This window comes from Natator depressus, chromosome 13 (assembly GCF_965152275.1).
Source record: "Natator depressus isolate rNatDep1 chromosome 13, rNatDep2.hap1, whole genome shotgun sequence".
NCBI classification, from domain to species: Eukaryota; Metazoa; Chordata; order Testudines; family Cheloniidae; genus Natator; species Natator depressus.
In genome coordinates this window covers 7,602,771-7,746,949 of record NC_134246.1, presented here as the reverse complement: position 1 = coordinate 7,746,949, position 144,179 = coordinate 7,602,771, and the positions used below count along the sequence as shown (strand labels likewise).

General features: G+C 44.2%; 1 protein-coding gene across 1 annotated transcript; it reads left to right on the top strand.

The window, feature by feature from the left end:
• The first annotated feature begins 85,163 nt into the window (after positions 1-85,163).
• On the top strand, positions 85,164-131,968 carry SLCO4A1 (solute carrier organic anion transporter family member 4A1). Its single transcript, XM_074969616.1, has 13 exons — positions 85,164-85,275; positions 86,391-86,508; positions 107,567-108,498; positions 110,386-110,476; positions 113,604-113,725; positions 114,879-114,990; positions 122,038-122,192; positions 123,064-123,259; positions 123,875-124,037; positions 125,400-125,572; positions 126,052-126,116; positions 126,913-127,061; positions 128,948-131,968. The coding sequence occupies exons 3-13, from the start codon at positions 107,700-107,702 to the stop codon at positions 129,092-129,094; spliced, it is 2,172 nt and encodes a 723-aa protein (XP_074825717.1). The 5' UTR covers positions 85,164-85,275; positions 86,391-86,508; positions 107,567-107,699; the 3' UTR covers positions 129,095-131,968.
• The last annotated feature ends 12,211 nt before the right edge of the window (positions 131,969-144,179 follow it).

The following is a 144,179-nucleotide window of genomic DNA, read 5'->3' as shown; positions in this document are numbered from 1 at the left end:
ATTAGGCAAAAAGCAGGAGAGCCAGGGCTCTCAGATTTTGTGCACATCTTCATAGCAAGATTGTCCTATTGCTATTTCCCTGCCCGCTCACAGTAACTTGGACGATCTCCTTTCCCCGTTATAATTACAGATCACCCTTGACTACAGTGACTGCCTACACTGATAAAAAGCACCAGGAAAGTTTTAAGATACATCAGAGCATTTTAATGCAGGTTTTCAGCTACAAACACAGAGAATAGATAGCTCTAGGAGTCTGATTTTCAGATGTGCTGAGAATCCACACCCCTACCTGAAACTCAGCACCTGTAAACTTTAGGAGCCATGCAACCAGCCAGCTCTCCACAGACCAGCAGCAATTGCGCAGCAGAATATACTTTAGCCACCTCTAATTTACATCTAACAAAAACAAGACACTCCACCCTCCTAAACCAGATGAGTGGGGTTAGCCTGGGTTTGGGGCTTTATAGCCATGCTCAAGGAAGGAACCATTTAGACCATGTAATGGTTTATATTTTAATTACAATCCAGTCACACTGAATTGTTTTTATCTGACAAAGATTCCTCATATAAGAACCAACTATACTCACAGGAATGCCAAGGGCTGCTAGAAGCATTATATAAACATGCACAATTGGAAAAACTCAGAATGGATTCCCACCCCTGTCCTTACTGAAAGTGGAGAATTCCCAGTCCTCCAGCAATCCTCTGTAACTACCTTGCTCAACTCTATGGTGCACGGAACAGGAGAGATTGATACATGGGCTGACCAATGCAGAGTGCAGTTGCTAGTTATGCCCGCCCCCTCCCCCCCAGCCTATAAATTCAGGCCACTGGGGCATTTAGTTCCTAAAGCAGCTGCTACTGTCCACCTATCCAAAGTGAGGTGCTCTTCTTAGAAATAATAGTGTCTAGAGAGGTTATAACAACTTAGTGTTATGGATTTAATTTCAAAGCTCCATTATTCTTACCCAAATAGACTCTGATCACCTGTTTATTCCCTTAGTGCACGAGACAGATTTGCCGTTTTCACTCTTTAAAAAAAGCTAGTTGTTGCTGATGTCAAATAGATCTACTGCAGCACCTAGAAGGGTGTAAGTCCAGCCTTGGCTGTAGTTTGCTGCTCACAGAAGCAAAGTTGTATTTTCAAAAAGAGTAAGAACCATTTAAAAAGAGAGAGGAGGTGAATTGTAGGAGCTGAGTATAGGCCTGGGAGCTAGCAGCCTCTAAATTCTAATACCAGCTCTGAAGATGATCCCTGCTGTGGCCTTGAATAAGTCACTTTTCATATTTCTGGGCCTCAGTTTCCCCCCTCTGTTGAATGGAGGATAATACCTGCCTCTCAGAGGTGTTGTAAAGATCAATTAGTTAATGTCTGGAAAGTGTCATAAAGATGGAAAATGCTAGAGAATTCTTAAGCGTTTTAATTAAGAAAAAGCTAATATCATTATCACATTTGCTACTATATCAAGCAAGGTCAGTGCTGATCCATCTGATTTACCCTGAACATAGATACAAGGTTTATACATCTTTGGTACTGCCTTCCCCATCTTCTCTAGGAATGAGAGATGGATTTTGCCAAGCGTTGTTGTCTGAATTGCAAATACTCTTCCCCTCTGTTCCACATGGGATGCAAACAGATCTGCATTTAGTGTGCAAACACGTCTTCTAAAAAGAACATAAGAACAGCCATGCTGGGTCAGACCAAAGGTCCATCTAGCCCAGTATCCTGTCTTCCGACAGTGGCCCATACCAGGTGCCCCAGAACCTGAAAGGTGTAACGGAAACTGAACCCCTATGACGTCTGTCTAGGTCAGGGCTTGGACATGGAAATTGGAGCTGAGAGAATGATGTAAACTATTTTTTTCGTGCATCTTTGGGCTTGTTTTCACTGCAGAGTTAACTCGAGTTATAGCTCAAGTGTTGCCCCTAACTTGAGTCCTGTATGCAACACTCAACCCCTTTACTCAAGTGTGGCGGTGCTTTTAACTCGAGTTGGCTGGCCTGTCAGAGGGTATAGGCTAAAGCTTGATTTAGCACAGTTCTTCAGCTACTAACATGACTGAAATGTGGACACAGGCTAGCTCCACTTGAGTCCCCCTATCCTCCAATGGCTTCCCATAATGCTCTGTGCACCCAGAAAGGACAGATACGTTCTCCCACAATTCACTGGGAAAGGATTCCCAGAACAGCTCAGCTTACTGCCGCACAAAAGAATCATGGGATATGCCCCCAGAAGTATAATGCCACCCATAAGTGAGTGTAGCGCCAGTCTGGACACAGCAGCTCAAGTAGTATTTTGCAGCGTGGCCACTTGGGACAGGAGTGTAGATAACACAAGGGGACTCTGCAGTGAAGATAGACCCTTAGTGGCATTTTTAAAGGAATTCACTTTGGCCATTTCATTCCCGTATCTTATCTCTCAATGCCCAGTCAGGCAATGAAGTCTTTTAATTTAACGACAGTGGATTTAATGGGCTCAGAATAACAACAGCAAGAAAACTAAAGGAACAACAAAATAATTATGGTGGGAACCAGTGAGTTCCTTGGGTTATAAGGGATGCTTTATTATTCTTAGGTTCAGTCTCTGAAACCCTTAGTTGCAGCTACTTCCAGCAGACAAGTCTTGTGAGCTCCGCATTCAGAATGTTCTGAAGTGGTGTGACTTCACCCAGTTCTCGAAGCGCCCTACATTATGGGGCCCCTCCAGGTGAGCTTTTCCTGAGCTTTCGGGAGGCCAGGTTTAATGGTAGGCATGTGATTGTCAGTATTCGTGCTGGAACAGAATGTGACTTGTCTGGTGAAAGACACTAAGCAACCCAGTCTGAATTCAGAATATTCCTTAATGGCCCATTTAGACAAAAAGGGGGTAAATATGAATAATAAGGTCGAACAAACCATGGCCTGGTAGATACATTGTGAACTGGGCCAAAATACAGCAGTCTGTCTGCTGAGTCGCATAAGTTGCTATAAACCTATCACCTCAGCGCTCCATTCTCTGCACTGGGTCCCCACTGAATACAGGCTCCATATTCCCAGCCCTCCACTGGAATTGGCCATAGCCATCCTGATGAATTCATTTACCATTTCTTATGGCTGAGCACATTCGAGTTGAGATATGAAGAGAATCACTGACCTCACCAAGAGTTTACTTGTGATAGGCGTAGGTCTGATTTATACTGCCTCCCCAGCTTCGTTCGTCAAAACCGTTAAGGCCACTTCTACATGAGCGGTCTAAGAAACTCACATAATAGCTTAGTTTTCTCCCTGGGGAAAAAAGCCAGTAGAAGAGAAGAACGGTCTAGTGGGTAGGGTGCTGGCCTGGGAGACCTTTCAATTTCTTGCTCCACCACAGACTTCTTTAGGCAAGGCACTTAATCTCTCTGTGCCTCAATTCCCAAGCTGTAAAATGGGCTTAACAGCACTGCTCTAGCTCACAGGGGTATTGTGAGGATAATTACATGATAAATTGTGAAGTGCACAGGTAACACAGTAATGGAAGCCCCAAATCCTTCCTCCGTACATCAGGGATTTCACTCATAGTGTCCTGATTTAAAAAAGCCTTGAAATTGTTTAGAGAATGACATAAGGCAAGGAGAGGAAACCCATAAACTCACCTCAGAGGCATCTCAGAAAGGGAAGAAGGCCACAAAGGAGCCGTTCAAGGATACAGACAATCTTGAACATTTCCCAGCAATGAGGGATGCATAATTTAGAGCAGCCCAAGGCCATTTTGTAACTAATTTTACATATTGTAGATCCTGTTCTCTTGTATTTCTCTTCTTCCCATTCTCCCCAAAATACTATTTTGGAATAAAAAAGAAGAGGTTTATTTGAGGAGAGAGGGACGAGTGAGGAATGCCCACTTGCCCAGCTCAGAGGGTTGGATCTGGACAGTTGTATTATTTTGCTGCTGCTATGTGAGTATGGGAGAATCATCTTAGCTTAATATTACGTGCATTCCAGCCGTTAATAAATCAGCTAAAAACTATAAAGCCTCTTGTTCCATGCCCTGCCCACAAACTGTTTGTGACCTTCAGCAACAGAATTATGATGATGATTATGATTTGTATTGCCATTCTACCTGGGAGCCCCAGTCAGAGACCAGGACCCCATTGTGCCAGGCACTGTACAAATACAGAGCAAAAAGACAGAATTGCTGCAATTTTTTTAACAAGGATCTGTTAAAATCAGCTCAAACGTTTTACAGGATCATCATAGATCAGCCCCCAAACAAAATGATTATGTTAATGAGTAGTACCTCCAAATACTTCATTGGCTCAATATACCCACTTAGAGGATACATTCCAATCTACTCGATATAATGAGTGTGAGAGCCAAAGGAGACGGTAAAGGCACCATCCACACCAGTTGCCTACTTGCTTCAAAGACCTTCTTGGAGAAAAATACAAGGTTGCTCCATGCAACATCAGACTGTAACTGCATGGCCCCCTCTGCACGGCGGTTTTCGGTCTTGAAAAGGGCCAGATTTGCTGAACTGCAGATGTGGATCTTCTTTTTATCCACAGATCCCTGGGGGGCCATGCAGCTTCCCCACACCTCTCTGCTGATGTGCCTCAGTTGTGACACCAAGGAGCTGTGTTCTCCCGGTGGCAGATTAGACGCCACATCCATTCTGTGTTTGGGTTTCCTGCTTAGACGGTCAGTACAGATGCCAGCTGGTACATAGGATGTTGGTGGTTTTGGTGATGATTCTGTGAGTAGATGTGTACTAGGAACTGGACTGGGATCACCGGACTCATTTCCCTGAGGCCGCCGGACAGCCATCGCTTGGTAAAGCAATTGAGTCTACTAGGATTCAAACTGATGGTGACCTGTGAGCAGGGGTGGGATTGAGGGGAAAAACAGGTCATTTGTCAGGCTCCACCCACAAGAATCAGCTCTGCCCAGGTGAGGCATCAAAATGAGATATTGCTCACGGTAGTATGTGCAGATATTCAAAATAGGATTGGGCGCAACTGGCCTCCTTCGGCTTGGCTTCCCCTCCTTGGCAGGAATGTGCCCATGTGCTCCTTTGTGATGGGGACAAAAGCAAGTCATGGTATGTCCCAAGGGTACCACACATTTCTGTCCGCAAAACGAGAAGTCGGTTACAGTAAATCACACAGGTCTGTGTATAGACGCTGACATTCTAATGTGCCGGGGGGGGGTGCTCACCCCCAACTCCACCCCAGGCCCCACCCCGATTTTACCCCTTCCCCCAAAGCCCCACCACTGCCCAGCCTCTTCCCGCCCCGCCCTGCCTCTTCCCACTCTGCCCCCTTCCCCCGAGTGCACCCCGCTCTTGGTCCTCCTCCATCCCCCCCAGCACCTCCTGCACACCGCGGAACAGCTGACTGTGGCAGGAGGGAGGCACTGGAGGGGAGGGGGAGGCGCTGGTGACCCTCCCTCTCCTTTTCTTCTGAAAGAGTTAACAATCTTGCCATGTCAGTGAGCATCACTAGGCATCCCAGTTAACACTTCACTGAGATGAATTATGGCAGTTCACACCTCTTGCTCCAGGCTCTCTGCAGATTCACCTGGATACCTCTGCATTGGTTACACTCAGTTCACATTTATACGGTTTCCTTTAGAACCATAACAGCTCGAAACTTAGGCCATGTCGACACTTACAGGCTTACAGCAGCACAGCTGCACCAACAGAGCTGTGTACTAGGAACTGTAAGAGTGCCCATGTAGTCACTTTATGCTGATGGGCGAGAGCTCTCCAGTCGACATCATAAAACCAGCTCAACGAGCATCACTAGTTATGTCGGCGGGAGAGCGTCTCCTACCAACATAGCGCTGTGCACACGAGTGCTTATGCTGGCAAAATGTATGTCACTCAGTAGCGTGTTTTTTCATACCCCGGAGCGACAAAAGTTTTGCCGACATAAGTGCTAGTGTAGACATGGCCTTAAAGACAGAGAGAGAGAGAGAGAGAGAGAGAGAGAGAAGCTGAAATTCTGGAGAAGAAAGCAGCTTGAGAGAGGTGCCAGCATACCACACTGCTGCATGCTTGCTGAATCCAAGCCCAGTCTGTGAGTTAAAGGCTCCATTCAATCCCTCAGGCAATCTAAGCCTAACTTTTATGGACTTTGAAAGGAAGAGACTCATCTGTATCACTTGAAAATCCCTAAAACAGTAAGTGGAAAAAATATCTCAGTAAGGCAGCTTGGAAATTATGGAACTAGAGTGAACATCAGAATCTCACACAGTCAAGCTTTGTCAAATGGTTTTTTGCGACACGTCTGCAACATTTCAGCTATGCAGTTTGGAAGATACCCAACTTATCAACTACCTGGGCAAATTTCTCTTTCTTTCCGTAAATGCAGAAATCAGGTAATTGCACAAAGCAGCACTAACAACATAAGAAATTGAGGGCCAGGGGGGGTGCACCTTACTCACATTGACAAGCAGTTATAGGAATAGTCACATTAACTTCTCATGTGAGCAAGGGGGTTCACAGTCTGGTTCCAATCCGCCTTCAGCCCTTCCCCAACTCATCCCCTCTATCATTCATGCCAGGTGGAATAGTTTGTGTCCAGTTGCTATGGGTACCAACCAGCCATCCACCCTATGTTTCTTTGAGTGCCAGGTAGTTATTCCAGAAATATACAGGTAAGTCAATCACAGAATTACTCTTTAAAAGAACCGTTATTATGGCAGATAGATTTGGCTAAATAAGATTTGAACCCTAGAAATCAGGACCAATTAAAGTTGTTTGAGTGGCACTATTATTGGCTTATATGCATAGGGCCAAACCATGAATCTCTTGCTCAGTCATTACTTCTGGGTCTGGCCCTTAGAAAAGGAAGATGTAAAAAATATTTGGGCCTGCTCTTGCAACTGGAACAGTGCAAACAGACTCTCATGCCCCTCAAATGCCCAGTTGACTTCAGTGTGGCTCCCTGACAACCGGAATTGAGATGTTGAGACCAAAATTAACCAAAGAACACGAAAAGAAGAAATTCTTTAATTGCCTCTTCACCAATGCTAGGAGCTTGGGTAACACACTAAAGGAATTGGAATTGCTTATTGATGAGCATACATTTGGTCTGGCATTTCGGAAACCCGGTGAGATGATTCACACAACAGGAATGTTAAAAGAGGAGAAAACCTAAAATCATCCCTGATAAAGTTTTCCAATCACACAAAAATTGGGGAGTCGTAAATAATGAAGAGAACAGGTCATCTGATACACAGCAATCTGGATTGCTAGGTGAGCGGGGTACATGCAAACAATATGCATTTTAATATGACTAAATGTAAATGTATACATCTTGGAACAAAGAATGGCCATACTTACATAATGGGGGACTCTTTCCTGGGATAGAATTTGGGGGTTTTGGTGGATAATCAGCTGAACATGAGCTCTGTGTGGCTCTGTGGCCAAAAGGGCTAATGCAATCTTAGGATGCATAAACACGGGAATCTCAAGTAGGAGTAGAGAGGTTATTTTATGGCGCTGGTGCGACTGCTGCTGTAATATCGTGTCCAGTTCTGATCCACAATTCAAGAATTATTGGAGAAGGTTCAGAGAGTAGCCATGAGACTGATTAAAGGATTTGGAAACATGCCGTATAGTGATAGACTTAAGGAGCTCAATCTATTTAGTTTAACAAAGAGCAGGTTAAGGGGTGACTTGATTACAGCCTATAAGTACATTCACAAGGAACAAAGATTTAATAATAGGCTCTTCGATCTATCAGAGAATGGTATAACACAGGTGGAAGTTGAAGCTAGACATTCATACTGGAGATATGATGTAAATTTTTAATAGTGAGAGTAATTAACCATCGGAACAATTTACCAAGGGCTCTGGTGGATTCTCCATCATGGACAATTTTTAAATCAAGATGGGATGTTTTTCTAAAAGATATGATCTAGGAATTAGCTTGGGGAAGTTCTCTGACCTGTATTATATGGGAAGTCAGTCTAAATGATCACAGTGGTCCCTTTTGGCCTTGGAATCTATGAATCTATGAAACATATCAACAAGAGGAGCCGTCTATGCCAGTGGTCACCAACCGGTTAATCACGATCCACTGGTCGATCCTAAAGGATCTCCCAGTCGATCACGATCTCTGGTGGCACAGCAGGGCTGGAGCTAAAACAGGCTCCCTGCCTGCCCCAGCCCCACGCCACTCCTGGAAGCGACCAGCAGCCGGGGGTGCGGGGAAGGGGTCTCCCTCCTCACACTGCTCCTTCCTCCAAGCACCACCCCTGCAACTCCCATTGGCTGGGACTGGGGAGCTGTGGCCAATGGGAGCTGCGGGGGTGGAGCTTGCAGAGGGGGCAGAGTGCGGCACCATGTCCTGCCTGCCCCCCTCCCTCCAGGGGCCACAGGGGTGTGTTGGCCCCTTCCAGGAGTGGTGTGGGGCTACAGTAGGCACGGAGCCTGCCTTAGTGTCGCTGCGCTGCTGACCGGGAGCCACCGGAGGTAAGTGCTACCTGGTGGGAGGCCTCACCCCAACTCCCAGCTCTAAGCCCCATCCCGGAGCCAGCACCCTATACCCCCTCCTGCACCCCCATACTCCGCCCCAGCCTGGAGCCCCCTCCTGCACCCAAATTCCCTCCCAGAGCTTGCACTCCTCACCCCCCCTGCACCCCAACTCCCTGCCCCAGGCTCAGCCCAGAGCCCCCTCCCACACTGCGAACCCCTTGGCCCCAGCCAAGAGCCCATACCCTGTGCCGAACCCCAACCCCCTACCCCAGCCGAGTGAAAGGGAGTGAGGGTGGGGGAGAGCAAGTGACGATGGAGAGAGGGCGGGATTGAGTGAGTGGGGCAGGGCTTTGGGGAAGGGGCGGGGTAGATCCTGGGTTGCCCTTAAATTCAAAAAGTTGGAGACCACTGGTCTATGCTGACACAATTACAGCACTGGGAGCTCATTCGGCACACCCCTTGAGGCTGGGACTATATTTCCCTTTGTGTTCTGGACAGTGCTGAACTCATTGCTAATGCTTAACAAATACCGTGTCTAATCCTGCCAAGGCTTCCATTGACTTGCCTAGCAATAGGGTTGGGCCCAATCATTGAACATACCCTGCAGATCTGGACAAATTAAATGCAATACTTACATTTTATCTGAAAACTCAAACCAAATAAAAATGTTTAAATCCAGGGCAACATCATTACCATGAAGATAAATATTACTTCAATACAGTTCACCATAACAACGGGCAGTTTATTAAAACCCTTCACAGTTTAATTTCTCCAGCATTTTATATTGGACGGCATTTTCATTAGAAATCCCTGGCAAAAGCTCAGAATGCACTAAATCATTTAATATACTGAAGTCTCAATGTATTGAAGCAAGAGAGTCTAATTCAGAAGAGCAGACTTTGAACAGTGCGCTGTGCTTACAATGCCAGTGTAAAATGTCCTATTCGGATCAGTGTAAGGTGTTAGATGCGTTTAGTTCTAAAGCTCTTTCTGTGCTTTCATTTTGTTTAACAATTTGCTGCCGTGTCGCATCAGGCTGTCGCTGCAGTGAGCTGTCACCTGGAGAGCCGCAGCTGGTGTAAATCAGCATAGCTCTGTGCCTTTCAGGGATTTACACCAGTAGAGCATCTGGCTCATTGTCTCTGACACATGGTTTTGCTACCTTGGTCATCCTAGATTTGACATAAAGAAACTGATTTGAGCCGCAGCATCAGAGTCTACCAGAGATTCAGAGTTCAGTGAAAAATGCAGTGAGCTTGGAAGCCAGACATTTAGACTCAATGTACTAAGAATGCTACTTAGCTCTTATATGCACTAATGATGTTTTACAAATACTGACTGTTTGTATGCACTAATGGCTGGAAGATTCATTGCAACTAACTGCATTTTTTGAATGATCGATTTAAAAAGAGCTCTTATAAGCTTCCAGCACATGGCTACGATCAATGGGCCTTAGCCTTGAGAGTGTGCAGAGCACTCTCAGCTCCCCTTGCACATGGTACATCCTGTCGGATCCCTCCCAGATGTAAGCAGGGTCTGACTGAGTTCGCCCTGATAGCTAGTGGGGGAAAAGAGGTCAGGAGCAGACTGTATTTGCACTTGCACTTGCATGCACACACCCGTACTCTACCTGGTGGCGAGCAGATAGACCTGCTGTGCCAAAGTGATCAATTTTGGCTGGGTTGGGGTTACAATTCACCTTAGTATTGAGCGCAGGGGTAATGAAATGTTGTTATCCTTCCTGTAGGAGTCAAGGGCAGCAGAACTGTACTTCGCATGCCTGGATTGAGATGGTCACCCTAACCTGAACCTCACGAGCTAGACAGAGGGTGGGAAGGCCAAATCCAATTGAAGATGGGGGTGGGGGTGAGGACAGGGGTTCCTACTTGACGGTATGGCCGCTGCCTAAAGAGTCCCAGATGCCCTTTGACCCTTCCGTCTCTAGAGTTTAAAGACAGAGCTGTTTGGACTCAACTGAGAGTCTTTGTATCTGCTCAGTGATGACTAGAGCTGAGGACACTGATGAGCGGGTCGAGGGGCTAAGCCTTAGACCTAGGATGAGGACAGCGCTGCCGTGAAAGACAGCAAAGAGGCAGTAGCACAGAGGCTCCCTGCTCCCCCCTGAGGTAACTAAGAACTAAGTGGGGGAAGCTCAGAACCAAGGTGGCCGCAAGCAGCAGAGATAACCATGGTGGAGATGACAGTGGCGAGCAGTGCCAGAGATAGCAGGGGCAGTGAGTTAGTTGCAGAGGTGGCAGCTCCAGTGGAGGTATTGCTGGACATCCTCCCCCGGCTCTCGGGGTGGAAGGTGGACCCATGTGTATGCACCTCTGAACTCTGGGTCTTTGCTGACCAAGGAGGACCAATTGTGAGTGGGGTGCAGCAGAGGGAAAGGGGAGTGGGGTGTTAAAAGGACATTTGCTTAGACTTTCACACTGCAAGACACTGCTCAACGTACTGAGGGGTGGGTGTTTGTGTATAGTCACATGCTTTTGAAAGTGGTTGTGGTGCTTTCCCCACTTAATGCTGAGTTCCCTTTATTATACACAGACTCGGTGCTTGCGAGAGGGGAAGTATTGCCTCTTCAAGGCACCTTGGAGTGGTGTTTAGTTTTCCCAGATTCCTGAGTGGGGGCGTGAACCGGGTCTGTTTTGTATTGTTAAGAGGAACCCCTAGATATTCAACCCGCCCTTGTTGCTGCCGACTCCCCTGGCTGAAGGGTTACAAATCTATAAGTCACAGTTATTGACACTTGCCACATCTAAGCACTTGGTACGATCCTGCCAAGTGCCGTGGAGCAAACTCCCTCCATGGGAGTCGAAGATGCTCAGCACCTTACTGGATGAGGCCCTTTGGCTTATTGCTGGTCACCATGGGTCTACTCTAATAAACAAGAGAAAAGAAAATTGTCACATTCAACAAAGAGCTGGGATATATTGCGGACCTTTCGAGCTACTGGTTTTGCTATATTCAAAGGCTTGTATTGGAAGCAGGACTTTAGAGAAACAATGGCACATTGTCAATAGGATACACCGGACATTATTAATAAACATTAGGAGGCTTGATATGATCTGGCAGAAGCAATATAATGAAATCAAGTACTGGAGCTGGACGGGGAGGGGGAGGAATCTGAACAAGATGCTTAATGGCTCACTGGACTGTGAAATGCAGTGGAGAGCCAGGTTGGAAAGGACGATCGTTTAATGAATTCAACACGTGCACCCTCTGAAAGCTTTGCTCACCATTCCCCAGAAATGTTTGACTCATCTGAAGATCCTGATTGTATAAAAAGAAAACAGTAAGTAATAATAGTAGTAATATGAAGATCAGGACCCTTATATCCAATTCATATTTATAATCCAGCAAATGCCTCACCTAAAGCCCAAAGATTTATGGGTTTGCATCTATAATTAATATCTTTCCTTAAGCAAGGAGGGGAAGGTTTTTTTCATACAAATAAATCTGGTGCTACAGACCTGGCTTTGGAAGACTAATATTAATCCCCAGCAAGACATGATTATTGAAACACAGACACACACAGACAGACAGACAGACAGACACACACACACACACACACACACACACTTCTTTCAGTGGACTGACCTGTGAGGCTTTGAGGGGAAAAAGGAATGGGGAGGTTTGATGGGTGTCTGCACTGAACAATCCTGTTTCCCAGAGATTCAATTTGCATCAGGTCTGTTGTTAGCAGCAGACCTGTGACTGGAAGCCAAGGTTTCATACAGGGCTTTGAGGAAGAGTTGATCGATCTGGTTTTAGTTTCATGAAGAAAATAAACAGTTGGGCTGTAAAAGGGTCAAGCCGAATCAGGGTTAATGAAAAAAGAAAAGGAGTACTTGTGGCACCTTAGAGACTAACCAATTTATTTGAGCATAAGCTTTCGTGAGCTACAGCTCACATGACTCGCAGGAGGTCAAAACTAAAACAATCTTTCTCTTCTTCTTCCTCTCTCTCACCCCCACCCCACCCCAACTTTTTCACAAGTAAAAAGTGCCAGAAGAAACCAAGTTGTCAGATACTTATAGATTCTTGGCAGATCTTTTGTAGTCAGGGGATCTAGGACTGCGGTCTTAAAGATAAGAAAAATTCATAGAGAGTGGAAGTGTTCCATCAGCCTTCTTCCTGAACTGAATTGTCATACACCGACTCAGAAGGCTGACTCCTCGGCACGCTCCACTTCTGCTGGTCTCTGCCCTGTGGCTATCGATTGTATCCCCACATTGGGGTCAAGCAATATATGTGACTAGATCTTTGCAGCTAAGATTCTAAGGTTGCTCCACTTGCTTTGTGCTACAATTCCTGAGCTGAGAACGCCCTATGCCATTTATTAAGCAGATTAACCTAAGCAGAGTAGAACAACTTTTCTGAATTGAGAAGGGCTTTATCAGAACAATATCAATCATAACTGGAAAAATACCTCCCCCCCCTTAATTTAGTGCCTCACACAAGAAAATTTGTCAAAAGCATAATCACATTTAATCAGGCGTAGTTTGTAATGAAAGTGAAAGCTTTTACCCGTCTGGATCCAAAGTGGCATAGTAATGAATATATCTGAATGGAGCCCAGGTAGTCAGTGTGTTTACACTGCACTGAGCTGTACAATATCTTCATTTAACTCTGATTTTAATTATTCATTTTTAATGACTGTTCATCTAAAAATCCCTTATGTGCTTAGTAATATAAGAGATTATCAAATATTACAAGCAAACACGGGTTTCCTGTCTAAGGACAAAAGGCCCAAGCTACTGTAAACAAAGATGCTTGACGTGCTGAGTGTATAGAGTTTTTGGAATATAGACAGGGCTACAGGGCTGGAATTACGGTGATGCCCTGGGCACAATCCAGAGGTTCTTCAAAGCTATAGCAGAAAATCCAAGCAGGGTAGGCAAAGACGGGCATATGCCACCTTTATGTCTCCCAACCCCCTGATCCTGGGAGCTTCATGTGTGGCAAACTTGCATAGTGCCTGCCTGATCTGTGCCTGGCTTCTGTCAGGGGTATAAGTTCCACAATTTCAAGAGTACTTACAACGGAAGAAGGAGGGAAGAAGGAAGCCTTAATAGAAAACACTGGTAAATGATGTTGCAATAGCTATGTTATTACCAAGTATTAATATGGCTGAACACTACCCTCGCCTCATGTAGTGTACAACTTGCTCCTACTTCTTAACATCTGCAAAGAACATAGGTCACAAGTGCCCGATGAAAGCTCTTACCTTGAAGGCCTAAAAGGTGGAACAAAGTGCAAGACAATGGCTCCGGATGGAGAAATGCAAATAGCCCAGCGGTTGAGGAAGTTGAAAACAGTGCAAGATACACGTTGCCGTAGCAAAGGTACAACATTGTCTGTAATCCCACTTTCATGCTTAAACATTTCTGCTGTAAATAATTGCTACTAACGTAAGTGACATAAGAGACGGTCTGTCTGTGAGGCCACAATGGAATGAATCCTGGTTCAGATTTGTCTGAAATGAAAATGTTAAAAACCAAACAAAGACAAAGTTAAGAAAGGATTAGGAGGGCAGAGGTCATTTGGGTATCAGTTCAAAGGACTCTACTCTCCAGAGAAAGCCTTGATTTTAATTTCCTTATCAAGAGAACTCCAAAATTAACACTTGCCTCTTTTAGCTCTTGGTGAACATAGCTTATTGACTAGAGCAAGAGCAGTATGCATGGATTGTGAGAGGAGGGAAAGCTGCATAGGTATTAACGCAGTTTAAGGATTTAGGACTTTAATAAAGATGGTAAGGAGCGGAGCTGTGCAAAAAAGATCCGCAAAAAGTACCATACATCTCAACATATAGAATCACAGGGTTGGAAGGGGAGGTCATCTAGTCCAACCCGCTGCTTAAAGCAATCCCCAATTTTTGCCCCAGATCCCTAAATGGCCCCTTCAAGGATTGAACTCACAACCCTGGGTTTACCAGGCCAATGCTCAAACCACTGAGCTAATTTGCAGCAACATGTAACTTCTTCTTCTCTCAGGGCAGCTATGCCCAAGGGCAAATGTTCATTTACTTCACACAGCATGATGTAATGCGGGGAGTGATGCAGTCCTGTAAAAATAAGACAGGAAAATGTAGTGTCAGCTGAAAAACTTGGAAACACTGTTCTGTTATTTCTAAAGGACATGCAATCTTCTAAAGTGTCTCTCTCTGTGTTACTTGGTATTGCAGGTTGTTACAGCAAATACAAGAAGTTTTTCCATATCAAAGGTAAGAGGTATGATGTCCTGAACTTGCTGGAGGAAGCCACGTATCATATGTGTGAAGACACCTTTTACATTGTTATTTCCTCACATGTAGGCTACATCGATTTATAGGTCTCTTATCACTTTTGATAGTTCTTTGTGAGAAGACAGGTATGACTCATTCTTCATGTTCTACAGTCAAACAACTCATCAGTGTTTTCACAAATACTATATAAAAATTGCATTGAGATCAATAGGCCTCTCTATATTTCCTGGTTGGATGAATCTGGGATCACAAGACTTTCTAACCAGCAGTAAATGCTCTGTAAGGAATGGTACTGCATTGGCAGAAAGACAGCCTGAGATGACTGAATGGGGCTTTCCCATCTCTAACTTCTATAATTTTATGATTCTGTGAAATGAATATTATAACACGGACTAACAAAGTCCCATCATCATGATTTACTATTAATTATCAACATTAGCCTATTATTAATTAACATTTGCACCATCTATCACCACCTGGCCAGACTGATCATTTACAAGCTTGCACATAGATTGTTTTAACAAAAGCTTCAGTACATCATAGAATATGTTTCACAGTAGGGTTGTCAGAGCCTCATCTGTAAGCTTTTTACTAATGCACTTTACAAAGTATCTTCTTATACACGGATGAGGAATGTGGCTGTATCCAGTAATAATTTCATTAATTATGAATAAAGCATTTACAAATGTCACCCTTATCTAAAAATGGGGATGAACTCATTTTGTTTTAATGCAGATGCAATATGTCATTTGTGATCCCGTAGAAAGCACTGCTGGGAGAGCAGGCCAGCGAAAAGGTCTAGGAGCTGAGGAGATTTACACCATTAAATAAAAACAAACAAACCTCACTGGAGAAAAGAGAAGAGAGTAGCAAATGGCATCAAAATTAAACTGACCAAGTTCCAAGCTGGTGAATGGAGGGAATGTTTAAAGATGCCAAGAGGTGTTGAAAAGCCCAGACTGGTCTCAGTCAGTGACCTTGGGCTAGGACTGAGGCCAATAAAGCACTATCCTAAGTTGATGGTAAGCCCATATTTTAACTGGTGTTCTTTCATTTACAATATATTCAGCTGGCTGGCAGCTCACCAAGACTCATTAGCCACACAGTCTTTATCATTGCAGTGTTTTGGTATTGTACGTCCTGTAGGATTCCACCCAAGTGGTGGAAAGTTTGTTGATGTAAAATACATCACCGAGGTTGTTTAAGTCCACTGTAAACACGTCCCTATTCATAGCCTATTTAGTGGATAGAACAGACTGAATACTTCACAGTCAAAAATTAAGGTCGCAGGTCAGCCTCATTGTCTAATGGTGAATTCTCTGTTTATTATGTTGAATGTATTTGTTGTTTGAATTTGTTCACCAAATGATTCCTGATTTGCCCATCCCACACGAGCAATCTGTTGGGAGCACAGCTATTCAAACTCTTCAGTCCTAATACTCATTCCATGAGCCGTGTTATACAGGAGGACAGACTGGATAATCTAATGGTCCATTCTGGCCTTAAACACTGTGCAGATCTATGAATATTTATTATGGGCAAGATTTTCAAAAGTCACTAGTGATTTGGGGTGTGTAGGTTAGTTTGGGTACCCTGCTTCAGACATGCTTCAAGTGACCTAATTTTTAGGCTTCTGAAAAGTGTGCCAAAGGGCACCCAAAATGTAGGTAGCCAAAATCATGATCATTTCTGAAATGCGTTGGGCTATGAATTTAGCCCTCTTTTTGCATAGCAAGATCCTGGAAAACTGGTCCTGATTTTCTTCAGATGCTTTCATTCATAAGTATTTGCTGGCATTTGGATGAAGACTATATATATGTATATATGGGTTGTTTACAAACTGTTGTGCCAACTATTCATTACTCCAGCTAGCAAATAATGATGGAGAGTCAGTGAGGCAGAAGCTGCAGATGATAGGAGGGGCAGAGGAGAAGACTCTTGCACCAGCAATGAGAAGATTATCAGAAGGGACAGATTTGGAGGTAAGTATTAGATGAATAGAGGGAATGGAGAGAATAGCTGAGAAAGACAGGGGTGGAAGGAGTCTGTGGAAACCCTATAGATACCTTCAGGGCCATTGCAAACTAGATCTTGAAAGGAATTGAGAATAGCTGAAGTTATTTGAAGATGATGGTGGACTAATGTATTTTTTTCATATACATTTATCCTGTAATCATATGGTCCATTTACCAAGGTTATTACCTAATTTATCCCGCTACTGCACGATATTTTCAGTGAAGGGAAGGGCTAGTAATTTCATGTCAAAGTGATTACCTTGCCAGGGACTTACTTTGCAGCATCAGCCATCTACTTTTGCAAATATACTGGTGCAGATAGACTGCAAACCTGTTTATATTAGTACCTATTTATTTTAGTGCCAACTACATATTAGGGTTAAATTATTTTCCTGCTCCCCACCAGTTTCTGCGGACAAGATTTGCCGCTGGCCTGGTTCCAGAAATACTTGCTATAAATTAATTTTTGCTGATTTTTTTTTCAAAAATTAATTTACATTGATTATTTCCAGTCCTGCTGAATGAGCCATTGTACACTCACCCTTCCCTCTCCCAATCAGGAAAACCAAAGTCAGCCCAACACGTGCTCCTGTGATTACCAGTCCAATTGCACGAGACTGCTTTGAAATTTACAATATTCCCCCAAACCACAAGCAACTTAGTTTTCAGCGCTAGCTGACAGAGGATGTATTTATTAAGGTTTTTAGCTATTTGCCAAAGTGTCTGGGTGGCAATCATTTCACAGGGTTATAAAAATTCTATTTCCTCATGCAGTCAAAAGTAAAATATAAAACGTATTTTGAAAAGTGGAGTATAACATTTACATTTTAATCTCACAAAACGCTTTAGTTTCTGACAAAGTAGGTTTTCCTCTGTGTGTGTTATGGGGGTAGGGGGCAAAAAGGGGGCGTGCGGGGCAACGGATTGCAGTGCAGGTTGTTTCCTGAAAGTAATATCGCAAGTGCAGCACCATGAATGCCATATAAAAGCTGACTGGAGAGATCATCACATTTCTAAGTGGTTTTAGAGCCAGATTTACAACCAACAAAAACTAGAGGTGCGAATACACATGCAACTGAGCTTATTTAATTACCATAACTGCATGTGCAAAAGAGGTAATTATCTGCACATAGGCCATATCTGCATATGTTGTCATCTGATTTGCATGTTAATACTCAACACTGGGACAAAGTGACTTAGCTAAAATTAATCCTGATTTACACTGGTGTCAGCTGTATCAGACCTCAGGCTCTTTGTGTATCACTAAGTTGAGACTGTTTCTTAGAAGTGGTTGTATCAAAGTAGATGAGTTCTCATTGATTAAACTAGGGCTGACAAACGAAATAAAAAATAAATGCAGTTGATCGCGAGATTAAAAAAATAGTCACCATTAATCTCAGTTTTAATCGCACTGTTAAACAATCATAGAATACCAATTTAAATGAATTATAAATATTTAGGATTTTTCTACATTTTCAAATATATTGATTTCAATTACAACATAGAATATAAAGTGTACAGAGCTCACTTTATTATTTTGTATTACAAATATTTTCATTGTAAAAAAGATTGCAAAAGGATAATACGATCTATATGTTGAAGCATGAAGGGGCATATGAATGTTTAGCATATTTGACAGGTAAATACCTTGTAACGCCAGCTACAACAGTGCAATGTGAACACCTGTTCTCACTTTCAAGTGATATTGTAAATAAGAAGGAGGCAGCAGTATCTCCCTTAAATGTAAACAAAGTTTTTTGTCTTAGCGATTGGCTGAACAAGAAGTAGGACTGAGTGCACTTGTAGGATCTAAAGTTTTACATTCTTTTGTTTTTGAGTGCAGGTATGTAAAAAAAATTCTACATTTGTAAGTTGCACTTTCACAATAAAGAGATTGCACGACAGTACTTGTATGAGCTAAACTGAAAAATACTATTTCTTTTGTTTCTCTTTTTACAGTGCAAATATTTGTAATAAAAAATAACATAAAGTGAGCACTGTCTACTTTGAAATCAAGATATTTTAAAATGTAGAAAACATCCAAAATATTTACAATAAATTTAAATTGGTATTCTATTATTCTTTAACAGGGCAATTAAAACTGCGATGAATGGCAACTATTTTTTTAATCTAATTAATTTGTTTTGCATAATCACTTGAGTTAACTACAATTAATTGATAGCCCTCATTGAAACATTGGAGAAAATAAGTTATATAAAGTAGAAGCTGGTGCTGATCTGGAAGCTGCACCAAAAATTCCATGGGATAGCTGAGGCACTCAATCCGCCTTGCACCTGAATTAATTACAGTTGTATTTCAACACCTGTAAAAATGAGATGAAGATGAATAATGGGTGTTGGACTGTGTTGTTTTATCAGCATTGGTGCTACAGCATGAAGCAAAGAAACACTGTGTCATAGAAGAGGTGGAAGAAAAAGCAGCCAGACAGAGCAAAATGAGTCATAATGGTAACGTGGATCTTCTTTTTCTCAGAGCTCCAGATCTCAACTGTCTATGGAGCTATTTCCTACATTTATTTGGTGTCATTGCTGATGGCTAGTTTAGCTTCAACCCTTTTTTTAAGGGGTTTCCTCTTCCTTCTGGGCAGCTAGCTGCAGAGAGACTCAAAGGCCTACTTTTTGAGATGGCCTTCAGTTTACCTTTACATTTGCACGCATACAATGGACTCTGCCTGCAAAAGTGACTGCACACCCATTTAGAGTCTAGTTCAACCAGAACGAAGTGCTCGGCTGAACTGGGACCGACTTAAGCAGGTGCTTAGGTGCCTTGCTGTATTCAGGTTTAAGGGCCTTATCCTGAGAAATGCTGAACAGCTGCAAGTCCCACCTCTCAAGATATGGCTCTGAATACATGCATTCGCATGTCCACACAAGGGAAGTAGGTAATAAACGGCCAGACTCAAGTATGTGAGAAACGGACGTCTGCCCAAACATGCAGGTGCCATCCACTGTATTTGTAACCCACTGGCATGAGCTACATATCCCCCTCCACCCCGCAAGCCCAGTTTGCAGAAGATCCAGCTCTGTTACAGTATGAGCTAAAGTTGAGGCTGCTCATGCTTTTAGTTCTGGAGGTTCCCCCATTCAGTCCCCAGTGTGTCGGCCAACATGGTGACCATCACGCATACACAAAAGTAGGGGAATGAAACTTGGAAGCATGCTTGAAAAGAGTTACAGATTTAGCCCAAGGAGCTCACTCTTCTTGGAGGCTCAACCTGTCTCCCCCTGAAAATGTACCTTCAAAAGGCTTGGAGGTATTTTTAGGCATGTCCTCTAATTTTTCCCCCCTGCAAATGCAATTAGTGGCATGTGTGTATCATCCAACTGCACACTTGCAAATGCGTTTTTGTGAAATCTTTATTTGGGGTACAATATCAGAATCTGGGGCTAAAGCAAGCTGAGAAGTTTCCCTGAAGAAATACTTCATTCCAAATGTTGTCTCTGTTTGAAGGGTCGCTTGTGATGTCAGTTCCCTCATCCTCTCAATCTCTCACATGAAATAACTGCCCGTTTCTCCCATCTCTGCCAGAGATAAAGGCAGGCAGTACAAGATGAAAAGTTATGAGCATTACTTACTTGGTTCATAAAGTTACACTGTACAGAAATATTACCTTAAATCAATTAATTCCTTAAGTAGTGACTCTACTGTAGCTTCTTTCAAAGTCCTCTCACTCTATCCAAACTCTGAGAAACCTAGAACAAGACTGTGCCTTATAACACAGATTAGATGCCCTTCTTCAGTAGTCAGCCCATGCTGTAGATTGATTCTCGGTGGTATGAGACTAAGGGATACTGAGATAACTAGATATAGAGGCACCATTAAAAAGTCAACATTTGCCAATAGTTATCCGACTGTGGTAGTGGAGATACTGCAATTATTGTCTAAGACCCGGTTCAACAAATCACTGAAGTATGTGCTTATATCCCTTTGACTTCAAAGTTAAGCACGTGCTTAAGTGCTTTGCTGAACTGGCATCTAGGTAAGTAGAAAGACTGAAATATTTCAGATACAATAGAGTCCTAACTATTGGCAAATGGAGACCACTGAAGCCTGAAACAATCTGACAAGATTATGCAGGAAACTCACGCCAATTTATTAAACTAGACTTGTCTAGATTGTTTCACAACTCCATATTGTTGGCTTTGGAAAGCATTCCCCTATGTTGTCTATGGGTGATTTTTAAAAGTGGTATGGTAGTCCATTCTTCAGTCTGCACATGAGTCTGTATGCACATTTTAATAAACAGCCTATCCTGAGTAGTTAGCAAAAACGGACAGCCGTTTGATGAAAGGACTAATGAGTCAGAAGCTATGCTGCCTTAGCATGTAAAGCATTTGGGTTCCAGACAGATGGTCTCTCTTCAGTCAAAGGCACTTTGGTTGATTGTTTTTGTTTTCTCTTCTAATTGAGGATATTAGAACTGGCCAACACATCAAGTGTGCATCCAGATCCAAACTTTCCCAGCAAACAGTGGGGAGTTCATTCTTGATCACTGAAGAATATTTAAAATCCAGCTTCATGTCAGTCTTTGGAGGATCAGGATCTAGCTTATCTACTAGCCTTCTAGCTTACTGTAATTAGAGCTGGTTGGAATTTTTTTTCTCCTCTGTTGGCTATGTTCCCTGGTGGGACTACATTTCCCATGATGCACCATGGTATCCTTTCTACCTGAGATGATGTGATGCATTGTGGAAGATGCAGACTGTAGTCTGGTTCATAGAGTAGAATGGGGAAATGAGGCACTCAAGCTCCAATTCCCTTGAGGCACTGGAGTGAAATTTCCAATGGAAATTAGTTAGTTTTCAGCTGAAATTTTTCAGTTTTTGGATGAAAACCAGAAAGTTTTCAGTTTTCAGTTGTTCAGGTTTTTTGACAAAAGTCAAAATTTTCTGCAGAAAGCAGACATTTTGCACAAAATCTCAATTTGACACCAAGTTTTGATGGAAAAATTTTGACCAGCCCTAACTGTAATATCTGTAACACCATATGATAGCTTTAAATGGACAACAGCTTTTTACAGTTACTTGGTGTTCCAGGCTTTGATTAATTTGTATTGGATTGCTTTCAGTTATTCCAACTGCTGGGCAATGGAAAATTATTTGATGATGGTTTTTTTCTCCTGTGCAGCTTGAAAATGTTCTTATTAGACTAGTGACTTAAATATAAAGAGAGAGTCTCAATTGATCTAAATCCCTATAAGCTTTGTTGAACTGAAGTCCGTGGAGCTACCCTGATTTACACAACTGAGAGTCTTACCTAAACTTCTATACAAAGTCACTTTTTTTAAACAGCAGCATCTATTATTACTACTGAAAAGTCTTCACCTTACCTGCAGACTAGCTGGAAGGATATATTTCCTCTAGGATACACCGATCACCGTAAAGTCAGATAACAGAACTATAATTCAGGAAAGAGTTGGCATAGAGAAACACAAGCTGGTAAGATGAAGAGAAGCGCCATTTTGTGTGGATTACTTATAAAAGGTTAGTAGCTCTTTCAAGATTTTCATATCCATTCCCATTTTACAAAATACATTAAACTCTTTGTCCACGCCACCATGAAAAAGAGCCAAAGCAGTTTTTGAAAAGAGCAGCAAAGAAATACAACTGCTCCCAGAAATTTCGTATAGTGACACACTGAAAGTAATGTACTCCCCTCTGAGCTAAGATCAGCTATCTTTTACTACGCTACTGGGCTGAGTATGGGAATACATATCATGGCATCCGGTTGTCCATCGTGGCTAGAAACACTTGTCGAAGGGATAAGAAAAACCCCTGGATACTGATTGTTGGAAAATTCAGGACACTACATATGGAAATTGGTAGCAAACTTTCCTGAGCTCCGTGCAGTTTACGAAGGCTGCACAACCTCAGCATTTGTAAGGGGTTCAGAAAACCTTGGGGTGTACTCCTCTCTACAGCGTCCCTGTACCTGCAGTTTGTGGCGGTGCTGATTTCTGCGGTGAACAGTATTAATTTGCTATAATTTTTCTGCAGCTGTTCCTGCAACTGTAGAAAATACCCAAGTTCCCTTTTGTATTTCCCCACACATGTTCAGTGCACCCATTTCTAAAGAAGATCCTTTGAAGATCTATGCAGGACAGCAAACCGCTATTGTGCTGGATCCCAAGCAGACGTTTGGATCTGGGGGCCACGTTATCCTGAAGTTCAGGGGAATTTGGATTCAGGGATTTAGTTCTGGCCCTTCCCTAACAACAAATAGGAAGCTTTGCCTTGGGCAGAGACATTGGAGGCAGACATTTCTAGTAAGTCCTGATGCTGTGTGGCAGACAAGAGACAGGAGCATATTACCCTGTATGCCCGCTTAAACAGGGGTAGGTTGTTTTGCAGGAGATGCTTCTGGGTAGTGCAGAAAGTAGGCAGAAAATGGTCCCTTTCCATTTCACTTTCCTGGCTTGGACCCAGCCTAGATGCTTGTGTTCAGCTCAAGCCACTGCACTGCCCAATCCTATCGCCGCCAAGCAGCAACGGCAGATGCTCGCTACAGTGAGTATCATTCCTCAGATAGACTGCAATGATGCTAAACGTAAGGAGATTGCTTTTCAGTGAAACTGATGACATGCAGGACTGGCCTAGAAAAAAGAAAGCAAGAGAATCTAAAGTCTAAACAGATCTGTAGTTTCTCTGCTAGAACAGAGCATAATCAATTTTCAGCCTTTCGAAACGAAAATAGCTCTGATTTATAAAATTCCACAGTTCTCGTCTTTTCTCCTTTGTGTCTCCATTGCCTTATGAAGAGCTCAGAGTGTTTGCACTTTGTGATCCCCATGTTGGTATCCATAATAACAAAGCTTCGCACTTCCATAGCACCTTTCATCTGAGGATTTCAAAGATATTGAAGAGAGGTAAGCCTGGGGACCTGACATGTGGTGAGGTTAAGTGACTTGCACAAGGTGACAGAACAAGTCTGTGGCAGAGATATTGGGAGAAATCCTGGCCCTGTTGAAGACAATGGCAAAACTCCTATTGACTTTAATGGAGCCAGGCTTCCACCCATAGAACAAAAGTGTGAAATTAAATGTTTGGTGTTTGCATCAGTGCAGTGCTCTGTTAACAAACCATGAGAAGCCGCTTGGTCTACAAGTGTGAGTTCTGCTTCTTGCTCTGTGATCTTGTGGGCAACTCACCTTAGCTCTGCCTCAATTTCTCCAGCTAATAATAATTATCTACCTACTTCACAGGGGTGTTTCAAGGCCTAACCCAAACCAGGACTTTGAGTACTGTATACATACTAAGTCTCATTCTGTCGCTTTTCACAACTGAGAGGAATATTCCTTCATATTTATGGTTAAACAATGAAGGCCAAGCAACCTTGATTTGTTTTGATTATTGTAAGCTATCATGAAATATCAATTTACTTTGTGGATGTTGGTTTCACAAACTCCATGGTTTGGAGTGCCTGAGAAGAAATAGTATCCAAATGATGAAGAATACACTTTCATTTCTGCACTGTTCTGTGTTTCTCATATGACAAAGAGAAACTGTATATGAAGCACTGTTCTTTGTTGCCTCTATGGGAATAAAGGAAATGTATTGTCAGTTTCTTTATTTCTGATCCCAGTTTAATATGTCAATCATCTGACTTGGATCAAAGAAGTCACCTTAAATAGGTATGAATGGAGACTTCTGTTTTATCTTTATTATAGGAGCTAAATAAATGGCTTGTTTGCTCTTGTAAATCATAACATTTCTAAATATATTAGCTGTCAGCTAACCTGCTGACTAATATAATGTCTATTTTGTATGGATTTTTTTTCCTTTTCAGATTACTTTGGTATTGACTTATTTCAAATCATAATGCACAAAATCACAGACTCTAACTAGACAGGTTTAACACTGTGATTAATGAAAATATAATCCCAGCTACTGTACAGCCATCAGAAACCAGTTAGCTAATGAGAGTAATCACAGAGGTGGAAATAATTACAAGAACATAAAATAGAGGTGGAGTAGTAATAACATTTTCCTTAGTGACTTAAAACTGGTGAGCAAATGATTAAACTACAATCAGTTTACTGAGAGGGGTGGGAATAAATGAAGAGTGGATAGCAAAGGATTTATGAGTAGCTACAGCAAATAAGGACCATTAGACCACATCAGAGAGCATAAGCAGAGTGGAATAGAGAGGCTGCAATGAGATACAGTACAAGGAATAATTGTACCACGGACTGTTGGTGACCACAGTAAATGCATCATTAATATATAATCTTTGCCTGCGTGTCTGTTATATAGCATCTTCCATCTAAGCTCAATGTGCTTCATAAATATGAATTAATTCAGCCTCATAGGAAGTATTATTGTTCCCATTTACAGATGTGGAAACTGAGGTAGAGTGGGCAAGTGACTTGCCCAAGGACTTTTGTAGTTTGTCATCACCGAAAGCTCTGTATAGAATAGAATTGTTTGTAGTATTTAGTGGCTAGTAGAGGCCCTAAATGCGATTAGGCCCCGTTATGCTGGGCACCGTACAACCACTCAGGCCTGGTCTATATCTAAAACTTTGGTCAACCTAGCTGCATCGCTCAGGACTGTGAAAAATATCACGCCCTGATATTACCACCCAACCCCCAGTGTAACCCCCAGCCTCTCAAGGGAGTGGATTTTCTACCGCACTAGAAAAACCCCTTGTGTGACTGGAGTACAGCTGTGCTGCTGTAGCGCAGACATTCCTGCGCTGAAGAACCTAAAGCTCTACCTGGAGAAGGCAAAGGAAAGGGTCCTTTCTCTCTGTTGTCTTATTTCACTAAAATGCTGTACAGGATCTCGGGATTATTATTATTACTGAGGTTATCCTCCCTGGGATACCTAGAGTTTTACCTCCTAAGGACTGACAGACTTTCCCCTGCTGGAATCATACGAAGGCTGGCATATCTTTTCCTTAATGTATTTACTGTATTTAAAAACGGAACAAAACTATTAGACTCAAGCCTCAGAGAGAGTCAGGGGTCGATTGTTTTAACACCCAACCAGTGGATCACAACTGTGTGAAATCAGAATGATTGCTCTGCTCAACAGGCTGCATTCATTTTATTGGCAGCTGCTTTCTTGTAAGCACCTGGACCTTGAACATCTGCCCAGCTATCCGTGAAAATGTCCTGCTACACACACCTTAGCTCTGATCCTGCCCCCACTGAAGACAAGAGGAGGTTTCCCCACATAAACACACGTGTGCACACGCACACCACACACACGTGCAAACTTATGCACACATGCAATTAAAAATATATGTTACTTCAGATTTTGCCTCCTGAAAACTGTCACCTGTTTCCCTTCAGAGGGCCTGGTTTAGTATTCACCCTCTCTTTACACTGTTGTTAAGTAGCAGTCGATTTGAGAAATCTCAGAGGTGTAACCTGTTATATGTGTAAGGGGTTTAACCATCAGCAGAGTCAAAGCCCAGGGAGTGTTTGCGTTCCAAGTTCTAACACTTCCCGTGGTTGCATCTTTGAATTAACAATGAAATGCCAAATGCATGAATCCCAGCTGGCTGATGCTAAGTGCGGGGAACGGGGAGGGAAGGGTATTTCTCTTACAGTTGCTGCTACTTTGGAAACACCGACTGGTGATGAACTAGAAATGGCAGAGGTATTTGTGTCAAGCTGAAATTGGGTCCTGATCCTGAGAACTGCCAAGGTCCTTAGACACAGCGGGAGTTGAAAGTGATCAGCCCCAGGATAGAGTGAGTCCTTACACAGCAGGTTGATATATTTACAGCTGGCAGCACACCATTCTGTATATTAGAGCATTTGCAGCTGCAGGCTTTCTAGTTAATTGATCCTGTAGCTAATTAACCCTATTAGCTCACTCTTTTCATTTGCTACCTTACTGCTCCCCTCCATTTTTCCCGTTCATTAATAAATATATTCAACAAATTTCCCCAGAAACTCTCCCTTTGGGTTGAAATTCTCCTCACTTTGTGTCAGCTCCATGGTGCTTTTTGTTCTCTTGGAAGGTTAAGCATGATGGGCCAGATTCACTGGCACACCCTGACCGCTTGACACCGACCCAGCAAAACGAACCAGCGTTCCTATGTGTGTGGCTCATCCTTAGTGAGGCGTAATACCATACAGCTGGGAACACAATTATAAACAGCAGGCCAGAACCACCATTGGTATAAACTGGCCTGGCTTCATTGAAGTTAATGGAACTACACCTTTGCCATGAGGCCTACAAAAAACTTGACAATGGTTAGGCGGCTGGTGTGCTGACATCACTGTTCATCCTGTGGACCAATATTTTCCTCATTGTTTCCTTGGATTCCCGTGTCTGTCTCTTGTCTTAGATTGTAAGATCTTTGGGATGGTGGCTATCTTTTTGTCCTGTGTTTGTTCAGCACCTAGCATGGTCAGGTCCTGGTTCATGACTGGGGCTCCTAGGGTAATGACTGGGGCTGTGGTAATACAAAAAGAAACCCATAAATAATAGTACACCGATTTACATCAGCTGAGGCGCTGGTCCAATGAGTTTATAATCAATTTAAAATACACTTTCAGGCATGCGCAGGACAGATTTTTCTGCTAAGGATTTCAACTGCTTTGAGCCAGGGGCCCTGTAGAGTTGCACAGCCCACCATGATACAGCTAACAGCCTCTACCTTTCACAGCTTCCTGGGGGGGACCAGAACAATTCAGAGAAATATGAATAACTAGTGTAGAGCAAATTTGGCTTCCATACCTGTAGGAGGCTTTTCCTTGCACTCTTGTAACATTTATTGATGCCTGAGGTAACAATGAGTCTTGTAGGGAAAAAATGGAAAGGAAAACCACTGGACGAAGAAATGCAACCCTAGGAAGAAAGCGGGAGGGCAATGGACTCTGCTTGAATTGCTGGGGTTGCAGAGGAAGCTATATTGTTAAAACAAGCACCCCTCTTGGCTTGAGGGGACTGAGCCAGGCATTTGCTGGAATACAGAGCCCATGATGGTCAGAGCTCTCAGAACGGGTGAAAGAGAAATAACATAAAAGACGAGTGAATGTGCTCAAAACCGAGATATTCCAAAGCAGGGATAGGATAGCAGAAAGCCGTGGGTCTGGGGAGACACGGTGCGCCTGAATGGGATGTGGCTAGTTTAGATCTGGAGGAGCTGGCCAGAGCTGAAATCTGAATCCAATTCAGAGATGTGCAGGATCAGGGGACAAGCAAAGGAGAGCCTGGCTAGATGAACTCTGGAGCATAAAGCTGATAATTAGTCTTTCAAGCAAATGCCCCTTCAATACAGCCTGAGTATCCTACATGGCCTGATGTTGGAAAGGGAAAAATAAATGTCCTGAGAGAAGACCGATGAAAAAGGAAATCTTTTCAGAGATGAAAGTCAGTTCTCAAGGGTAGGTGCTGGACTTGCAGGTGAATTATTGCTAGTTGATAACTGATTACAGAAGGTTTCAGAGTAGCAGCCGTGTTAGGCTATATCCGCAAAAAGAACAGGAGTACTTGTGGCACCTTAGAGACTAACAAATTTATTAAAGCATAAGCTTTCGTGGGCTACAGCTCATTTCATCGGATGCATGCATCCACTGCATGCACCCATCCACCTCTTTCACCAGAGCTTCCTCGGCAGCTGAAAACCTCTCTCTAGTAACAGAGCAGTCTCCTTAGGCTGAGGAGCTGAGAAAAGGAGAGGCAGGAGAAATGGAAACTCCTTCTTTATAGGTGATAAGTTCAAGAGAACTTTTAATAATAATTATCTATTCTATGTATGGCAGCAGCAGCCACAAGCCACCCTCTGCGAATCAGCACCCCATTGTGCTAGGCGCTGTACATACACATATGATCCCCTGGCCCAAGCAGTGTACAGTTTAAGTAACTGCTTGGTCACTAAAGATGGATTGCCTCTTCTAAATCTTTTCAAATATCGTTTGCCAGGACTTTTTTTTAACCCTGCCCATATTTTCCGTTTATCAAGAGAACGTGTTCCCCTCACGTCCTCATAAGAAATAGAGTGCAGTAAGATATGCCCACTAGCTGCTATTTTGAAATGTCTCCACTGAAGGCTAAGAGAATGCCAGAGGGCTGAGATCAGAGTAGTAACATCAGGCCCCGATCCTGCATTGTGAGTTATGAGGGTGCCTGCTTGGCCTGCACTGAGCCCAAAGGGGCTCACTTGTAGGATTGAGCCATTAAGGTGAATGCCACAGGATATCTTTAGAGCCAGCCTAGCTGCTCTGGCATCAAACCATGCTGAGGGGTCAAGTCCATGGTACCTTAAATATAAAGAACGAGTCCTTCAACCTTTCTGATCCCTTTAATATCCCTTATCTGTATATTTATCTTCCTGAAGGGAAAATCCCATAGAATTAGAAAAGAATAAGTTTTCTGTACATTGTTTTTGACCATCCTATAGTTTCATAGAAAGTCATAGCTTTACCATCATGTTCTATATAAGGGCCTCATTGAAAGCCTAGAAAGTCAATGGACATACTCCTGTTGACTTCAATAAGCTTTGGACCTGGCCCATAGAAATGTTCCAATTTTTAGACTGATCCAAAGCCCACTGGCGTCTTTCCAATGACTTCAGTGGGTTTTGGATCCAGCCCACATGCACAAAGTTGGCAGAATTGGGCCTCATGTTTCAGTTGAACTCTATTGCTTGCATACCTATTAAAATTCATAAGACTTTTCCATCAGGGTATTTTATTTATTTTAGTTTATCCACAGTGTGTCCATCCAAAGTTCTAGGATATGCGAGGAACATACTTACACTGACCTTCTTACCTAGCAGGGTAGCAGTGAGGTTTAATTAGCTATTATCTGTAGAACACTTTGAGTGCTAAGTCTTCTTCCACTTCTTCTAGCCTTAGCCCCATCTCTATGGGGCCGGCTCTTCAAGTCCTCCTTCTCCATTCCAGTCTGTCTTGAAGCAGTTCCTCGGAAACTCCACGGCTAATCAAATCCTCTTGTATGACATCTGTCCATCTAGTTTTGAGTCTTCAAACCCTTCTCTTACCCTCCACTTCTAAGTTTAACACTCTGTTTCCTATATATTCTTCTGACCTTCTTTTCCCATGCTCAAAACATCAAAGCCAGAATCCCCTCATGTCTATAATATGCACCACCTTCCCCTTGCCCTAATTCATTCATTCTGAACTCAGTCCATCCTCGTAACATCCATCTTAACCTTTTCATTTCCACTGTATTCAAGATCTGCCTTTGTGCCCAGCATTCGGAGCCATACTTTGAGTGCCAAGTGCTACATGTATTAAAAATAGGGTGAAATATAAGGCTTTGAGATAGACTCCTGTAAGTAGGAAAATTGTGAGCTAGCCTTCATTATTTGACATTTGAGTTAGAAACCCCTGAAAGTAGAGGGTTATAGCAGAGGAGAGGCTGCCATACAGAGCTAGCATGGCACTCACAGCAGCTCTGCAGTGTAAGAGAAAAGGAGTGGAGACACACACTGAAGATGATCATGGCAGGAGAAACACCCAGACATTGATCCTACTGGTGATTAGAAGATTTGCCTCTGTAAAAATGGGAGGCAAAGCCATAAAAACCAAGCAGCAGCCACTTACGGTGAGACTTCTGCAGAAGGCAGAGGAAGGAATTTGGCCAAAAAAGAAAGTAACTATCCAGCGCTGGTCAGAGAATTCACTAGCATCTTAGACTGCCCTGGCCACCCTTAGCCTTCCATGATCTGCTCACATGTTCTTAATAGGTAATGAATAACGGCGTCAGAATGAAAGATCTGACACCTCGAGTGCACTGGATTCTTGTTTTCTTCAATATGAGATGCCATCACTGTGATTCAGAGAAAAAGGTCCAAATATGATTAACCAGACAGTGCCCAATGTGCCAATGAGTCCTTGGCAGCCTGCTTGGTGTGCCATGACTGGAAGCCATGATGCCCAAGCTCCCAGGCTTGCGGCTCCTCAGCAGCCCAGACGTCCCAGAGCTTCAAGGGTTCCTGTCTCTGGGGCAGCCTTCCAGGTGAACGGCTCTGGTGCCAAAGCTCCATTCCCTTTCACCAATAATTTAAAAACTGTTGATTTTCATTCCAAGTCAGAACCAAACCAGACTCTGACCTATCAAAAATCCGCCATGAACCAGTACTACCTTTCTCCACCCGCTCTAGTTACTAACTCATTGCTGGGGTACTCCAGCACCAGATTCACCTGGGAAGAGTTTGGATCGACATGCTTTATTACTCCAAAGTCTTAAATTTAGCAGGGAGTTGTAATAAACCATAGAAATGTGTGCCTAAGTGTTTTCCTAAAAGAAAACTCCCAGTCATGAATTTTCATATTCATTCCTTATTAATGAGACAGAGCAAGGCGCACTGAGTTGGATTTCACCCCTGGTAATTAGAGGTGACCTACCTATTGCTGCTGGATGAAATAGGTCCACATGGTGGGCTATAAAAAATCTAAGCACCAATTTTCCAGTTGGAATTGGTGACCATTAATGCAATCCCCATTGGTTCTTAGCATTTCAGCAGTGGCCTTTTGTCGGTTTAATTTAACCTGGATGCAATAAGCAAAGAAGAATAAAGTAGCTGGAGACACAGAATCAATGAACATACCCTGCAGCTGAAGAATGTGCAGAGACTGCGAAGAGGATCTTCGTTAGCTATTCACACATTAAGAGCATTCACATGGTTTTTCAGGAAAGGCCTTTTTTCCATGCATTTATTGCTAATCCTGATCTGTGGATTTGGCGCTCCTCTTCCGGGAACTCACAGCTCCCGGGTGATCACATTATCCCCACCAAAAAAGCTGGACACTGGGAGCAAGTCAGCAGCAACCTGAAAAAGAAACTATATGATGCTGGTTGGAGAGGGAGAAGATAATTCTTCACTGGTGTCTTCTTTAATGGCAGGCAAAACAGAATCTCATTTTCTTTGCAGCCCAAACAATGTAGCACAGCTATAGCATTACTTGTGATTCTTGATTGCCAGCATGTAGTTTGAATCCCATTTGTTACTGATCTAGCTACGTCCACACCTTCCCGGCAAATGGAGGGATGTTCTGCTAGCTGAATCAATCAGATTGTATAGCTCCATCAGCCGGAGGTCCAAGACCAGAATCATCTCATCTGGGTCACGCCAGCTGATCCATCCTCCATATGTATACCTAACGCAAGCACGTCTGAGCTTGGTGTCGCACGTGTATGTTCTGTGAAAGCCAGTGGAAAAGCTGTGATGGAGAAGGAAAAACATGATATGGCCCCAGAAAAACAGCATGAACCCAGATTAGCCCATAGCGAACCACTTACATGGCAAGCTTCCATCAGACAGAGAAGAGCAGGCTCTGAGAGTGTTGTGTTTCTGAAACAGAAAGAGAAGAGAAGGGCTGATGGCTAAGGCTTCCTTCCCATATTCTACCCCTGCCTTTTTTGCAGCGGCAGGAGGGATCCTCAAGTCATATTCTCCAGCCCCACAGATATGACTTGCTCCATGGCAGCTACCAGTGGTGGATGAATCTGACTCTAGGGGTCTTAAAATCCCACTAACCTATGGTGAGGGTGTATCTTTTCTGCAGGAATTCAGTGCTTTTCATTGGAACACCCCTGCAGGGCAGGTGGGAATTGAAGGTCTCATAACTCAGCTTTGTAAGCTCCCAATAGCTTTAAGGCGCTCTGATCCGTGCCTCCTCCCTGCAGAGAGGTAGGAAGGACAGCAGTGGAGCTGCTGGGCGTCAGGAGTTCTGGGAAATTCTGGCCCTAAGCCCTACAGAACCCCAACCAGTTCTGCAGAGCTCCAGTCCCTGGACACAGCTGCCTAGGCTGTCAGCCCTTTCTGGCAGCACAGACTTCATTATGACTCTGCATTTCTACTCCTTCCATGATGCTAGTCAAGCCATTAAAGCCTGGCTGCAGTGTTCCACACCTAGGGACCCCCACCAGCTCCTAAGGGTCCTTGCCAGTGTAGGGCTCAGAGTGGGTTTGTTGCTTCCCTTATTATGTGCCCCTCATTCCATCTCTGTGTTAGCTCTGCCCTCCTGCCCAACGGGCAATAATGACAGACATGAAAGTGGAAATGGGGAGATCCCAGATTTAGTCCCTGAAAACTTCAAGCCGATGGAGATGAAGGATATTTCAGATGCCATTTCACTGGCATAGAGGAATAGCTAACGTGGCCAATCCAAGGCAGAGGGGTTAATGGCCATAGACCCCTCGTGGCTTCATTCCCTTTCTCCCTGGCCAGGTAAATGGTGCAGAAGGGACACATATATAAAACAGCATGAAATGGTAAAGTGGTGGCTATTCCCACTGGCTGTGGTGGATACAGCAATTGCTTATTGTAGCCCAGGCCTGGAATTCCCTATGCTCCCTGGAACCAAACAGACTAGAATCCCAGTAAGGTTGACCCTTTGGGCCTTGGAGGCAGGGAAACTGAATGTACCATTGAGACCACTGGAGGAAGCGGGTGGGAGCAACAGTGGCAGACTGGGGAGGGGTGTCCACAGCAAACCTTGCAAAAGGCTCCTGTCTGCTCTGTGTAGACTGAGACGGGAGATTTTCTGGAACTTTTCGTCAGTAGCCATTTGCCCTGGCAGAATTTCTTCTCATATGCTGCGTGGTACATAGTGGCCACGCTCCCGGCCACAGGTGGCTGCATTTCAGTGCAGTTGTATATAACATGCTACAGCTGTGTGCACAGACTCGGAACCCAGGACCGTTTGCACTAAAAGCCCAAGCTCCTGCCACTTGAATTAAAGGAACAGCTCCATTAAATGTTGTTAAGCAGCATGGCCTTATCCACCAACTAGAGAGACATGATCGTAAGTACTAAGCCAGTTCATCACAGATGTCCTCTCTTAGGAAATGCTCATCCAAAGAACCTAAGGTCCATGGGAGTTTAAATCCCATATGGGGTGCCATTTTGGAAAGACAGATATTTGTCACCGTGGGGAATCACACCAAAATCGCCAAGTTCTAATGCATCAGCTTAAAAAAAAGCAACCCACGTTGGCTGGAAGTCTGAAGCAGGCTGTTGTAGTTACTTGGGCTGGCCACTAGAGGAAGATGTTCACATGCCAGAGTGAGCTGTAGCTCAAGAAAGCTTATGCTCAAATAAATTGGTTCGTCTCTAAGGTGCCACAAGTCCTCCTGTTCTTTTTGTGGATACAGACTAACACGGCTGCTACTCTGAAACCAGAGAATTATGTGTAATTTATGACACCCTCGGGGATCTTCCGAATGATAGGCCCTGTGTAAATGCAATTTTCAATCCGGCCTTAACTAGCTCCTCCTTTTTGTTTCTACAAGTACAAAGTCAGCATAAAGTAGGTTTCAGAGTAGCAGCCGTGTTAGTCTGTATTCGCAAAAAGAAAAGGAGGACTTGTGGCACCTTAGAGACTAACCAATTTATTTGAGCATAAGCTTTCGTGAGCTACAGTTACATGCATCCGATGAAGTGAGCTGTAGCTCATGAAAGCTTATGCTCAAATAAATTGGTTAGTCTCTAAGGTGCCACAAGTCCTCCTTTTCTTGGTACAAAGTAGGGTCAGCTTGGAGATCTACGTGCCTGACCACACCCACAATTCCAAAAGGATTCCGGTATTTAAAAGCTTAGTCTAAACTATTATTCTTTATTACTGAAATGTTTGATAAGGATTCACATGCACTTCCAGTCACGTGCAGCCTATTAGGAGCAGCTTAGTCGTCTGCGTAGTGTTTTATACCGGGCCTGTCTCTGTGGCATCGGAGAAGAGCCAGTTGGGAATTTTTTGAGGACAAAGCATGTTGTTGGGAAGGTTTCTTGGGTCCAGGGTGGAATTTCTGCTTAAGCCCGGGAGAGAGGGAATCACTGAGACCCACCCCAGAATATCCCAGTGGGCAGGACAGTCAGCTGGGAAGTGGGGGACCTAGGGCTCATATCCCTGCTCTGCCTGATTCAGTGTCCTAATCACCTGGCAATAGAATCCATCTCTTTTGCGGGAGCTGTTCCACTCTGTATTAACAATGACATATTCATTAGGCCATAGCGGGAGAGTAATGAATCAGGCTAGAGCAGGGCCTGGTACTTGGACTTTCTGCATCCTAGCTGAGTGCTCTAATCACTTGGCTATTGTTAGAGAGGGGGTCTCACTTTTTTCGTGGAAAATTTCAACAGGCCTTGGTTTCATCCCAATGCAGAATAGGAAAAAAAGGAAATCCTGAACCTTTTTCAAAGGACAGGACAACAGTTTTCTGCCCAGCAGTATATCTGCGTGCCTTACAAACACTTGATTCAGACTGTGAACACGACAGGAGAAGCGATTTGATTTCTCAGTGCCTGTACTGTTTGACTAAAGGTTCTAAACTTCTAGCTATAGTTATTCACATTGTCTTGTCCTGTGAATTTCTTCAGAGAAGGGCTAGAAACAGAAGGGGAGAGAGAGAGCATGAAGTCTTGAAAAGCATATAACAGAATGCCTATTGTCCACATCACTGTATACAGTGATCATCTGCTTTCTTCTATACAGGACTTATTTTTTCCTTCCACTATGATGGGAGAAATAAGAGATTACAATATATATATTCTGGTCACCCTATCTCAAAAATGATAGAACAGGAATAGCAAGGGTGTAGGGAGAGGTGACAAAATCATGAGAGGCGTGGGGAGATTTCCTTACAAGAAGAGATTGTCGTGTGTGGTGAAGCTGAAGCTGTCCCACTCCCAGGATATTAGAGAGACAAGGCAGGTGAGGTAATATCTTTTATTTGACCAACTCTGTGGAAGTTGGTCGAGTAAAGGATATTACCTCACCCACATTGTCTCCCTGAGAAGAGAGTGTGACTGTTTAGAACACTAGAGAAGAGACAAATAAAGTGGGAAAGAAGAGAGATATGCAGCCTGTTTGCAAGGAGCTTGGAAAAGGTTTGGGTCACTACACTACGATGATCTTTTAATACAACGGCTAACAGAAATCCATGAGAAAATGGAAAGAGAAACCCCTCTATATCTTAAGCACAGCTGGAAGAGTCTTGCTTTTTAATTACACAATTTGGAGCTTTGAAAAACATCCCAGAGGTAGTCTTTTATCTTTGCCACACAATCTAATAAATCACATCCTTCTACCAAACTTCCTCATGGCTCTGGGTTAGACAGTAGTTAATCCATGTCAACGACTTCATCTTTTTTGAAAGTGAGGTGCCTTATTTCAGTGCTTTTGCTGCCCGAGCCCCTGTTTCCATATAGGTGACTTTTAAATGGAGAGAAAACATATTACAGCAAGTTCTTCAAAGCTGTGATGACGGTTTTATTTTTACAGGACCAGGTAACACATCTTGTGCTTCTTAGGCAGGGTTTTCCTTGGGGTGCCCATGAAGTATACTTTTCTCTAGCAATGGATGTGCCCATCTGTAGTCAAGGGTGCCCTCTTCTGGCACAATGGAATATTTAAAGTATTCTTTAATGGAGTAAAAAGAAAAGGAGTACTTGTGGCACCTTAGAGACTAACAAATTTATTTCGTTAGTCTCTAAGGTGCCACAAGTCCTCCTTTTCTTTTTGCGAATACAGACTAACGTGGCTGCTACTCTGAAACCTTTAATGGAGTAGGAGAGCTTATCTGTAAGACTGTTCACCAAACTACGGAATTGATAGTAACACATGCTATCGTTATTAATTATTATTACTATTATTATTTTATTTATTTGTACTGCATTAGCCCCTGGGGCCCTGCTATGGCAGACATTGATACCTGGAGCACCCCTTGGCAGCCCACTCATCCCTGTCTCAGTTTCCCCTAATAGGTTTTAATGAGGTTTTAATGTAGTGAACAGTGTCCCTTCAGGCTGTGATGAGCTGCCAAAATCTTAACCGGTTCCCTCCTCACCCCACGAGGGGGGTCATGGCCCGCCCCCGCCCCTGCCCCCCCACCCCGGGACTCCTGCCCCATCCAACCCCCCGCGTGCCTTGATGGCTTTGTGCTCAGGCCCAGGGAGGCAGAGGCGAGCTGGGGCGGGGAGCGGTTCCCCAGCGCGCCCCCCCGGGTTAACTGCTGCAGCGTGGGCAGCCCTCCTCGTGCCTCCCCCCCTGCCCCAGCTCCCCTCCGCTCCACCTCCGCCTCCTGGGGCCTGAGTGCGAAGCCATCGCTTGCTTCTCAGCCCTCCCAGGCTTCCCGCACGAACAGCTGATTCGTGGGAAACTGAGGGGTGGGAGGGGCGGAGAAGTAGAGCGGGGTGGAGTGTAACTCGGGGCAGAGGCAGAGTGGAGGTGAGCTGGGGGCGGGGAGCTGCCGGTGGGTACTCTGCACCCACCAAATTTTCCCCGTGGGTGCTCCAGCCCCGGAGCACCCACGGAGTCAGCGCCTAAGGTGCCACTTTTGGCCGGTTGTTAAATTTAGAAGCCTGCGAGGGACAACCAGTTCTAAAAGGGCTTCTAAATTTAAGAATTGGTTCCAGCGAACCGGTGCAAACCAGCTCCAGCTCACCACTACCTTCAGGGGTCTAATTTACTTAACTGAGGGCCAAAACATGATGCACAAACAAGCCTTTATCCCAGAAATTAGCTACTCACAGTAGATGACCAGACAGCAAGTGTGAAAAGTTGGGACAGGGGATAATAGGAGCCTATATAAGAGAAAGATTCCAAAATCGGGACTCTCCCTATAAAATCGGGACGTCTGGTCACCCTAACTCACAGGCAGATCTGGGCTGGCTCATTCCCCTTAACAAAGACTCTCACAGGTAAGCTGAGTGCCTGACCCCTCAGAGGGCCAGGTACCTAGTGACATATCCCCCTACCCTCTGAACCTTACCCTTCCCATGGCTAGCTACAGTATCTGCCCATGTCTATATGGGTTCAACCAGGATGACTAGCAAAGCCCTCTTGTTCTGGGCCCTCTTGTTCTGGGCCCTCTTCTAGAGTCAAGCCCCTTGCCACCACCTGGGATGTGTTCCCTCTCTGAGCTCAGACCCTTCCCAGGTCAAATTACTGCAGCTCTTCTCCAGAGCAGTGTGTAGTTCCTCTATGATCTGGACCACATGCTGCTAGCTGGTAAGGACTTTTTGCTGGGACCAGATCTCCGTAGGGCTTGGCACTTGTAGCTCTCCCCCTTCAGAACCTCTGCCCTCTAGGAGTATCCTTCCTAGGTTCCCTTTTCTGAATATGATGCTGGGAGACGGTGCCAGCTGATGCCAAGGTCCTTAGGCCTAACTGAACACTGACGAATGCACAGCTGGAAACCAATATGAAAATTGAAAGGTGGATAAGGAATTGGTTAACAGGGAGACTACAGTGGGTCATACTGAAAGGTGAACTGTCAGGCTGGAGGGAGGTTACCAGTGGAGTTCCTCAGGGATCGGTTTTGGGACCAATCTTATTTAATCTTTTTATTACTGACCTCAGCACAAAAAGTGGGAGTGTGCTAATAAAGTTTGCAGATGATACAAAGCTGGGAGGTATTGCCAATTTAGAGAGAGACAGGATATCATACAGGAAGATCTGGATGACCTTGTAAACTGGAGTAATAGTAATAGGATGAAATTTAATAGTGAGAAGTGTAAGGTCATGCATTTAGGGATTAATAACAAGAATTTTAGTTATAAGCTGGGGATTAAGTTATAAGAATTTTAGTTATAAGCATCAATTAGAAGTAACGGAGGAGGAGAAGGACCTTGGAGTATTGGTTGATCATAGGAAGGCTATAAGCCGCCAATGTGATATGGCCATGAAAAAAGCTAATGCGGTCTTGGGATGCATCAGGCGAGGTATTTCCAGTAGAGATAAGGAGGTTTTAGTACCGTTATACAAGGCACTGGTGAGACCTCACCTGGAATACTGTGTGCAGTTCTGGTCCCACGTTTAAGAAGGATGAATTCAAACTGGAACAGGTACAGAGAAGGGCTACTAGGATGATCCGAGGAATGGAAAACCTGTCTTATGAAAGGAGACTCAAGGAGCTTGGCTTGTTTAGCCTAACCAAAAGAAGGTTGAGGGGAGATATGATTGCTCTCTATAAATATATCAGAGTGATAAATCCCGGAGAGGGAGAGGAATTATTTAAGCTCAGTACCCGTGTGGACACAAGAACAAATGGATATAAACTGGCCATCGGGAAGTTTAGACTTGAAATTATTCGAAGGTTTCTAACCATCAGAGGAGTGAGGTTTTGGAATAGACTTCCAAGGGAAGCAGTGGGGGCAAAAGACCTGTCTGGCTTTAAGATTAAACTCGGTAAGTTTATGGAGGAGATGGTATGATGGGATAACATCATTTTGGCAATTAATTGATCTTTAAATATTCATGGTAAATAGGCCCAATGGCCTGTGATGGGATGTTGGATGGGGTGGGATCTGAGTTACTACAGAGAATTCTTTCCTGGGTATCTGGCTGGTGAATCTCGCCCATATGCTCAGGGTTCAGCTGATCGCCATATTTGGGGTCGGGAAGGAATTTTCCTCCAGGGCAGATTGGAAGAGGCCCTGGAGGTTTTTCGCCTTCCTCTGTAGCATGGGGCACGGGTCACTTGCTAGAGGATTCTCTGCTCCTTGAAGTCTTTAAACCATGATCTGAGGACTTCAATAGCTCAGACACAGGTGAGAGGTTTATCGCAGGAGTGGGTGGGTGAGATTCTGTGGCCTGTGTTGTGCAGGAGGTCAGACTAGATGATCATAATGGTCCCTTCTGACCTTAATATCTATGAATCTATGGATCAGTCTGGCTTACCTGTGAGTTGGTGTTATCAAAATAGATATTAGAGTTTAATTTTTAGACTTTATGAAATGCTTGTCAAATGCCACATGTATTAATCCTGCTTATACCATCTGTATCCCATGTTCTCAGGTAATGTTGAAATGTTTGCTCCATAACTATACAAATGTTACCTGGGGTAAGTGACCGGTCCTTTGGGACTGGGAATAATCCCAAAATTGTTAAGTGTCAGGGGGTAGCCATGTTAGTCTGTATCTCCAAGTGCAAACAGATGAATATCATACCAAATGGACTGAAGGTAAAAAATCCATTGCAATTGACATACTACACTGACTATGGTGAGAGATTCTCCCAAAATTGTTGTGACTTTTGGTGTAAAGTGACTATCTATCACACAGTCCAGCTTGCCTGTGGCAAGACAGACTGGAATACCCAAGGGGACTGTCTGTGTCTCCATGGTAAGACTGTCCTAGTGCTTTAGGAGTTCATGCTTTTTACTGGGTTGCTGAAACCTAATTATAGAACACACAACTGGTTTGGCGCTTCTGCCCTGCCTTTTGACAGTCTGCCTGAGGCTGGCGCCCACAGTTGTGAGCCACTCTAGACAGTGTGACAGGGAACTCCTTAACCAGCTCTTCTGGGAAGTCCTTCTCCTCTTGACTGAGCCCTCAGAATCCTTTACTAGGCCCAGTGTTCTTTAACTAATTAATTCCCACCCAAGCAATTAACTAGCCAGAGGGGGATCTGGGTTGGCTCGTTCTCCTCAGTGGAGCCTGTCACAGGTTGGCTCATTCTCCCTAGTGGGTGCCTGACTCCTTCAGAGGGGGGCCAGCTGTCTTGTGAGAGACCCCAGCCATCAATCAACACCCCATTGTGCTACATTCTCTGTAAACCCCTAACAAAAAGATGATCTCTACCCCTAAGAACTTGCCACGTAAGTAAAGCTCACAGTCTGAGCGGCAGGCAGAGGGCTCACGAAATTGTTAGTGACGGTGGCTGGAGGGGTTTGGATTATAGCAAAATACTGATGGGTGGTCCTGCCTTTACCAGTGATGGCTTGTTCTGTTAACAGAAAGTAGAAACATAATAAAAGAGCACGTGTAATGCCCTGTGTATATTCCTATAAAACACATCTTTATTTGTGTACGGAAAAGGGTCTTTGGTGAAATTGGCCCGACACAGCGCTCAGGATATAACGATTGTAATACAAATGGTTTTTATCTGTATCTGGAAAACAAACAAGCAAAAACGCAATGGAGCAGGGTCTGGACTCAGTACAGTACAGTGATAAGGATATTTAACACTTCTTGTCTGTAGAGCTCAAAGTGCTTTGAAAAGCTCCATAAGCCTCAATGTCTCCATTTTATAGATGGGCAGACTCAGGCCCGGAGCGGGTGACTTGCCAGATGTCATGTGTTGCATCAGTGGCTAAGCCAGGATTAGGCCTCCTGACTCCTAGCCCAGTGCCCTGTTCCCTAGGTCCTGCTGACTAAAGGTTTGGAATCAAGACTGTGGTTTCCTATGTCCATTAACATATTTTTACAATTTTATTTTGAGTGTCACTAGGAATCCAACCAGCCTGGCGGAAGACAACTTCTTTGGTTTGGTCTGGTTCGTATTCTCATTCTAGCTAACCAGGTTTAGCCATTTCTAACGTTCCCAGCACTATCACAGCTTTTGTTCTCTTTAGTACTTGGATGAGTAAAAATGAATGGCATGTAGACAACAATTTTCAGGATGAGGTCCATAGATTGCAGACTCTTCCAGGGCACGTCACGTGACTGACTATTTGTAAGCGGGGGAATAGTCCCGCTATTGTGGGGAACTTTCCTGGCTTCTGTACTACCCCGCTGAAGTGGGCTAGCAAAAGGATCTGAGTCCTCGCTCCCACTTCCTTTACCCAGTGGCCTCCCTGCCCTTGAGGACTCCCCTTCCACTCTCCTGTCTGGCAGAGTCCTCGTAACCCCAAAAAGGCTGGGCCCAGGATTCCTGGGGGGCTTGACCCCCATCCCTGCTGTGGTCACCTAGGACAGGGGCTAAGGTGTCCCCACTCCGGGGTACTCTCTCTGCACTGGGCACTTCTCTGACCCACTGACCATTACATACAATTTAAAGCAAATGCAAGTTATTTAATCAACAATTAATTTTAAAAAGAATAAGGAAAAATGGGAAAGGTGAAAGGAAACACATCACCCTGCTCTGTGGCAGGGAACATCACAAACAGCGTCTCTGGAACGTCCGGGCAGTTCACAGTCTGTTCCTTGTAAATCCCAGGCCTTCTTCTCAAGCCCTGGCTGTGCTGCAGGGATGCTGTGGGTTGGACACTCGCTCTGGTGGTGGCCTCATGCTCTCAGGCTCTAAGTGGTAGGACCCTTCTTCCCAGTGTCGCCCACATCCTGTCGGGGTTACGATCCAAGCCTGGCCTGGAGAGCCTCTTGGCTGAGGCGTCTCCCTGTGCTGGGCCCGCTGCCCAAGGTCCCCCTCGCTGTCCCCAGCTGCTCACCGCACCCAGCTCCGGACTGCTCCAGCCCCAGCTCCACCACTCGGTCTCTGCACGGCTGCTGCTGCTCTGCCTCCAGCTCCCTGGGCTGCTTCTCTGGCCCCTCTGGCTCTGGTTGCTGCAGCTCTGCTCCCAGGACAGGTCTGCTCTGCAGGCTGCTTCTGTGACTCTGCCCCCAGCACTGACCTGCTTCCTGGGCTGCTCTTCTGGCCCCTCTGGCTCTGGTTGCTGCAGCTCTGCTCCCAGGACAGGTCTGCTCTGCAAGCTGCTTCTGTGACTCTGCTCCCAGCACTGACCTGCTTCCTGGGCTGTTTTTCTGGCCCCTCTGGCTCTGGTTGCTGCAGCTCTGCTCCCAAGGCAGGGTTTGCTCTCTCTGCGCTGCTTTTCTGGCCCCTCTGGATCTGGCACAGCTCTGCTCCCCAGCTCAGCTCGGGCCCCTGCTTTCTCCTTAGCTCGGCCCCACTCTGTCTGACCCAGGCAAATCCAGCTCACACACAGGACGGGACCTCCCCGGCCTCCTGACTCCCTGATTAGCCTGCCCGCCCTGTCATTCAGGCTGACCTGGAGCATTGGCCTCTCCCCATTGTTCCTGGGGTCTATCAGTCTCAGGGTCCTGATTTCCCATAGACCCTTCCCCTTTTAGTACTGGAGCTAGCCAACCAAAACACCCCCACTGAATGTTAGTAAGGGGGCAACAGTCCCCTTTTATATTGGTAAAGCACTCTGCAGATTTAGAGTGCTACATAAATAATTTTTAATATTAGCAACAGGAAAGAGGAAGGAGGCTGCCGCTCTGTGATGTGGCTTAGAACAGTGTGCTTCCTTTTGGCTTAACCACTCTGCTTCGGCAAACGTAACCTGAAAATGATCAATCGGTTTCAAGGGCTCCACCAGCTGCATTAAAATTAAATGTAGACTTACAAAGCATAGGCAGCTGACTGCAAGCCTCCCTCACTGGCCTGGATTGCTCTGTCAATGCCTGGATTGCATTCATGTTCTTTCAGTGTAACTGCGTAACGTTAGAATTTACCAAATGACTCACAGAGAAGAGTACATTGTGTGCAATGTTTGGAGTTCCAACTGTGTGTGTGTGAGGATGTGTCCAGGATGGCTGATTACTAAATTAAATTGACATAGACATGTCACGAGAAGGCCAGCGTTCCACATTTGACTTTTCATTTCCTGAGTAAGATGCCTGTGGTTCACTCGTCGTTTCTTCTGAATCACCCTATGCAGAATCAATAGGAAGCTATTTCAGGATGTGCTATTTCAAAAGGTGGGATTTCCTGAGTGATCATGATCAGCATAGCCACGTGGGTGAGAAACTTGACAGTGGACCTTACCCCTCACATCTGCTTGAGCTAGTCCAGGGTAGTCCACTGTACTGCGCTCTGGTTAGGGCTAAGCTTGGAGGATGACATAATGGAGGTTTCTAATTGGTGCACTAAGCCGCTGTCTGAATAAGCAGGCTGCTGTGTAGTGAGGAGTAGTCAACAAATGCTTGCAAAGCACCATCAGATCACCAAATAAACCAAACTAGAAAAGTAGAGGGTATTATTTTGAGGTAAATAATGGAGCACTGTTGAATAGCCAGGCTGGTTTCGAGGTGGAAAGAGCTGAATGCGAGATGTCAATTAGACCTACAAAAACCCAGGAACATATTCTCGAGCACCATCTACTGGCACTATACCTACAAACTATTTACAGACATCTGTCATTTACAGAGCACTGCTGGAACAGGGGATGCCCATATATTTGTGGAGAGGTAGTAGATTATATGACACAGCTAACAGGAAACTCATTAAGAAGTCTGGAGCCTGCAATTTGCCATAAGGGATTAGGTCCTTGTCAGCCTTGAACTTTGTTCCTTTCTCAGGAGTTAGAGAACTCATTTCCACTGCTTCCTGAAAGCTCTTCACCTTCTTTAGGTTGTACAGCGCCAAGCATAATGGTGGTCCCAGTCTTGATTAGGGCCTCTAGGATCAACAACAATAATAATCATAATTAACAACAACCCCTGGCATGAGGGAAGGAACAAATGTGTGTGGGGGAATAGAGCCCCTGGCATGAGGGAAGGGAGGGGACAGATGGGGGGGGTTCAGGGAGTCCCACAGGGTGCTTGAGTGGGAGAATAGAGGAATGCAAGGAGCCCCTGAGATGCACGATGAACTCAGCCTACAGAAGCAGGAAACTATTACTACTACTAATAATAATAATAATAATAATTAATTGTTACTAAATAGAGCGTTCTAGATTGTTTTTCTCCCCAAAGCCACAAAAGTTGGACTTGTTTTCAAATGAACCAACTTCCCTTTCTCCTCCACTAGGTGGAGCAGTGAGACTTGCTGTTTCCTTCTTTCCCTCTTTTTCTTTAAAAATTTTAGCTGAGATGAGCATTGAGAAAAGTACCCAAGAGAGCCTTATTGGCTGGAATGAGTCAGTAATTTGCACAGGTGTCAGTGGAGCGCACAGAGCTCCGCTCAACCTCTAGGCTGACTATCCAGTTATTCCCTGAATTTCCTGCCCTACTGCTAGGCATATTTTGCAGGCCACTGACCTCGGACGTGGAGTGTGTATCTGCAGAAGTGCATAATTCTGAAAGAAAAATTTCTGCCTAGGACAGCTACACATTTGTGGAACTGGTATTTTAAGCAAGTTTCATTCAGGGTTTGTTCATTTCATTTTTCAGGGTTTATTGTTTAGCAATTTTTGAGTTTTATGTAGATGTCAAAAAATTGGGAAGACGAAGGGTTTTCTCTTTGTATATATGGCAATGACTAATGTATGTTATATACTGTAATGAGTGATCTCTTTATAAAGTTCCCTAGTATGCTTTAAAGCAATTGTAGTTTGCTTTAGGGTGCACCAGCAGGATCTACATGGACCAATTAATATTCAACACATTAGTGCGCTTTAGAAATCACACCTCCATAGTCTGTTCCCTGTAGACAAGCCCTGAGATACAAGTTAACATTTCCAGTACTTTTCTGGCATTTATTGGATAAACACTGATTTCTTTCTTTCTTTCTTTCTTTCTTTCTTGTATTGGGGGGTGTTTTATCAGTATTTATTGGATAAAACCAAAAATCAGAAGCCCTAATTAAAGAATATTCTTGGGTGGAGGGTGGGCAAACAGGGAAATTCATGTTTGAAATGTGCACTCCTGCCTATTCATGTATATATGAATAACTTCTATTTATCAGAAAGTCCAGGAGCCTTAATAATACTTTTTTCTCTAGTACCTCTTAACAGCCTCTGCGTTCACCTCTTGGTCTCAAGGACAGGGCTGCCAGAGCTGTTTTCGGAGCTGCTTAGAGCACAGTGGTCTTTTTGCACTGAATAAGGGAAACCCTTTGATGCACAGCGTTGTGGTGAATGAGTTCCCAGGTAGATACATGCACACCTGAGGTAACGTTCTGAGTCACTAGCTGAGGAGCACATAAGCTCTTTGGTTAGCCTTGTGCTGGAACAACCCAAATCCTTATATCTGGTTCCTTGTGCTACACCGAAAGTACACCTTTCAGAGCTCCTCTGTGATCACAATGAAATTCCAACGCTATGTGACGCTCATCTGATTTTTTCAGAGTAACAGCCGTGTTAGTCTGTATTCGCAAAAAGAAAAGGAGTACTTGTGGCACCTTAGAGACTAACCAATTTATTTGAGCATGAGCTTTCGTGAGCTACAGCTCACTTCATCTGATTTTGTGTGTTGTTGCAAACCTGAGACTTGGAGCTCAAGTTCACTGAAAGGGTTGCTAACATTCGCAAGCCTTATCTGCAAACTTGGTGCCATCTTGCATGGTCACATTTTCCCATGCTTTTGGCATGAAGCTAGGCAGTGCTCTGGAGGTGTAAAGCTGGCAGAGCCGCACCTTGGAGTGGTGGAAAGGATGAGGAGGCATGTTGAGGCTGCCTGGGGGTGTGACGGGCCTGTGGGTGCAACACAATGCATTGATCCCTGACCAGAGAACTGATCTCTAGGGAACTGCTTTTTTTGGTGTGTGTGTATATATATATACACACATTGTTGGTGTGTGTATATATATTGTGACGGGGCAAGGCCAGATGGCTATAGAAAAGTAGTGGGAGATAGATATATTAGCTCCAGGCTAAACAAATCCCTGGTACCAGGTTAAGTGAAATGGAAGCTGCTCCAGGTCAATTAAGACACCTGGGGCCAATTAAGAACTTTCCAGAAGGCAGGGAGAATGCTAGGTTGATTGGGACACCTGAAGCCAATCAGGGGCTGGCTGAAACTAGTTAAAAGCCTCCCAGTCAGTTAGGTGGGTGGGCATGTCAGGAGCTGTGGGAGGAAGTTGCGCTGTTGGAGAGGCTGAGTAGTACACACCATATCAGGCACAAGGAAGGAGGCCCTGAGGTAAGGGTGAAGTGGAGCTTGAGGAAGTGAGGGCTGCTGTGGGGGAAGTAGCCCAGGGAATTGTACATGTCATGTTTCTAAAAGGTTAGCTGATACTATTAGGGTCCCTGGGCTGGAGCCCGGAGTAGATGGGCCCGGGCTCCCCCCCCGACCTTTGCCCCCTGATTAATCACTGAGACTGGGAGACAACAGAGACTGTGCAAGGAAGGGTAACTTCTCCTCACCTCCCTTGCTGGCTTATGATGAAAATGGCTCAGTAGACTGTGACCCTTGTCTCTAGAGAAAGAAGGGTTATGTGGAGGGTCACAGTGAGCCTCTGAGGCTAGTGAAATCCGCCAGGAAACGCGGGACCCACGGAGGCAAGGATAGAGCTTTGTCACAATATATATATCAATATACACTGTGATTCATATATTCATGTAATATGTTACAGGTCATTGAGGCCTGGTATGAATGATACATGCTTGACATGAATGTGTGCATTGCAAGTTAGCAACCAAAGCAAGGACTTAAGATCAAGAACTATTAGAACTCTTTTGTGCAAAAACAATCTTATGTTCTGAGAAAAATACCGAAAATCATCAAAAAAAAGGAAACAACCCCCTCCGGACTGTATAAAATTGTATAAGAATTGGAGGAAATGGCACACCTTGGATCATGGCAGTCCGCCCAGGATTGTCCGTTTGGAATTGTGTGGGTAGAAGACCTAGTAAGCAAAGGCAAAGAATGGGTGATGCAATGGAGTGGACTATAAATAGATGCCTATGATTTCTGCAAGTCAGAGTTGTTTATTGATCCAGAGTCCCGTGTGGATATAGATGTGGTTTTGCCGGCTCGCCGCATCTTATGATCTTATTCTGATGGAAGGAACCTCGATTGGCCATTGGGACCATTCTGACCTTTGGACTCTGGTATAGTTTGGGGTGTGAATGTGGAGTGATTAAGGCTTGTTTTGTAAACAATAAAGAGCATTCAGAGTATTGTATACCAACACTGTGTCCGGTATCTGCTTGCTCCCCATTCCGTAGGGAGACCTCTACTGCGGGTCTAACATTTTAGCCAGTGTACATTACCGTAGCCCTATGGATGCTCTAAACTGCACCAGGGACAGTTCATGCCCAGCTACTCCCAGGATCCGGAGAGGTGCTCAGGTGCCTTGAAACTCTCTTTGCCTCCAGTTGCTGTGAGGGGATGCCTCTGCGTCTGTACAGGCTAACATGGTTACAATGATGCTCACAAGACTATCTCAGGTGGTTGCAGGGTCTATTTGTGCAGGTGGCGAACTCCTGACTTGGCATGTGGGGCAGGAAATTATTGATGGAGTAAATAGTAATAATTAAAAGTGCACTTGCCAATGTATGGAATGCATTTGCCTTGTTTTCTCTCATGCTACATTAGTCTGTCTTGTAATTATCAGCTGAAAAGGATGACTGCTCGGGTCTTCGGAAGGGGATTTTGGATCATTTTGCATCCTGGTTGCATTAATCATTGCATGTGATTAATGCCATATGATCTGCTGACTCTGAAGGAAGGCATCTCATTTGTTACACTGAGGCTGTTGCTCTTGCATGGAAAGAGTGAGCAGCAAGCAAATCCTGACAAACGCACACCTTTAAAGGAGTCCACTGTCCCTCTCTGGCTAGGATAATGCTGTGTGCTTTCCAGTGGAATCACTAAGATGGCATCACAGTAGAGTCAGACTACTCCACATAGACAGTGGAGGCTCTTCAGTGTGGGAAAGGTCACTATTATTGTTTGTATTCCACTAGTGTCGAGCACCCTACTGAGAAAAGGGCCCGCCTGTGCCAGGCACTGCACAAACACAGAATAAGAAAATCCCTGCTTCTAAAGAGACAAGACAGAGAAAGGGTGGGAGAGAGGAAGGGTTATTTTCTCCATATTACAGAAATTAAGTGAGTTGCCAAAGGTCATACACAAAGTCAGTGGCAGAGCTGGGAATTGTGCTGGGAATTGTGTCCTGTTCCTGTGACTTCCCTACAGGATCATCCTTTCTCTGCCAATGCTGCTTTGAATCATGATGAATATGCCAATCTGTCAGAACCAAAATGCTTCATTTTGTCTATTTGGAGGCCATTCTTGGGAAAAAAAGGCTTCCTGGGAACCAGGCATTGGTGTGTGGCTGAGATTTCTGGAAAAGAAGAAAGCCTACATGCTCTTTGTGACTGCCCATGGTGTAAATAAAGCATGTTACAGCCAGAGTATACCCAAACTCCATGTCATTGATTTCTCCTCCACTAGAAAGCTGGCCTACAAGGACCCAGAATTCAGCTATAGTTTGGCAGAGTGGCCGCACTGGTGTCAGAACTGGGACACTGTTGGTGCTGAAAGAAGAGGCCACATTATTATCCTCACTTTGTATTTGGTGAGGTACAGAGAGCTTGAGTGAGTTGCCCAAAATCACACAGTGAGGCTAAGGCAGAGCTCAAGGTAGAACACAGAAGTCTTTAAGCCCATTCCCCCAACTCTTGGGGGAATTTACATTTTTAAAAAACCCATTACCAAGATACAGCTTGATTGAGTACAATACATCCACATTTCAAAAGTTAATAGAATACATTTGGATATGAGCTTAAATGATCAAGCCATACAGAAAAGAGTCTAGTAGGTGTGACCGGGGTCCTAGTGGGGAGCCAGCTGGAGGCCATCTCCTCCCCTTCACTGCTCTTTCCACTGACATCAGGCAAGCCAGAGGCATCAGCACCATACTTCCTTTGAGACCTTGTTATGACATTAATTGTATTAAACTTAGTCATAATGTCATTCCCTATCAGAACATCCGCTGGAAGTTTATCTCGAATGCCGACCGTCAGTTCACTACAAAAATCCCCCCACTCCAGGTGGATCTTAGCTAAAGGAACAGTTACAGGAAACTCAGCTAAAGCCAGAACAGTTATGGTCTTGCCTGCCAGTTTGTCCTCCGCTCGGACACACCACTCCTTAACCAAAGTAATGTTTGACGCTGTGCCGCACCAACCACAACAATCCACACCATTCACCTTTGCATTTTTAATAAATTCATCACTACCCCTCCAAGATTCAGTCCTGACATAATTCACGAGACCCTGTCCTTCCCCTACATCCTCCTTTGGGGCTAGGGAGACAACATTAACATGTATGGGGTTAGCATCTGCACTCATAGTTATGGCATTGGCACTCACAGGGGTATCAGGTCGTGGGGTGGTTTGGAATTTTGGACAATTTGGCTTTATGTGCCCAGGCATTCCACACTGGTAACAGGTAACTGGCCTCCCTTTAGAGTAAGAGGTTTTGAACTCTGGGCTCCCATGAGCTTTTTTTTATCCACGCTGGGGTTAGGTTTACTCCTTTCTTTTAAACTGGGGTGAATAGTGAGTATTCTTTCCTAGGGGCCTACTTCTTTCATGACTTCGATTCTGCACAAATTCATCTGCAATTTCAGCAGCCTGCAAAATAGAATTGGGCTTCCCATTGCATTTCGCAGCCCGGACCTCATCTGGCACCAAATTTAACATTTGTTCAAGTGTAATTAATTGCATTAACTGTTCAAAATTACCCCAAGCTTTCTCACCAGTAGTCCACTTCCTGACAAAACCTAACAGTTTATGAGCACATTCCACATCAGAAATACCATTAGACATTTTAAAATTTCTAAATTTCAACCTGTAAGCTTCAGAGGTAACCTTAAAACATTTTAACGCAGTATCTTTATATTTTACATAATTCAAGGTTTCATCCACACTCATTTAATTGAACACTTCCCTTGCTTTCCCAGTTAATCTGGTCAGCAGGACAGGCAAACGCTGATCCTCTGGGATATGGTGAATTTCACAAAGACGTTCAAAGATAGACAGAAATTCCTCTCTGTCCTCAGTACCTTTGTAAATGGGGCAATTCCTTCCCAATTTTTGTTGTCCAGAGTGGATGGATTTCCAGGTTGTGGCAGCTTTTTCCACTCTTCCAACACTTGGAGCTGAAATTTGGCAGATTCCTATTGCATCTGGTGAGCCTTCTCCTCAGCAGCTAGCTGTTCTATATGTCTTAAATGGGCCTCTTTTTCCATTTTATCAATCCTTTCTTTAGCCTCCTTTTCCATATGAGCTATCTTTCGCTTCTCCAGTAAACAAAGATCCGTAAGCTTCTGTTCAAATTCAAGTTGTTGTTTGTTTCTTATTGCAAGCATTCTCACTGGGTCTGCTTCCTGATCAGGAACAGTCATGGATTCACCAAGGGCAAGTCATGCCTGACTAATCTAATTGCCTTCTATAACGAGATAACTGGTTCTGTGGATGAAGGGAAAGCAGTGGACGTGTTGTTCCTTGACTTTAGCAAAGTTTTTGACACTGTCTCCCACAGTATTCTTGCCAGCAAGTTAAAGAAGTATGGATTGGATGAATGGACTATAAGGTGGATAGAAAGCTGGCTAGATTGTCGGGCCCAACGGGTAGTGATCAATGGCTCCATGTCTAGTTGGCAGCCGGTATCAAGTGGAGTGCCACAAGGGTCGGTTCTGGCACCGGTTTTGTTCAATATCTTCATAAATGATCTGGAGTATGGTGTGGATTGCACCCTCAGCAAGTTTGCAGATGACACTAAACTGGGAGGAGAGGTAGATACGCTCGAGGGTAGGGATAGGATACAGAGGGACCTAGACAAATTAGAGGATTGGGCCAAAAGAAATCTGATGAGGTTCAACAAGGACAAGTGCAGAGTCCTGCACTTAGGATGGAAGAATCCCATGCACTGCTACAGACTAGGGACCGAGTGGCTAGGCAGCAGTTCCGCAGAAAAGGACCTAGGGGTTACAGTGGACGAGAAGCTGGATATGAGTTAACGGTGTCCCTTGTTGCCAAGAAAGCTAGCGGCATTTTGGGCTGTATAAATAGGAGCATTGCCAGCAGATTGAGGGATGAGATCATTCCCTTCTATTCGGTGTTGGTGAGGCCTCATCTGGAGTACTGTGTCCAGTGTTGGGTCTCACACTACAAGAGGGATGTGGAAAAATTGGAAAGAGTCCAGCGGAGGGCAACAAAAATGATTAGGGGACTGGAGCACATGACTTATGAGGAGAGGCAGAGAGAACTGGGATTATTTAGTCTGCAAAAGAGAAGAATGAGGGGGGATTTGATAGCTGCTTTCAACTACCTGAAAGGGGGTTCCAAAGAGGATGGATCTAGACTGTTCTCAGTGGTACCAGATGGCAGAACAAGGAGTAATGGTCTCAAGTTGCAGTGGGGGAGGTTTAGGTTGGATATTCGGAAAAACTTTTTCACTAGAAGGGTAGTGAAGCACTGGAATGGGTTACCTAGGGAGGTGATGGAATCTCCTTCCTTTGAGGTTTTTAAGGCCAGGCTTGACAAAGCCCTGCCTGGAATAATTTAGTTGAGGATTAGGGCTTTGAGCAGGGGGTTGGATTAGATGACCTCCTGAGGTCCCTTCCAACCCTGATATTCTATGATTCTATGATCATTTGCCATTAGCAGATTTTTCAGTTCTTGATCTGGGGCTTTTTTCTTAAGACAACGCTCTCTGTCAGCACAAATCTTCAAGGCTTTTTCCATCAAGTTCTTCATATAATTGTTGCACACTCATTGTAACGGATTTTTAACCCTTAAACTCTCCAATATCAAAATTAATTTTTTTGGCAAGAGTGTGGTTCTGATCCAAAAACCCAATTAACCTGTGGTAATGTGTATCCTGCCGACTACGCCACTGTGACTGAGGTCCCAGTAGGGAGCCAGCTGTGGTCACTCAATTAGGGTGAACTGCAAAGAAGACAATTCCCATAAAGCTGGTGGATATTCCAATACTTAGATTTACCAAGACAACATAAAACAGCTTCTTTATTACCTTACTGGTTACTCAGAAGTCCAAACAACACAGTTCCCTTAAAGTCAGGGATCTCAAACTCAAATCACCATGAGGGCCACATGAGGACTAGTACATTGGCCCGAGGGCCGCATCACTGAAACCTTTTCATACAACGATACAAAAGTATAGTCAAAAATGAAAAACATGAAGAGTAATATAGTATGCTATTAAAAGTCAATGTATTAACTTTTTAAAAACTGTAATGCGAAGAGGGGTTTTAATAAAATATAAACACACCTGTAACTATTTCTTATGTGGTCAGTAACACTGATGACGATCTACACCAGGGGTCTCAAACACGCGGCCCGTGGGCCTTTGCCTGCGGCCTGCCATAGGCGCCGACTCTTTCCTGCACCGCGTAACCCTTTCCACCCCCCCAGTCACAGCGCAAAGTCAAGAGGGAAACTGAGGCTCACCTAAGAATTATAAAAATGTTACAGAAAATTTCTAGTTCATCACAGACACTGTCCAGTGTCCCAGTGGAGAGACTCCTGGGCAATGGGGGAGGGGAACCTCTGGGTGCCCAGCACCCCTAACAGAGAGATCCCTGGGTGACGGGGGATGGTGCCCAGTACCCCTAATTAACAGTCTTTCATAGGGGTCTCAAACATGTGGCCCCGCCCCTACCCCGACTCTTCCCACCCCTTCCTGCCCCCATTCCAACCCCTTCCCCAAAGTCCCCACCCCAACTCTGCCCCCTACCTGCCCCTATTCCAACCCCTTCCCCAAATTCCTGCCCCTGCCCCACCTCTTTTCTGCCTCCTCCTCTGAGCGTGTGGCATCCCCGCTCCTCCCCACTCCCTTCTGGAAAGTCCTAAGCGCTGCCAAACAGCTGGGAGGTAGGTGGAGGAGCGGGGACGCAGCGCACTGGAGGGGGAGGAGGAGGAGGGGGGTAGGGAGGGAAGAAAGGAGCTTGGCTGCTGGCGGAGTCGGTGCCTATGGCGGGCCACAGGAAATAACTCATGGCCCGTGTGTTTGAGACCCCTGCTTAAAGTGATCCAGCCTCAGGCCTCCATTCAGGTACCCACATCAAATATGATGAAAATTTCTGTGAATCTTATTTCATCATATAAAAGGAAAGGTTCTACCAATCCCAAAGGATCAGACACATCACCTCCCAGGTTAATGAATGTTTCAGATCTTACCTAAACACACGCTACAGCCAATTCTTATTAACTCAGCTAAAATTCATTAAAAAACAAAAAAGAGGGAGTATGGTTAAAATATCAATATACATACGGACATGAGTTCAATTCATTGTGGTGCAGATTCATAGCAGAAATGGTGAGCTTCATAGATGCAAAGAGTTCCTTTCGGATGACTTTGAAGGCGGTCCATCACCGGTGCTTAGCTATATGAATTTGCTTGTTCCTCCACCATTCACACCATTCAGCCAAAAAGGTCTAGAGTTCAGGCTCCTTAGATTTCCGAATGTGCTTACAGGAAAGTGTCAAGCAGAGGTCAAAAGAGAACAGCATGTCAGCAACAGGCATTCTCTCCTTCACTTTCAACTGTACAAGGGCAGCCTGCCCACTACAGAGTGAGCCTGGCCAAAGCTAGCCATGTCATACATGGTATGCTACATGCCGTGGGCTCAAGCCTCTGGTCCAGCTGAGCTGCACCCACTGCAACATTTCAAAGAGAGATGAACACTGAGATATTCCGTACTTACAATTAATTTACATGATAGGATGTTCTTTTGACCTTTGAATTATGCAGGATGTTTAACCCTTGCTAGCCATGCGTCACAGTAGGTAAGCTTAGAATATCCCATACTGATGACATAAATATGATCTTTCTTTGCAAAGACATTTTGCTGCTCTTATTCTCATCTCATGTATTTTCCCCCTGGATTCTGTACCCTCTATGTTATATATACTCTTATCATCTTTGGGGGAAAAACCTTGCACTAAAAAAAGGAAGAGAAACTGCAAAAACACAGAAGTAGTATCAGTGAGATGAAGTGAGAAGTGACAAAAAGTTACTTCAGAGACAAAGACATCTAACCTCCTCCAAATGTATAGGAGACAGCTTGGGATGACTTCACTCCTTGGGTACAGCTAGTGAATCTAAGTGCTATCAGTATTTGAAATATGATTTCAGACTTAGTTTATTAAAAGCTGTAGGGGTGGTTGAGTTTCTGTTTAAATATAAAACCCCACCAGGAACTCCAAGACATGGAAGGATCACTTAATGCAAAGAACAGGCAAGAATCATGCCAAGTCCAGGATACTTTTCTCTATGCCGTGCATAATCTTTATATAATATATACATGATGTTTGAATTTTTGCTGCCCTGGGAACGGAGTGGGATGAGGGAGAAGATATACTCATATTTGTGGAACAAAACCAGAGGTGATATAAAATTAGGGTGACCAGACAGCAACTGGGAAAAATCGGGACGGGGGTGGGGGGTAATAGGAGTCTATATAAGAAAAAGACCCAAAAATTGGGACTGTCCCTATAAAATCGGGACATCTGGTCACCTTACAGTATATAAAATGAAGCTAAGAGACAGGTAGATGGTTTCATCGAGAGACAGAGAATGTAAGCAGGAAAGCAGGTACAAAGCTAGAAGGTGGAGATGAGATCAACAAGTTTATTATTGCTTGAGATTCTTAGAAATCAGAACATTGTAAAGTTCAGCCAGTTGTAATGACAAAACAATTCAGAGTCCAATGCAGCATATCTGCCCACACCCACCCAGCGCTCGTTACAACGTCAAACAACTTCTCAGCCTTCAGCCAAAAAGGTCTAGAGTTCAGGCTCCTTAGATTTCCGAATGTGCTTACAGGAAAGTGTCAAGCAGAGGTCAAAAGAGAACAGCATGTCAGCAACAGGCATTCTCTCCTTCACTTTCAACTGTACAAGGGCAGCCTGCCCACTACAGAGCGAGCCTGGCCAAAGCTAGCCATGTCATGCATGGTATGCTACATGCCGTGGGCTCAAGCCTCTGGTCCAGCTGAGCTGCACCCACTGCAACATCTGTGGGGAGGCAAAGATGGCGCTGCACTTTTATGGCCCTCTCCTGTCCCCTTTCTTGGGGCAAGGTGGGCATCCAGTTCAGCCACTGTTACAAGTTATATCTGCTTCAAGGCTGTTCTAACTTGGGACCCCTGGTAACAGCCCTAAGGAGCTGTTGGGACAGCCGGGATTGCAGCAATAGTCTGGCCATGCTCCCAACATGCCCCTCCCCAGGAACTGGTGACACCTGTTCTATGCAACCCTGGGATTCCCCCATGCAAGGGGAATTCCAGCTGACTGTTTATGCCAGCACCAGGTGAGGGGCTGGAATCTGGCTCTCTGTGTCCAAAGGGCTACATCATGATACAGTGGTTGGTTGGATCGCTCTGGTGTTACAAATGGCCAGTTAGGTTATTTATTTTGAAAAGGACAGACAGAGAGTTATGCCAGGAATGTGCCGTAGAATAGAAGCTGTCAAGGTTCCTCCCCCACTCTGAACTCTAGGGTACAGATGTGGGGACCTGCATGAAAAAAACCTCCTAAGCTTATCTTTACCAGCTTAGGTCAAAACTTCCCCAAGGTACAAAATATTCCACCCTTTGTCCTTGGATTGGCCGCTACCACCACCAAACAAATACTGGTTACTGGGGAAGAGCTGTTTGGACACGTCTTTCCCCCCAAAATACTTCCCAAAACCACAAGGTTTGGTAAAAAGCCTCACCAATTTGCCTAGGTGACTACAGACCCAGACCCTTGGATCTTAAGAACAATGAACAATCCTCCCAACACTTGCACCCCCCCCTTTCCAGGGAAATGTTGGATAAAAAGCCTCACCAATTTGCATAGGTGACCACAGACCCAAACCCTTGGATCTGAGAACAATGAAAAAACATTCAGTTTTCTTACAAAAAGACTTTTAATAGAAATAGAAGTAAATAAAAATAAAAAAAAATCCCCCCTGTAAAATCAGGATGGTAGATACCTTACAGGGTAATTAGATTCAAAACATAAAGAACCCCTCTAGGCAAAAACCTTAAGTTACAAAAAAGATACACAGACAGAAATAGTTATTCTATTCAGCACAATTCTTTTCTCAGCCATTTAAAGAAATCATAATCTAACACGTACCTAGCTAGATTACTTACTAAAAGTTCTAAGGCTTCATTCCTGGTCTATCCCCGGCAAAGACAGAATATAGACACACACAGACCCTTTGTTTCTCTCCCTCCTCCCAGCTTTTGAAAGTATCTTGTCTCCTCATTGGTCATTTTGGTCAGGTGCCAGCGAGGTTACCTTTAGCTTCTTAACCCTTTACAGGTGAGAGGAGCTTTCCTCTGGCCAGGAGGGATTTTAAAGGGGTTTACCCTTCCCTTTATATTTATGACAGAAGCTGTTAAAATATAAAGCAGAATGAGGCCTGCATTTTGCCTGGTTTTCAGGTGGGCTCTGCAGCAGGGAGCCTGCTGGAGCTCTGGGGTCAGAGAGTGCAAATGGAGCTCTGAAAAGAGACAGAGGGACTCTCCCACTCCCAAAACCCATCCCTGACTGGGGCGAGGGGTGGCGTCCATGACACCATCACCTGTTTTTTGGGGATGACGGCAGGGAAGCCCAGGGCAGGCACAGATACGACGAGTATGGTATATACTCCATGGGGTTGGGGATTTCAGCTCAGCTGCAGCAGAACATATAGAGGCCTCTTCCTCTGACGGTCACTGTGGGTTTGCATCCAGAGCAGAGCTGAGTATTACCTGAGTCACTTCCTATTATCCCACTAGCCCTCCTCCCTCTGGTAGGGGTATCCCACTGCTGTGCTGAGTCAAGCAATGATTTCTTTGGAGTTTCTGCAGATGGAGATGGAACCATTCTGCAAGGTGGCATTGATAGCAACAACGGCTGAATTCAATATCTAGGGGTTCCTCTTACCATTACCAAAGAGAACTGCCTAGAGACCCCGTCAAGCCATCTGGAGAGGCTCACGAACATGGGTGCCAACCTCAGGGCAGACTGTCAAGAAGCAGGGCACAAACCCCAAAGTGGCTATGTGTTCTCTAATTAGATTTCACCAACCCCGTAACAAGTGTGAACTCCACAAGCACTATATCAGCCTTACCATGGAGTCGCAGACTGTCCCCTTGGGCACTCCAGGCTGTCTTGCCACCCAGGCAAGCATGCCTTTGTGACAGAAGATCCCTTACACCAAAAATCACAACAATGTTCAGGTGACTCCCATTCCCAAAGGACCCGTCACTTACCTCAGGTCTGTTATACCTCAGATCGCTCACCAAAGACAACACTTTGTAATCAATTCTGTAATAAACTAACTAAAGATTGATTAACTAAGAAAAGAAATAGAAGTTATTTACAAGGTTAAAGCATGTGAACGTACACACTCACAAACAAGTTACAGTCTTAGGTTCCAGAAGGTGATAGTACCTGCTATACATACAAGTTCTGTACGTCCTTTAGGACTAACCCAAACTAAGCAGCTTGGGGATCCCTTGCTTATGCATAGAAATATTGCCCTCTCCAAATTCCAAGCAGCACACCAATGATAATTTCTTTTAATCCCTTCCCTCAGTGTTCAAGCTGTGATGGGACAACGGCTTGGACACATACCCTCTTCGTGGGTGTGGGGGATCCAGTCAACAAAGTCTTTTGTCCACTGATGTTCCACAATGGTTTGTCTGGTGTCTATAGGCCTTCTTTTTGGGGGGAGGAGATGACACCTCTTGTGGTAAACTAGGATGTCACACTTAGAAATGCTTCTTTCCTGACTGTCCATAAGAATATAAGAATGGCCCTAGTGGGTGAGACCAAAGGTCCATCTAGCCCAGTATCCTGTCTACCGACAGTGGCCAATGCCAGGTGCCCCAGAGGGAAAGAACAGAACAGGTAATGATCAAGTGATCCATCCCCTGTCCAGTTTACAGTCTTAGACTATGTCTACACTACAACTTATGTCAGCAAAATTGATGTCATTCAGGGGTGTGAATATTCCATCTCCTGAGCGACAAAATTACTCCGGCATAAGCGCCAGTGTGCACAGTGCTATGTCGGTGGAAGAGCTTCTCCCGTCGACGTAGCTTTTGCTGCTCACGAGGGTGGTTTTCTTATGCCCGTGGGAGAGGTCTCTCCTGTTGGCATAGAGTGTCTTCACCACACGTGCTGCAACAGCAAAGCTGAACCGGTACAGCTGCACCCGTGCAGCTCACTAAGTATAGGCATGCCGTTCATTAGCAAACATTTTTATAGTTACAGAGCAAACACTTAAATATTATCTCCTAACACGGGATACAAATATTATGAGTAAGATTAATAGATGCAGCATCCTACAAGCATTTCATAAAGTCCAAAAACACTAACCACATTCTTAAAACTCTAATAGCTATTTTAATAATACTGACAAGAAGGAGTGCCAGACTGGTTTCCAGCTATGCATTTGTCAGTGAGGCCCAGGGGCCTTGGCATGAGCTGGCCCTTGGTTTGCCAGCATCACATCCCCATCGAGAAATCTTGGAAAACTAAACATCGTACGTGGGCTCCTCTAAGAGGCAACACTTCTCCACTTGCAAGCACTGAGTCTCTGTATAACAAAAGAAAACGTATTTAATGGGAAGGGGAACTCAGCATTAATTTGGAAAAACACCGTAACAACGATTCAAATGTATGCCAACGTAAGTAAACATCTGTCCCCCAGTATCTTTGGCAGGAGTCCTTTGTCTCAGTTTCCCACCTTGTGGTGTCAAAGTCTTCTGGATAAATGCCCCTTTAACATACCACTTCCCTTTCCCTCTTGTGCACCCCACTCACAGTTGGTTATCCAAAGCCAGTGAAGTCTCATAATTCAGGGATGCATTCACATGGGTTCACCTCCTACCACAGTCAGAGCCCACTCAAATCAATGGGAAGATTGCTGTTGATTCTAGTTGGTCTGGAACATTCCCCAGAAGACTGACTGGCCCCAGGAGAGTAAATGATTAATTGCACGAGGATTGCACTAAATTCAGACTAACTGTAATAAATTACGAGCTGGACACTACAAGACGCTGAGCACTTCCTGGAAGAAGCTCAACATCCAGTGATTTGGATAGCAATTATTCTCAGGACTTGCATGGCAATCAGACTTGTGTGGCAATAAGCAGATACATAGACAGGGTATTATATCCTATTCTGGTCTATGAGTGGAAGGATTGCAAAATTCCCCACCAGGCAGGTAAGGTCACGAGTTCTAACCCCGACAGGGTGCACACAGAGTGATCAGAAAGGGGACAGATGTGCAAACAGCCTTGTAACCATGACTCTTGTCAGGGAGGCTTACTTGCAGCAGCTGGAAATGATCTAAAATCTAAAGGGAACTCTCTGAATTGAAACTTGCAGAGTTCTTGGTCCCTACCTGGATAATTCTCATGTAGTGGACAGCTTGGACCAGGGCATCTTTTGACTGCAGAGTAATATTGCATTTGTAATACGCAAGAACTCATTTAGGCCCTGACTCTGCAAAGGTACTCATGAAGATGGACCCCTGAACTTGCATCAAACCAGTTGCAAGATAAGATCTTAGTTGGCATAGTCCAATAATTAGCTATGTGATTGCACCTTTGAAATTTACACCTGCAACAATTTCTAAATGGTCAAAGTCCTTTTGCTGTAAAACTTCGGTAAACATGTTGTAATTTTTTTACACAACACAGTTTTTTTAATGATTTCCTGGGGGATATTTTCAGTCCTTATAATCTAATTGTAAGGACTGGAACATCAATAACAATTTGCAGCTCTTTTCAATACAGTTGACTAAATTTGCAGCATACCATGCTGGAATATTTCCAGTTGTACATCTGAAACTCGTGATCGTCACATATGATAGACAATATCATTGTAGATAGGCTTGGAAGGATTAGATTTTTAATGGTAATGTCAATGTCAATAAATGTCAATAAACATCAGTTTTCACTGCATACACACACACACACAAACTGACGAAAAAATATTTCCACTGCTAATAATCGAACTTTAGAGATAGGCAAAGTAAGAAAACTGCTCCTTGAGAACTCATTAGAGTTTGATTAAGGATATTTACTTTGTATATTTTGACATGTGATCTTGATCATTTGTTTTTTAGTGGTTATACATCTTTAATTTTTTGAAATTGATGACGACTGTCATTAAATAATTATTGTTTGACCCACTCTGTTATCTCCCCCATAATTTCCTGAAATGGTGAAAATTTAAATAGATAAAAATCAGGGGGGAAATACTTAAAACTTATAATTTTGTGCAACTGGGAAAGTTTAAATGGATAAAAATAGAGAAAAAGGCTTAAAGATAAATGTTGATATTATTCGTCAACATTATTTAAAAAAATCAAATCCTGCCAAGCCTAATGATAGATGAGTGTTTTTATTTCATTACGTTACAAGGGTAAAGTTCATCAAAATCACTTGTGACAGGCTTAGGATAATGAATGATGCAGCCAACAAGATTAACTACAGACTCAAGTGCTGACATTTAAGATTGGCATGGGAAAAATTGAAAGCTTGGACTAGATCAGTCATCTTCATTTTTTTTTTTAAAGAATATGAGTCGCAGTCATTTAAAGTTCATGCATCACTTACAATGGATTTTTGTCAGATTTCTAGCCTTCCTCCTCTAACCCCCTAGCAAAGAAGTTATACGTCCAATCCGAAAAAGAAGGAGCAGTATTAAACAGCAAAGGGACATGCACACAGCATGCTTAACCTCTCTTCAAAAACAAAGGTAAAGAAGAAGGGTGAATTGTGCTGCCTACTGCCATTCATCTTGCTATGCAAACAAGTCCATGTTGACTGTGCAACCAGTTTAACACCCCGCTCCTCCCTGCACTTTGTCATTTACTCTAGGACAAAGCTGAGTGGGAAATGCTGTGAATGGTAGCATTGTAACCTGCTTTGCACTGGTATAAATGACTGCACAAACTGCAAGGAAGCAGACAGCTGGGCCCATTGACCTCACTGACTATTGAAAAATGTCCAGCATCTCATCTTCATAGAATCATAGAGTATCAGGGTTGCAAGGGACCTCAGGAGGTCATTTAGTCCAACCCCCTGCTCAAAGCAGGACCAATTCCCAACTAAACCATCCCAATAGAATCATAGAATCTTCTGACCAAGCCTAAAAGGAAAGAAGCAAGAGAAATCAAGCCTTCCTGAAGCTGAGGGGCCAGAAATGTGATTACAGCCCACTTGACTCTCAATGCCTACAAGTTGATAATAATGATAACAGTTTGCCTTCTTACAGCATGATGATACGTTTTATAGCATTTGGAATATGAGGCAATTAGAGAGCTTTCTAAGAGATGGGTACGTTGAGGTCCGGAGAGCTCAATTAACATGCCAAAGCTCACACAGTATATGGTCAGTTATTTATAATTATTTATTATTTATTTTACCATAGCATATAGGGGCATAGTTACAGACGAGGACCCCACTGTGCAAGGTGCTGTACAAACTCAGAACAAAAAGACGGTCCCTGCCTCAAGGGGCTTACAACCTAAGAATCAGACAAGAGATAACAGATGAACATAAGAACAGCCATACTGGGTCAGACCAAAGGTCTGTCTAGCCCAGTATCCTGTCTCCTGACAGTGGCCAATGCCAGGTGCCCCGTAGGGAATGAACAGAACAGGCAATCCTCAAGCAATTCATCCCGTGTCGCCCATTCCCAGCTTCTGGCAAACAGAGGCTAGGGACACCATCCCTGCACATCCTGGCTAATAGCCATTGATGGACGTATCCTCCATGAATTTATCTAGTTCTTTTTTGAAACCTGTTAGAGTCTTGGCCTTCACAACATCCTCTGACAAAGACTTCCACAGGTTGACTGTGTGTTGTGTGAAGAAATACTTCCTTTTGTTTGTTTTAAACCTGCTGCCTATTAATTTCATTTCATGAACCCTAGTTCTTGGGTTATGAGGAGTAAATAACACTTCCTTATTCACTTTCTCCACACCAGTCATGATTTTATAGTCCTCTATCATATCCCCTCTTAGTCATCTCTTTTCCAAGCTGAAAAGTCCCAATCTTATTAATCTCTCCTCATACGGAAGCTGTTCCATACTCCTAATTATTTTTGTTGCCCTTTTCTGAACCTTTTCTTTTTAGAGATGGGGCGACCGCATCTGCATGCAGTATTCAAGATGTGGGCCTTCCATGGGTTCATATAGAGGCAATGTATTTTCTGTCTTATTTTTTAATGATTCTCAACATTCTGTTCACTTTTTTGACCTCTTTGAGAACTACATCTCTCTTCCTGGTTAAATAATAGTACATTGTGAGCTAAGGGATTGCTGCAGCTCCAGAGACAACAGAAGCTCTCAAGTGTTTATGATCCATGTCCGTTTGGGTGGGACTCTGGGCTCAGGAAATAGTTCTGAACAATAAAGTTGAACGTGTGTCTATGCACTGGCTGAACTTCAGAAGATTCAGTAGACTTTGATAGGGATTTGTGCTCCCTTCTAAGCAATAACCTACAGGTTAAATCCACACAGGTGGTTCCTGTTGTGATGATGCCAAATTGGTGTGGCCATACTGAATGAATGGTGTGAGAACATGGCTTGACATGACTGAACTGCGAAAGAGGATTCTGGGAGCAGAATCCTTCTCTGAGCATCAGGCAGATGCCAGAGGTGAAACTGAATGGCTCCATGCTGCGTGTATGATCAATATTGATCTTGGAGTCAGCAAATATGTCCACTTGAAAGCAGACAACACATGTAGAGCATCCTGAGTGGAGTGTGGGCTGACCGGGGCATCTCGACCCTGTTGAAGGACCCACGCAGGGGGCTGAAGTGAATGATTGATAAGGGAGTGAATGTGGGGTAATGTTCAGTTGGCACCACTCTGCAATCTCCTCCTAAAGTATTAATTAGGTACAAATTAGTAGCCACACGCCCACTGGACGTGCTTTTAAGACATGTGACTCCTTTGAGGAAAAAGAGTATAAAAATCAAGCAAATTAAATTACTGTTGGGGGAATTCCTTAATTAACACTTAAAGAAGCAATGCTGCTAGACAGAGTAGCCAAAACTCTGCTCTGTGGGCTCGAGTAGGACTGTGAGCTTGAGGGGTTTCCAGGCAGCCAAGGCCTGGCCTTGAGGGAATCCGAGACAGACCAGAGGGCTGAGGAGACCAGACCTGGAGAGAAGAAATCATCCATAGAATTGATAACCACCTTCTCTGTTTGACAAGCAGGACCTGTGTGAGGCTAGCACAGGACCTGTTTGTGTATGTTTGTGAAAGAGAGGCTCACTAAGAGGAATGTATAGCTCTTAATGTATAGTTCTTAAATGTCTAACATAGGAGTTATGTGCTTAATGTAACCCTTTACCTCTTGTGTAATTCCTTCTCAGATAAACTGCTGTGTATGTAAGATAATTACTATGGACCTTTTTCACTGGTATGACAGTAACCTGCTCCACTGGGAGCCATTAAAGATCCATTTCAGGGGTAGTAGCCCCCTGGTGCAAACATTTGGTAGCAGAGGATGGTTACTGTTGCGTCCAAGAAAAAAAGGTCTTTAAACTGAATCAAACTGTTCCTGAACTTGTTGCCTGTGAAGAGCTTGGTATCCTGAGTCACTGGTGTTAACCAACTAATTTAAATATTGTTCTGAATCAGTTCTGACTTATATTAATTTGAGCTTGGATTTAGTTGCAGTACGCAGAGCGGAAAATATACCAGTGAGTGGGGTTGTATTGGTCATTCCTAGGGTCGATGATGTTTCGCAAACGCAGACAGGGAAGGGTCGACGAACCGGAGGAAGAGGGGGATGCCCCGAAGCCTCCAGGTGTGGTTGATGAGCATTTGTTAAGACAGATGTTTAAAAGCGAGGGGGTCTGATCCATGTCTGGCTGATGCAGTCCCCACACCGCGAGACAAAGTTGTAGGCAACTTGCTGTTGAGGTACTGAAAGTGTTACACTCCCAAGAAAGCCCAAACAGCAGCACATGTCATCTGTGTTATGTATTGTGCTGTAAATAAGCTTTCAAAGGAGTAAGATGTTTTGGAACGTCAGCGAGATGTTGTGCAAAGAAGTTTGGAACAGGAATTGGAAAAACTAAAATTGCAGAATGAAAGCCTGAAACATGACTTGGAAATTGTTGGAGAACAAAAATGTAACCAAGGCTCAGTGAATAACAGTGTTAACCCATACATGTCTGGAAAGAATAAATATACAGGTGGAAGAGGAAGAGGAGCCCCTTCCAGGGCCTCTGGCAGCCCAACCAGTAGTGATAGCAAAAATGCCTCAGCCTTCACAGCAAATATAAGAGGAAGTCAATTGGCCTCTGACTGAAACTAAAAAACAAGCACTGGCGAAACAAATGGACAGTAAGAGAACGTGTTTGCCTTGGCTGTTGGAATACGTGGTTAGAAAACATTTAGCTCCTGAAGATTTAAGAGAACTGATCATAACTTATGCTGGCCTTACGGAAGGAACAGCTTTGTTGGCAGAAACTGACGCAGAATTAAACAAAGGTGATAAAGACGGTGTTATCCAGAAGGTAGCCCGATACTTTCTGACCCCCTCTGAATTGAGAAGGACGGCTTTGTTACTACATCAGAAGGAAAAAGAATCTGTTATGGCTTATTGTATTAGGTTGTTGTTGGTATGCTCCCTGGCTGAAATCGAGGAGAAACAGCTGACAGATTTGATCTATGATGGTTTAAGGAAACCTATTAAGGTGGTCATAGGATCCTGGATGGATTTAGGTCAGGTTGAATTGATTAAAGCAGCTCGGGAGGCAGAAAGGGTAGTAAGTGGAGCAGGTAGTTCTCGGAAAGTGATTAGTGAGGCTCTCTACAGCAATCAAGCAGGATATAATGGCTCCAACCATGCTGATATGGGACATGGTGGTTGCAATGAAATAGGACCAGGCCGAGGATGGGACGGTAGGAGACGTGGAGTGTTTAGTGGAGGATCATTGCAAGCACAGATATGGGCTCAACTTCAGGAAAGAGGGACAAATATGGCCTGTTTGAATGGGCAACCTCTGGAGACTTTGCGAGCTGCTTTAAGTGATTTGATGGCAAGGACTAGATCACGGTCAATGCTGCAACCAGGAGTTAAGGCTGTTGAGACCGTGGGAACAGGTACAGAAGATCTGCCGGTGAGTTCTTGTGATTTGTTATCCCTGGAATTGGCTCAGATGAAACTGGCAGCTCCGTCAGGGTGGCTCCACATTTCAGTAAAAATGCCTTAACAACCCCTGTCCCAAAGGTAAATGTTAGTAGCCCAATTAAGTAAATCTTCCGTGGAAGAGGGGACAGAAGGAAACATATAATAGTTGCTGGCATTAATTAATACAGGAGCAAAGGCAACTTCAAGTATTAAAACACCTGCCGTGGGTAGTAAATCAAACTAAATTTTAAATACATACAGTGGTTTGTAACAGCATAACTGGAAAAGCTATATTAAAAGTAGATCTGGTACAGCAGGAAAAGTGAATGATTAATTTGGCAGAAAGACTGGTTGTGAAGAAAGAGACTGTAAATAACCAGGTTATTTCAAAAGGATTAAGAAAGTGAGCCTGTAAAGTTATGGCAGCTGTGGAACTGCCAGACAATAAGTGGATATGGGAATTTCTCATGGTTTGGGCTAGAAAGAAAAGGCAGTGGTAAAGATAGTGGGGAAAAAAATGGGTACAGCCAGCTCCTCAATATTCCTATCCAGCAGCACTGTCCCCCACATTAAAAAAACCCTGTTGCAGTATCTAAAAGCACAAGGGGTAGTAGTAAAGTGTCAGAGCCCCTGCAACTCCCCGATCTGGCTTGTACAGAAACCGGATGGCAGATTACATCCCATGGTTGGGCGGAATCATAGAATCATAGAATATCAGGGTTGGAAGGGACCTCAGGAGGTCATCTAGTCCAACCCCCTGCTCAAAGCAGGACCGATCCCCAATTAAATCATCCCAGCCAGGGCTTTGTCAAGCCTGACCTTAAAAACTTCAAAGGAAGGAGATTCCACCACCTCCCTAGGTAACGCATTCCAGTGTTTCACCACCCTCCTAGTGAAAAAGTTTTTCCTAATATCCAACCTAAATCTCCCCCACTGCAACTTGAGACCATTACTCCTTGTTCTGTCATCTGCTACCACTGAGAACAGACTAGAGCCATCCTCGTTGGAACCCCCTTTCAGGTAGTTGAAAGCAGCTATCAAATGCCCCCTCATTCTTCTCTTCCGTAGACTAAACATCCCCAGTTACCTCAGCTTCTCCTCATAAGTCACGTGTTCCAGTCCTCTAATCATTTTTGTTGCCCTCCGCTGGACTCTTTCCAATTTTTCCACATCCTTCTTGTAGTGTGGGGCCCAAAACTGGACACAATACTCCAGATGAGGCCTCACCAGTGTCGAATAGAGGGGAAAGATCACGTCCCTCGATCTGCTGGCAATGCCCCTACTTATACATCCCAAAATGCCATTGGCCTTCTTGGCAAGAAGGGCACACTGTTGACTCATATCCAGCTTCTCGTCCACTGTAACCCCTAGGTCCTTTTCTGCAGAACTGCTGCTGAGCCATTTGGTCCCTAGTTTGTAGCAGTGCATTGGATTCTTCCGTCCTAAGTGCAGGACTCTGCACTTGTCCTTGTTGAACCTCATCAGATTTCTTTTGGCCCAATCCTCCAATTTGTCTAGGTCCCTCTGTATCCTATCCCTACCCTCCAGCATATCTACCTCTCCTCCCAGTTTAGTGTCATCTGCAAACTTGCTGAGGGTGCAATCCGCACCATCCTCCAGATCATTTATGAAGATATTAAACAAAACCAGCGCCACGACCGACCCTTGTGGCACTCCACTTGATACCGGCTGCCAACTAGACATGGAGCCATTGATCACTACCCGTTGGGCCCGACAATCTAGCCAGCTTTCTATCCACCTTATAGTCCATTCATCCAGCCCATACTTCTTTAACTTGCTGGCAAGAATACTGTGGGAGACAGTGTCAAAAGCTTTGCTAAAGTCAAGGAACAACACGTCCACCGCTTTCCCTTCATCCACAGAACCAGTTATCTCGTCATAGAAGGCAATTAGATTAGTCAGGCATGACTTGCCCTTGGTGAATCCATGCTGACTGTTCCTGATCACGTTCCTCTCCTCTAAGTGCTTCAGAATTGATTCCTTGAGGACTTGCTCCATGATTTTTCCAGGGGGAGGGATAGCTCAGTGGTTTGAGCATTGGCCTGCTAAACCCAGGGTTGTGAGTTCAATCATTGAGGGGGCCATTTAGGGATCTGGGGCAAAAATTGGGGATTGGTCCTGCTTTGAGCAGGGGGTTAGACTAGATGACCTCCAGAGGTCCCTTCCAACCCTGATATTCTATGATTATATTATAAAAATATCATTGTAAATCTACCCCTGTTGTGGTCAACATTCCAACTGTAAAGGCCGCGGTAAACGGTTCTCTGTACTGAATTTGTTAATTGTTTCTTTATTATGTTATTAACCTCTTTGAATTAATCATAGGCTACATTATAAGAACTCCTGAGTTCCCGTTAACACCATCTTGGCTAATAGCCTCGATGAAATTATCTCTTTCTTTTACAAAAAATAAAACCACCTCGTTATAGTCTTGGCCTTTATAACATTTTCTGACAGGACGTTCCGCAGGCTAATTTTCCTGTGTTTATTTCTTTTTGTTTATTTTAAACTGCTTAGCAATCTTATTGGTAACCCCTAATTCTTGTATTATAAAAAAAGAGAAGTAAATGACACTTATTTACTTTCTCAACAACAGTCAGGATTCATAGACCTCTATTGTATTCCCCATTTCGTGATCTCTTCGCCAAGTTGGAAAGTCCCAGTCTTGTTAATTTTTTCTTATAGAAAGTTGTTCCAGACCCCTGATTATTTTTGTTGCTTTTTTTTTTCTGTGCTTTTTTTCAGATATGGCTGTTGCATATTAAGTGAATGGTTTTTAGGGATTTATACCCAGTGATTCCAGAACCCTTTTTCTTTTGGGTGGTAAACGCTAATTTAGACCCCATTCTTTTGTACGTATAGTTGGAATTATGTTTTTCCAACATGCATGACTTTGCATTTGTCAAAAGAAAAGGAGGACTTGTGGCACCTTAGAGACTAACAAATTTATCCGATGAAGTGAGCTGTAGCTCACCAAAGCTTATGCTCTAATAAATTTGTTAGTCTCTAAGGTGCCACAAGTCCTCCTGTTCTTTTTACAGATACAGACTAACACGGCTGCTACTCTGAAGCTTGTATTTGTCAGCATTGAATTTCATCTGCTTAGTCACCCCGTTCTGTAAGATCCCTTTGCAACTCTTTAAAGTCTGTTTTGGACTTTACCTTAAAGTTTTGTATCATCTGGATGTGACAAAGTGGGGTTTTATTCCTCTTGTTATGTTGCATGTGAGTCTTACTGTCCAATCTGGATGTGACAAAGTGGGGTTTTATTCCTCTTGTTATGTTGCATGTGAGTCTTGCTGTCCTATACTATTACTGTGTGTACCTCAGTTTCCCTGTGTACTGCATCAATACTTCGGTGGTGGGAATTGGGTGTGTGATTTTTGCTGAGGCCCTTGGGGCAGGTGAGGCTACCCAGCCATCTGCACCTATGTAACCCGAGACCCAGCACGGGGGATGCGACCAGGTGACACCTTTTGCCCTGGAAGCAAGGCAAAGAGACAAGACAAAGAGACAGAAGAGCAACAGAGGGGTGTCAGAGGTCGGGTGGCTGGAAGCTGGCAGTCTGCACGGGGGGACTGGAAGAGGGGGAGTCCAGAGCGTCTGGCCCAGGACTCTCAAGATGGACTTGGCTGAAAGTCACTGATTTCTGTGCTAACAAGTTCTGTCCAGCGCTGTGTTCCTGTCGACTAATAAATCTTCTGTTTTACCGGCTGGCTGAGAGTCACGTCTGACTGTGGAGTTGGGGTGCAGGACCACCCTCTGGCTTCCCCAGGACCCCCGCTCAGAGAGAGGATGCATGCTCCCCCAGAGTCCTGACTGGCTTCATACGAGAGAACCTGGGAGCGGCCAGGCAACCCCAGGGGTCACCCCAGCCACCACCCAACTGGGGATGTGGGAGGGGCTGAAAGCAGCCAGGCACCTACCTAACCAGCAGGGGATCTTCATGGCCAAGTTCCCCATTGGTGGAGCTGAGATGGTTGGAGTTGGAAATGGAACTGAAACTGAAGGAGTTAGAGGATCGTGAGAGACAGAGGCTGCATGAACTGGTGATGGCGGAGCTGAGGAGAGAGACCCCTACTGTGGTGAGTGGGGATGGTCCCAGGGTTGCTAAGCCCGCAGGGAACTCTGAAATAAAAGTTCTGCCTCAGTTTAAGGAAGGGGATGATATAGATGCCTTCCTCACTGCCTTTGAGAAGGCTTGCAGTGTGCACCAGGTTGACCCTGCAGACAGGCTTTGGCATCTTACCCCCTTACTGGGTCCCAAAGCCATAGAGATGTTCAGCCAGATGGATTAGGTGGAAGCCGGGGACTAAGAACTGTTCAAACAAGCCCTGCTGCACAAGTTTGAGCTGACCCCCGAGGCATACAGGAAAGGGTTTCAGAGTATGCAGAAGATCCAGGAGATGACCTATCTGGAACTGGTCACGCTGATTGGGGAATACACCCCAAGTGGGTGAATGGGGATGGGGCCCAGACCAAGGAGGACATGATTGAACTGATGGGGCTGGAACGACTATATGAACTCTGTTCCCCTGACCTGAGGATGTGGCTGGTGTACAAGAGGCCGAAGGACCTGCGTCATGCAGGGCTGAAGGCTGATGAGTTTGTAGACAGCAGGTCAGGATATGGAATGGAATCCCAAGGGGACAGGCCCACATCAGTGCAGAAGGGGGGCCACCCAGGGGCTTCCCTGAAAGGAGTCTCAGATAATTCCCTCCCGAGAGGCACAGCCAATACCCGAGCTGAGGATCTGAGGTGTAATTCCTGTGGGCAGAGGGGCCACAGATGGGCCCAGTGCCAAAAGCTCAGGGACAGGATGAGCAAACTGAGCCCTCAAAGGGTTAACTGGGTGTGAGCCCAGCTGGAGGAGGAGGGGCTGGCTCCCCAGGCAGAAGGGGTTGGCAGTTTAGCAATGGCCCAAGAGCAAAGAGTCTCCCAGGCCATCTCCTTGGGGAGGCTTGATGCTCTGGATTCAAAGTTTTCAATCTACAAGGTGGGCGCGGGATGGCCCCTGAGGAACGAGTGCCTCATTCCCCTGGAGGTGGATGGGAAGCAGGTCACAGGGTACTGGGACACGGGCGCTGAGGTGACACTGGCCCAGCCTGAAGTAGGGGCCCCAGACCGGGTGGTGCCCAACACTTACCTGACCCTGATGGGCGCGTGCAGGACCCCGTTTAAGGTACCCATGGCAAGAGTACATCTGAAATGGGGGGCCAAGGAGGGGCCCAAAGATGTGGGGGGTTCACCATCAGTTGCCAACCAAGGTGCTGATGGGGGGGTGACCAGGCGGATTGGCGGGGCAGCCCCCAGAGTGCCCTAGTCATCACCCCTAGCCAGAGCCAGCGAAGGGCACTCTGCCCTGACACCAGGGGCAGTGCCCTACCAGGGGCACAGGTCCCTACCCCAGTGGGAAAGGAGCCACTGGGAACAGGTCTTGGCGGGGCTGCGGCCTCATACCTAGCCACTGAGAGGAGGCAGGTCCCCACCCCTTCCCCAGCCCCTGAATTCCAGACCGAGCTGTGGAAGGATCCCTCCTTAGAAAACCTGAGGGAACTTGCTGGCCAGAGCAGGGCGAAACCCCTGGGGGAAGGCTGCCGGGAAAGATTCCTGTGGGCGAAGGGAATGGGCTCCCCAAGGGGAAGTGGGACTGTGGGGGATCAGCAGACAGCTAGTGGTCCCCCAGAAGTACCACCACAGGCTACTGTACCTGGCCCATGATGTCCCTCTCTCAGGACACCAGGGAATCCAGTGCACCAGGCAAAGGCTGCTACATAACTTTTACTGGCCCAGGGTCTTTGATGCCATCCAGCAGTACTGCAGGTCCTGCGACCCCTGCCAGAGGGTGGGGAAGACCCGGGAGAAGGGGAAAGCAGCTTTGAGGCCTCTGCCTATCATAAACAAGCCTTTCCAGAAGGTGGCCGTGGATATAGTAGGACCCCTCAGCAAGGCAACTCGGACAGGGAAAAAATACATTCTGGTGGTGGTAGATTTTGCTACTCGCTATCCCGAGGCAGTGGGTCTGTCCTCTATTGAGGCACACACTGTGGAAGACGCACTGCTGACCATTTTCAGCAGAGTGGGATTCCCCAACGAGGTCCTTACAGACCAGGGCTCCAATTTCATATCAACTCTGCTCCGATGCTTGTGGGAGAAGTGTGGGGCCCAACACACCTGGGCCTCAGCGTATCACCCTCAGTCCAATGGGCTGGTGAAGAGATTCAATGGGACCCTAAAGATGATGCTGAAAACCTTTATGAACCAGCACCCGCAGGACTGGGACAAGCATTTACCACACCTGCTGTTCGCATACTGGGAAGTGCCCCAGTAATCAACCAGGTTCTCCCCTTTTGAGTTGCTGTATGGGAGGAGAGTGAGGGGACCACTGGACTTGATGAGGGACGAATGGGAGGGGAAGACCTCCCCCAATGGAGAATCAGTGGTGGGGTATGTACTGACTTTCCAGGAAAAGCTTGCTTTGCTCATGGACTTGGCCGGGGGGGATTTAGCCAGGGCCCAAGGGAAGCAGAAGGTCTGGTACGACTGCTCAGTGCATGCCCGCTCTGCCAACGGTGCCATATGCCACTGGTGACCAGGTGATGGTTCTCATTCCCATGAGAAAGAACAAACTACAAGCTGCCTGGGACAGGCCCTTTAAGGTCATCAAGCAGCTGAATAAGGTGAACTATGTAGTGGAATTATCTAACCAGGCTTACAGCCACCAGGTGTTCCAAGTCAACATGATGAAGCTGTACTTTGGCAGGGAGAATTTGGTACTGGACGTGTCTGGCCAGTGGGAGGAGCAGGGAGACAATCCCCTGGTGGATCTACTCCCTGAGACAGGGGCCGGCCCTTCACTGGAATCAGTTCCCCTCTCTGACCAGCTAAACACTGACCAGCAGGCAGAGCTCCGAGCGGTTCTGGGTTCCTACCAGCAGCTGTTCTCCAACCGGCCTGGATTCACTAACCTGGCTGTCTATCAGATGGAGACAGGAGCCCACCCTCCTTGTAAGATGCTCCCCATTCCGGGTCATTGGGAAAACAGCTCAGGACCTGGAGAGAGAGGTCAAGGACATGCTGGCTTTAGGGGTGATCGAGCAGTCCTCCAGCCCTTGGGCCTCTCCCATGGTGTTGGTCCCCAAAAAGGATGGGTCAATCCGGTTTAGTGTGGATTACTGGAGGCTTAATGCCATCACCAAATTCGATGCTTACCCCAAGCCTAGGCCTGATGAGTTCCTAGACAAGCTAGGGGGCGCTTGTTATCTCACTACTGTGGATCTCACCAAGGGCTACTGGCAAGTACCTTTGGATCCAGAGGCCTGGCTGAAATCTCCTGTTATCACCCCTCTGGGGTTATACGAGTTCCTCGTTCTACCTTTTGGCCTAAAGTGGGGAACCTGCCACCTTCCAGCGCCTGGTGGACCAGTTACTCAAGGGGATGGAGAATTTTGCTCTGGCATATACTGATGATAACTGTGTTTTTAGCAGGACCTGGGAGGACCATGTGTCCCAGGTTAAACAAGTGCTGGACCAGCTCTGGGGTGCAGGTCTGACTATAAAAGCTGGCAAGTGCAAGGTGGGGATGTCAGAGGTGTCATATCTGGGCCTCAAAGTGGGGAGCGGCTGCCTAAAGCCAGAGCCAGCCAAGGTGGTGGTGATCAGAGATTGGCCCACTCCCCAGATTAAGAAGCAGGTTCAGGCTTTCATTGGGATGGCGGGCTACTACTGGAGGTTCCTGCCCCACTTTAGCTCCATAGCCACCCCCATCACTGAGTTATGTAAGAAGGGTAAGCCAGATAAGGTGGTCTGGACAAAGCAGTGCCACAGGGCTCTCTGTGCTCTGAAGGAGGCTCTGATCAAGGGCCCGGTGCTGGTAAACCCGGACTTTGACAAGCCCTTTATGGTGTTCACCAATGCCTCAGACACCGGGCTGGGTGCGGTGTTAATGCAGGTTGGCGGAAAGGGGGAGAGACACCCCATCGTGTACCTGAGCAGGAAGCTGCTGCCCTGGGAGCAGAACTATGCAGCCACAGAAAAGGAATGCCTGGCCATGGTATGGGCCCTTTAAAAGCTGCAGCCATATCTATTTGGGCAGCACTTCGCCATGTACACCGACCATTCGCCCCAACATGGCTACATCAGATGAAAGGGGCCCATGCCAAGCTCCTGAGGTGGAGTCTCCAGCTTCAGGATTATGACAAGGAGGTGGTCCATGTTAAGGGGAGTTCCAGCGTTATAGCCGATGCTTTTCCTGGAGAGGGGGGCCGGAACTTCCCCAGGCCACGAGCTAAAGTGGCCCCGCTCAGTTCTGTCTCAGAGCGGGGAGAGATGTGACAAAGTTGGGTTTTATTCCTCTTGTTATGTTGCATGTGAGTCTTACTATCCTATACTAATACTGTGTGTACCTCAGTTTCCCTGTGTACTGCACCAATACTTCAGTGGTGGGAATTAGGTGTGTGATTTTTGCTGAGGCCCTTGGGGCAGGGGAGGCTGCCCAGCTGTCTGCACCTATGTAACCTGAGACCCAGGAGGGGGGATGTGACCAGGTGACACCTTTTGCCCGGGAAGCAAGACAAAGAGATGGAGGAGCAACTGGGGGGGTTTCAGGGTTGGGTGGCTGGAAGCTGGCAGTCTGCATGGGAGGATTGGAAGAGGGGGAGTCCAGGGCGTCTGGCCCAGGACTCCCAAGATGAACTTGGCTGAAAGTCACTAATTTCTGTGCTAACAAGTTCTGTCCAATGCTGTGTTCCTGTCGACTAATAAATCTTCTGTTTTACTGGCTGGTGGAGAGTCATGTCTGACTGTGGAGTTGGGGTGCAGGGCCCTCTGGCTTCCCTAGGAGCCCCGCCTGGGCGGACTCGCTGCAGGAAGCTCATGGTGTGGAAGGGGATGCTGAATGCTTCCAGGGCAGACCCAGGAAGGTCGAAGCTGTGTAAGGTTTTTGCCCTGGAGACAGTATGCTCAGAGAGAGGAGGCATGCTCCCCCAGAGTCCTGACTGGCTTCATACGGAGTATGACTGATCCATAAAGGACTTTCTCTCTTATCCTATAACAGCTCACCTTGCCTAAAAACCTTCAGTAAGGGTTCAAAGACTTTCTGAAGATCTTAAGCAACCCAAGAATATATAATTCAAGGGGCTTGGTTCTAAAATTAAACTAAAATTCCAGTCATAAATATAGGATCAGCTGTAAAATTGTATAACTTCACTGAGAATATGAAAATGTGTCAATGAAAATGTAATTGGTGCACATAGCATCTTCTATAGCTTATGTACAGGCAACTGAAGTAACCTTACATGCCCTCAAGGGTCTTAGCAAGTCACACGGCCTTGTTCCTACCACCTAAGCATTGGTGCAACATGCAGGCAAACTAAGGCACCACATATAGTACTTATGCAAAACAGTCAAAACTCACATAGACTCGTTTACAACAAAAAGTGTACCAGGTAATGTATGCCAGCACCTGGAAAATAAAACAGGGTATTATGGAATAGTACCAGAAGGAAATGGATTATGGTAAATACCCAAAGTGAAATGGAAACAAATATTAGGCACACAGTGAAAACTGGGCACCTTAATCACAGGAGGAAATTGAAATTTGAATTAAAAAGGGGGTAACCGCACCATGAATTTACAATAAAAAAAGGGTTGGTGGGAATTACATAAACTAAACCCAGATATATGTTGATATCAAATGGGAAAGGATAATGTTGTAATAAATAGCCTGGCCTATGGACCAAGGAATGTAATCTATTTGTGAAGATGTAACTCATTTCCAATACGAACAATATCAAACATCCTCAAATAACCAACTTTATGACTCAGCCTGGATTAACATCGCCAAATTTAAGGAAAATAGAGTGGAATAATACAGATTGGGTTATGAAAATACAAATGAATCAACGCACTCTAGATCAAATAGACCGGTCAAGTAGACTAATAATATCCGTAAATGGTATGCTTGCTCGAAAATTTTAAATTGTTAAAAAAGCTGTAGAAAAACTAAGATCTCAAATGTGTACTTGTTATAATGTTGTATGTCAAGAAACAGCATAAAATAAAGTTAAATGGGCCATGTTATTTAAAATTTCTGAAACTGCAGCATTATTCCTTGTATGTTTCTGTTTTTGAATATCAAATGTGTAAGCAATATAAAAAAAAACAAGCTTAGCGAAAAACTTATAAAATTGAGTTGTTGGATTATGCTACTAAAAATTGTAAGATAATGTTTTAAGTTTTATAGAAACCAGAAAAGGAGACATATGATCTAATAGTTAGTGTACAGATTGTGGGTATGATTGATGCGATATTACAATTATCTTTGGTAACTGAATATCGAATCAGGGACTGTTGGGATGGTGCCGAATTGGTGTGGCCATACTGAATGAATGGTGTGAGAACATGGCTTGACATGACTGAACTGTGAAAGAGGATTCTGGGAGCAGAATCCTTCTCTGAGCATCAGGCAGATGCCAGAGGTGAAACTGAATGGCTCCAAGCTGCATGTATGATCAATACTGATCTTGGAGTCAGCAAATATGTCCACTTGAAAGCAGACAACACGTGTAGAGCATCCTGAGTGGGCCATGGGCTGACCGGGGCATCTTGACCCTGTTGAAGGACCCACGCAGGGGGCTGAAGTGAATGATTGATAAGGGAGTGAATGTGGGGTAATGTTCAGTTGGCACCACTCTGCAATCTCCTCCTAAAGTATTAATTAGGTACAAATTAGTAGCCACACGCCCACTGGACGTGCTTTTAAGATATGTGACTCCTTTGAGGAAAAAGAGTATAAAAATCAAGCAAATTAAATTACTGTTGGGGGAATTCCTTAATTAACGCTTAAAGAAGCAATGCTGCTAGACAGAGTAGCCAAAACTCTGCTCTGTGGGCTCGAGTAGGACTGTGAGCCTGAGGGGTTTCCAGGCAGCCAAGGCCTGGCCTTGAGGGAATCCGAGACAGACCAGAGAACTGAGGAGACCAGACTAGAGAGAAGAAATCGTCCATAGAATTGATAACCACCTTCTCTGTTTGCCAAGCAGGACCTGTGTGGGGCTAGCACAGGACCTGTTTGTGTATGGTTTGCTTGACAGTGCCAGGATCCAGTGTTTTCCTGGCCTCGTGGCAGAGGTGGGTTTCAAGGAGAGATATAAAAGAGGTTAAAGTTTTGCAGCATGGAAGAACCCTGGAGTCGATTGGCTGAACAGGTTGCATAAGGCTGTGAATCTGATTCTTAGGGGTGGCTTTTCCCTTGTGCCAATGTTTTAATTGTCTAAACAGGAACATTCTTGGCCACCAGAACATTCAGATGAGGAAAACCAGTGCCCTTCCATTAAAGCCGTGCTTTTCTCATGTCTGCAAGATATATTCCTTCTGTGCTGTTCTGGCAGTCAGGGCTGCCTTCAGGCTAAAGCAAGAATTATTAACAGTTTGTTTTCTAACACTGCAGGGAAAACTAAGCACTTAAACAGAGACCACAGATCTGCAGTAAGAAGCAGAGGAGAGCCCAAAATGCCCCTAAATTCACTCCAAACTGCCGTACCTTGTGCACACTTCATCAAACAGTTCAGGATTTTATCTATTGTTGATGCACTGGAGTTAAACTCTTTTGTCTTTGGGTTGTTTGAGTGATGCATTCCTTTGGCTCTTCCATGGCATTTTTCAATGTTATGCCACTTTTAATTCCAATAATGCTCTTTAAAACAACTGAAGTCCTGCTTTGATACATTCTAAATCTCTCCTTATTTTATTGGGTTGTGGGCGCCCGAGGCATCCTTTCATAGAAGACTTGTGTAAAAGATGATAAGCCCCGCAGGAATCTTTCAGAAAAATAGCTAAAAGAAAAGATAAAACTTCCTCATTGCGCTCTTTTCACTAATGTTAGGGTGTGTCGTAGTTATTATTTGTACAATAGTTTATATATATGGAGTCAGGGTAACAAGGATCCCCATAACAGCTATGCATGAAAGATCTGTCATTCAGAGAAAACTTTATCCCAGCTCATCTTTTTTACCTTTTCAAACAATATAGAATCATAGGACTGGAAGGGACCTTGAGAGGTCATCTACTCCAGTTTTCTGCATTCATGGCAGGACTAAGGGCTTGGCTACACTTGCAAATTACAGCGGAATAAAGGAGCCCTGGGCGCACTAGCTGACTACCCGTCCACACTGGCAAGGTATGTAGAGTGCTCTGACGCCGCGGCTACAGCACTGCTGGTACTCCACCTTGGCGAGTGGAATAACGTTTGCTCCCCCCCCACTGGAGCGCCGCAGCGCCAGTGTGAACGAGGCGTTGCATTACTGTGCTCTGATCAGCCTCTGGAAACGTCCCATAATCCCCTAAGTCAAGTGGCCACTCTTGTCATTGTTTTTGAATCGCTGCAGGAATGCGGATATGCCCTTTGAAAGCTCCTTTTCTGACATCCAACTGCTTATTTGCTTCGAGACAAAGCAACCATGAGTGTGGAATGCTGTGTGTAAGAGAAAGAGGTGGGGGGGGGGTGTCTGCTGCTGTCTGAACTTACAAGACAGCACGCTGACATGCTGTCAGCCCTCCAAAAACCTACTCTCTCTCCCCCCACATACACACAACACACTCCCTGTCACACTCCACCCCACCTCCACCCCATTTGAAAGCATGTTGCAGTCACTTGCATGCTGGAATAGCTGCCCACAATGCAGTGCTCCCAATGCCACTGCAAGTGCTGCAAATGTGGCCACGCCAGTGCGCTTGAAGCTGTCAGTGTGGACAGACTGCAGCGCTTTCCCTACTGCGCTCTTCGAAGGCTGGTTTAACTCAAATTGCTCTACATCTGCAAGTGTAGCCATGCCCTAAGTATTATCTAGACCATCCCTGACACAGGGTGTTTGTCTAACCTGCTCTTAAAATCTCCAACAATGGAGATTCCATAACCTAGGTATTTACAACTAAAGTCATGCTGGATCATACTAGTTACCTTATTGATTAAAGAGAATAAGATAAGCGAGCGTGTACAACAGCTTCTCGTAAAAGAGAACATAATGTGTAATGTAATGCAAAAAGAGTGCCAATCTATTCAGTGTCATTATTTTGCATCGACAGACCTTGGCCAAAAACTGCAGAAAGTTCTAAGCATCCAGCATCTGCAAATCAGGTGTCTCGAGCTGGGCACCCTACAATGGAGGCACCCAGAATCATTAGTGACTTTAGACAATCTTGAGCCTGTCAAAATCATCTGTGATATACCATAATAATACAGATGATAATTACTAGTCACATGCCTTTATGATCTCCTGAAAGAGACTGAGGCCATGATCCTAAAAGGTATTTAGGCAGCTAACTCCCAGGTGATCTGAGCCTCGGATACCATAGTGATGGACACAGTTCAAGAGTCTGAATAGAATATATTATAATGTTGCATTTCCGAAACCCAGTGTGGTCTTACTGAGGTATCACAATGTGAAGTGTTCTCTGCGGTCCAATGAAGATTTAGGAAATGTCGACATGTACAGCACTGCAGCGGCGCAGCTGTACCGATGCTGGGTGAAGATGCTCTGTGTGGACAGGAGAGAGTTCTCCCATCAGCGTAATAACGACCACCTCTGCAAACAGCAGAAGCTCTCCCGCCAACATAGAGCTGTGCACACGATTCCTTATGTCGGTGCAACTTACATCGCTCAGGGGGAGGATGGTTTATTCACACTCCTGAGCGACATAAGTTTGCCAACATAAGCTGTAGTACAGACATAGCCTTAGAGTGTTGTTTTCAGAAACACATATGGAAGTTGTCTACACAACTCCCACTGTAAATCAATGCTCGACAGTGCTTTACAAAACGTGATCATTACTAGCTATTCATTACACTTTTTTTTTTTTTGAAAAGGGGACGTGAATGATTTTCAGGTTTGAGGGTCCACATATTGGGCTGCTGTTCTTTGCAGGCACAACATTTGTACCCCAAAACCCCTAATAGAAGGTCAGGCCTCAGCCAGCCAGAAACCATGCACCCTTTAAACCATTTTAGAAAGAGCAGCTGTTGCTGCTGTTGGCTAAAAGTTATGCTGAATCATTCAAATTGGCTAAGCCTGACATGGGAATCTCACTGATAGTCTCCAGAATAAATACTGGCAAAGGTGAGAAAGAGTTAGGCCAGATACTTTCAGAGAAAACAAATGTGAATCATCACTGCTTGGTGACAATCCTGAGATTATAAAGAGAACAGTTTATGGTTGAAGCATTCCTCATTTTGGCCAATTTTTTTTCCATCAGATGCACATACATTCAGGGATCCCATTGGGCCACATATAGGGATCTAGGTCAGAATTTAGCTCTTGATCTGCCCCCCACCCCCCAAAAAAAAAAGAAGAAGAAAAGAAGAAGACTGATTATTGTGTCCGTTGTTTAGTTTTCTTACCGTCCTTGTGAGAGTGAAGAACCAGTATGTGAATGCATTATTTAGTCTGAGAATTATGGTAGGTTGTTAACACTTTTGATTTTCTATATTCTGCCTTTTCATTCACTTACATTTCAACGTTTCCCCTCCATAGGTTTGTAAGCTGAAGAGAGAAAATCAGACTTTCAGACAATCAGAGCACCGAATGACAAGAAGACCAAAAATGAATAAGCTACAGACTATACAAGTCATCAATTTAATTGATCCAGGAAAAAGTTAAGGGTTGACTAGATCAGTCTACAAGTGCCTACATGGGGAGCAGATTTCTGACAGTAGGTAGCGCTCTAATGTAGCAGAAAAAGGCATGATTAAATCTTGTGTCTCAAAGCAGAAGGTAGACAAATTCAGCCTGGAAATCAGATACACATTTTTAACAGTGAGAGTAGTTATCTATTGGAAAAACTTATCTAGGGCCATGGTGGATTCTCCATTACTTGAAGTCTTTAAATCAAGACTAGATGTTTTTAAGATATATGCTGCAGCTCAACCAGAAGTTATAGGCTTGATGCAAGAATTATTGGATGAGGTTCTCTGGCCTGGGCTACGCAGGAGGTTAGAATAGGTGGTCCTTTCTGGCCTTTCTGTGAATCAATATTGCCATGCTGTCCCTCCTTCTGTAAACAAAGATATAATCAGCAAATGTGACAAAGATGACCCAAGAACTTCACAAATCTCTTAAAAACTCTGGGATATAACCCTGTCGGAGGAACCCATCCGGGAAAGAATTATATTAAAACGATACTGACTCTATAAAATATCAAATAGCATAAAGAAACACTTTTCTTGAGCTATTTTATTATAACACCACAGTTGGTTAAAACTGAATGAGTAATTAAATTCAATTTATTTTTTACTTTATGCGCTGTTTGTTTATTTTGTTCATATTTTTCTCATCTTCTGTCATGAAAGTCAATAAAGTCATTATCGCTTTTGTTTACAGCCATTTTTACTCTCAGGTTCTTACGCTCTAGCATCAAATTGTTGTTATCAGCCACCATTTTTATGGGCCCAATCCTGGCAGGTGCTGAATGCCTTCTGGAAGACATTGATTTCTGTGGGCTCTGAAGGTGCTTTGTGGATCTGCAGGATTGAGAACTTCTGGGAACTTCACTACACTATGCCTGGTGCAGTGCCACCAACCATGATCACTCTGGCAGGTGCAACTGTCCTCATTAGCCTGTGCATGTTTGATGATCCTGATGATGAGGGTCCTTAGCCACTTTCAGGGTCAAGCTTTGTAGTTAAGCATCTAGCTTGATATTTTGGTTCCTTCAGAGGAGACATAAAATACATTTTCCATTGGGTAAGACATTCTGCAGCTCTCGCTGCAAACAAAGAGAGAGAGAGAGAAATTTTCTCTAGATGTCTATTAAAATCAGTGACTAAAACCAAAGCAATTTAAATCAAAACTCCTGAGGCAATGATGAATCCTGCAGGACTTCTCCAAAATAATAGAGGTCCAATGGGCTGTGGCTTTTGAGCTGCATATGGCATTTGGGGTGAAAAATTCCTTCGTTTATTTCTAGCTCACTCTCTTAAATGTCTGAAGAATTTAGGTCAGATCCTCAGCTGGCATAAACACATGTAGCTGTATTGGGGTCAGTAGACAGGCATGTAAACCCAAAGGGTTGTGCAGGAGAGACATTTTACTGACATAGGGTGTATCACACAGAACCTGAGATGATAACAGAGAACATGTCAGGGTGAGGGCTGCGAGAGACACCCAGGAATTGTAAAATTGTTAGCTCTTTAATCTTTTGATCATTAAACATACCTACCAAATGTGTCCCCTCTACTGAAGCTGCTACCCAGTTCATAGCCTTGTGTGCTTGATTTACACTGATTACTTCCCAGCACGGGTTTGCCAGTCAGGGGTGGGAAGAGAGGCGTTCCTAGCCCTACAACGCTGTGCTGGGGAAGTCCCTAGTGTAGATGTAGTTATTCGATCAACAAAGCTGTGCTTTTATCAATAGAGTTTGTGCCACTGGGTCTGCCAAGCCACTACTGCTCCTCATTCAAATCCCTGCATAAAAACCTTACCTCCTCTAGGTTGCCCATGCCCTTCCTCACCCTGCTCCCTCCCTGCTGTGTGTGGCACCTCTTTGTGCCACATCGAACAGTGGTTTGCAGAGCTGTTAGTGACCGGGTCCCTGGCTTCTAGTCTATAGCGGACAAATACCTCACCCGATTTTGGACGCTATAAGGAAATTTAGCAAAATAAATAATATTCAAAAGAAGCCTTTGTTAAAAGGCTTAGTAGAGGGAGGTCTGCACTGAAGTGGACTTCCCGGGGACGTAAGCTCTGCATCCCAGCAGCCCTGCAGCCATGACAGCCTTAAAAGGCCAGTGGTGTCTGGGCACAGTTATCTGTCACGGTGAGGCTGAGGGAGGAGGCAATCTTGAACGCAGGCTGGGTGACCAGTTAAAAAGGAAGCAATGTGATCTAGTAGTAGATGAGTCAATGGACAAGGAAACTTCATTTCTGTTCTGCTGTGTGACCTTGGGCTAGTCATTTAATCTCTCTGCTTCCCCTTCCTTTCTGCTTGTTTATTTAGAATATAAGCTCTTTGGCTCAGAGACTTCCTCGTCTTTTTCACATGATGAGAGACAAACATCATGTGTGTGTACAGCACCTGACACAATGGGGCCTCAATCTCCATTGTGACCTCCAGGACCTATTTATAAACAACAATAATATAAACCAAGATTTGGCGAAAAGTGAAGCCCAAAGCCTTGAAGGTTCCCTGAATGCATCCTTCCCTTTGCTACTGCCATCAGCACATCACAGACATCAGGCCTCTCACATCTAACTTCCACCTAAGAAGCTTAAGCAGGAGCTTCTGATTTAGTTTCTTAAGAGCGAGCAAAACTTGAGAGAGGCTCATCCATCTCCAAATCGCTGTTGGGCAGAGTGAACGCCCCAGAGCAGAAGGGCAGCAGTGTCCTATGCAGTCTGGACATCAACAAGCCATTGTTTAATGTCACTGCAGCCAAACTGCAACGGGAAAGGCTACATTCCTGCAGCATGGCTGACTTTAAGTTATGCTTATACTTTAAACAGGCACGTGTAAGATTATGGAATGATTTAGCTTTTAAAAGTCAAACACAAGGCCAAATTCTTAAACAATATGAAATTGTTGTGATGTATATGTTGTAATATGCTATAGGCCGTATGGGCCTAGTATAAATGCTGTATGCTTGACATGAGGACATGAGTTGCCTGCTGGCAGCTGAAGCAAGGGTTTAAGGTTATGAGCAGTCAAGAATTGTCTGCGTAAAACAAACTTGGTCATGTCCCTAAGAGGAAATGGAATGTTTTGGATTATGGCAGCCTGCCCAGAGCTGCTCTTCTGGAGTTATGGATGAAAGGCTTAGTAAACAGACAAAGAGCTACTGATGCGATGGACTGGTCTATGAAAAAGGTTGTTTGCTATAGCTGAAGTTGGAATCAGACATCGACCCAGAGTCCTGAAAAAGAAGAGGCATGTAACACGGGGCTCCCCACTCTTTGTGATCGGACTGAATTTTGACTGGCCATCGGGGTTTCCTTCGGATCTTCAGATTCTGGTGTAGTATGAAAGGAGTGTGAATGTGGAGTGAGTGGGGTTTATATTGTAATCAATAAAAATATTGAGAGTATTATGAACTAACACTGTGTCTGGTATCTGCCTGCTCCCCAATCCCGTAGGGAGGCCCTATCAGAGCCTAACAAAATGGCCCTTAAAATGGGAGTCCATGCGGGCTGCCAAAACACTGATGCGTGCTTGTGATTTGGCTCGTAGCAACCTCACACGCATACAACCCCCTTGCATAAATTACTTCAGCCAACAGCATGAATAACCTGAATGAGGTGGTGTGCACAGACATCTCTGCTGGGTCAAGCAACTCACATGTATAATAATTCAGACCAGGACCCCCATGTGTATAAAATCCATCACTTGAGAATGCAAGTGACAATGCAGAAAAATAATTGCATATGCAAGTTATTTACACCAACAACTGGGGAGGAGAGGGCCCACATTTTGAAAACTTGGCCCATTCTGCCTACAGGGCATCTGATGCATTCCCTTTGGCTAACCTTCTTGTTTCTTTCTATAATTATTTAGAGATCAGGGAGTAGGGCAATATATTTTATTGGACCATCTTCTGTTGGTGAGAGAGACAAGCTTTCGAGCCACACAGAGCTATTCCTCAGACATTTTAATTGTAAAGTGGTATTTCAGCTGGAATCTTAGCTCTCTGGGAATTATTGCTCTGTGTATTTCCCCCTCTATTTTATTCATAAAGATAAATGTGATAATCATGAAAAGAAAATAATAACAAACTTTGAAAATATTTTTTTTATTTGAGTTCCGTTGTCGTAACATAAGGTGGTAAAGACTAAAAATCTGTCATTGCTGGTTGCAGCCTTGTTACTTTTCAGCAAGGCCACCACTGTCTCTTTCACCAGTAATTGTTTCTTTCATTTGTTTGCCAGTACTGTACATTTCAGAAGGAACAGGCACTGCGAGGTGTGGCTCTGAACTCTCCAGCTGTGCATAATGGGTACGCTGGAGTGTGTCACCCAAACACGCCAGAGAACAATAGCTGCAGCCAGCCCCTACCTTGGCCTTTACTGGAAAATAGCATTGACTCATTGTCCCCTCCTGGAGAGCCTGGGCTTCAATAAAACCAAAACAAGAATCTCTTCATAAATACAGATGCCCCATGGCACTTTTTTCCCTTGGCCAGGACAGGAAATTATGCATTTTACCTCACCCACTTCATACAAAACAGACACATACCAACTCAAACAGGCATGCACGCACCCAAACACACCCACAAATATAGACACGTACACAGAGACACACATAGGCAAATGGAAAGATACAGACGCATTCATGCAAACAGGGACGCACCCAAAGATGCAGAGGGGCACAAACACACACACAAAGGGATACAGGAGACTGTGTGTGTGCGCGCACACACACAATGGACGATGTGAACACACAGACACACACACAAAGGGGACATGCACACACAGGGATGCTTGTACACAAAGGGGGACATGAAGGGGGATACATACAAACCCAAAGAGGGACATGCACACACAAAGGGGGATGCCCAAAAGGATGGACGGACACACACAGAGACAGAGAATCTTTTTCAGTGTCTGGGGTCAAGAAATAAAACTGACCAGCACCCTTGAACCCGTCCACCCCCTTCCCTTGCCCCCCATCCTTCTCTCCTCTCCCCCATCAGCCTCTCTTCTCTTCCTTTTCCCCGTCCCCTTTCCCTCCCTTCACCAACTTTCCCTTCCCTTTCCCCATCCTTTCTTCCTTCTCCCCTTTCCCATCCTCCTCTCCCTAGGGTGACCCCCAGTCACAAGTCCCCCCCCTCTCCTAACGTCTTAGCTCGTCGTTTCTCTCTCTTTCCCTGCCACTTTCGGTTTTAAAGTCACCCTGCGCTGGGGATGCGTTTCTATTGGTCCAGCTGGGATAAGGCCACCACCTTAAATCCTCCTGGATTGGTTTGGCTCTTCATCAATCATTTCTAGAAGCTGGGACTCCAGAAGGGCTGAATGGAGAAGGAGGGAGGGAGAAATAGAAACTGGCGCACAGAGGGAGAGAGCAGCTGCCAGAGGCCAGGAGGAGGTACATGTGGATGGCTGGCTGGGTGGGGAGCTGGGGAGAATGGGGTATTCAGTACTGTGTGTATAGAATAATGCAGAGAGACAGTGTAATAGATTGTAAGGTAATAAATGATCTATATAGTGACTATGTAATAATGATTATAGGGATCCAGATTATACTTCCCTGTTTTCATTTAGGTCCGTTTTGTGATGAGGTTTATTGGAAAACTCAGAGGTCTGATCATCTATTCTGCTGACTATGATTTTCAGTTCCCTGGGGGGGGTCAATGGTCAAGGTGTGCAGCCTTAGGGAGGGAGGCTGGCAGGAAATACAGGCTGGGGAGAGGTATGGAATAAGCATGGACGAGTTTATATTTATTCTGCTTTCAATGGCTGATCAAGTGCGGCAGTGCAGAATGAATGGGAGCTGTGTGTTCTCATTGTCAGGTTATGCGCAGCAGTTACTCCACAGGATAGTATGGCCATAGCCTGGTCTGTCTGGGAATGTACTTAGCTCAGGGGATACAGACAAACAGACAGCCATCGGCACAACCTAGGCACCCCGTTTAAATGATGTAGATTTATATAATGTATTAATGTGGCTCGGGAACTGGGGTGACAGACAAAGTTGTAGTAAAAAACCAAATGAATGAGCACTTGATGTTACGTTACCTCCCTCCCTGTGTTTATAGCAGCATGATCAGGCCACACAATTTGGGCAAAATCCTGGCTTGTTTGGTGTTTATTGATTTTTGTTTTGGTCACTAAATAGCTCAATTTTGGGTGTGTCTGGGAGGGAGCACAAAGCACATGGGATGGGCTGAGACCTCAGGGGAGGAGGAGGACATGTTATGAAAGAGACAGCGGGGAAAAAACCCCACCAGCAGCAGTGTTTTGTTATAATTTCTCATCATTGGCTGTGGGTTATTTTGGGGGAATAGAACAGGAGGGAAGGGGCTGCCGATAGGCATATATTGGTCTTTTAAGCTCTGTTTCTTTTCATTTTGCCACTGGCCTGCATGCTGATGGGGCAGTTTTGTGTTCTGCTTGGGGGGCAAAGATGCGGGACAGTGATATTTGAGCTGAATTAATGTTAAGCTTGGGTGACCTTATGGTTTGAAATTCACCTCTCCTCAGAAACCTTCGCTGAAGCCGGGTGAGGGTGCATGGGAGACGCAGCACTGCGTCCACATGCTCTGAAAGCCGCCTGCTTCTGTAGTGTGCAGCATTGTTCCTCCCGCAGCACGTCCGTGTGGTAAGTGTACACTCAGCCCAGGCGCTGGGCCCTGGCGGGGGCTGGGGGTTCTGAGCTGTTTTTCCAGGAGACAAGAGGATGGCAGAGGAGGGGATGGAGATGGAGGGGCCTAATGGCTTATTTAATTGAGGCAAGGGAGGGAGCCTTGCCTGTGCTCCAGCACTCAGCGAGGAGTGTCTGTCAGGTTATTCTCAGTCATGCACCTGCTGTTGCCACAAGGCAATCGCCTGCCTCAGCCTCTGTCAGGAAATGAATCTCTTTTTCTACCTACTCTGCAGTTCCTGCCATCCCCTTCCCCCCCTTGAGTTAACGATCAAATTAAGCTGAAAAGCTTCCCATAGAGGGCCAGATCCTGCTCTTGCTTAGACCAGTGTACATTAGGAGTAATTGTGTGGAGCCCAAGGGAGTTAACCCAGACACATTAAAAACTTGCCCCATAAAGGGGCAGATCCTGATTTCACTTACACCAGAGTAAATCAGGGTATGTCTACACCAAAGTGGCACACCCACGGCACTGCAGCTAAGCCGCTGGAGTGCTGCAGTGTAGATGTGTCCTGCATCGACGGAAGGGGTTTTTCCATAGATGTAGTTAATCTACCTCCCCGAGAGGTGGTAGCTAGGCTGATAGAAGAATTCTTCTATCAACATAGGTGCATCTACAGTGGGGGGCTAGGTTAACTTAACCATGTTGCACAGGGAGTGAAATTTTTCACAGCCCTGAGCGAGGTAGCTAGGTCGATCTAATCTTTAGATGTAGACCAGACCTTAGTTTAGTTCCAGATTAACTCTGGTATAAGTGAGAGCAGCATCTGGCCCTAAATTTAATCCTGTGGCATAAGCAAAAAATCCAGAACATGAATCATGAAAGATCACTGCCCCACTTGGAAACTTTCAGATCTACGATACATCACCCAAACCACATTCAAATGTTACGCACCCTTTTCTCTATTTCCTTTAGCATTATTGAGGATTGCCAGGTAATATGTGGGAGCTAATGGCTCACTAGAGGTCCCCTTTCAACTCACACCATTATGAGCAGCACAGAACATTTTACTACCTCATACGTGGGCTGATTCAGTAGCAGGCAAATCAGGCAGAATGCATGTCATACTGAGATGTCGTCATGCTTTGAGCTTGGTATTAATCAAATTATATGATCTCCTAGAAAGTAGAAATACTCTAGTGCAATAATGAAGGTGTTTTATCTTATTGTAATAATAATAATAATTAATACTTTTCAAAGAGCTGGTTGACTTTTTTGCATAACATTTTTTAACTTGAAAAATGGCTCCCCCCCCCAAAAAAAATTCTGGCAAAAAATTTGTCAAAAATCTTGAAATTTTTCAATTTCCATGATGTTTTCTGTGATTTTTTTTTAAGCAATATTTTTATCAATGCAATGGTATCACAAGGTACCATTCAAATGTTCCAAATTTTAAATCAACAATAACTATAGTTAAATAAAGAATAAAATGCATTACTATTGTTATTTCATTATTATCTTTTCTCTTCCTTGTTGTACTTTGTCAATCAGAGCACAGCACCGTTTTTATAATGAGCATGAATTGGATCATTTGCTTTTCTTCTATGGGCAGAGGGGATGCCAATCCAGTGGCTGTCCTTGTGGGCATAAATATAAAACTTCACTGCACATCCCTTCTTGCGAGCATATAGACTCCTGAAGGGGCATGCAGGGATGTGGCTTGATGGGATTCTAGAGCTGCTGGAGGAAGGAGGTAGTGGAATAGTGGACCAGCTGCTCTATGCAGTGGCATCCCTGGCTGATCCCACAGAAATCTGAGTAGATACCTGATTGAAAATTAATGCTGTTTCAGTGGCTTTAATTCCTTCTTGGCCCCTCTACTGTTGCGATTGCCACAAAAAAACTACACTGCCAAGGGAAAATTGGGGCCAGCCTTCCATGCAGACGCACCATTACACTCTGCTCTGCCTTCCTCTGTCTTGGAACATCAGAATCCATTGGAAGTGGAGGCTACGACTCCTGCCCATTTCACTTCACCCAATACCCTTCTCCTCAAGTATATAATTGACTGCGAACTCCCTGAGCTGAATCCCATGGAGTTCCCGGCCTCAGCCTTTGTAATTTTCCCAATGGAAAGGGACAAAATCTGTTATTATTAGGGCTTGTCATGCAAGAAAAACCTTTTCTCATGAACAAAAATCAAATTTTTTAAGTTGTTTTTGTTTCATCTGTTTTCCAATGGTTTCAAAATTTTTCGCAAATCGAAATCCTCTCCTCTGGTTTTATTGAAAACATTCTTGAACTGTTTCTCAGTTTTTGTAATTTACTGAAAACAAAATTAAATGCATTTCAATCACATTTTTTATTTTAAAAATGAAAAAAAAATCTAAAAAAGCATGATGCTTTTCACAAGAAAAGAAAAATGTTGATAATTTTCCACGAAAAAACGTCACTGGATTTTCAGAATAAGGTCCTATTTTCACTAAAATCTTGTCATTTTATATTTTTGACCCACATCAATTACGATGCATGTTGTTGTTGTCTTTTTGCTTAGGGGTCCCAATCAGGAATCAGTATGCCATTGTGCTAGGGGCTGTACAAACACCAGAACAAAAGATGGTCCCTGCTCCAAAGAACTTCCAATCTAAGTATAAGATGAGAGACAATAGGTGGGGGAAATGCTATTTCAGTGTGATAAGCAGTGATCGCAGTGCAGCAGCTGCCAAATGATTTTTCTAGCTATACTTTGCAAAGCTAGTCTATTTGTTGGAATATTATTAATCATAATTATGTTCATATCATAGTTTGCATTCCTGAGATCTCAATGGCCTTTAGCATTAGCAAAGTGAGCTCCACGCTGCTTCCAGTGAGGTAGGTTAGCATGGCTATTAGCACCTTTGTGCAGATTGGTCATTTTCACCCAGGCATGGGGATATCCTAACACGACCCTCAGCTTTTTTCATATCTTGTTTCCTGGTGTATACACTGCTGTGTTGGACATGAATTTATGTTAAAGAAAACCCACCAACCCTTCATTGTGCAGAATCACTTGAGTAGAAAGAAATATAAGTGAGCCCTGTATATATGAGTCAACAGTGTGCCCTTGTTGCCAAGAAGGCCAATGGCATTTTGGGATGTATAAGTAGGGGCATAGCGAGCAGATCGAGGGATGTGATCGTTCCCCTCTATTCGACACTGGTGAGGCCTCATCTGGAGTACTGTGTCCAGTTTTGGGCCCCACACTACAAGAAGGATGTGGATAAATTGGAGAGAGTCCAGCGAAGGGCAACAAAAATGATTAGGGGTCTAGAGCACATGACTTATGAGGAGAGGCTGAGGGAGCTGGGATTGTTTAGTCTGCAGAAGAGAAGAATGAGGGGGGATTTGATAGCTGCTTTCAACTACCTGAAAAGGGGTTCCAAAGAGGATGGCTCTAGACTGTTCTCAATGGTAGCAGATGACAGAACGAGGAGTAATGGTCTCAAGTTGCAATGGGGGAGGTTTAGATTGGATATTAGGAAAAACTTTTTCACTAAGAGGGTGGTGAAACACTGGAATGCGTTACCTAGGGAGGTGGTAGAATCTCCTTCCTTAGAGGTTTTTAAGGTCAGGCTTGACAAAGCCCTGGCTGGGATGATTTAACTGGGAATTGGTCCTGCTTCGAGCAGGGGGTTGGACTAGATGACCTTCTGGGGTCCCTTCCAACCCTGATATTCTATGATTCTATGATTCTATATACGGCATAGATCTTGGTAATCAGCAATAATGGGAATGGATGCGCAGAAAAGAATGTGTCCAGGGTTTTGGCAACACATGGTGCTGGGATGATTGCAATGAATGTATACGTATACCTAGGGCTAGGGTGACCAGATGTCCCATTTTTATAGGGACAGTCCCGTTTTTTTGGGACCTTTTCTTATATAGGTGCCTATTACCTCCCACCCCCGTCCCACTTTTTCACAGTTGCTCTCTGGTCACCCTACCTAGGGCTCAGTCCTTCTGAAAGAAGTGGAAAGCCAAAGCTCTAGGATTCAGCCCTCAGGAGTGCAGAGAGGCTTCCATGTAGTGCAGGACAATGAGCTCAGCAACCCGAGTTGACACCGGTGTGTGCTCTGAAATGAGAGCTTTTGACTGGGGAGGAGTTGGCATGCTGGGGAGGGAAGGTTTAGACGGAAGGCCAGATCTTCAGCTGGTGTGACATAAGGAAACTTCATTGATGTCACTAGAGCTACAGTGGTTTACACCAGAAGAGAATCTGGCCCACAGGGTGACCATGGCAAAGAGAGTGAGTGCAATCCCATGAGTTCAGTTCACATGCATAGCAGCTAGGATTTTCAATCTCTCCTACTGCCAACAAGGAGTAATTGCTACTACTTTAGATCTGCATTTAGCAGACACATTTAGCAGACAGAGTGTGAGGGCCAGTCACTGATGGAAAAGCACCTCAGGGTGCAAAGAAATTAGCATCCAACTACTCAGTGCCATGTGAGCATCGATTGCAAACACACCAAGGCAAGCTCTGTATTTTTATTGTGTGTGTACATCACCTAGCATGATGGAGCCCTGGCTTGTGGTTGGGGCCGCTAGGCACTACCATGGCACCATAAATAAATTAGAATGATTGCTAGAACATAGTGCACTCCTCCCATGCCTAATCCACCCCAACATATCCCCTAGATGAATGAGGGTGGAGTGGATGGCATAGGGCTTTAGAATGATCGTACTCTTCTTGTCAAGCCAACACACGGCAGTGATCACTCTCCTTGGTTTACTTCACTTTTATTATGAGCAGGTGGATTTGATTTAAATCACTAGTCAGGAAGACTCGATTTAATCATGGATTTCTACATAAAAGTGTATTCTTGTGCATTGTTATAACCTTAATACATATTCTTCACAACTCAGAGATAGGTGAGACCCAAACTGGGTCTCTTTTATGGCCTGCTGCCATTATAGGTTTTCCGTTCTAGTGAGAGAATGGTATGGTAGATCTCAAATCAATGAAGGCTACAGTCAGAAAGACCTCAAGACTTCTGGAATATGCTGCTCAAACAGTTTCACTTTTGTTTCTACTGCCTGTCCCTCCCATCTCACATTTATCTCCAGACTTTTTCTCCTTGTCCAGATCTATTTTGCCCCCAACACTCTTCTATTCATTGAACTTTTTGAAACTTTGCACTGTTAGAGAGAGGTAAGGGATTGACTCTGTGTAAACAAATTTGCAGAGGGACAATAGGATTGTGGTCTGTTATTTCTCACCTCTATATATCATTTTTTTATTTATTTAAAAACATTTTTGCTGTTAACAAGCGTGTTATCTCTGGAGACACAAATCCACAGTTTGAGAACTGCAAAACTAAGCATCTTTGATGGTATCTTTTAGACTGAGCACTGAGTCCCGTTGGGTAGATAGAAAGATTAACCTAAATAATCTATACAGAAGCCCCTGGAACCCCATAAGATTGGGTCCCTAATCCATGAACTATTGGAACTCATTTACAAAACTTTTCTTAAACATTACATGAATATATTGTCTTATACTATAGAATTAGAATTTATAATCCCTATTCCATGATGAGATATTGTGGAGCTATAATGTATCTTAATTAAAACTATCTTTAGATAGGGTTTTTTCTCAAAGCGTTTTATTAAAAAAATCCAATTTTTATTATTTTTTTTTTTAAAAATCATTGATTTTTATCCACCCTGATTTTGAGTAACAAAGCCCCGTGCTCAGCAACCTCTCGCTCTCTCACAAGACCTCCTCCAGACCCCTGCAGGACTGAGTCCCTACTATGCAGGCACAGTTACTGTAGGAATACAAACTGAGTATTTGGGCATTGTATTTGAATTCTGTTTCAGTAGCATGAACAGAACACACTGGAGTAGCATTAATAGAACATTGACTTTTCCAGTTTGTTCCTTAACCACTATGCCGTCTTGCTGTCAGTGAGGTGTGGAGGAAGGTGATTATGCAATGAGAGGGTTTTTCCATTATGTAGAATTCTGGTTAATATAATAATATAGTAATGCTTAGTGAGATCCTCCTATGCAAATATTTAGCAAAGAGCTGACACTGTATTTGTTCTAATCGGAAGAATCACAATGCTTTTATTTATTTGAGCATAAGCTTTCGTGAGCTACAGCTCACTTCATCGAATGCTTTTATTTAGTTTGTTGCAGGCTTGGTGGTTAGCCAAATAGAGTATGATATCAAAGGAAAGATTCCCCTTTTAATGCTGTCTCTCCCTTCTAGGGTGACCAGACAGCAAGTGTGAAAAATCGGGACGGGGGTGGGGGGTGATAGGAGCCTATATAAGAAAAAGACCCAAAAATCGGGACTGTCCTTATAAAATTGGGACATCTGGTCACCCTACTCCCTTCATAGCCTGATGCCCCTGCAGCCTTTATGGTATATAAGATCACGTCCTTCCAGTGCTGTTACTTTAAGGTGGGTCTGCTCCATACTAGTTACAAAGTCCCCCCTGGCAGGCATTTCAGGGTGACAGCCTTTGAAGCCAATTGGAGTTTTAATTTTTATTTCAATGGTAGTAGGACCAGGCCTGTCGTGTGCTCCTTTAATACCTTTGAACCACTTTCTCTTTCCTGTTTGTTGTTGTCATTAAGGCAATTTAGAGCCAAATGCTCAGGTGACATAAATTGTCATAGCTCCATTCTGGCCTTAGTGAATTTAGAGCCCATGAAAGATGCCAGAGTGACAGCACCAGAATCTTAGTCCCAGATCCTCAAAGATATTTAGGCTCCTAACTTCCACTGATTTCAAAGGGAATTAGGCACATACATGCCTGTGAGGATCTTGGTCTTAAGTCATTTATCTTCAGAGTGAGATGTGCAAAAGCAATGACAATTCAAAGTTCCATACCCTGCTCTGCCAATGTACCTCAGCTACCATATTGGGCCTAATCCAATGTCTATTAGCGTCCACGGCAGGATATTGGATCAGACCCATTGTTATGATGGTTTCTATTATGTGGACATCTGTCCATTAGAAATTAGATGGAGCAACCTCCCCACCCCCAACTCTTTCATGCAGGCCACTGAAGAGCTACTTGCTGGCCATGATATTCAGTCTTTACCATATTCATCACTATATGAAACAATGACCTACTAGGAGTCAAAGACTCCATCCCATTACAACTCCCAACCAAACATGTCCCATCCTACTTTGGCGATCATGATAGGAAATGTACTGATTTGACATAAGAACTGATTCAAAGACCACTGAAGTCAATGGACAGTCTGTAATCGACTTCATTGGGGTTTGCACGATGTCCTTAGTTACTACAGTGGCCATTGCATTGGAAATACCTAAGACAGAGAGGTAAGTAGGTGGACTGTTTAAGCAAAACATTTAATATTTACACAGAAAAGTTTTTCTGATGTTAAACCTCTGTTTGGACAGAGGCTAGCTAACCTTTTACACAAGATTTCCATATTGCTGGTGTCAAAAAGTAATGTCATTGTATTTAGCTGTCTCTTAGGGGTTTAATGAAGTTTAAAAACTATTGTGATCCATAGTTGGAGCGCAATATAAGTGCAAAACATCCTTTTTATTCTAATTGTTTTGTGTTTTACTTTTCAGTAGGATGGCAAGCATCTAGATTAGTCTTTGAAATTCCCATTGTAATTAAACACATTAGGTCATTTCCATCCCTTGTGTAATCCCACTGATTTACAGAGATCTGTCCCAGGGGTGACTTAGCTCTTAATTTTAAAATATAATGTATATTTTATATGTGGCGTGAACAACTTTTTACCATGCAAACTTGCAGAATGTCAAACTGAGGGAACTGAAGACAGTTTCTTTTGAATGATAACAGGTGTAAGAAGAAATGGGAACTTGTAACACTTAAGGGTTTCTTTAATTGATTTTAAAGGAGGTAGTTGTACATGTTGAGAAAACAAGATCATATTTTGTTTTTTTCAAAGGAGATACATAAGGATTTGTTATGGTCTGTCTGAAGAAATTCCTAGCAAAAGTATTTTTCTGTATTTCCAGAGATACAATTTCACGTTTGTGAAATATATCTCTCGAAACACACTGTGGCAATGAGATAGGACTTTTATTTTTCTAGCTGTCAAAGATATAGTAAAATAAATACAAACTATAGAAGTCTGATAAACGAGAATAGCACCTGATAAAGAAATAAGTGTTCCCAAAAGTGCTTACCTTTTCTGTTCCTAAATATACCCTTCCCAGAAAACCACCTCAAGTCAAAATTTAAAACATTAAGATATGCTAAAAATTGTTGTTTTAAAATTTCTTCCATTTTGGGGGTCACATAGAGACCATGGACTCAACCCTGATTCCTGGTGCAAGTTAGAGCAGGTGCAGGGGTTGCTCTAACTCATTTCAGCTGGAATGGCCCCAGAGGGGTCATTCTGCTGGTCCAGAATTGCTAACGCGTAGTGCATTCTTCCCATGCTTAGCACTGCAATACATCCCCTAGATGAATGAGGGTGGAGTGGATGGCATGGCCCTTTATGCTACCAGGGGATTCCCCTATAACAAGGGACTCCCTAGCAGCCTCCTGAAGGCAGCTTTAAGTCCTCTTTGCACTGCTGGAGTAGATTTACTCTGGACTGAGGAGCTGGCTCCTTGAAGCCAGATTCTGATTCCTGTTACACCAGTGTTGATCCGGAATAACTCCTTTGACATCAGGGTAACCAAGATCAGAGTGTGACCCATTTGTTTGGACTTTTTTCCTAAAACCTGAGGGAAAACATTGAAAGAAGTATTTTAGGGGGAGATTTTCAAAGCTACCTAAAAAAACTGAATTACAATGAATGTGAATTAGGCACCCATGTTCACTAGGCAGCTTTGAATATCTCAGCCTTACATTTTTTTTTAAACAGTGCAGTTTTTTAAGTAAGTTTTTCTCACATTCGATCACATAGGGGGTCAGATTCTTTCTTCCTTGAGTACTATTTACTTACTGTGAGAAGTTGCATAGACCTTGACTGGACTTCTTGTGTGAATAAATCCGACATAAGGTGAGCAAGGTTGGCAGAATCAGACTCATAGTTTGTTATGGAGAAGGAGAGTAGACCAAGTTTTGCCCTCCGTTACACCCATCTATGTTTATAACTGAGGGCAGGATTTCTTCCATTGTATTCATCACCTTTAACACTCAAAGGGCCGGTCTGTATCTTGCCAGCCCCGTTAGCCTTTAGTGGACAACAATAAAAAGTTCTCGTACCATAAATGAAAATCACACGATTGTTTCACAGAAGGCAAGAATCCTTTAAAGGCAGATTTCAGATTTCCGAGTAAACGTATCCTCCAACAGCTGCTGTGTAATACTATAATTTCCCATGTGTGAGAGACAGTGGAGACTATGATCTACAGGCTTTCTCACTGCCACACACGGACAACAAACCACTCCGAATTCCAGCAGATGTTTTGCTTTGACAATGAGAACATTATACACTTGTTTCTTCCTCTGTCTCAGGAAGAAATACCATTTGGCAGCAATTTGCTGGCTGGCCATGGGAACGAATCACAGATCTGATCAATGGCTCTGTGACTTGAAAATGCCCTCTCGGAAGCAGGGAGGTTTACAAGTTGTCTGGGTTTGTGTCTTTTAAGCCAGTGTTCTGGCCCTTGGAATAAAGTTTGTTTGTTTGTTTGTTTGTTTGTTTGTTTAAATCATGGATCTGTGTTTTCATATGGTCACTGGTTTATGTGAATTTTAATTTCTTGGAAAGGTTTAACAATACAAGGTCATAATGTGCTGTATGCTCTCTTCTTTGAAATCAAAGGGGAAATCTGCTACAAAATCGATGGTGTGATTTTTAATAATTTAGACTCAGACGGCTGTCTGTTAAGAAACGGCAGCTGGCAGAGGGAGAAACGGGCGTGCAGGGAGATGAAGACAGGGTGTGGCCAAGTCAGAGTGCCTGTGTGCAACCCAGTGAATGCATAGAGACCACACTTGGGATTTTCAGTGTCCCCTGCTTCCAGTCCAGTGCCACTGTAGAAGCCTACAGCTGAGGCAGTCCTGAGGCCAGCCACTGACCGAAAAGCGCCCAGGGCTTCTATGAAAACCATATTGTTCCAGACCCGCTGCTCAGTGTCTCATGATATCTATTGGCCGCACTGTTGTTGTCATCCCACTCCTCTCTTTACTCTACTTCACCCTATGGTATTGTGACCACCCAAATGTCAAGCTCAGCAGCCCCTATTGCTGACTCAGTGTTACTCTGTCACACCTCTCATCCCTAGCTCTGCAGGATGGAGTTCCTAGTGTCCTTGTGCAATTGCTGCAGCTGTGAATGCAACCTGGGGATTTGATATTTGCATTCGGAGTCGGAGGCTGGAATGCACCCAGAGTTTGGGTCCTCTCAAAAGCCTACGTAATAAGACAAAGATGCAATATGTAGTGGGGTTTTCAGGATGCAGAATTCTGGCTAATGTAATAATGTGGTTTTGTGCAGCGTGACCGCAGTGTTCAAATGAGCCAAAAGCTGACATAGTATTTCTTGTAAGAGGAAGAATCATAAAGCTTATACTTATTTTGCCTTTGGGGAGAGTCAAGAAGAGAGTGATGCCAGAAGAAACCGTTTCCTTTCTGCACATTGTTTGGAAAGCAGTGTACTTACAGTAAAAACAACGGTAAAACAATTTTAAGGAACCGATTTAAGCAAAGCATGACTATTTCAGCTGGACAGCCACTCCTTGTGTACCTTGCTTCACTGGAGCCTTCATGGCATGTAAAGATCACACCCTTCCGGCTCTGTTTGAAAGTGAGATAGACCTGAAGAACCCTGCAATCTGGTCACCTGATCTACATAACTCAGGCCATAGGCTTTCATGAAGTGATTCTGGAGTCTTGCCCAACAACTTGTGGTTGAACTAGAGTATCTCTTGTAGAAAATCATCTAGTCTTGATTTAAAAACTTTAAGCAATGGAGCATTCATGACAGCCCTTGGTGGTCCCTTCCAAAGGTTAATTGTCCTTTCTGCTCAAAACGTCTTCATCGTATTTCCTGGTTGAACTTTGTTGACTTTAACTTCCAGCCGTCTTGAAATCTTAGCTCTACGTAATTTAGTACCTAAAATGCTGTTTGGTAATCATCTGCTCTGGCTTTCTGTTGATACTGGGTGAAATTCACCTTACTTAGAACAATTAAATATGACTTAGCATAGGATTTTTATGCACGGGGGCAAATTTCACGCACTGTGGGCAGCAGTTCCGTAGCTATTAATAGAGCCATGTGTATAATTATACATAATTGTTGCTACTGGGAGGCTGATCATGTAGAGGCAGTGGACTCCAGCTTGAGAGCCAAGAGACTTGGTCTCTGATCTTGCGATGGACTGGATGTGAGCAGACCTCCACTGGTGTTTCACACAGACACAGAAGTCCATCCACACAGAGTCTGTTACAGGAATGGTGATTGGGTTCCATCTCTGGCTCAGCCACTGTCCTGCTGTGTGACTTTGAGCAGGACACTTACCCTCTCCATGCCTTGGCTTCCTTCTCTGTAAAATGGGATAATAATGCTTCCCCACCTTTGTAAAGCAGGGATTGGCAACCTTTGGCATGAGGCTCGTCAGGGAGTGCTGCTGGTGGTCCGGGATGGTTTGTTTACCTGCAGTGTCCGCAGGTTTGGCCGATCACGGCTCCCACTGGCCGCGGTTCGCTGTTCCAGGCCAATGGGGGCTGTGGGAAGCGGACAGGGCCTGAGGGACGTGCTGGCCACCGCTTCCTGCAGCCCCCATTGGCATGAAACAGCGAACCATGGCCAGTGGGAGCTGCGATTGGCCAAACCTGCGGACACTGCAGGTAAACAAATCGGCCCAGCATGCCAGCAGATTTCCCTGATGGGCCGTGTGCCAAAGGTTGCCCATCTCTGTTGTAAAGCATGTTGAAATCTACAGATGAAAAACCACTATTAATGTGCTATGTATTATCATCGATCAAAGACAATGGGCGTTTTGCCCACGTAAGAGTTTCAAAACTAGGGCCTCCTTTGCAGCCCTGCTTGCTAAGATTTTCTCCTCCATCTTCCAAAAGGTGCACATGCTAGACAACGCTGGGAGGGAGCTTGTGCAGCTGGTGACAGCTCAAGAAGTAGGAGTGCAGGAATGTGATGAAGGGTTGAATGCTGACCACATTGCCCAGGCAGCCAGGGGCTGAAACTTTGAGGAAACTGTGCAGGTCCCAAAGTAGATAAATCCTGGCCTTGCTGCATGTACTGAGGACCACAGTATCAAATAATAACAATAGAAGGGGGAAATTAATGTAAAGGAAGAAGACACAGAGCATGATTCTGCTGTCAGCTATAGAAAAATATTGGCAGACCTTGACACAATGTCCGGTTCTGCTTATAGTCCTAATTTGTGTCCAGTTTACACATGCTGAAAATACCAGCATTTCTAAAGCTCACTAAGGAGCTGTTCCTGGATAATCTTGGATTCAAGAAGGACCTAGATCCCTGCCATCTCCAGCCTTCTCTTTTGATGCATGGCTGAATTAATTTTATATCAGTGGATTTAAAGTCACCGACCCCAGCTGGAAATTTAACTTTTGACTGGGTCCCACATTTAAAAGAGATTTATATTAAAAAAAATCTTGGACCATTCGCAAGTAGCTTTCTTCTGAGCTAGCAATAATTGTAATTGATAGAACCCACTGGGCTAGATTCAGTGATAACGGCATAAATGAGGAGTCACTTGGCTGAAGTCAATGCAACAGTAGCAGGATAGTATAAAACCAGTGGAAGTAATAGAAAAGTCAGACCATGTATTTTTGAACAATGGATAGAGCGAACGAATTTGCTGACTGCTTTCATGGTGAATGTATTTCTGACCTTTTTCTCTCCAGTATTGTTATCTTTCTTTTTTAAAAGGGAAAGTGGATTCCAAGATAGACACTGGAATTTAATCATTTCTTATCAGTGTGAAACTTTGCTGCCCTGGGGGAAAGCAATGGAGGTTAAAAATATGTAATCTACTGGGAATGACTATTTGTATGTTTGCTTTTATCTGAATCTTGTTAAAGACACATAACATTAAGTATCCAGCAAAAATAAAAAAAAAATAGACTTTATCCCAAAATTCTGCTTCCATCAGGTGAGTCTCTATGCATGTAGCTAATATGCCCACTGTATGCACAAAATGGTAATCACTTTTGCCTAAGTCACTAATGCAATTTAATGAGCCAGGCTTGTCAAACCACAGCATTCAGGGGCTTGATCTTACTCCAGGCTTGGGGCCGACAGGAGAGGGCAAATAAATTGTGACTTGTGTGGAAAAAAAAAAAAAAGTCCTATTCACAAAGAATTTGAAGAAGACTGAAGTTCTTTATAAGTTGTTGCTAAGGTAGCTACCTGGATTAAACTGATGTTTGTAGATGATCTGCAAAGACTATGCCTGGTAATGATATTTCATTTCACTAATGATGAATATTTTCAAAAATATAAAGTGTGGAAAAGGATGCTAGACTTTTTTTACTACTCTTTTGAGGTTTGATAGTAAAACAGTGATGTGTCTACTGAATAGATACGTCCTTTCAGAGCAAGTTGAGAGAGAAAGAGATTTATCTATTTTTTGCTAATCAGTGGTTTTTTAAAAAGTTGTTGGCATATAGATTTTGGAGACAGGTTTCTACTTTGGTTAATGAATATAGAGAGAGGGTACAGAAGTGAGAGAGTGGTTGGCATTAAAACGTCTAGCCACAGTAGTATCCACATTATGATTAATATATTTTCCCCTCTCCTTTAAAAAAGGAGATATTCACAGTTACACTGTGACAACAGTTTGGAAAAGCTGATTTTTAAAGGTTTTATGCTGCAATTTTATTCTGACCAGTGAACTTATCTAGATATGATTAAAGAACCTAACTGCTTGAAAACAATAATACTTAGCTCTTTTTCAGAAATACATGTGCACAAAAGTCCATGTGCACTGGAGTACCTAATTTTGCATGGGCAATTATCTTGCATCACAGTAAATGTGCACTCACTTAACATCCAACTGGCCACATTTGAGCATCATTACTTTACAGGATGATGAGCACAACAACTGAACACACACTTTTCCATATATTTGCTCAAACTTTTGGGGAGAAAGGCATTAAAAGAGGAATGGTATTAATGGAAGAGGTTTGGGTATTATATTACTGAAGGCCAAACTTTTTATGTTTGAGTAATGTTCTCTCTGCCAGAATGAAAGTTATGCTGTTAAATCTCTTCCTTGAATTGAAACTGTGTGTTAGAGTCTGTCTAAGACCCCTAGATCCACGCACAGGCACTTTTATTGTTGCATGGATAAACTGAAATAAATAAATACGCTCTGAAAATGTGGGTTGATTCATCTTCAACGTGTTTTCAGGCAACTAATTGAAACCCATCAAAACACATTATGTGAGAAAATAATATTATTAAATAAATGTGTTAATGATTGCAAAATGCATTGAAGAAGTGCAAAGTGCTCTGTAAGTGCTAAGCTTTATTTATTAATAACATTTTATTTTATTGTAGAGCCTTCCTAAAGTGGTCATTTAAGATCAGATGCTACTAGTCTGACACGCATTGAGTAGTCCCTGCTCCTCAAGTGGTGCTATAGACTCCAGTGGGACTAATGAGGGAGGAAGGGACCTCCCAATAAGAAGAAGATAGCTCTTAGGATGATCACAATTGTCTCGTCTGGCCTTGGAACGGAGTAAATTACTTTCATACGGAGAGCCAAATTTTGCCCTTCATCACACTTGCACAGCCCCAACGAACCACAGTGAGCCTTTGTCAAACTGTGGGGGGGTGTTTATCTGAAATATACTATTAGCTTGCAATTATTAAATGCACTATATTTTCTTGAGGCCAACTCTTGCTCACTGTTTCCCAGACTGATTACAAAGTAAAAGATCTCAGGCCTTTAGCCATTTTAGGATAGTGAAATTATTTACAGTGTCACATGTACCAGGGAACGATCCCAACATAGTCAGTATATTGTACATGTTCTTTTTTTCCATCTTTTCGCTATATCAGCACTCTTAGTGCAAAAGCCAGTTCACAGAAGAATCATGTGGATTTGTGACACTCCTTGGGAGGCTTTGCCATTCATAAACCAATGAGTGGATTACACTTTATCCATATGGAGTTTATTATCTGTGACAGAAATAATATGGATAATCCTCATAACCCAAGTAATCCATGAAAAATTCAGTACATGTTACTAAGATAAATTAACCAGATGGGGCCAGAAGACCTTGGCCTGTTCTTGAGTGATGGATGGGCCTGAGATGCAAAATTTGGATCATGATCTGAACTTCCCCAAAGTCTGAGGTGTTCGGGTTTAGGATTTAGGTTGGGCACCATATGTTGTCGTCAGTTGTTTTAACTGGTTCAGGACACCCTGCATAAGAGAACGGGACACAATGACTATCACTCCTACACGGTATGAGAAGTACTGAAACCAGTACAGTGCCTAATACTCTAATGAACCATATTTTGGGGCTACACATAACTCATTGACTGTTTGCTCTACACACTATGCATTGTATTTCCTGCTCAGACTAATGTATTTGGAGCCTGCAGCAATGACAATTTCTGTTTTGCACAGGAGCCACCGCAACTACCGTTTCACTGCATGTGGGAGAACAAGTGAGGGGGAGAGGTTAAGGATGTGCAGAACCCATACAGGAGGGGTTGCTATAGAGATCAGCTCTTGGCATGCTGTCATGAAGGTGAATTGACAGCAAGGCAAGGGCAGGCCTGCAGTAAGTGGTTTTGCAGCTTGGTTGATCCACAGGCCATTATTCCCGCAGGTAAAGGCTTTGCAGTTGCTATGGGGCCTGGTGTGACCCACCAAGCATCTCAGCCACCTGGTTCTGTTTTCCCCAGTCTAGCCTGAAATAAAATGATTTGGAGTCACGGGTGCTGGTAGGAAGCCATGGGACCAAGGAGTCATGGATGGATGGTTAGAATCAGTAAGCCTTCCTCACTCATGAAGAAGGGGCTTGGTTTTTATTCAATTACTCAGCAAATATTCCTTACGACACTATGATCTTACACAATACTTCAATGTTGACCCATATAGCATAAGCCGCTTTCACCGATGGGAAAGCTTAAATTGTGAAAGGATGTCATTTGCTGCAGTAAGACCCTATAAAAGTCCAACTGCCACAGAGTAAAAAGGAAGATTAACTATTGTTGGGCATGCTTCAGCAAATAGGATTACGTCAGATGCCAATTATCAGCTAACTCATAACATTCGTCTAATTGAGGTCCGCAGCTGAGTTCCAGAGTATTTTTAATTGGTCCTGTGACTTACTGTGCTATATTCAATGATAATCCAATGAAAACCTTTGTTATTCTCACTATTGATATAGGGCCAAATATTGTTTTTGGTGGGAGGAGAAGGGGGAGGACCTTTACTAATCTCATAATCAAATGCAAGCCAAGAAAAGAAAGTTCACAGGAGAGTTAGAGAGCATAGTTTAGCTGTAATCTTTCTGAAAGATGGGTAAATGTATAGTTTACAGTAATCAGTATGCAAAGTAATCTAAATGTATTTAAAATCTGGAAATTATCAACTGAGTGATTAAAAATCAAGATCAGTGAAAAGCGATACTTGTGTGGTGCCTATAAACAGTGACAATTAGGAATTGTATGTAGTTAAATCAAGCGCTCTTTTCTAAAGGCTGTATTCTGTCCTCTGAAGGAGGTACACTCACCTATGGAAGTGAATTGTTCCTACTTAATATGACCCTATTCTTAAATTACTTCCCTAGGTAAAAATTGGTTTGCTGGACATTATATTCAAGCAGTATGGTTTTCCTTCTTGCAGCATGTAGTTGCAAACTGAGTCAGTCAGGATATGACTACAAAGGCAGATGGTGCTGACAGTTTGAAGAATGAAGTTTCTCTGTGTGGGAAAATAATCAGATAAGACATCCTGTGATGGTCCTCTCTCAGGGGTTGGTCAGTAGGGTAGCATTGCCTAGTGGTCAGGGCGTAGGCTCATGACTTGCAGAGGGGTTGTTGGTAAGGGAGTCCAGGCCCTCCCACACCACTGGGCTCCAACCCAGGGCTCTTTGAGGGCTATGAGTGATCTGACATCTTGGGCTGCTTATGGCTGCCCTCCCTGGGCCACGTCCTGCCTGCCCCTCGCAATGGTCCCACAGTCACCACCTGCATTTAGGCGGAGTGAAGGGTGTCTGCTCACCACAAGGCAGCTTTGCATGGGTGTGTATAGCTCTCTTCCTCTCTTGGGCAGCAAATTCTTCCTTCAGTGGTATGGCCCACCCACCTTCTTGGGCCAGCTGTGTCCTAGGGCTTTCACCTGCTGGGGTCATTGAAACAAAACAGAGGGCAATGAACAAAACTCGGAGTCCCTATGAGAGGGACAGGGAAATGCTTCCCTCTCAAGCTGTCTCAGCAGCAGGGCCTCCATTCCCTCAGGGAGGGACCTTTGGGCAGTTGTCATGTGGAGAGATTCTGTCTTGCCCTCAGCTCTCTGCTGCTGGAGCTACAGGGCGCCAGTCTGCTCTCTTCTCTGGTCTGCCCCCAGTTGAGCTGCTCCTCCGCCTTTAAATCCTTCCCCATTTGGAGCATTTCCTACAGGTGTAGCAGGCGGGGCTGGCTGAGCCCAGAGCAGTTCTTTAATCCCTGCTTGCCCAGGGTGTGGGGGTTTGTATACCACAACACACATCCATAGTTTAAGAGTTTATTATATTTAGATTATTAGGAGCAAGTGTAATAAGAATACCAGAAAGATGAGCTTGCAAAAATGATACATTTATACATACACTCTAGGAGACTGATTTTTTTATGGCTTCATGCTAAAGTAAACTTCAGTAAAGAAACTGGTGCATAGTATAGAAGGTCATTGGAATATTTTTTTCTAGTGTATAGCCTAGATTCTCTCAAGCCAGTAGCCATGTTTTTACTTTAATGTAGCTAGAACGTTGATGCATTTTTATTTATTGCTTCCTGTTCTATATTAAAAGAAGTGAAAATAAATGAAGGGTGATAGCAGTAATAACGCCACAGGCCTAAAAAAAATCACAGATAGCTTTATATTTATGACATTACCGTTTTATGATGATACTTTTTTTAAAAAATTGGCACTGCACTTACATTTCAAAGTGTGTGGTTAGTTTCAGTGTTAGCACGTGCTGGCAGTAGCCTGGAGGATTTAGAACTGACATTCATGAGGAGTACAAATTTTATCTTGGTGAAAATGACTCATGAAATGTGAACACATTCTTAGATTATCAGCCTGTTGAAAGGAATTCAACTGGGAAAACAAAAAGAATGGTTGTTCTCTATTCTGGTCACAAATCTACACTCCACACGCAGTCCCACAGTAGCTGGACATTCCTGGTAAAGAGCTCAGTACAGAAAGTTGCTAGGCACTTTCTGCTGTGATCCAGAAGCACTTAAATTTAAGCATGTGAGTTCTTGAACTACTGAAGACAGGATCGGGGCCCAGAGGGCTTAGCAACTTGCAGGATCAAGCCCCAAATGATCAGCAGTGAAATAGTTAATAACATTGGCATAAGGTCCATACCTCTCATAGCACCATAGGCCTGCATTTTCCAAGGTCAGCATTTGTTTTGGCAGTGTAAAATTGCACACTCACTATTTGCACCTGTACTCTACAGCCACAAACACCTACTTTGCACACAAGTTGGTCCCAGTGGCTTTCTGGGTGTCAGATTCTCACACACCCAGACACACAGAGCTGTGAATCTATACCAAGCCGGTGCAATCAGTGTGTGTGTGTGTATATATATATATATATAATATAAAGAAATAATCTATAAGTGTTTCCAGCAAGATGCAGCTTAATACTAATTGGTTTGCCGAGTGCAGCTGCTTTCCCCCTGGGTTCAGATGATCAGAAAGTGTTTTTGTTTTAAAGGGAAAACAAACAAACAGTTTCCTCTTCTCCTTCACCCCTGCTCTCTGCAAGCCCATGGCACTGGTGGTACATGAGGTTTATTGCAGTCTAAAGGGGAACATTTTTATAGGAGCTTCTTGCGCAAGTCTTGGCAGCACATCACAGGTTCATCAACAGCCTGACATTCAGGGATTGAATATGAAATATGGATGCTTTGAAAATATCCTGCCCTAAAAAATTCAAATATCTTATTTTCTAATTTATTTAAGACCAATATTCAATGGGGCTCCTCACTGTCTCCATATATTATAGTTCAACCAGTGTATTTCACAACCAGTTACGGGGAAACTGGAGCCACCAAGAGTACTCGGTGTAAGACCCTCTTTGAGAGTAGGCAATCCACATCAGTAATCAGTTTATAGTCAGCTGTCTGTGCCCTCCGGCTGGCTTTAAAATGGCATGTACAGTCTAGCTATAGAGAGGACTTCACAGAATAATTGCAAATAGATCTCAGGGCCTGAAATAAAATTGATCAAGTGTGGAAAGTTCTTGTGATAGTTACAAGCTGTTATTAAACAATATCCAAAAATGAGCGCATGGGACCTTTTACAATGTGAAATTTATGGTTTCCACATAGCAATTGTTAAAAGTTTCTTAATATAGAACAGGGTTATACTGAGGTCACATCTGCATTGATTACCAGGACAAGCCGTTCTTTTGTTGCTTTAGGCCCACTGCAGCAATCAGCGGTTTACAGCTATTCAAATGATATGCCCTCTTCCACGTCAGACTCACTTCTTCAAAAAGGACTTTCCTCCACTGCCCCACCTCTGCTCCTCTCCCCAGAGACGGTTAAAGAGTGATTCTGTCTTTACACATTAAAACAAGTACAAATGGTGGAAATGATCAGATGCATGCTGCCTGTCACCTTGCAATCCGTCTGCCTTTGCTGCATCCCTGTTCTTTTCCTGTACATTGTCTATCAAGGGTAAGCAACTTGGGCCAGATGCTGATTTCACTTCCACCAGTTGTAAACTTAGGGCTTGTCTACACAAGGGACACTGAGGAAAATTAATCTGAATTAACTAAATATATGGCTTTAAAGCGGATTGGTAAAATTGCATGAAACCTCTGTTCAAACTAAACTGAAGTAAGGCCACTGTAATTCTGAATGAACCCACACAGAGGTTTCATGCAGTTTAACTAATCCACTTTAAAGTCACACCTTTAGTTAATTCAGATTCATTTTCCTAAGTGTCCCCAAGTGGACAAGTCCTTAAAGTAATTCCACTCCAGCCAATGGAATTAATTCAGATTTACACTGACTAGAATCCCGTCCTGTGATTCCGAGCCACTGCAGAGGTGCCCCAATGAGACACACCACTGGCCTGGAAACCATATTTGTCTTCAATAGAGATGACACTAGGCCTGAGGAAACCTAACCCTAACCCTCCATTATTGGACTGCCACCCTTCCCAAGGTCCCAAATAGGAACCACTATTGTTTTACCTTAAATTGCAACCATAGGCTGCTCAAGACAATCTGGTGCCCATAGGCAAAACTCTAATGTGCTGCGCGCCCTGTAACGGTCCTTTGCTCACCCGCTCAGAGGGAGGCCACTCAGTCCGGTCCTGTCTGGCCAGGACCAGAGGCCGCAGGACAGCCAAGAGCCCAAGGTGGACAAAACAGACAAATTGGCTGGGCATGGTCTGAGTTTGGTTCTATACCTTCCTGCATCTGCACGGAACATTGTCAGAACGACTAGCAGCTGCATTCTGCCCTCAGATTCCATGGAAGTTGCATGTGTGTATCTGAGAAGAGAATTTGTCCCCGTATCCCCTGGCATGAGACACACTGAGATACACTTTCCGCATAAACGGTTGTAGTATTAAGGGAACAGGGAGACATTGCTGCTGAATTAACGTAGAATCCCCTTGCTTTTGTAAGAATGTTATGCTGCCCGTGACTATCATTTAATGTACAGTGGGTTTTCTTATTCCTTTTTCAAGGTGACTCTGCATATTTCAGTCCATTGGCAGGATTAGGCTTTGGGTAAATCCAAAGTCCTCACTGCAGCTTGAGTGTTTTGCTAAACTTGGTGGGAGAATTGGTTCAGAAATGAAGGTTTGGTACAGAAATCAGTGAGAATGGAGAACTGCTTGACACGTCACGTTTGCTAACTTCTTCTGATGTTCTTGCCACAGAATGAAGTGGTCCGGAACCTGACATTCACCCTCTGCCTGCTTACAACTGGCCGTAAATTGCAACACACTGGGAGCCAAATCGTCACTGCACCGTGTAAAAGATCCTCAGCCAGAAACAGCCAAACAAGCTTTGATGGAAATGTCTTATAATTTGACAGGAGAAAATGAATTCAGTCCCCCCCAGAATTTAATTGTAACCAGCGCATCCAGTCCAGTTGAGAACAGCTTAAAGGAGCCTTGTAACACACCACTGAGCAATGATACTTTATATTCCAACACAAACAGCCCTTCAGATTCTTATGTGAAACCTCTCTGTGATGCAGCATCCGAAAAGAAAAGCCAGTGCCACAAGGGAGTTAAATATGTCTCCTCCGAAGGAGACAAACTTGAGTGTGGGTGGGGGGCTTTCACGCCTGCTTGTTTACAGTTCTTCAACACACCTAAGGGGGTCTTGTTATTCCTCTGTGTGGCTTCTTTTTTGCAAGGGATGATAGTGAATGGCTTCATTAATACAGTCATCACCTCAATAGAACGGCGCTTTGACCTGCACAGCTACCAGAGCGGACTGATTGCAAGCTCTTACGACATAGCAGCATGTGTCTGCTTGACGTTTGTCAGTTACTTTGGGGGCAATGGGCATAAACCACGGTGGCTGGGATGGGGAGTGCTCATTATGGGAGTAGGCTCCATTGTCTTTGCATTGCCCCATTTCACCACTAGCCAGTATGAAGTACACTTCTCGGAAGAGACCAGCATGTGCTCTTCCAACCACAGCATGCAGTGTGCGGAAAGCACGTCGATCCTCTCAAACTACAGATTTGTCTTCATGCTTGGGCAGTTCCTGCATGGTATTGGAGCGACACCACTCTACACTCTTGGAGTGACCTATTTAGATGAAAATGTCAAGTCTAACTACTCCCCTGTGTATATCGGTAAGTCAAGTAGCCTACTGAGGAAGAGCCTTCTGTTCTCTTCAGTCATATTGGCTGAAGAGAAATCAAATGCATTTGTGTTGGCCCCGAATGTAAAGTGCTAGAAGAGCTCACCAGGGGTAATCCAAGTAATTTGTTCCAAATATCAGAAGAGATGAAAATAGGAGAGGGGAAGCAACAGGCTGGAAGATTCTGAGCTTTCTCTCCAGTTATTTACAGGCAAGAAGAATGTTTTGAGTTGCCTGAATATTACAGCAACTAGATGCATTACTTTAAATCTCCAGGTTCATTCCTCCCCCTTCCCCCCCCCCCATATATGTCTGGACATTGCAGAGGTCTGACATCTGACCAAGTCTATGAATTTAAAGGGCCAACCTCAGCTTCTACACTTAGAACACAATCCACTGGTTCTTCGTCCTTCCCCAAAGCATGCTATCCTCAAGATCACATTTCTCCCTTTAGTGCTACAACATGAGAAGGGCATTGATAATAATAACGATCCTCTTCTACACATGGCTAATCATATGGCAACTGCAAAAGGCCTCTAATGTAAATTGGTGTGGTAGGGAACATGTTCACTAAGGGCCTAATCTGGAGTCAATTGAAAGACTCCAGTTGATTTCAGTTGGCTTTGGATCAAACCTACGGGCCCGAGCTGTAATACCAGAGGGCTGTGAAGATAGAGGAAGAAATAACAAGAGTCCACAAGGGTCTGTTCAGGTCAGTGGTCCATGTCATATTCTGATGGCAGTGAGGGGTAGAGCGAAACACAGGCCCCATTCCTGCAGTCACTACCATGCCCGTTGCTTACCACGGTCAGTAGTGAGACGACAGGAGTATTCACAGTAGTGAGCATTATGCCCGGGAGCCCGTGCTAACAGGATCGAGCCCTTGACTGGTAAATAATAAAAAAAGTTGACTCCAAATTACATAGTAGTTTTTCTGCTGAAACAAATTTAGGCTCCCGTCTTACAAACACATGCACGTGCATTGCCTCCAAGGGTACTTGGACTAGTCCCAAATACATGATTGTCCATTTGCCTATGTCACAACCATGGGAGGAATAAATGGCAAAGATGTAACTTGGACTATACGCCCATGCAAGTCCATCCGAATCCAGGTCTGCGGGCCTGTTTACTGCCTTGCTGGAGCATGTGGGGAGGGAGGGTCAGGAAGGAGGCAGAGCCATAGCTCAATTCCTCTACTTGTGGAGACAGTGTGGGGAGTGTCATGATTTGCCCCTAGTAAAGATGTGCAGGAAATTACTGTCTTCCCTGAATGAGAAGGGGGGGGGTCTTGTTATTCTTTTTACCACCCAACAATGAATATATTTTCATCTAAATGTTACATGGCACAGCTGTGTGAACCTGCTGTAAACTACAGCCAGCCAGGCTCTTCTGCCCCCTACAGTCCAGAATCCCGCCTTGCAAAATGAAGGATGGTCTTTGCTGGCTGCAGTCCATAGCCTTCCCAGCCACTGACAGTTACCCCACAGCGGAAAGAAGCTGAGACACCAGAGCTGTGTGTGTGTGTGAGTCCAGAGCTGTAACTCCCTATTTTAGCGCCCAGGGCAAGCAAGCATATTTGCTGCCATTTTTTTTTTCAGCATTTGTCTGGTCCATTTTTCTGCCCCTGCGGTTTTGCGCCTGAGGCAGCTGTCCTGCTCACCTCACCCTGGTTATGGCCCTGTGTGAGGCACACTTCCTTCCAGGGCTGCACTTAAGATCCTGGCACTTTCATACCACTCCCTTGCCCAGGGCTGTGCCTACTGTCACCCTAGGGTTTTTTTGCACTGTTTCATTTGAGGGCTAGCTTAAAGAAAGAGCAGAGTGAGGGCTTTCAGTAAAATGCCAAGGAATCTGTAACACTGATTGTTTTCTCTTTCAGCTATTTTCTACACTGCTGCAATCCTTGGGCCCGCAGCAGGTTATCTGGTAGGAGGAATGTTTCTAAATATTTATACTGAAATAGGCAAACAGTAAGTTGGTAAAAATAAGCTTGTTCCTTTTCCTTTATGCTGTGCAGTTCCTTTAAAAAAAATTAAATGAAACCTTTAGCAACTTAAGTGGAAAAATACCCATTGTCTTCAAAGGGGTTTTGTCCAGCAGTGAATTTGTAAGTGGGCTATGTGTGGGTATGGTTAAAGCCAGAATTATGGGTTTTCATTAATGGAAAAGAATTACTCACATGCCTTATTTTTCTACATCCGTCATCTTTGTAGTTTGTCATGTGCTGTAGCTGTGCTGTGGTGAGCAAGAGGATTTCTTGAATGAGTTCCCCTGTGTATGCAGCATGTCACCTTTTCCACTATGCCTCACAATGATCCTGCAGTCACTCTTTGATTTACTTTGAGGTTTTTTTCTTTTTCACTTGCAGCAGATGAATGATCCTTGCAAAAGCGTTTTAAGAGCAAGCCTGGCCTGTTATTTTGCGGTGACATTTGGTAGATTAGTAGACTGGATCGTTTTGTTGTTGTTTCTTTCAACAACAAGCCTTGTAGCAAAAGATTGATCTGCTATTGAACACAGGCCCGGGTGACAAAAATAGAAATGAAAATGGAACCCAGAACTGATGAGTGCTCAGAGATAAATACAGTGTTAAAAACTTGTGTTTTCAGGCTCATTGTCATGAATGATCTGTTATAGTCGCCAATAGGGCTGTGGGTCTGAACAGAAGGATGGTCCAGAGGTTAGGGTGCTGGCCTAAAACTTGGGAAACCTGGATTCAATTGCCTGCTCTGCCATGGCCTTCCTGTGTGACCTTGGGCAAGTCACTTAGTCTCTTTGTGCCTCAGTTACCCACCTGTGGAATGAAGATGACAGTATTCCCCTATCTGTCAGGTGTGCGGTCAGGATAAAGACATTAAAGATTATAAAGTGCTGAGATTAGGGTGACCAGATGCCCAGATATTATCGGGACCATCCCAATATTAGGGGCTTTGTCTTACATAGGAAACTATTCCCTCCCCGCCCCCCAAAGTATCCTGATTTTTCACACTTTCTATCTGGTCACCCTAGTTGAGATACTACAGTAGCAGGGACCATATAAGTACCAATGACAAATTGTATTGGCCAAGATGATAGGGTGGCTTACGGTAGCAAGCTCACATTTGAGCATGAGCATAGGTAGCCAGGTGTAAAAATATCTTGTTTATTCATTCAGAAGACCGCTTGTATGCACAAATTTTGGAACTCCACATTAGAGACCTGGTTGCAATGGTTTCAGCAACCTACATCTCCTAGTTTTGCACCCAAAGAAGCAGCCAGATTTTCAACAGAGCTCAGCTCCCATTTTGGCACCTAAATGAAAAAGGCAGATTTTCAGAAGTGCTCCCAGCAGCTCTTGTTGCCAAAGTGGTGGGTTCTCCATAGGTCTCAATGGGACCTGTACAGTGCTGGGCACGTTTGGAATTCAGCTCAGCTGCCGAGACAAGAGCTGGGCTCTCTTGCAAATCCAGCCTCAAATGCTGAGCCCTTTTGAGTTCGTCTGATGTTATATTCTCAGCTAAGCTTTGTGCTGTTTCCACACACATTGATCAGATTTCAGCTCTTTGGTTACATACAGAAAGTGAAACGCTGGAGTACTTTACTTCCCCTTTGATTCCAGTCATGAAACCCAAGCCCTAAATTTACTCTGCCACTCTCTCATGTGATAAGACACACTGTTAGCAAACCGCTAGGTGTTTGGAACATCTGAGCTTGGAGCAGCTTTGAAGCGGCAGCCCCAGGGGTTGTGTCACCGATGAAACTCACCTGTGCCAGCCTTTGAATTTGCCTTTAGTTCAGAAGGATTATTTGTGCAGTTTATTTGCGAATAAAGAGCCCTTTGGCAGAGCTTCCATTGCACAGTTTGATGAGGGTTCTGAATACACAATCTTGTTCAGCCTTTTGTACTGGGTTTTGTTATGATTGACTTACAAGAGAATGTCAGGGGCTGACAGTACTTTTCACACTGCTATTGAGCACTGACTCCAGCTGAGGACACCCAGCCACATGTTGTTCTTCTTGCCACAGTCCTTACTCAGCCGTACAGGGGAATATGGGGGATAAAGCCCTGTAAGTCCCCTGCTTAGCCTTGGCCAGATTGTTACTGCAGCCATGTGAGGGACAGCAGGGGCTACTCAACTGATACTCCACTGCTGGCAGTGAATGAGGGCTTGTCTACACTACTTGCGAATCGGTTGATCCAGCGATCGATCCAGCGGGGGTCGATTTGTCGCGTCTAGTCTAGATGCAATAAATTGACTGCTGAGCACTCTCCCGTCGACTCCGGTACTCCACCTCAATGAGAAGCGCAAGCTGAGTAGACAGGAGAGCGTCAGCTGTCGACTTACTGCAGTGAGAACACCGTGGTAAGTGGATCTAAGTATGTCAACTTCAGCTATGCTATTTGTGTAGCTGAAGTTGCGTATCTTAGATCGACCCCGCACAGTAGTGTAGACAAGCCCTTTGGGAGAGGCACTGGGAGTGGGAGGAGCCCTAATTCTGTTCCCCCCACTTGCCAGGGTAGCTGTCCGGGCACGTGGAGGAGAGAAAGCTGTTTCTGTGAAAAGGAGGGCAAAGGAGAGAAATATTGTACCCCGAGTTCCCCAGGGGAAGGAAAGCAGGGTGGAGCTGTGACTCTCTGAGTCTCAATTCATTCTCTGGGTCTGCCCCTGGAATAGCACAGTTCCACACAGCCCCTTACCTAAGGCAGGCTGTAAAGTTAAAATTTAGCCCATAGTGATGTTTTAATAGTAAAGATAAGTCTCCTTTAGTTCCTTACAGCACAGAGCCCCCTTGGACAGTAATTTTATTTTTCAGTAAGAAGTAAAATCCAAGGATTAAAATCTGCTCTCAGATGCACCAGTATAAATCTGCTATCTCCATTGCCACCAGGGAAATTACTTCAGATTTATACTCGTGTCAGGAAGAGCAGAATTTGGCTCCAAGTTTTCAGTTTGTCATGTGCACAAAATATACTTGGGGGCAGATTGCCCTCTGCCTTGCGCCAGTTTTACTTTGCTGACTTCACCTGCTACTCCTGATCCATCCAGTGTTAGGGTGAAGCCTCTCATGTTCAGTCCCAGTTAGGTAACTGCCTTTCCTCCCTTTGTTCTTTTACAGAATTGATCTAACTCCAGATAATACTCTCTGGGTAGGGGCCTGGTGGATAGGATTCCTGGGTGCTGGAGCTGCCGCCCTTCTCACTGCCATTCCCATTCTGGGTTACCCTCGCCAGCTGCCAGGTATACGAAGAATGAAATCCTGAATAACTTCAGGCGGAACACTTGGGGAATCTTCTTAATGGAGGACGGCTGCCGTTTCTCATTAGCCCGTGTTTCAGCGAAGCTATTGCCTGAGCCGTGCTGCTGCTGGGATACAAACCTTGTTTCTCATTTCAGTGTCACAGATTTGATAAGTCTATGGAGGAGGCCGTGCAAATTGGCTGCTTTAGGTTGGAGTGGAAAGAACTTCGTCATTAGATGTTAATTACTCCAATGGGGCAGAACCCTGTTTCTTTGTTTTGTTACTATCAGCCTGCTATTTATGCTGCCCTTTATGCCACTAACACTTGCATTCAGGCAGTTAGCCTCAGCTTGCATGCTATACATATCTGCCTGTACATGGGGAAGGAACAGGATACAATTTTACCCATGTATTTTGTTCCCCATTAAGGTCTTTTGTTTGCTTCTCTTTTGTTGTCCTCCCCTCCATCTCTGTCTTTTGTCTTTTGTTCTCATTTGCTCAATGCTTGAAATAATGTGACATTTTCTGTCTGTCCTGCATATGTGCATAATACTTTGATTGTCATTAACTCCTGCGGCTGTCTCCTCCTATTTTGATAGCTGCCAGACTAAATGTTGCCCTTCTGGATGAATGCCAATGCATGGGGAAACAATAGGCTGGGGAAAAAGTTCTTGTATTTTAAAGTGTAATTTATACATTGATTTCACACCTTCCATTTCACAGCCACCTGTCTTCCCAGTGTTTTGTTGCCTTTCTCTGTTCCGCCCCTTTATGCTTCTTATGAACAAGTGGCGGGAAAGTGGGGATAAATGTGAGACAAAGGGGTTGGAGAGACGGAGGGCTTTAAAGGCATAAATTGGAGTCAAGCACCCAACTCCCATTAACTTTCAAAGAGAGTTGGGCACCTAACTGCTCTTTGTTGGTTGGGAAGTGGTAAAACATTTACACAAAAATGTCCAATGGAAAAAATTTTGTAGGAAAAAAAATCCTCTTTTACGTGGAAACATATTTGTTGAGCATTTTCTGACTCGCTGAGTCATATTAGCATCAGGTTTATACTATGATGCTTTTTTCCCCTCATGAATTTGCTACTTGTGTGGCACATAAGCCGTCCTCTCATATAGTTTCTCTTTCCTTCATCAATGTTTTCAGGATCCCAGCGCTACATCATTATGAGAGTCTCCGAGGCTCATCAGCTGAAAGATGGGAGCCATGAAACGGCATCAGATCCCAACTTTGGGAAAACAGTTAAAGATCTTCCACGGTGAGAACCTTTGCATGTGCATGACATTCAGAAAGCTCTTACCAAAATTAGGGGAATGGCCGCAATTTCATCTGGCTTTCTACAATAATAACTGAAATACTTTGCAATACCTGGGGCTTGATCCTGTAGGATGCTACAGAAATGAACTTGAGTTGATGACACTATGCATCTTTCAAGATCAAGCCAATTGTTCCCAAAGCACTTTACAAACGTTAATACTATAATGCTCCTGTACAGATAGGTATCATCAACCCCATTTTACAGATTCAGTGGTAGAGCCAGGAATAAATTTAGGAACTTTAGTCACCAAATGCAGCTCCATAATTGACATGGGGACAGTTTGCCTTCATGGAACTGTTTGTGTTTCAGCCTTTGAAATAAAACCCATTTCAACGATGGTCCAGTGCACACAGCTTCACAGTGTGTTACAGCGACTGTTACCAGTAAGATTGTTTCCATAAGCACAATTTTGTGCCCACAGAGAACCACGTACCATCCGGGACATGTGACGTGGTGGGTTTTACAGGACGTGGCTTATTACCATTCACCACTGTCGTCTAAACCAGTGTTTCTCAATGACCGGTACGTGGACCGGCACTCGTCCCGGAGATCTCCCTGACACAGTTTAGGAAGGCAGCAAGCTGGTCCCTGGTACCAGAACTTTTGAGAAACACTGATCTAAACTACATGCACACGCACTATTTTTTTATTCTTCCCCTTAAATTGGTATGATTGCTTATAGACTGCTCACTCTGTATCACTGCTCACTTGTGTATTGTGTATTGTCCAGTGTTGCCTCATCTTTGTCTCTCTGAGCTTTTCTTATTTTCCTCTTATTTTAGTCCCGTGTTGGCTTCCTCATATGTCCCTTTAATTTTCATCTTTGTTTCCGTTCCTGTCTCATAGCAAGTCGAATACAGTATCTCTGTTTTGAATCTATTTCCTGTTGTCTTAGTTTTATCTCTGTTTGCTTTCTATTTTATTCCATTTTCCTTTCTCCTATGTCAACCAGCTTCTTTGTGTTTTTTCTTCTGTTCTCTCTTTATGCAAAATAGCCGTGGCCACCTCACCTGCCACTATCCATGTTACCGCAGCTACACTGCTATTTATATTCACAATAGCTTGATGAGAGACTCACACCCCTAGCTCATAGTGTAAATTTAGCCACACACACAGGCCAAAATTCAATGTAATTGGGAGTTATTTTCTGGAAACGTAAAGCAGGAAATATCAATGAACAATTGACCAAAATAAGATAACACCTTACTTCCGAGAGTCAGAATTTCTCTGTGCTGTTTTCAGTTAGCATTTAACTGGAGGAGTGTGGGAGACAGAAAGGATCATGTCGTGAAGCTACATGATACCAACTGGCAATGTTTGGGAGTTACTGGATGATGCTATTGCACATAATGTTTGAAGTTCTGTTTTAACTGAATGTACAGGAGTTGGATCTTGGAGAAATGCTCTGTGTTAGTTGTGATGCACTTTTTTTGTAGAAGCTGAGTATAACACCAGCAACTGTATGTTTACTTCCTCAGCCTCGCCAAGTATCATTCTTAGATACAACTACAGTTGACAGGTTGTACCCACACAAACAAAAATAATAGCTGCTGCAGAACCATAATCCTGTTGCTAAGGGTGATTTGTGAATTTTAGAATCATTAACTGCCTCTGCACATGAAAAGGAGAATTGAAACAGAGATGCACAGGAGAATTTACCTCATACAATAGCCAACTTTTATTGACTCTAAGCAACTGTTCACACAGGGCAACACCAAAGCAGTTCTCAGGGGTTAAGTGTGTTTGGTGAAGAATATTGCATTGAACCAATTTCCACCTTGTTATTAAATGAAATTCTTGACTGAGTGCCATTTTTGGAGGTCATGACTCACCACACGGAAATTAAATTCAAAAACTGCATTTAAATAATGTTAAGGGAGCTGTATCTAAACTTCAGTGCTTCACACTCTGCAGGCCTCACTGAAACAAAAATCTGACCGACCTCAGGGGAGCTTTGCCTGAGTGAGGGCTGCAGGATCAGTTCATTTGCCTTGAACATTCCTTAATGTGCCTAGTCCCCAGAGAACAGATGGCAAATAATTAGAGGTGGGCAAACCAGATCATATAAAGTAAGAGCCAGCCTAGAGCTGAATGTATTTTTATGCTTCTTAAAAAATGAGTCAATTGTCCCTTTTATTGAAAAAAACAACCGCAACTTTACATGCTTCTGTGTTTGCTGGTTTGGTTTGAGAGAAGAAGAATGCCCTAAAGGGAAGTTGTTCGAGAGGAATGGATCACATCTGTAAACGAGACAGCTTTGGATGAATGGGCTGATGTGTCAGTTACAAGGGCAAAAGGCAGCTTAGTTTTATAGATTTCAGAGTAGCAGCTGTTTTAGTCTGTATTCGCAAAAAGAAAAGGAGTACTTGTGGCACCTTAGAGACTAACAAATTTATTTGAGCATAAGCTTTCGTGAGCATCCGATGAAGTAAGCTGTAGCTCATGAAAGCTTATGCTCAGATAAATTTGTTAGTCTCTAAGGTGCCACAAGTACTCCTTTTCTTTTAGTTTTATAGGAGCACCATTCCAGTTTTATGTTAATTAGGGGTGGGACTCTGGCACATTTTCTCGTGTTCTATAGAGTAAGACGGTTCCATTGAGATACATGGAATTACCTAGAATACGTAGAATAAGAAACCACTCAGTGTGTCCAAGTAGCCTGATTTTGCTCCTGAGAAAGCATGTACCGCTTAAAAAATTATGCTATTTTCTCAGCCAGCAACAACCAGGAATGAAGCCAATACGATGAAACAGTCAATCAGTGAATTGCGGCTTGATTCCTGGTTCAGAAAGGCTTGATAAAAGTAGCATTTTTTTTCTACTTCCCTCTGCAGATTTCTGTTGCATATTCCACTTTGGTAGTGCACATGAAAAAGTCCACTGGTGTCAATCCAATAGAGATTCAAACAGAATATACAAGAGACACGCTTGATAAATAGCTTGCTGGGACTGATCAGAGAAGGGGAGATGTTGATAAACATCTGTTTTATGAGGATTGCTCATTGATATATCAGGCATGCACAATGCACTGTTCTCCAAAAAAAGAGCTGAGGTCAATATTATATTCCTGTCTTTGGATTACCTGCGGGGAAGAAGTGTTGGTTTGCATCACAACTTTAACACTGTTTTAGCTTTGGAAAGGGAGGAAGTTCATTGCTTTTCATTTGCTGCTTTTTAACAATAATCCTTTCAAAAGATGAAAAAGTCCCCATGCCACATACACCAAGATGATGCAAACATAAGTGTAGAGTTTTTAAGTAGCATGTTATTGACCTATTAAAATGTAACTAGACTGTGAATGCTATGACAACCCATTGTCCCTATTCTGCACAGGTGAGTTGATCCTGCTCATGGTCTCAGTGAAGTCAACAGGACTATTTGCTTGAGTAAGGGCTACCCATATGGGTAAGCGTTGCAGGATCAGACCTTAATATATAGCAGGCCTTATCCCTGCAAGATGGTGAGTTTCCTCAGCTCCCAGTGAATTCAAGAGTCGAGGACATCCAGGACTTCTCAGGAGTTGTGCAGCAGCTGCTCTGGATCCAAAGCCCATTGATATCAATAGAAAGATTCCCATTGATTTCAGTGGTCTTTGTATTGGTCACTACCTCTCAGGATCAGTCCCTACATGTGTTAGCAATAGAAGATGGGGCAGATCCTCTGATGGTGTCACTGGAGCTACCTTGATTTACACGAGTTGAGGATCTGACCCATACACCTGCAGGAAAAAATGCCTCTCCTGTGGTAGAATAACTACTGTCCTACTGCTCTATTTTCTCTTGAGTGTAGCAGGTAGGAGCCATCGCACAATAGATGCAATCAGCCATATGTTTTCTAGTCAATAGATTAGGCATTATGCTTCCAAATAAAATACAGTCATGCAGATTAATTTCTTTCATGTTACAGTTAAGGGCAATAATTGGGGGAAAAAAAAGAAAAGGTCATCCCTGGAAGGATATTAAAGTAATTAAACTGATTCTAACAGTTAGAGAGAACGGTCGCAATGGGGTCCTATGACATTACATTATAGGAATTTACCATTTTTCTTTCTTTCTTTCTTTCTTGGTTGTTTGGGTGTAAAGAAGTCATATACGGCACAGTGGTAGTAACGCATAAATATCTAACTGCCCAGAATGTGTGATGCAGAGACACCACATTAGAACTAGCCAGAAAATAGAACTTCTCTCCCACTAAAAATGTTTCAATTTGTTAGAGGGAAAAAAATCTCAATTCAGGGTGAAAAGTGAATAATTTGAAATGTTTCATGGGATGAAAAATTCCATTTCTGGAGAATCAAAATGGAATTTGTCAGCTTGCTCCTGGCTAACCAACTCCTTGGTGCCCAACTCCATGGGCAGCCAGCTTTCCGAGGAGTAGGTAGTATGGAAAGGCTGCTGCTCAGGGAAAAGTATAGAAGCTGGCCCACCTGCCTCCCTGCCTGGTTTCCATCGAAAGTTTTGACAGGATCAATACACTCCCACATTTTGATTTAATCTAATCAGCATTTTCCAACAGAAAAGAGTTCCACCAGAAATGTTTTGACCAGCTCTACTCATGTGACATCTAGTTGCATGGCCGTAGATTTGCCCCCATTCCACATTCTCTCCAAAGCAATAAGCAATTGTCAAGTGATTTTGACACAAAAACACACACACACACATCATCTGTCTGTATAGAGAGCTCTGATGAGTACATCACTCACTGTCATTCCAGAGATAACCAGTTTGTTCCAAATTGCTTTGGGCAGGACTTTTCATTACACATAACAGCCTCAGAGGGGAGCAATTGGGGTAGGCTAATAGAGTTACATGACAGAATTTCAAGCCAGTTACAAAAGAAATCCCAGCAAAGTAGTGTAGATTTCCTAATTCAATATCCCAGATAGAGGAGGAGAACTGAGACTATCAAGCAAGCCTGGGGCTTTTTCTGTATCCAACAGAAGGATCACTGCTGGATCATCTTTCTGCATAAATATGGAACATGGCAAACTGTCTGGAATGTCTGCTTTCCCCTAATAAATTCCAGTTAGTCAAAAGGAAAATGTATTTGCTAAACATACCAGTTAAACTTAAACTGTGCCCCACTTTGTCTGGCCTGTGTTGATTGCTGTTTTACAGTAGGACGATAAGGTCTTTAAGAAAGTACTTAGAGCAGGAAAGAAACTTATTAGGTTTGAGTTGTAAAATAGTAAATGTGTGACACACAGGAGTGCTGGTATGAGACACAGCTTTATTTCCTGACCCCAATCACCTGGTTTGGGTCTGGGTTACTGTAGGCGCGTCCGGCCGGGGCCGGGGTGGCGGGGAACCAGACCGCCTCGCTACTTCTGTCATGTGTGTCGGAGAACTAGCCTGCCTGAGCAAAGAATTCAATAGCAAGGCCCAGGCCCTGGGTCAGGGCAGGGCAACAAACAGTCAGTAGCTCAGGACCCTCAGGCAGGGGCTGAGCAAAGAGTTCAATAGTAAGGTCCAGGCTCCTGGCTCCGAGCGGCCTGGGAGAGGGGGAGACGGCCACCCGCGAGGTGGGTGGCAGGGGGGACGCAGGCCCACCCACTCCACTGCGTCCCAGCCCAGGGCCCTAGCAGGGGCAGAAGACCCGCTGCTGTGTCAGTGGGGTTCCTGGCCGCAACACACTGACATTGGCTCTGGCAGTGTTGCAGCCTGACTAGGGTCGGCTGCCCCTGGGCTACTTCCTGCCTCCCCCTCTTGAGGTACCTGGGTCCAGCCGGCGTCCTCCAAGGGATCACACACCATGGGCTCCTCAGGGTAACTGGCGCTCGGTTGGCTTGGCGACTCCTCGGGGTAACTAGCGAACGGCAAGCTTGGCAGCGTCTCTGGGCTCAGGCCAGCATCAGGCATTGGCTGGTCTGGCCAGTCCTCGGGTTGGCCTCCGATCGCCGGGGTCTCCTGGCTGGGAGTCCGCCACATGCATCTGGCGTCTCCGGTGGCTGTGTTTCAACTGAGCTCTGGGGTCGAGCTTTTATACTTCCGGTCCTGCGCCTTGACCTCTGAGGGGCGGGCGCAGGGTTCGCTGGCTCTGCCCACTTTGGCGTCCTGAGAGGCTTGTCCCTCTCCGGGGCAGCGGGGAACCAGATCGCCTCGCTACAGTTACAAAGATTAAGATCACTGCTTACTGGTATAATTCCCATAAATTGTGATGAGAATTGAGTGTATTCAACAGCTAGCAGAATCAGGATCTAAAAGGGTATTTATTGATATGCTGTCCTTCAATTCTGACCCAATTCGGAAAGGTGCTGAGCACCCTCAGATTTTATTGCCCTGAATGGGAATTGAGGACACTCAACACTTTGCAGAGACAAGCCCCGAATTTTCAAAACTCACCATCTAAATTGCACCCACAGAATTTGTGATTCCACCATTTGTGTCCGCAAGACCCACATTATTTTCTACTTATGATGTCAATGATTGCATATGCGACACCCATTTTGCATACGCTGGTCCCTGTTTGCTTATGTAAATATCAGCTAGGTGGGCACAACAGATGCGTTCGCAAAGTCTGCAGGTGCAATCCAGGTATTCAATTTGGAAAACCCTCATTCTACATGAACAGGCAAGTGGAAAAAAATACTGACAACATTGATCAAACTCAGTGGACAAACTTGAGATTTTCCACTTCCAAAGGAGGAAACTGCTGACAGGGGATGCTACCCAACAATGTTCACCCGATACTCCCCACCCTGAGTAGGTGGAGAGGGAGTGGTTAGAGAGGGGTGCTGCTCCTTGGCACCATGGCTGAATCAGCATTGAGGAGAGAAGCATGCTGCATTTTTAAAGAGCTGCATCAACTCTTTCCTTTCTTTTTCTTCCAATGAAAGATGGGGCAGCTGGGTACCGCCCTTATGCAAGGATGAGCCTAAAGACCCCCCTCTAGCCCTTAGATTCAAAGAGACAGTAATGAAGTAAAAGTGCACCACCCTACGCAATTGCATCATATTTGTCTTTTCTGTATGCCTCTTGGACTCGACAGATCATTATTGCTGCTTCTGAAGAACCCTACCTTCATCTTCCTCTGTTTAGCTGGAGCAACTGAAGCCACGCTCATTGCGGGAATGTCTACTTTTGGACCCAAGTTCCTTGAGTCACAGTATGGTTTAAGTGCCTCCGAAGCTGCTACCTTGTTTGGTAAGAAAACAGATTTTCAATAATGTCCATGTAAATTTTATATTGTCTAAAAATAGTAAAATCTCATGACCAAGGAGATGATCTCTTTTATCACAGAGTCAAATGCAATCCTGACACTATGCAATAATTATACTGTGTGTAAAAAGTGGCTGCAATCTTAGATATAAATGGCACCTTTGGACCCAGCAGACCTGCACCCTGTGTGTAGTCAGTGTTGTATCTACTAACTTTAGTGGGAAACGTTTTTCCAACTTTTACACCGGTTGGTCCTGCCAAACCAACACAGAGTGAGCTGGGGCTTGTTCCTATTTGTGCACCATCAAGAGAACTGTCAATAGTGATGTCTAAGTATTACTCAAGTGCAAATGAGGAGAGCATCTGAGCTGCAGAAGCTGTATTACTAGTAACATACAGCTGGAAAGAACCCAGCTTCACTCTCAGATCCCAGACTGAGTTTGCAGGCCAGCCAATTAGAAAAAATATATATATACATATACACACATATGTTTATACATTTAAATTGGTAAACTGAGCAAATTTTATCTGAATTCAGTGGGATACAATAATGCTATTCTTGGGGAGTCATTTTTCAGGGCAGAACTGCACTATATGCAGAAAATATTTCCTTATTTTCTCAGATTTTGGAGTAGGCTTTCAGAGCTGCTACAGAGGGCAGAATGTTTCGTTTCTTTTCTTTTCTTTTCTTTTCTTTTCTTTTCTTTTCTTTTTCAAGTCCTATAAATTCCCATCAAGAAACAACCCTAGGCCAGTGGCACGGAAGGAGTTAAAATTGTGCCAACTCTATAGTGTATTTATTCAGACAAATAGAAACTCCCTTCCTGACATTTATGGGCTTGGTTTTTCCCCCTAGGTTATCTTGTCGTGCCAGCGGGGGGAGGAGGCACATTCCTGGGAGGATTCTTCGTGAATAAGCTTAAGCTTCGCTGTTCAGGAATCATCAAGTTGTGTTTACTTTGTACAGTGACAAGTCTACTGGCTGCTTTCATATTTTTCATTCACTGCCCTAACATGCCTATGGCGGGAGTAACGCAGATGTACAACCGAAGGTAATAATAATGATCACAGTTCCCGTCAGGCGTGTGTTGTGATGGTACAGAAACACAAGGATAAACTTGAGTCATCAACACTGAGGTTAATATTAATGCACTACAGAATAATGTCGCTGCATGGTTGCAAGGCCAACCTTATAGGCATGTTCCAAGTGTATGACTACACTCAGCCTAGCACCTTCCAGCATCCCACTACCTTAGCATCCCTTCTCACACACCCCGTGCCCTCCTTCTCCTCTTAGGTCTGGTCTACACTGGGGGATGGGGTGGATTGATCTAAGTTGCACAACTTCAGCTACTTGAATAACGTAGCTGAAATCGACATACTTAGATCTACTCACCGCAGTGTCTTCACTGCGGTGAGTCAACAGCTGATGCTCCCCCGTCGACTCCATCTGCACCTCTCGCTCCGGTGGAGTACAGGAGTCGACGGGAGAGCGCTCGGCGGTCAATTTATCGCGTCTAGACTAGACGCGATAAATCGATCCCCGCTGGATCGATCGCTGCCCTTCGATCCAGCGGATAAGGTAGACAAGCCCTTATTCCACCCCACCGAGCCCTGGAAGATACTGTTAAAGGAACATCTGTTGACTAATCCACTGTTTCCTTTAGCATCTTACTGGAAAGCAGCTTAAACCTGACAGCAGCGTGCAATACCGAATGTGATTGTCTAAGGGAGCTCTACAGTCCAGTCTGTGGAAGCGATGACATCATGTATTACTCTGCCTGCCATGCAGGGTGCAAAAAAAAATCATTCCTCGAAAGTGGCAAGAAGGTATGGTTTGAAGAACCCAGGGGTTCGCAAAGAACATTAGTTAGCACATACGCCTTCCTAAATTCTGGCCAGCCTTGATGAAGTTACATTAAGTTTATTCAGGTTTTGAGCTTTGCTTCAAATCAGATATAAACTGTAGAAGGATCCCCTGTGAATATGTAGGATTTGTGAGTGTTGGGCACCAACTGAGATGCAAGTACTCGACCTATGCTTCTGCTGCTCAGCACTGACCTAGTCCTGCTGCTCCATTTTGGAGTTTGAAGTTCCGAATGTTATTACTTAAGGGCCTAGACTCCATGCAATAGGTCGGATTCTGCTCTGAGCTGCAGTGATGTAAATCCTGCATAACTCATAAATTCATAGATTTTATGGCCAGAAGGAACCATCATGATCATCTAGTCTGACTTCCTGCACATCGCAGGCCACGGAACCTTCCCCCCTCCCATGCCTGTAATAGACCCCCCCAACCTCTGGCTGAGTTACTGAAGCTTTCACATCATGATTTAAAGAACAGAGAATCCACCATTTACTCTATTTCAAACCAGCCTGTGCCCTGTGCTCCCACGCTGCAGAGGAACGGTGTCTGCCAATCTGACCTGCGGAAAATTCCTTCCTCACCCCAAATATGGTGATCAGTTAGCCCCTGAACATGTTGGTGAGACCCACCAGTGAGACACGTGGGAAAGAATTCAATGTAGTCCATGTGGTGTCCCATCTCTGGCCATTGGAGATTTGCTACTAACAGTTGCAGATGGGCCACATGCCATTGTAGGCAGTCTCATCATACTGACCCCTCCATAAATGTATCAAGCTCAGTCTTGAAACTAGTTAAGTTTTTTGCCCCCACTGGTCCCCTTGGAAGGCTGTGCCAGAACTTCATTCCTCTGATGGTCAAAAAACTTCATCTAATTTCAAGCCTATATTTGTTGATAACTGATCTGAACTCTGAATTTACACGGGTATAACTAGGAACTGAATTTGTCCCATTGTGTGCACATAATTCCCATTCTCAGAGCAAAGTTTGTCCCATTGTGTGCTTTTAATCCCCTGTTAGTATTTTGTGCACAGAGGGGACAGTGTGTGTGAGGGTGTTCACACCATGCAATAGTTAATGTTTCCAGAGTTCAGAGCAGTCTTGTGAAGTTCATTACTACCCGACCTGATAATATCTGCACTGGAAACTGACAAAAGGCCAAATTCTTGGCCCTGCTATGGTTGCCTTATTCTGCTCCAGGAGCAAAACCCAGCTGCAAAAACAACTGATCTGTAGGGGATTCACCATGTTCAATTCTAGTAATGGCCCAAATTATGACTGTAGAAACACTGTCTCTTTGGGAAATTGACGAGGTGTTTGTTTCCCAGGTTTACCATGAGTGTAGCTGTATCCTGGAGAATAATCCCACTGGTTCTGCCCAAGCGATAGCAGGGAGATGCACTTCTTCCTGTGAGAGAAGGACTGTCCTTCTGGTTTTCATGTTTTTTGTGATTTTCTTTACATTCCTATGCAGTATTCCTGCGCTGACTGCAACTCTACGGTAAGCAGCGGAACCTTCTCTTTACCGTACAAAGCCCCCGTTTCAGCAGGAAGTAATTGAACGCAAATGTTTTCATTTTATCCTAGCAATTGTGGTACAGGGCCTGATGAAAATGGCCCAGTTTTCAGTGTGTTGAAGATATCGAGCGTGATTCTCCATTCAGTCCAATTGTGAGCACAATCTGAGTGCTTGCGCCTGTATGGAGCTCATTTGTGCCCTCAGTGAGGTAGTTAGATGTGCAAATACCCAGATTTTCCCTCACAGTTCCAAAAAGCGTGGGCACAAATTTTGCTGGTGCACATTATGTCCACAAAAAGGGAGAATGAGCCTCATTCTGGCTGAAAATATCATCATCCCTTTATCATCAGAGTATACTGTTTGACGGTATTATGGGGTGTGGAGAGGCTCTTCTCTTTGGTGCTGGGGAGCTGCTCCTACTTCATGTCAACATTTTAAAATTCTCACTTTGTGTGCTCCAGGTGTGTCTCCGACAGACAGAAATCATTTGCACTAGGAATCCAGTGGATTGTAGTAAGAACTCTAGGTATAGTATGGTGTGAATGTGTATGTTTTTCCTATTGTATTTGTAAAACACTTATCACAGGAGTGTCTGTGGGCCAAATACAGATAGTTTAAGGGAAGGGAAATGGGGACATGTGATGTTTGAGTGGAGGATGTTTTCTCTCACATACCTGCACTATTCATAAACATCCAATCCTGTTTGCATGTAATTTGCAAACAGGAAAAAAAAAGTTAAATTTTGCAGCTAGATTGTTCACTGTGAATAGCTCACCCAGCTCTAGAGATAACTTAATACAGAACAGCAAAGCTTCATACAGTATCATTAGCTTGAGTTTAGTAAATTAAGGTGCCAAGACACCAAAAGTTCCTTGAGGTCCTGGTGGGAATGCAGATTTGAACTCTTACAAGTATTGTATGCTGAAGTGAGATCTCTTGTTAACCATGTAAGCTGGCTGTTGGAGGGAAAACTAAAACTCCCATAACATGTTTCCAAAGGAGTAAACAATAGCAGTGGGCAACTGCTCATTCCAAAAAGAAAATGGGTCCTAAGTACATAAGTCATTGCTGAGTTCATAGGCTGTGGTTTTCAAAGGAGCTGATGGGCATTAGTCACCCAACTCCTACTGAAATCCAGTAGGGTTTGGGTGCCTAACTCCTTTAGGTTCTTTTGGAAATTCCAGCCATGCAGGTTGCAGTGTTAGCTTACTCAGTCACTGTACCTGCAAAACCTGACACATTGTTTCAAAAGTGCTTTGGGCTACCTTGAGGATAATAGATAGAAATTATATCAATTGATGTTCCATTCTGTCTTCACGCAGGAGGCATTCCCGGTCCTATTGCCTTTGGCTCTTTGATTGATCTGTCATGTCTGGTGTGGCAGGACCAGTGTGGAGAACAAGGTTCTTGCTACGTTTACCAGAACTCCTCCATGAGCCGATACACTCTGGTTGCTGGAATTGTCTACAAGGTGACGCCCAGTTACTGTTTCACTTTCACATCTCCTAGCCTGTGCTTTTTGCTTATGACTGGTTAGATGAGCAGCGCCAGCTGTGGCAGAATTTTGGAAACCTCTGTTATGCTGTTCCGATCACAACACGAATCCTGTCTTCACGCAACTTTGCTGTGAAAACACAGCAAAGTGTTTGTCACTAAATGCAAATATTCCATTATGATTCACAATTTAACAACTTGTGGGTACCGTCATTCTCCTGACTCCATATTATTTTCCAAGCTAAATGTTTTTCGTCTAAAATTTTAGGGGAAAAACTCCACAAAACCCACATTTTATTAAAATCACTCACTCCAGAAGTGGAGTTGAGTATATAAATGCGGTCCGTTAGCTAGTGTGACTCAGGTCACGCCGCTCATGCTGTAAAGAAGAGTAAATAGCTATTCTCTGATCACTGCTCGAAAATGTCGAGAGGGCGAATGTTTCAATATTTGTGGTCAGAAAGCATTGTTTTAGCTCCCTTAGCTTGCAGGTCACAATAGGGATCAGCAGCTGTGATGAGAAGGCATGTGTGTAGCAATGCTAGTATACACAGCAAAATACCATAGGTCAGATCCTCAGCTGCTCTAAATCCATGTAGTTCAGTGCAATGTGGTTCCAGGTCTTTTAAATGGCTGGAGCATCCCACTAAGATCCCAGTGCAGTACCGTCATGGAGTCAGGTGATCAGAGAATCTAGCCCCTGCCACATGGAGTTCCTGGGCATGCAGCGTTGTACACTCCACAATCCAGTCTTCCCCCAGCTACTCAGCAAACTTACCTACTGGTGCCAATGAGGCCTTCGAAGCCAAGGTATTGCTCCTTGATGTAGTCAAAATCTCGCAAGTTGGGAACTTTAGAAGGGAATCATACATAATTGTCAAGAACAAGGTAAAGAGCTGACCTGACTCCCCCCCCCCAAATCCAAACAGTTCTTCATTTAAAAACAAATCCCAGCTGCAAGAAAACCCAGTTTGTTTCCAAAATAATGGCACGGTTCTAGCCACGGTCCTTTTTACATGCAGGGTTTGATGCCATGTGATGATAGGCCATGACTGCAAAGTTCAGCTTCAGAACCTTTCCTGAAGCTGCAATGGTTTAAATGGAGGGTTTGGGGTCAGTCTGTTAGAAAGATGACAGTGGGGGGCCATGTGTGAAGTTTATATGTGATCTTCATCATCATCAAAGATTATTTGGTCTGGATGAATCCCCCTCCATAATGCTAATGGGTATGATTGTCCCCACCCCGTACAGAATAGTACAGTGTCGGTCTGAAAACTATGACCATAAATTGTGTGTGTACTTTTATGAACTTTTATTTGTAATTTGCATCATGCTAAGCACTACTCACATGGTAGCAAGAGCTTCTAAAATAAGGTTTTAGGATCTCACCCTTGTGCAGTCTTGCTTTGCTGCCTCTACATTCAAGGGAACTCTGCCGATTAGCTGGCTGCTCGCTGAGGTTTCGTGCACATTCCTCAAAAGTAGGCATGCACACCTGCTCCTAATCAACTGGAGCATATTCCCAGAGCCACATACGAATCTATTTTCCCGGCTAATCTCTTCCTTGTCGTTATAATCCAGCCAAATCCTCCTGCACAGATCACCTGCATGTCAAATTGTCCTTACGACTCCCTTGTAACGTATTCAAGCTCTTTTAATCTGGATCTGGGAAGCCTGGAGGGAGCTACTCTGCCGCTGTTAATTGGCATAGTTCCATTGGCACCAGCAACACCACTGTCTTCACGGTTGCTCTGCTGATTTACATCAGTTGAGGGTCTGGCCCTGGGTTTTTAAATAAGTTAGGGTTGTGTTTGGTATTAAAAGTGGCTCTAACAGTAACAGGGGATGTCTTGATGATTACAGGTGGTTGGAACAGTCTTCTTCCTGCTGGCCTGTTTACTTTACAAACCGCCTCCCCCAGAATCCCTACCAGGGAGCTCAGATGCATCAGAAAATGGGAACTGTGTCCTCCAGGAGAACAAATCTCTCCAGACCCAAGCTGCTGAATAGCACTATAAATACTGCAAGGGACTTTCTCCCAGTCTCAGAAATACCGTGTCAAAATTTTGTTTTGTTCCTGTTTTATGATTACTATTATTATTACTATTGCTTTACCCTTTTGTTTTTCTGTTTAAAGAAGGATATTTGAAGTAAGTTCTGGTTTGGAGTAACTTTTTCTGAAGGGCAGAAGCACATGAGAGGATACTTACATTGATGCCATATGAGGATCCGTGCACTGATGCCAGACACTTATGTTACTCACCGGTGGCTTTATAGCACTTCTGTAACAAACCTGAACCACACTAAAGAAACCAGAGTACCACTGTGGGACCAAATTCTCATCTGGTGTAAACTGGCTCCATTCACTTCTGCTGAGAATCTGGCCTGTAACACATACATTATAGAGCCATCAGTAGCAAAGCACTTGTGTTCATACTTTTTAGGTCTGATCAACTGCCTATCCTCATGTTGACAATCTGCTACCATATGCAAAGCAAGGAGCAAAAACAGTGTCCTTTTTGTTGCTGTAGCAGATACAGCATTGCTCATAACGTATGCTCTATTCTCTCTCTGTTCAGTTCAGTTATAGAACGTTTAATTGTCATCGTCCCTATTACTTTGCAATGGTTTGAGATCATGGATTACCTGGGAAGATCATCAGTAGATCACACACAACACACTGTTGAAACTTGAACATCCCTGGCTATTTTTAACTCACTACCGAAGCCTTTTTCTGTCTCCACCTCTGGTTTCCTAATTCCAGTCCCAGGATTTGCAGTATAGTTACAATCTGCTTTTCTTCCATTGTTTTAAGATGGACACATTTTGTAACGACCTGTAAAGGCAGTTGGACTATTCCTTGTCCTTGAGCTATTGTGCTGTTTGACACAGAAACATATAAGATATGGATTTGTGCAATGTTTTGTTTGTTCTGCTCTGTAAAGACATTGTTTTTAAGTATACAGAAAAATCCGAACTAATTTAATTTTTCTCACACTGCTCCTTGGAAGAGAAACCTAACATAGCGACAGACTTTATTGTATGAAGCCAATGAAGAAATCAACCAGATTCTCAGCTGGTAGAAATAGACATAGCTCTGTTGATTTCAATGGAGCTACACTGATTTGCACCAGATGATGATCTGATCCATTGTTTGCAAATAAACTGGGCCACATTTTCAAAAATGCCCTTTAAATATGCACTGCAGTATTAACCGTATGTTGTTGGCAAGGACAAGCAATGGATGGCCAGCATCTGATGGCCAGATTTATGGGTGGCTGTCTCACCCACACCCACGAAATTAGGCAGGTATAAAAATCTTATTATTTGGCTCTTCAAATGGTTGCACAAGCAAAAACTGCAGGTAGAAATTCAGCACTTGGATTGAGGCCCCTCGGACGATGCAGGTCCCTGAAATCCTTACCCTGCATAAAACTGTAGTGAAGAATTATAGGACAACCACTAACAAGCTGTTTAATCAACATGTAATGTTCACTACAAAATATTTAGAAAGATTTGTAGCTACTTTGTATATTTTTTTATACTTATGTTTTTGTAAAAGAGGGAAGAAGGTTGAAAAGCTGTTTATAGTTTTTTGGCAAAGGACCAAACATTCCGGCGCCCAGCCGACACCATTAAACACAGCCATATCCCATGCCTGGTGTTTCCCATTCTGCTGAGGGTGATGCTGTGGTGGAGATATGGGGCTGAAGTAAAATACCCGTTCTTTCCTTGACACTCACTGGGAATGGGCTTTGAATAGGAGTTCCTCTGCCATCCGTGAATCCTCTTCCACAAAGGCCATGGATTTACTATGCAGCAGCAGCCATTAAAAGGCCCATATTTCCCAACCGTTGTCACACCACAGCATCTAGGGATGTCCCTCAGACTCAGGCTAGTCGCACTATTGCTCTAAAAATAGCTGCATCGTAAACAACACATTGAAGTTGTGGCAGGGGCTGGAGCTTGGGCTCTGAATCCCCCAGCCCCAGCCGCAACTTCAGCAGCTTCAGCCCGAGTTGCAAGTTCAAAGCACTGTCTATATCAGAACTTTTAGAGCCATTGACCTGGGCTGAAAGGCTCACTCCAAAATGCCATGTGCACCTATCCTGGGAAACACTGCAACGTCTCTGGTATCGTAGCGTGGTAACTACTGCTGAACATTGACATTCTGGAAGGCATCCCTGGTCAGTAGCTCTGGGTAGTCATGGACCCATTGGTACTGCCTTCCCAGAATAAACCCCTATGCACTGGTGCATACAGAGCCCTTGCAGTATTCTGGGTGTGGCCTCCCCCTCTCTGCTGCTTGACACCCACTCCCCATTTTACACACCCGTGGTGATTTAAGGGGCGTGACTAGGCCCAAAGAGATTAACCCTGACCAATAGTAAATGGTTCTTCATGACAGTCAACAGTTTTCTCAGGCACCTATAAGCAAGACAACCACTATCTACAGGAGTCTGCCACTCCAGTACACTACAAACAATAAACACATTCCAACACTTTGGGTACAAGCAGTAGCCTGGTGAGTTGCATGACATTATTCTGGGGAAATATTTTGTGCATATTGTACTTACGAGGTTAGAAGTGTTTATATATATGACATGTGTTTACTAGTGTTTATAAAATGAAATTTATTTGAATTTATCATTTCAAGAGCAAAAGAATAGTGATGTTTTATTATGTTGATGTGGTCTTGAAAATCCTTGATTTTAATTAAATAGCAAAAAAAAAAAAAAAAACGAACCCTGTTCCTATTAGGGCAACATTTGTATATAAAAAAGTATGTATGTGCCCATGGTATTTGAAAGGACATTTCCCCATCTCATGTGAAGTATTGTATTCCTATGATGTCACAGAAATATAAGCAGTATTTGACAGGTCCTTTGTGTGTGTCTTGATCAGCTTCATTTCATTCTGAATGGTGCTTTTGAGGCAAACAGAATGAATTAGCTTATCCAGAGCTATAATGTAGTCACAACTGGAAAAGTTGGGGCGTAGACACCTTCAGCTCTCAATGAAACCAGTGAGAACTGTGGTGCTAAGCAACCCTCTGGACACAATACTTTTTAGTGCCGGTTAGCTCTTTGGATCATGATTGAAGTTTTGATACACCACAGCTTTGGTTCTCTTTTTAACTACTATCCCTTTCTTCCTGCGCTCATGGAGGAAGTTTTCAGAGTGGTAGCCGTGTCAGTCTGTATCAGCAAAAACAACGAGGAGTTCTTGTGGCACCTTAGAGACTGACAAATTTATTTGGGCATAAACTTTCATGGGCTAAAACCCACTTCATCAGATGCATGGATGCATGGATACTGTATTTTCCACTCCATGCATCTAATGAAGTGGGTTTTAGCCCACGAAAGCTTATGCCCAAATAAATTTGTTAGTCGCTAAGGTGCCACAAGGACTCCTTGTTGTTCATGGAGGAAGGTTACACAAGTGGGAGTCAGGGAATGGGTGGGGTTAGAGAATGTGATCCAACACAGATTGAAGACAATGGAAAGCCTCCTGTTGACTTCATTGGGCATCGGGCCAGGCTCAGAGTAAGCAGACACCTAAGAGGAGCTATCTGATTCTGTTTCAGAGAAAGTCCATTCTGCCACTAGACTCCTTCCATCTGTCTAGTACCTTTGGGAAAAAAGAACACTATGATGCCAGCTCAGGTCAGTGGGCTTTTTTGGAGAGAAGCCTTGGTGGCATGGGAATTGGACCTCCTGAACTTCTTAGGGTTCATCTAACGGTACTGAGCTCAGAACACAACTAGGTTTCTTGGTTTCTTGTTCATCACTAGTTGAGACAGCACATGGAAGGACAACAGCTATCCCCAAAATCAAAATGTACAGAGAGATCTAAGAACGCTGGGACAAGCTTAGGTCAAGGACAAGTGTAGTAAACAAGAGCCTATTCTTGGATCTTTGTGGGAAAAGGAGGAGGGGACAGAGTATGAGCACAACCAAATGAAACAGAATATCAATGTCCTTTTAATCCAAGGAGAGATTTCTCTTCTGCGCTCAGCCCAGTTGGGACTCATTTCATTTTCTTTTCCTTGCTGTGCCAACCTGAATGCAGTGATAGGTTTATTTGTAGAAAACGAAGCAGTTTTTCTCTTGTGCCAAGTGCATTATTGTCAAATATTGAGGGACACATCCTCAGCTGGCGTAAAGTGAGGGAGCTCCAGCAGAGTCAATGGAGCTATGGCACTTTTCATTCGCTGGGGACCTGGCCCTGGTTCTGCACGGGCAGGACCAGCTGCTTTGCAAGGGCAAAACAAGAGGTTTTTGGTTATCAAAGAAGAACAAAATGAGCAAGATTAGGACCTCACTTACGCTTGTGTCAACGAATGAGTTGAAGCCTATGGAGTTACTCTGGGTTTTGACCGGTGTGAATGAGGTCAGAATCCTGTACTACGTATACATAGGATTGATTCTCTGCATGAAATAATATAGATAAACAATAGCTTGTACTGGGGAAAAAATCCACTAGGTATGAAAGCAAATAAACTGAGGATTCGTAGCAGGAAGAACTAGTTGTGAAGGGCCAAATGTAACAAAGCAGTAGGGTCTTATGGCCTGTGACGCAGAAATCCTGAGCTCTAGTCCCAGTGTGGCCTGCTGGGTGACCTTAAGCAAGCCACTTCACTGCTCTGTGCCTCAGTTTTCCCATCTGTCAAATAGGTCTAATGATCCCGATCTCCTTTGTAAAGTGCTTTGAGATCTACTTTCTTTTTTTAGAAACTGCCAGGAGATTAAAAAATTCAGAGCTTTAATTTAACAAGATTTTTAAAATAACTTTTTGGGGTTTTTTTAAAGGAATTCCCCCCCCCCAATGAATTGTTTTAGGACCTGATCTTGAAATTGGAGCTGTACACACAGAGCCCTGGGTCTACGAGGAGCTGCGCTGTCTTCAGTAGTGTTCTATGTGAGTGTAAAGATCAGCATGCATTGATTCAACTGCAGGATCAGGGCCTTCATTAACAATTACCACCTGCTAGACCAAATTTTGACTCTTGCTCTTCCTTTTGTTCTTCTTGATTGCAAGGACAAGTAACGGCTTTGTTGGGCTTTACAGCCCTCTCCAGTTCTTGGATGTTTAAAGCATGGCATTGGTGAACCAGAGTGTACAGTACAGCTACATTAATAGATACAAAGGCAATCAGATTGCAAATGTCTTTAAATCCATTGTATATATGTGCAGTATAAAAGCCTGCATTGTTTTTGTATTGATGCATTGAAATAAAATATTAAAATTGTTTACAATGTATTTGTTAAGATCTTGTGCTGATTTTCTGGTAGGCATTTGGATGTTGCCATATTTTGGCTAAAGTTAAATTACAGCACATTATACTTGGCTCAGCAGTCTCCCAAACTATGGCATTCTATTATTATATTTGTCATGGTTTCAAATGAGACTAACTACATGTCAATTCCCTTTTATTCTTGCATCAATAAAGTATTTTACGAGATCGATCAGGTTTCCTTCTCCAAGCTCTCTCCACTCAGGTTTCATGGGAAAACTAAGAGCAGTTTTTCCAATGGTGCAGATGATTCCTTAAAGTGTTTTAGTTAGAGACAGGCCTAAGCTGTAAAATTTGGATCCAAATTTCAATTCTTCCCGACCCTCAACTTCCCCAAACCTAAAGTTAGGGGTGTTTGGATCTGAGATCTTGGTTTGATGCATTATAGAGATACAAGCCTAGTATAAATGTTGAATCTGTATATGAGACCAGATTGCAGGACTTACTTAAATCCTCATTGGGACAGCTCCATGTTCTACTAGACTTCTCTGACTTCGCAGGACATTGCATTGTTTTAAGGTGTCACAAATGAGTGGAGCCAGCTGGCTGGATTTTTCAGGCCTGAATCTGATCCAACGGTTTCATCATGTCCACTATTAGTGGAAAGGAAAATGTAAAATTCTCTTGTGGTTCTCTTTAGTGTTTCCATAGCACACACGTCCTGGGAGGTAGGGGGGAAAGCATGTGTTTTTAATTAGCTCACCATAAAAATAATTATGACTTTTATAAAAAGAGTAAATTTATGGACAAATTTCAGAGTAGCAGCCGTGTTAGTCTGTATCTGCCAAAAGAAAAGGAGGACTTGTGGCATCTTAGAGACTAACAAAATAAATAAATTTGATAGTCTCTAAGGTGCCACAAGTCCTCCTTTTCTTTTTATGGACAAAGTTTTCACATATCATTTAGCTTATTATTTGAAACCCAGAAAGTCTTCGGTAATATCTGTCAATCTCCACTGAGCTCGCCCATCCATAACCTGCCTCTTGAACATATATTTATGGCTTTGTTGTGGCTCTGTGAGCATCAGCCACAGTGGGAGTGGATTCAGGGGTGTGCAGTTCCACTGGGGGCATCCTGCCTGTGGAGTAAACAGGCAGGTAGAATGACTCTGGTAGCATTGGAGCAAGGCGCCCTGTGAAGATCATAGCACTTACTACCTTTCCTTGTGGAGGTGTGGTGTGCAGACTGTCTGCAGTTTGCTAGCAGGTGCTGTAGAGGTTAAGAGGACATGGCCAGGGTGCACCTATTTGCGTTTTCCCCATTGTCTTCAATGCATACAAGACCCTGGATTGGAACTGCTCCTGTAGGATCCTGGGACGGTTCTTGTGCTCTCTGGCCCTTGCTATCCACACACACTGTACTAGCCGTCACCTACCTGATAGTATTTTGTTGGCTCTCTCTGGAATGGATGATACAGGCATGCCCCAGAAAATATTCTGAGTTTTATTTTTTGTCACAACATTTGTGTAGTGCTGCCATATCACCACTAGATGGCAGTACAGACAATGGCTTTGTAAAATTCTATAGGGTCAAGGACCAGGAAAGATGTGCCCTTGTTATTTGATTACTATTTGTATTATGCTAGGACCTAGGGGCCAATGGAGAACGGGGCCCCATTGTGTTAGGCACCATACAAACATAAATTAATAGGCTTTATTCCAGATTTACACTGGTGAACTTGGGAGTTCCTCAGTTTCAACATAAATAAACCAATCAAGGTTCATGCTAAACCTTTAGCAAAGAAAAGTGGAAACCAAAGACATTCCCATGGGGAAAAAGAGATTTCTGTCCATGAAATGACTGAGCATATTATCAGAAAAGGGAACTCAGAGAAAGTCACTTTATTTTTTTAAAGCCACTTTCGATAAAATTGTATTCTAAAAAAAGAAGGGCGGATAGAGAGAAAAGAACAAGCCTGGAAGCAAACCCACCCCAGTATTGTAGAACTAAAACTAACCCCCGGTACTGAATCGAAATGATTTTTAAAGGGCAGGATCACCCTAGCCTATTTCACCAGACAATATACAGCTGTTCGTCTCTGCAGCTTGGGACTATGTAAGTAGGCCTGTAACTGCAAAATGGCTTTACAATGAAGCTTAATGCCATCAGAACAAAGTGTAATAAGAGCTCACTCTTTACTACGGCTTTCCCACAATAACAACCCCTGGGAGAGGAAAGAGGAAGAAAAGAAAATATTAAAACAAACTAACAGAAGGTCCATGCACATAGTTGGGAGAGACAGGATGAAAGATAATAGTGTTTAAACTGCAGGCTTTACATGTCTGGGGAAGGGGCTCAGATACCCCCACAGTGGTCACAGAATAGCTAGATACATTTGGGAAGTTGGGATTGCCATTGCAAAAACACACCCTGAGGTTTTCAAAATTGACAAGCCATTTTAGCAGCCTCCATTTTGAGGGGACCAACTTGAGCTGCCTTCAGGGGATCTGATTTTCACAGGGTGTGTGCTCAGCACTTGCCAAAAATCAGGCCTCCCTAAGGGGTCTTGATTTAGGCATGCAAAAGCAGAGGGGCCCAAAAGCACCAGGCACTTTGAATACCGTGGCCCATTTTGTTTTCAGTTACAAAGTAGAACCATTATTTTAGCCTTCAAGCATGAAGCGAGTGGCTAAGTATCACATCAGCATGGGTGCAGAGGGACTGCAGGAGACCACAGTGGCACTCACAGAGGATCCCTGTATGAGAAGGGGCAGGCTGCACAGTGAGACCTCACACCCCTGTGTGTTTGCAAAGCACAGCTCTGCCATGAGCTATGCAGCAGGCCCAAGGAGCTGTGTGGCCAGCAGATCTTATGACCTCAGATCTGCTAGCCAAAACCTCTGGAGAAAGGTAAAAGAGCAAGCAATGGTTACCCTCTTCATAGATTCTTTGTACACAGCCCATGAACTCAGACTGTTTGCAGGAAGCAAGATTTGCCTTGCATTGTGGGGGGAGTTTGACTGGGCAATTCGCAGACTCCTTTCATACTGTTGTTGGGCCCATCCATACGCTGAAAATTAGCATCATGGTTCACAATTTATAAATCCTTATGCAGTATGTGTCACATGTGTTACCATCTGCATTCTAGCATGCACAAATCTGGGAACACAAATCTACACAGTGATGCCAGACAGCCAACATCCAGCAATGTAGTGGAGAGGGGAAATCCTATGCCAGAGTAATACGCAGTCCTGAACTCCTCTTCTGCTCCTTCAGACACAATCTAGGAAAAAAAGAAATCCAGCCCAAAAGCTTTGTTAAAAAAAAAAATCCCACTGCTATGCCCATCTGTATAGTCATTTAATTAACACCAGCCACATTATGACTTGGATGAGCTTTTCCTTATCAATAGCCCATCAGAGATCTGATGCTGTGTGCATAGATTTCTGATGTGCTATTTGACACGGCAGAGTCGGGTAATGCAGTTCTCTAGAGGCAGCTTCCGAGTGACTAACTGACCGTCAAGCTGATTTACTGGGCTTGTTTTGCCAAGACATGTAACAGTTAGGGCTCTATCAAACCAAAATTCACATGTAATGGGCTCTTGGTAGCATAGTTTAAATTATAAGCCCGCTTACCCCTGTTTTTTTGCACTCAGAATGGTTCAGAAAAAAATTGCTTTTCTGATTACACTTTCCCTGTTTGGTCTCTCTCCAAAGGTCACTCCTTTTATTTTTTACGTTTTTAGCCAAATCCCTTTGGCCCTTTTTGAGTTAGACGAGATTGAAAATCAAATGGATGATTTTCCTTCCAGAAATTCACACTGCCCTTCTCTTTGTGGTCTAATGATTGAACATTTCTTCTTGGCACAATCAGAATATGCATAACGGGCACATGAGAAGGAATGCAGAACAATAAATGTACCTCTTGCACCTACTCTGGCTGCTTTGCAACCATGGAGGGCATCAAATCGAAGTCTTGGTTTTACTCCAGCATCAGGATCAGCTGCAGACAAACCATAATCCTGATCCACCTTTTTTGCATTTGCCCCTGAAAGATTATCTCCATTTGCTTAGACACTACACTGCAGCTGAAATTATTAACCCCTCCCTGCCCTGTATAACCTGATAGTAGATGGGAAATGGAGGGACATTATTTCAAACTCTAATCTGCTCTCCCGCAAGAAGAGACTGCATCTGTATTACCATCAACATTCCCTGCAGCTTAGCAGACTTATCCCTTATAACAGGACTGCGATATAACCAACACCATACTCCAGCTGGGGATACACGGGCTTTGGTTTTCCAAAGTACCCTTTACTGAACAGTCGACCGTTAAAGCTCAATATTTATATACACAGAGTCTGACCAGCCATCAACCTGTGAAAGGTGGGTTTCAGAATGAAGCCTTAGACACATAACATATATGTATCACTTCTCCCTTCCCACCCCATAAATCCAATTACATGGCCCAGGCTGGAATCTGCTCCCTCTAGACTAAAGTATGAACATTACACGGGAATTGTATTAACAACTCATCAACCTAATGGGAGATTTGGCTGAAATGGAATGAAAACTTGGATTACAGCGACGACTGGGAGCACTTGGCAAACCTTTTAATTACCGCAGTACGCTGGAGCGCCTGAACCATTTTGGGGGCAACAGTTAAATGTATTAAGTGTGTTGGGTACGTGTGTGTTCTCAGATGCACCTAACAAGCAAGCTGTTCTACGGTGCTTGTTTCCCTGTTGTTTTACTCCCAAGCAGCCTGACAATTAGTAATACTGCTCAAGCCTCCCTCGTTTGGAGTGGGTTGTATTAATACAGACGTAAAAAGAATGCTGAACAGGGATGTAATATTAAGTTCAGATGAAATGCTATGGCTGGAACACTCGTTTTCCTCCCACAAAGCCGAGGCACCCTCATGGTTTTGCATACACACAGCGACACTAAATCAAGAATCGAAAAAAGATGCAATGTTCCTCTGAATCAGCCGCTTGCTCCTGGAGGCCTGGCTGGCATTGTTGTCGCATGTGAATAAACCCTGCTTCCATCCCTGTGCCTGCACCCTCAGGATTTCAGGCACTCGCTTCCGTTTACTTGTAGCTATTGGTCCCCATCTCCCCTCCTGAAGTTATCATCTCTGACAGCATCGTTTGGGTGGTGAGGAGAATTGGTTGAAAGGTTGAAATTTCAGTGAAAAAAATTCATGCTGGTCTTGAATTTCAATGAAAGAAAATAATAAGAAAACAACTGGGACACAATTTTCTTCAAACTGGTTTTCTTCTTTTTTTTTAAACCCAGCCCTGGTTACAAATTACGCATATCGTTAGCACAAGCTACTGGGTGCGGCTGAAATCCTCCTTTTCAGGCTGTTCACTGGGGCTTCAGCCACAAACAAGAAGATGAATGTGCTTTCTGGCCACACAACATTTGGCAATTGCTATTTCGACCTCCCCAAAGCAAAACAAACACTGTGTTTTTCCTGCTTTAAGTGGGTTGGCTGTGAGGCTTTGGCTACGGAAGGCAGCATGGCTTAACGGACAGCACATTGGCCAGCTACTCAGGAGATGTGGGGTCTATCCCTGGCTCTGCTGCTGGGTGACCTTTGGCTAGTTATGCTGCCGCTCTATGCCTCAGTTTGCCCTCTGTTAAATGGGTACTTATCTGCTTGTAAAGCACTTTGAGATCTGCTGATGAAAAGCACTATATATAGGTGCTATTAATAACCTGTCAATAAGCAGATGCACCATGTGTGAAAAATAGCTTGTCAGATGGATACAGAAGAAAGTGGCAAGGACAGAGTGAGGAGCCACTGAGGTGTGTATAAAGAAAGATATACTTGTTTTTAAAAATGAGTAACAAACCCTAAGGAACCATTTCATGTTTTCTCTTCTATCAGGTTCCAAGTCTAGCGTCACAGACTGGTTACATGTGCGGCACCCAATCAGGCTTTGCATCAGATTCACCTATTGACATCCAGGGGAATAATTAGAGAAATTGCAGTCTAGGATTACTCGGGGACTATCCATGGTGAAGAATGTGCCTAAGTGAAGTGTGATCTAGTGTCAGGCAGATAGAGGACTCCCAATTCCTTTGGAATTATTTATGAGTGAAACTAGATAATATGGTGATAAGGGGCACGTAAGTTCCTAGCTAGAGAGAATCAGGATGTGCTAGTCTCAAGCAAATTTCCCAGCTGGTGTTTCTTGCCTTCATCCTGGTCAGGCCTGTTTGCCATTTAGGGGGAAATTGTCAATAGGATGTCTGGCCAGTTTCTAGATGTGTGCCTGGAATCGTATGCACACACAATGAATCACCTGTATTTGCAAAATTCCTGACGAGCACACACGGGCACCTTGTATCCACCACAAGTGAGATTTTGCAGCTCCTGTAAAATAGCCTGTGCAAAATTAGTTTTCAAAATATAGACTTTAAAATCCTTTTCTGGCCACAGAGGTGCAGCTCCTCTGAGCACATATCTGTAGCGTGCTTTCTAGCTTGCTTTACCTTGCTAGCCCAAACTCTTCCCCTCCAACATTAATTCCATTCAGAATGGGACAGGCAGAAGAATAGGAAGGAAAAGTTTCCGCTCATTAGATGGTCCTAGTGTTATAGCCTGCCTGCCCGGTGTCTCCAAACATACTGGTCTCCCAGGCTTCCTCTCCTGGGTGAATCAAATTCAGCCATAGAAGAAGATGATGGCAGAAGACACAAGTTGGAAGGATGGGTGATTTCAGGAGGCTGATGAGTTAAACAGCTGTTTGCAATTCTGTTCTCCACAAATACTCCTGTGGGCTTTGTCAACAAATAAGCAGACAAATGAATGCCTTGGAACTGCACTTCTTCTACGCTACGGATAACAATGGCAAAGTGGCTTGTGATGTTATTTAAACACAAGCCAATTTTCCAAGCTAATCAGGACAAACAATGCTCCTGCTCCCCGGATTCACTGAGTGGAAAATATTTTAATGCAGTAACTGGGGTGTTATAATGGCTAGTTACTGACTAGTTACTAGTTTATATTACTAGTTTATAATGGCTAGTTACTGACTGTGCAATCAGACTTGTTTAGATTGCAGGTTGGAACCAGAGCTGTTTGTTGCTATCTGGCAGAAGCGATGTGCCCACGCTCCATAACACAGCCCTACATGCCCCTTCTGGAGGTCTGGGTTCAGCCAACAGATGCCCCAACAGGGAGTGCCCCTCCAAAAGGGGATTCCCTGCTGCCATTGCAGCTGGGTCATTGCAACCTCATTATGCCACTGAGGGACTGTAACCCAGCCTTGTATATCTGGCCCCTAGTGGCAAGCTGCAATGACTGACTCTCATTAACACTCAGGAGTGTTTGAATGTGGAACTAGTTTCTTACCCCCTGGGTGTGACAGTGTGGGCCGGCCCTTCAAGGGAGCGGGAGTTCAGCCCCACCTGTGCCTAGTTAGCTGCCTCTCAGGTGATGGGGCTAGGAGGCCTGGCTCAGATGACTCAGAGGGTATCTGGCACAACGCCTCTCTGGGGGAGTTATAAGGAGCAACCTGCATTTGGTATGAGAGAGGAGCTGGAAGGGGCCTGTAGGGAGCAGGAACAGAAACCGTGGCTGTGAAAGGGGTGGGAGACACACTAGGCAGCGAGTCTGGCTCCGAGAGGGCTATCAGGGACTGCTGAGTTGGGACAAAGGGCCAGAAGATCTACCGTGACTTGAGCTGACCTGCTCTGTATTGCACAATCGAGAGAATCCTGAAGAAAGAGCCTGAAAACTTACTGCTCCACGGAGCTTGATATGACATGCTGGCTACTGAGTTCACACACGGGCTCATTCTCCTTTTGGACCAGCTCCGATGGGGCAATGGGTGCAAGTGAGAGGGGAGTTAAGCTCTGTGTTGCTAACAAGACAGGGGCCATTTGGTCCGCCTGCTGTAGATGAATAACTGTATCTGAAATGTCCCAGGGAAGAATAACGGCCTTGCTTTGTTAGGCTGTAGGCATACTGGGCCAGATCCTGCTCCCATCCACGTCCATTACAGAGCTCTCCTTGCTATCTGTAATGTAAGATCAAGCTCGTATTTTAGAGATTGTCCAGATGACACACAAGACATCTGGTTCTCATCTCACATGGTTCCTCGTGGTCTAACTCAAGGGGCTTTAGTGGAATTGCTCCCAATTTACATTGTATAAATGAGGTCAGGCTCACTCTCAAAGTCACTGAAACCTTCTTTCAACTCTGTCCGTAAAAATAAACTCCTTGTTTTTAAAGTGTAGACAAATTTCTCTCCTTAAATGTATCCAGATTGCATGGCCAACAAGGGGACTTATTTCTGGAAGAAATGGCCTGGAAAAATCATGCCCAGGACACATGATCATTTGACTACTAGACCTGTTTTCAGTGCACCCCTAGCACAAGCCCCTCCTGTTTGTGCTTGCAAATATAAACCGTGTTCTCTGAAAAATTGCTAATGTGCATGCCAAATTAAATGCACAAACCTTAGGGCAGTAGAGCTCTGGCTGTAGCCTGTCCACGTTAGAGCATAAGACTTGCAAATTGCTGATAAAGGAAAGGAAACAGGAGTGTGAGACAGTAATAACTTGTACCAGGGCAGAGGTAAGTAAGTCTTTACGTCGCCATGAGCAGTGAAAGAGCTAGAGCAAACGGGACAATACAAAAAAGGCTTTGCAAATGTTTTTATGAATAAACAGGGCTGTATTAAGGCAATCTGGCACCCAAGGCACCCCATATGTGGCGGGGACAGACGGACATGGCCACTACTCAACTGAGCATGGACAGATTGGGGTGGGCTTCTCCCTCCTCTGCAGTGGTGGAGGTGACAACTGGGCCCCAAAGCAATAGCAGTATCCCTGACCCACATGTGTGTGTGTGGGGGGGGGAAGGGGTCTGATTTGCTCTGCTGGCAAGTGTGGCCCAGGCACTTTCCTCCCTAGCTCTGTGGCTGGTGCCTCTCCCTCTGCTGGAGGCTGTCTGCAGACTCAGGCAGATGACATCACTGTACTGGTTACATGCTGGTCATGTGTTTAAACATTTCTTCACATCCTGGAGGGTTAGACTAATGTATTTGAAAATGAAAATTGAGATTCTGACTTCATCATGGGGCCCTATGCATGGGTCAGTGCATTAACCTAGTCCTGTTTCCCTGTTATCCAAGTAGACCATGTTCCAGGAGTATTCAGGCCTAAGGTCCAGTGTTTACCCATTGCTTTACCCATTCTGGCATTGACCATGGTTTCTCTGAGTTCCCATATGGAATATAATTTACGGAAATCTTCACTATTTCTCCTCTACAAACCAATGTCTGGAGAGAAGCACAGCGGTGTTTCTGAGGGACAGGCAACTAGAATTCCATGGACCACGAGCCATTTGGAGCTGGCCTCTGCTCTCAAGAATGAAAAAGGCATTTTTCTGAGAAGGTGTGAATCTTAAGAGAATGGGAACCAGAGAAATATTTGATGCTACATTCGGTATTTAGCAATCAGCTAGGTTCAGTCAGAACATCAGCAGACACAGAAAAAATTGAGGGAGCAAGAAATATCAGAGACAAAATCTTTTCCATTAGATAAGGGGAAAGGCAGGAACAGAGGCAGGAGATAGGGCACATACAGGGGGAGTAGTGTGAGAGATGCACATGACCATTGATACCACATTCTGCACTCAGGATCTGGCAGACTGGGGATATGGCTATGAACAGGGTTTTCATAACTGGGCTTCTTACAAATAGGAAAAGTGGTTAACACATACCCATTCCTATATGTGAATACTTGGAGGTCTTTCCTATGTTCTAGTCTGGCTGTCCCATCCAAGCAGGTTTCCTAGAGATTTTTGTACTGACATAAACCTCTTATATATGGT

Coding starts and splice junctions, on each gene's coding strand:
- SLCO4A1 (XM_074969616.1), top strand. CDS start 107,700: ATGGAAATGTCTTATAATTTGACAGGAGAAAATGAATTCAGTCCCCCC. Junction 123,260..123,874: donor ACGCAGATGTACAACCGAAG/GTAATAATAATG, acceptor TGTTTCCTTTAG/CATCTTACTGGAAAGCAGCT. Junction 126,117..126,912: donor GATTGTAGTAAGAACTCTAG/GTATAGTATGGT, acceptor GTCTTCACGCAG/GAGGCATTCCCGGTCCTATT.